The sequence below is a fragment of the Delphinus delphis genome, chromosome 4 (genome assembly GCF_949987515.2).
Source record: "Delphinus delphis chromosome 4, mDelDel1.2, whole genome shotgun sequence".
NCBI classification, from domain to species: Eukaryota; Metazoa; Chordata; class Mammalia; order Artiodactyla; family Delphinidae; genus Delphinus; species Delphinus delphis.
In genome coordinates, this window is record NC_082686.1 from 74,028,884 (window position 1) to 74,173,062 (window position 144,179).

Genomic DNA, 144,179 nt, shown 5'->3' on the forward strand with positions numbered 1-144,179 from the left:
CAAAGGCAACTCAAAGGAATTATGCAAAATATTCCTAGTGCCTCACCCGGGTAGTGGCGTTATGGATATTTGCCTTAGTTCTTGCTTCCTATTTTGGAAATTTGCACTCCTGGTATTTCCTATTGAAAGTCAATCTGTACTTACCTCCTTTGTTGCAACTCTCCTGTATTTCAGTTTTCTGGTTTCTTATTCCACCGTTTTACTAGTCAAGATTATATACTCCTTGCAACCGGAGCAGCGTTTTTGTACTGAGGTTTCTCTGGTGCTTGGCATATCGTATTAAACACTAAACATTTAGTCATTCACTAAATAATTCTTCAATGCATGATGGCAGTAACAACCACAAAAATGAAAGTTTTTTCTTGTTGTTTTTAAGGAAACTCTCATTAAACTTCTTTTTCTTATGTCTGGCAATCCAGAAATATGTGAGCAGAGATGACAGTTTTCACTATGAATGGAGGTCAGTAATGATTCAAGTAACCTTGCATCCAAAAAAGGGATAAAATGGGTCCACAGAGCAGAGAAGGGTTTTGTGATTTGGGAAAACTTTCTGAAAGGCCCAGATGTGCGACATGCTGAGGGTGGAGAAAGAAAACCTGACTATATTTTGTCAGATTTCTTCAAAATCCCTTACCAGTCAGTCACTTTGTTCATCTAAAACTTGACGTCATGGTAAGATAACACAGGAGTGTTTACAATGAAAAGTTACTAGCAAAACACATGGAGTGTCTAGTTGCCACAGCTAACACTTTTTGCTCTCTGAAGTTTAGCCTCAGTTTCTGGTGAAATTTAATAATGAATATCTACATCCACACTTGTAGATGGGAGTGGACCTCTCTCATAAATACTAGGTCAAGGTTTCCTTCTGAAGCTTAAAAACAGCAGAGTGACTATTTGTGGCACTTACCGTAGAGCCCCACTGTGAGCTCAGCACTCTGGGTTCATCTTAGCTTCACTCACACACTCAAAACAGGAGAAAACTCAGTGGGCCCGAAGCAAAGGTGGGATCTTAGAAAAACACAGCTGCCAGTGTTAGCATGTGTGTAAATGTTTCTCTCTGTCGTGCCCATGCTGCTTTCTTATTTGCTTGGCTCTGAAAGCTAAACTTTGGGGCTTTAAACTTAATCCCGTCAGACCTGAATTGATGCTTCTTAATTATGCCTGTGTTGTAGTAAATCAACACCCTATTAGGAAGTCATTCAAGCATTAAATATTTAGGAACTTATTACAAGAGAATTGCAACATGTAAACCCTCAGGCAGGAAAAGATGTTGCTAATCTGTTCCACGTACAGAGCAGTGCTAACTGACATTGTGCAAACCAGGACAGGGCTTCTGGTCATATGTCCGTTCATATATTTCATCAAATCTCACCTTTCAAATAACAAAAACATCCAGTATAACCTCCCTCCTTCACCTTTCCTACTTATTTCCTTCTTTGTGGTTCCCTTTAAGCTGAAATTAAGTCCTAGTTGTGGCACATGAGCCTAGTTGCCCTGTGGCATGTGGGATCTTCCCCAATCAGGGCTTGAACCCATGTCCCCTGCATTGGCAGGCAGATTCTTAACCACTGAGCCACCAGGGAAGCCCATGTTGGAAGATTTTTAATCACAGTTCTATTTCAGTGCTTGTGATTGGTCTGTTTATGTTTTCTACTTCTTCCTGATTCAGTCTCGGAAGGTCGTGCTTTTCTAAGAATTTGTCCGTTTCTTCCAGGTTGTCCATTTTATTGGCATATAGTTTCCTGTAGTAATCTCTCATGATCCTTTGTATTTCTGCATGTCAGTTGTTACTTCTCCTTTTTCATTTCTAATTCTGTTGATTTGAGTCTTCTCCCTTTTTTTCTTGATGAGTCTGGCTAAGGGTTTATCAATTTTGTTTCTCTTCTCAAAGAACCAGCTTTTAGTTTTATTGATCTTTGCTACTGTTTTCTTCATTTCTATTTCATTCATTTCTGCTTGATCTTTATGATTTCTTTCCTTCTACTGACTTTGGGTTTTCTTTGTTCTTCTTTCTCTAGTTGCTTTAGGCGTAGGGTTAGATTGTTTATTTGAGATTTTTCTTGTTTCTTGAGGTGAGATTGAATTGCTGTAAACTTCCCTCTTAGAACTGCTTTTACTGTGTCCCATAGGTTTTGGGTCATGTTTTCATTGTCATTTGTTTCTATGTATGTTTTGATTTCTTCTTTGATTTCTTCAGTGACCTCTTGGTTATTTAGTAGCGCACTATTTAGCCTCCGTGTACTTGTGTTTTTTACAGATTTTTTTTTCCTGTAATTGATTTCCAATCTCATAGCATTGTGGTCAGAAAAGATGCTTGATATGATTTCAATGTTGTTAAATTTTCTGAGGCTTGATTTGTGACCCATGATGTGATCTATCCTGGAGAATGTTCTGTGTGCAGTTGAGAAGAAAGTGTATTCTGCCACTTTTGGGTGGAATGTTCTATAAATACCAATTAAATCTATCTGGTCTATTGTGTCATTTAAAGCTTGTGTTTCCTTATTTATTTTCTGTTTGGATGATCTGTCCATTGGTGTAAGTGGGGTGTTAAAGTCTCCTACTATTATTGTGTTACTGTCAATTTCCCCTTTCATGTTTGTTAGCATTTGCCTTATGTATTAAGGTGCTCCTATGTTGGGTGCATAAACATTTATAATTGTTATATCTTCTTCTTGGATTGATCCCTTGATCATTATGTTGTGTCCTTCCTTAGCTCTTGTAACAGTATTTATTTTAAAGTTTATTTTATCTGATATGAGTATTGCTACTCCAGCTTTCTTTTTTTTTTTTTTTTTTTTTTTTGCGGTACGCGGGCCTCTCACTGCTGTGGCCTCTCCCGTTGTGGAGCGCAGGCTCCAGATGCACAGGCTCAGTGGCCATGGCTCACGGGCCCAGCCGCTCCACGGCATGTGGGATCCTCCCGGACTGGGGCACGAACTCGTATCCCCTGCATTGGCAGGCGGACTCTCAACCACTGCACCACCAGGGAAGCCCTCCAGCTTTCTTTTGATTTCCATTTGCATGGAATATCTTTTTCTACCTCTTCAATTTCAGTCTGTATGTGTCCCTAGTCTGAAGTGGGTCTCTTGTAGACAGCATATATATGGGTCCTGTTTTTGTATCCATTCAGCCAGTCTGTGTCTTTTGGTTGGGGCATTTATCTATACATATTATCGATATGTATGTTCCTATTAACATTTTCTTAATTGTTTTGGGCTTGTTTTTTTTTTTTCCTTTTTTTGCAGTACATGGACCTTTCAATGCTGTGGCCTCTTCTGTTGCGGAGCACAGGCTCTGGACGCGCAGGCTCAGCAGCCATGGCTCACGGGGCCCAGCCGCTCCGCGGCATGTGAGATCTTCCCGGACCAGGGCACGAACCCGTGTCCCCTGCATCGGCAGGCGGACTCTCAACCACTGCGCCACCAGGGAAGCCCCTGGGCTTGTTTTCGTGAGTCTTTTTCTTCTCTTGTGTTTCCCGCCTGGAGAAGTTTCTTTAGCATTTGTTGTAAAGCTGGTTTGGTGGTGCTGAATTCTCTTAACTTTTGCTTGTCTGAAAAGCTTTTGATTTCTCCATTGAATCTGAATGAGATCCTTGCTGGGTAGAGTAATCTTGGTTTTAGGTTTTTCCCTTTCATCACTTTAAGTATATCCTGCTACTCTCTTCTGGCCTGCAGAGTTTCTGCTGAAAAATCAGCTGATAACCTCATGGGGTTCCTTTGTATTTTATTTTTTGTTTTTCGCTTGCTGCTTTTAATATTTTTTCTTTGACTTTAATTTTTGTTAGTTTGATTAATATGTGTCCTGGTGTGTTTCTCCTTGGATTTATCCTGTTTGGGACTCTCTGTGCTTCCTGGACTTGATTGACTATTTCCTTTCCCTTGTTAGGGAAGTTTTCCACTATAATCTCTTCAAATATTGTCTCAGCCCCTTTCTTTTTCTCTTCTCCTTCTGGGACCCCTATAATTCAAATGTTGGTACATTTAGTGTAGTTCCAGAGGTCTCCAAGATTGTCTTCAATTCTTTTCATTCCTTTTCTTTGTTCTGCTCCTCAGCAGTTTATTTCCACCATTCTGTCTTCCAGCTCACTTATTCGTCCTTCTGCCTCAGTTATTATGTTATTGATTCCTTCTAGTGTATTTTTCATTTCAGTTATTGTGTTGTTCATCTCTGTTTGTTTGTTCTTTAGTTCTTCTAGATCTTTTTTAAACATTTCTTGTATTTTCTCTATCCATGCCTCCATTCTATTTCTGAGATTCTGGGTCATCTTTACTATCATTACTCTGAATTCTTTTTCAGGTAGCTTGCCTATTCCCTCTTCATTTGTTTGGTCTTGTAGGATTTTACCTTGCTCCTTCTTCTGTGACATATTTTTTTGCTGTCTCATTATTATTATTTATTTTTTGGTGAGTGGTATTGTGTTCCTGTCTTACTGGTTGTTTGGCCTGAGGCTTCCAATGCTGGGGTTTGTAGGCAGTTTGCTTGGGGGTTCCTTCCATCTTCTTGGGCATCAAGTGTCCCCACCAGCATCTGGCATGTGCCCTAGTTGTGGGGAGACATGAACGTTGTGTCTTCCCACACTGCCATCTTGACTCCACCTTCTAAACTTTTAAAAATGTTAATATTTTACTATATTTATTTTATCTATCTATCTGTATATATATTTATCTTTGTTGTTTTGTTGTTATCAACCCATTTGAAAGATGCAGACATCATGGCACTTTATCCTCAAAAATAATCTCCTATTATATCACATCTCAGAAAACTAAAACTGATGAAATCTAAATTCAAAATTCCCTTCTTTCTAAGAATCCTTTTACATACTACCAGGATTCCAACCAAGGTTCATACATTGCATTTGATTGTTATGATGTGCTGGTCTGTTTTATTCTAAAATAGTCTATCCATGGTTTTGTTTTCTGATTGTTTATTTTCAAGACATTGACATTTTGGAAGAGTTCAGACCAGTTGTCTTACAGAACGCTCCCACTTTTGGATTTGATTGATTGTTTCCTACTAGTGTCTAACTCATTCCTCTATCCCCTGCATTCCCTGTAAACTGGAAGTTAAATCTAATGGAAATTTGTGAGTTTTAATTAGATTAAAGTACTACTAGTGTCTAACTCACTCCTCTATCCCCTGCATTCCCTGTAAACTGGAAGTTAGATCTAATGGAAATTTGTGAGTTTTAATTAGATGAAATTACAGTGTAATCTGGGAAGTGGTGATCCATTTTCTGGGTATTGACTGGATTAAACACCATTTGGGGGACTTCCCTCATAGTCTAGTGGTAAAGAGTCCGCCTTCCAATGAAGGGGATGTGGGTTCGGTCCCTGGTGGGAGAACTAAGAGCCCACATGCTGCGGGTCAACTAAGCCCCTGAGCCACAATTAAGACCCAATGCAGCCAAAAATGATAAATATTAAACACCATTTTAAGTTGCTGGTACTTTAAAAGATCATCTTTAGCCTTATAGGACTCATTCCTATCCTTTACCCACCTAGGGAGGGATGCATGGTTATATACGGACAGAGAGGGAGAGAGAGAGGAAGATTTCCCTGGCAGTAAGAGGAAGAGCACTGAATTTGGAGTTTAGCCCTGAAGTTGATCATATCCCTTTCTCAGTTTTCTCATCTAAAATTTAGAATAAGTTTCTTTTTAATGGATTGTTGGTTTCAAATGAAAGATCAGAAAAGTCTTTTTTTAGTGAAATAAGAAGATCTATGTGGAAGAAGCTCTGCTTCAGGGACTGACCTCCAGTTCACAGACATCCTTGATTCATCTCAAGTAAGTGAGCAAAGTATGAATCAATCAATCTATCATCTATCTATTATCTATCTATCTATATCTATCTATCTATCTATCTATCTATCTATCTATCTATCTATCTATCTATCTCTATCTGTCTATCATCATCTATCTACCTACCTACCTACCTACCTACCCACCTATCCATCTAGAGTAATGAATTTTTGATATTTCTCAAGAGTGACTAGAAAGTGTGGTGGGGGTCAGTTTTTCAAGATGATTTAAGACAGTGGTTCTTAATCAGGGGAAATGTTGCCCTCCAGGGGATATTTGGCAATGTCTGAATACACTTTTGGTTGTTTAACTGGGGAGCAGTTACTGGTGTTTAGTGGGTGGAGGCCAAGATGCTGCTGAATATCCTACAATAAACAGGACTGTCCCCCTCACCCCCCAGCCAAAGAATTATCCTGCTCAAAATGTCAATAGTGCCAATATAGAGAAACCTTGATTTCATATAAGGCACAATTAAATATTGAACCTTAGTCCAAAATCCTAGACCAATCCTTCAAATAAGTATTGGGAATTTGAAATTCCATGCCATGAAATAGCGAATTATGAACAGAAGAAGAAAAACAGAAAGAAAAAAATGAAGATGCAAATATGTTAATCATTTCAGTAAACATAATTGCTACAGTTCAACTGAGCTTCCTCCAAGACTAAAAAGAAATCACAATCAGTTGTATAATTTTGATTATTAAAAAGGGTAACTCCTAAAGGACATTGATTTTCCTTAATAAATTATAAAATATCATTTTCAAAAAGTGTTTTATAATACAGGGAGCAGTGAGTGACCTGATGATGGGATGGGCAATAGTCTCAGTATTCATGCAAAAAATGCAGAAGTAAGTTCCATATGGCTATTTATTATAGCGACTTATATAAAAGCTATAGGGAAAATATTCAGGTGAAATGCCTTTAGGGCGATTCTGTGAGGCACTGGATTAATATGATTCCATTTGGAGGCTTCTGATGGTCTAATTTGATTAAAGAATTGGATTATGGTACCTGGAGGAATATAAGGTTTAAGTAAAGGCACAACTGAACCATGGCCTGGAGCCCTTATTATGTTTTTAAAAACACTTTGTAAATATACTATTTAAAAAAATAACTTTATTGAGATATTATTCACGTACCATAAAAATCACCCTTTTAAAGCATAGAAGTCAGTGTCTTATGGCATTTTCACTGAGTTGTACAACCATCACCGCTGTCTAATTTCAGAATATTTTCATTAGCCCAAAAGGAAACACTGTACTCATTAGCAGTTACTCCCTCTTCATCCCCCCGAACCTCCTTCCCCCATCCCTGGCAAACACTAGTCTACTTTCTGTCTCTGTGGATTTGCTTATTCTGGACATTTCATATAAATGGAATCATACAAGATGTGGCCTTTTGTGACGGCCTTCTTTTACTTAGCATAATGTTTTCAAGGTTCATCCATGTTGCCACATGTGTTGATATTTCATTCTTTGTATTGCCAATCAATATTCCATGATATGGATACACTTATTCACTTTTTGGTTATTATGAATAATGCTGCTATGAACTTTGGCATGAATGTTTTTTATCCTGAAAAGATATTGAATTTTGTCAAATACTTCTGCATCTATTGAGACGATCATGTGGTTTTTGTTCTTTATTCTTTTAACATAGTGTATTGCATTTATTGATTTTCGTATGTGAGATCAACCTTTACATTCCTGGGATAAATCCCACTTGGTTATGGTATAAAACACTTTTTACATGTTACTGGACTTGGTTTTCTAGTTTGTTAAGGATACTTGTGTCTATAGTTATAAGGGATATTGGTTTGTAGTTTTTTTGCATTGTCTTTGTCTAGTTTTGATTATCAGGTTCATACTGGCCTCATAGACTGAGTTGGGAAATATTCCCTCCTATTTTATTTTTTGGAAGAATTTGTGAAGAATTGGTGCTCTTCTTTAAATGTTTGTAGAGTTCATTGGTGAAGTCATCTATCTGGTCCTAGGCTTTTCTTTGAGGGAACTTTTAAAAATTACTAACTCAATTTCTTTACTTGTTATAGGTCTATATAGATTTCTATTTCTGCTTGAGTCAGTTTTGATACTTTGCATCTTTCTGGAAATGTATCCATTTTGTCTAGGTATCTAATGTGTTGGCATACAATTATTCATAGTATTCCTTTATAAATCTTTTAATTTCTGTAATGTAGGTAATGGTGTCCTCTCTTTTATTCTTGACTTTGGTAATTTGAGTCTTCCCTCTTTTATTCTTGATTATCTGGATAAAGATTTGTCAACGTTGTCAAAATTTTCCAAGAATCAAGTTTTGGGACATCAGTTTTCTGTAATGCTTTCTTATTCTCTTTTCAATTTATTGTCACTCTAATCTTTATTATTTTCTCCTTGGTAAATATACTATTAAATGTTTGCATAATGTGTTATAAACTACATTCTCATTTTGCTGACCATCTTTGGGCTTTAAGTTTTTTCTTCCTCCCTTTTCCCCCATTATAAATGATATCTGAGTGACCATTTCTGTGTAAGCATTTTCTCTGTTTCAAATACTTATATACATTAATAGAGGAGAAATGGCTTTGGAGGGGCATGCTGGTCCTTTAATTTACCCAGCTATTTGACATTGAACAATTTACTCAAGTTTAGGTTTCTTTAGAGATTAACATCCCTTTAGGATGTTAATCCTTTCTTGGCACCTAGGTAATGTTATTAGGTTTCTATGATTGAGATATCTTGGGCAGAGGATGTGAACATTTCTTAAAAAACTTGATACATAAAGGAATACTTTTTTGTTGTTCCTTCTTATATGAAATAAGAAAAGGAAATAAATATAGATATGGAAGGAGCCACTTCCAAAGTTCCAAGATAGGTATCTGAGGGATGTGATGGTCTTTTCTATGTGTCAACTTGGCTAGACCAGTTATTCAGTCAAACACTGATCTAGCTGTTGCTGTGAAGGTATTTTGTAGATATGATTAAAGTCCTTAATCAGTTGACTTTAAATAAGGGAGATTATCCTAGACAATCAATTGGTTCAATCAGCTGACAGGTCTTAAGAGCAGGGCTGACTCTTTCCTGGAGAAGAAGAAACCCACCTGAGTGTTCCAGCCGACCTTTCCTGATGGTCTGCCCTATGGATTTCAGCCTTGCCTAGTCAGCCTCCACAATCATGTAGGCCAGTTCTTTGAACTAAACCTCTTAATAGATATATCCTGCTGATCCTGCTTCTCTGATTGATCACTGACTCTTACAAGGAGGACCAAATTTAATGGAAAAAAGTTAAAAATTCTAAACCTCCTTATACTACATTTATTAAGGCTGTAGACTAATTTATTCAAAATTTATTGAGTGGTTACTACCTAATGTTTATTGTTCTAGTTGCTGGGACTATAGGAATGAATAAAATAGAGAAAATGCCTGTCTTCGTGGAGGTTACATAGCAACCGTAACAATATTGACCACCTGCTACAGCATCCACATGTGGAGGATAAAAAGGTGAACTATACCTTCTCTCTTGGACCTTGTAATTAGTCCATGAATATTTGAATTGGTATGAAGGAGCGTGGCACTGAGCATGAATTTTAATTGTAGGAACACATAATTTCTAATGAAGAGATAAAATCAGGTATTTCAGAGGAGCTATGAGGTACCTCTTGAAGGGATATTTGAGATCTTTAGGGTCCTGAGACTTCTTTAACAAATAAAATTATATTTTAAAAATGAAACTAAGTTCATAAGTGTATTTAGATGTACCCTAAAAAAATCACATAAGCTTAAAAAAATTATAAAAGGAATTTTTAGTAAAGCCCCAAGAGGTTTCACTTTGGCTTTCTTTGTGAGCAATATGAACTATTTAAGTGTATTTGAAGAGTCCAGTGACAAAGAACAATGTGCAAATAGTGAGACGTTTCTGTTGTTCTCCACTTGAACACCTGGTTCTATTTCATTTTGTGCCTGCAGCTGTTGTGCAATTTGCAGAACCTTGAGCTGTTTGGACTCTGCTTTCTAGACTGGATTAGATTACAGGTAACCTCATGGTGGAGGTGTATTTTGGATCAACTTACTTTTGAAACGTTTCTGAAAGAAATTCTTTGGTAATGGGACTTCCATACAGTAGCTCAATCAGTATTGCCTTAATTTGCCAATTTTGGTGAGACATTTTTTCCTTTGACAAAAACAAAACAAGAAGAACAAATGGGTTCTTTTTCTTTATTACTGTAAAGAAGCAACAGCCTTCAGCAAACAGACGATAACAAACAACCTTCTGGAGATCTTGAGATATGGACCCATAGTTTATAGTGGGATGAACATCTGTCGACTTGAATGAGACAATCATACCCACCTACTGGCCTGCAATCCTTTCACCATTACCGAGCAATTCTTTTTTGTTGCCGGGAGCCTAAAGGAAACAATCACCTATAGCTGGGCTTGTTCCTTGTTTGCTCTAGAAGCCAGAACTGCCAGCACTGAAAATAGGTCACAAGTGACTAGCAGTCCCTGAGAGGCTCACAGGAAGTAGCTGCAAAGGTCAGGGGAGGTTTTTAAAGATTATCTAAGAGGCCAGTGAATGACAGGCCTACAGGTGTTTCTCTGCTTGGCATCTGGAACAGCCACGTGGAGGAGCTGCCTCGGAGACAGACTGACAGGTGTGGAGATGTGAGCCTGGTGCCTAAGCCCCATGAAGGAGGTGCCTTTGCTCTGTTGTACAAAAAGCCTATGACTATATACAGTATAGGGAAATCATCTTTCAGGACTCAAAGGATGATCAGGAAGGATTTACGGCATTAACTGCTGAAACCCAACACAATAGCCCCAAGTGGAGAGTCAAGGTTGCGATGAACAATCTCTGAATTAATTCCAACCCTGAGATGTTGGGATCCCATGACATCAGGTATATGTTTCTACTAATACTTGTTTTCATGGATCATTTGTTACTGAAGTTTATACCTTAATGCTGTTTCACTGAGAAAATTGTTATAGTACAAATGTCAGGGTACAGTTACAATCTTGACATTACTTTTCACTTGTCTTATTGGCCAAGAACACAATTTCAGAACCAGCTTGACCCTGGGAACTACTAGGCTCAATAATAACCATTGCCTCTCCCCGAATAAAGAGGCAGGATACCATAGAGCAGGGATCAGCCAACTTCTTCTGTAAAGGGCCAGATATTATAAACATCTGGGGCTTTGTGGGTCATATGGTCTCTGTCACGACTACTCAACTCTGCTGTTGTAACACAAAAGCAGCCATAGACAATATGTAAATGAATGAGTATGGCTGTATTCCAATAAAACTCTATTTTTAAGATCAGGCAGCTGGCTTTGACTTGGGGCCCTAAAGGGTAAAAGTACAGACTTTGGAGTCAGGTTCAAATCCTGGCACTATTACTTGCTAGCTGTGTGACCTTAAAGAACTTAATTAACCTCTCTGTGCTTTGCTCTTTTTGCATCTCTAAATTGATAATAGTACTTACACCACAGTGTTGTTATAAAGGTTAAATAAGTAAATGTGTAAAGTACTTAAACAGTGCCTAGCAGATAGTAAGTGTTATACAAGTGTTTGTTAGATAATTAACCATCCTGTGAAGTAGGTAATATTTTTCCTATTAAAACTGAAATTTGAAGAAATAAATATGTTACTTCTAAGAAGGCTAAGACTGGAACTTAGTTTTCCCATCTCCAGTACAATTGTTCTTTTCTCATCAGAGGTGAAATCATTACCTCTAAACACAGAGGAATCCTGGGAACAGCCTAAGGGGGCAGGCTTTGTCCCTAAAACCGTCATTTAAAGAGCTGCTTGTATTTCTCCTCTCCCTGTCCACAGGAGGAGGCCCTATAAGCAGTAGTGTGCTAGAGCTGATTTGTGTTGGCTCATTAGAGCAGATTGCTAAATTTTCAGGAATCTGTGAGCTGTGTAAACTGTTGGTAGCTTGAAAATGGCCGTGGTGGGAGTATTTACACCATGAAACTGGCAGGTGCTCCAAATCAGGGCTTTTTTCCTCCAGGAGGCCTGGATCACTGGCACATGAGTGGCTACATGCCAGCAGTGAGCACCCCTCCAAGCAGGCGACCTATGATCTAAGCGAGTTTGTAAACAATATTCAGCCGCACGTGACCCACCATATCCTAGTGTACCATGGACTGAGAAGAATGCGCATCCCTGGCTTTCTGTCTCGTGGCAGAGACAGAAAAGATTACATGTTTTGTTTAGCAACAGAAACGAGTCAGTGGTGGCCCCTGGACTCTGATTTCTATACATCTGATTCACAGCTCTCTTTTTATTCCTGTTCCAACACCTCGTGTGCATGCACACACACACACACACACACACACACACACACACACACACACAGAGGCCTGTGTGGTTCAAGCTAAATAGGGACAAAACGACCTAAGAGGGGCTAAGGGAAAGAGAGAGCTTGTTAGGCAAACATCATAAAGTACTTTTAATGGTCACTTTTTATAGGAAAGGCAGTGAGTGCTGTGGCATTTTGTTTTTAGTCTTCTAAATTTTTTTTTTTACTTTTTTTTTTTTGGCTGTGTTGGGTCTTTGTTGCTGTGCACGGGTTTTCTTCTAGTTGTGGTGAGCGGGGGCTGCTCTTCATTGCGGTGTGCAGGTGTCTCATCGTGGTGGCTTCTCTTGCTGCGGAGCACAGGCTCTAGGCGCGCAGGCTTCAGTAGTTGCAGCGCATGGGCTCGGCAGTTACGGTTTGCGGGCTCTAGAGCCCAGGCTCAGTAGCTCCGCGGCATGTGGGATATTCCCAGACCAGAGCTCGAACCCGTGTCCCCTGCATTGGCAGGCAGATTCTTAACCACTGCGCCACCAGGGAAGCCCCTTTTCTAGTCTTTTCTAAGGTGAAGTCTTCCTGAACACTGTCCTCTAAACTGTGGGAGCAGCGGAAGTAATACAAAAGAGGGCTGGAGTCAGTCAGAAGGACAGTAAGACAAATCACTTCCTCTTATGAAGTTGTGAATCTCATTTTTCTTCTCTATAAAATGGGAAGCTTAATCATGCCATTGTTAGTTTGACATGGTGGTTGTGAAAATCAATGACAGTTTGTTATTCATTTAGTCGACATACTTGTTACTGAGGACCATCATTAGCCAGGTCCTCCACTAAGTGGTAAGGATCCAGAGATGGGTGAGTTGGGTCCCTGCTCATGAGAAAGTCAGAATCTGGGTGTTTAAACAGATAATCCAAAGAATTTGGATCCCAGAGGCTGGATCCCTGTGGCTTCATTTGGTCGTACTGATGAAGAGTTTGACCCTGGAGCCAAGTTGCCTGTGTTGAATCCTGGTTGTGTGTTGTTTATTAGCTCTGGGACTTTGAGTGAGTTATTTAGTATCTTTTCCTATTCTGTAAAAGGGAATTTTAAGCTCTCCTCAGTTTCATCTTTAAACATTGAGATGATAATAGTACCCACTTCCTGGATTATTCCAAAGATTAAATGAGATAATACATGTAAAGCTTCCTCAGTTTAAAAAATACAGATAATAAAATCTATTAAAAAATATAGATAATACAAATAAAAATCTCTTTAAAATACAGATAATAGTAACTACTGCTGCTTTTAGTATTGGCATTGTTGTGATGATCAAATAACACACAAAAGTACTTAGAACTGTAGAAACAAAAACACAAAGTCAACATAGACTAATGGAAGACACAGACGCTAAACAGGTACTTGTTCAAGGTTGCAAATGCAGTAAAAAGATGCACAGAATAGGGATGCTTAGCCTGAGAGTCAGGAAAGGCATTTAACAGAGATGATGTTTGGGAATGTAAGTTCATTCATTCATTCATTCATTTGACAACAAACATTTGAGAGTCTACCATATGCCAGGCTTCATCTAGTGCTTGATATATAGTGATAAACCAAACCGATTCAGTCTTTGCCAGTAGCTGCACCAAAAGATGGCTTCTGGGGAAGACAGGGGAAGTGCTTCCTGTGTCCCTTCCCCTTAATTCCAAAAATCCTTTCCCCATTTACAAACATGGACAACTGATCCTTTTTCAGTTTTACATAAAGTGTCATGGAAGCATAGCCGCAAGACAAACCCTCATTTCTTCGTCCAAAAAGACCACTACTTTTAAGCCCCTTCTAGAAAAATTCTTGAGGTGTAATCAGTCCTCATCTTCACAGAATTGAAATCAGGTGGGAGAGACAGGTGTTAAATACGTACATAAACTCACAGGTAATTAAAATTGTGGTAATGGTTATAAAGAAAATAAATGGAGGTCATCAGAAAATAAAGGAAAGAATAAATAGCCAGGGAAGGCCTTTTTAAAGAACTGAGGTACACGTATTTAAGGCATGAGCTGAACTTGTACGAGTTAGCCAGGCAAGGAAACAAGGGAAAGAGAGAAAGAAAAGGTTGTGCAAAGGCCCTGGGGCAGGAAAGAGTGTGGCATGTTTGAAGAGCCGAAAGAAGGCTTACTGTGGTTGGAATGAGGTGATGTAGGAAAGGATCTAGGGTGGGGGGAAGGTGAGGGTGCAGGAATGCCACTGAAGGGGGAGTGATGGGCAGGCCGCGTCTAACCCTGGACTTTGTAGGTCAAAGAAGTTCACATTTTATTCTCAGTGAAATGGGAAGCAGTTGAAAACTTTTATCAGAAGCTATGCTCGGAGTCACACACAGGAATACACTCTGGCTGCTGTGTAAGAATGGATTGGAGGGTGGTAAGTGTGAAAGTGGGGAAATCAGTTGGGGGCTAAGGTAGTAATTCCAGGTGAGAGAGAAACTTGAGAGGTGGCTTGGATTATCCTAGTGGAAGTAGAGATAGAGAGAGGTGGAAGGATTTGAAGTGGATTTGATATTGGAATGGAAAGAATGACACCCAGGTTTCTGGCTTGAGCAGCTGGGTGGGTGACAGTGTCTTTTGCTGACGAGAAAGTCTGAGAATGTAGCTGGTTTGGAGAAGAAGGGGAAGAGCTGGGTTTTGGATAAGTGAATTTATGAGGTACCAGTGAGACATCATGTGAAGATGATATGGACGTATGGCCCAGAGACTCTGAAGTGAGACCTGGGCTGCAGGTATATATATACGGTTGTGAGTTATTAATGTACATGCAGACAATAGCTACAGCCATGGTATTTGAGGTCATCAGGGGGAGTGAATGTGGATCAGGGCTCTCATCCTTTTTTGAGGTTCCAGATGTCTTTGAAAAGCTAATAGACACTATACTTCTTCGTTTAAAGTATTTTCATTCAAGTTTAAGGAATTTATAGACCCCCTGAAGCCCATCCACAACTCCTGTAAGGTCCATAGATGACAAATGGGGAAAAAAAAAAAAAAAAAAAGACCCAAGCAATAAGACTTGTATATACAGAAAAACAGGCCCTGGATTGAGCCCTGGAGAGCAGCACCATTTAGAGGTGAGACAGTGGAAGTATCCACAAGAGTCTGGGATGGCGTAGACAAAGACGGAGGAGCAATTCCAAAAGAGACTTATTGAAACTGAGAGAAAAGCCTTTCAAGAATGGGAGATAAGTGTTGCTGAGAGGTCTGAGAGATAAAGACTGAGAAGTGTCCACTGAGGTTGGTAACAGCAGTGACCTTTGGGAGGCCCAGGACTGTACTTATGAAGGGTTAGAGCTCTCGGAAGGAGGCATTGCCTGCTCCTCTGGAAAAACTGGAGTGAGGGAGAGATACTGGTTGCAGAGGTGGGTTGATGTGTAGACTTGCAGGTGTTCCCTCTTGATGGCCTGCATGTTTTTCAGTGAACTAGAAGGTAAGGTGACGGTGAGAGAGGAAGACAATTGAGAACAAGGGTGGAAAGTGAAGTTAGAGCTTAGTAAGGGGACTGTTACCTATTTGGGGTTGTGATCAGGGGTTGGGTCTTAAAGAGTGAGTAGGATCAGAGGAGGGAAGGGCTGGGCTCAGTATGAACAGAAGTGTGGGCACGGAATCATCGTGGGCCAAGAGCCAGCCAGGCTTCCAGAACTTCTCAAGGCTTGCTGCACTCCCTTTCTCTTCATCCTGGGCTTCTCTTTTTTCTGGCTTGTCTTTCCCCTCAGCCTATAAACATGCTCAAGCTTTACCCAGTGACTCAGCAACTCCTCTCATCAGTGTCCAAATTCTCTTCTTTCCATACCCAAAACATCTGTAACAGGAAACCTTATGAAATCTTCAATTGCTCTTGTTCTTCCTATAGTTTTCCCTTGCTTGGTTGTGTGTTGACTTATTTTGGGGATGTTGGCTGCTTTTTGAAGTCTGGAGCTCTGCGTGGTCTTTTAAAAGCCTGAGTGCATTGATAAGTTCATGCTGGGTTCCTTGGAGATACAAGCAACAGCCAGAAGACGGGGGAACCCCTGCAGGATTTTAGATAGGTATGTGTTTTAGACAGTTCACTCTGGAGGCTGCGTGGAGGATGAATTTGTCTGAAGGAGACTGTTAGGAGGCTGCTGTAATAGTTCAGGCTGGAGAGGATGGCTGGAACTTTTGCCAGTGGGAATGGAGGTAGAGATTTGAGGGTTACTGAGGTGAAATAGAAATGACTGGATGATTGGATAACACAAGAGGCTGAATCTAGAATGACTCACACTCATTCCCAACTTTCTAATTCTGATGGCTGTGGATGGTGGTGCCAACAGCTGAGGGAGGAGCTGCTATGAAGGCAGAGGATGAGTTCGGTTTTGGACAAGCTGAGTTCGGGGCGCCCCTGTGATATCTAGATAGAGCTGCCTGGTAGGCATTTGGATATTTGGTTCTAACTTTTGTGGAAGAGGTCTGGGCTGGTGATCACTGATTTGGTAATTGAAACTGTGAGGATGGAGGTGATTTCCTAAGAGTGGAATGAGAGGAGCTGTGGGCTTGCAGTGGAGTCTTCCATATAAGGTGCAGACTCACAATTGGTGGTAAAACAGGATAGAAAGGGGCAGGGCACAACTTTTTAAAAAAATGACATAGCCATAGTACATGACAAAAACTCCTGAGAAGCAACTAGGTCCAGGATGGTGGAGGATTCGACTTCCAGTAGACCTTGCGCCTCATTATACGCTCATTGTAATACCATGCTAAATGACACACCCACAGGCCCATGACAGTTTTGAGGCCAACCATAAAAGGTCAAAAAGTGGAAATCCCCACCCCTTCCCCGAAACAGTTGAAATAATCTTCCCACTCATTCGCTTACGAAATCCATGCCGTATTTCAAGGACTCTTGCTTCTTGCCTTCCGAGATGGCCCACACTCTGTCTGTGGAGTGCGTTTCTCTCTAATTAAATCTGATTTTTACCTACCACATCGTCTCCGAATTCTTTCACAATGAAGAAGAAACCTTAAATTCACGGGCAACAGTGGCACTTAAGGTGCCACCCAAGGAGGAAGAGGCTTTACTTACTGATGTGAGAACTGGTTTTGTTTTTAGAACCTAAGCTTGTTTAAAGGCTGAGGGAAAACAGTGACGAGCCAAGGAGCCCAGAGAGGTGAGGAAGGAGGCTTTAAGGGCTCCACGCCGCCAAGACAGCTTCTTAGAGTTTGCCCAACGCTTCCACGCTCCTTATCTCATTTAATCATTTGAGGGGGAAAACAAACGGTGAGACTGAGCCCAGGAATCGGGGAGTAGAGCTGTAGATCCATCCTGGTCCAGTGCGCAGTCCATGCCACGTGGTACCAGGAAGTGCGCAGAAACCGTCCAGCTCCACACAACCTACGGGCCAGGAGCAGCGTGTTCCTGGCTCCCGGTGAGGTGACATCGGTGCCGCGGACTTGGGGATGTGTGCTGCCCCCAGATGAGGTGTCAATACGTGTCACGGACCGAGGGTGGCAGCCCCCCGCCTAGTGTTATCATGTGCTATGAACCGGAGCATGAACGCTCCCTGCCCTCGGCAAATATGCCCAAGTGCTGTGCACCAGAGGTCGTTGAGTCTCCTCCTTTCTTACGCTCCAGCAGCTGGGAGTTCTGTTAGCCGTAAGGTGAATGACAGTAACAGTGATAGCCGGGCCTTAAGGGCGCGGGCAAGGTAGTCTCACGGCCGACAGATGGCGGGAGCCCGAGGAGGCAGATGGCTGGGCGCGCTCCTCGCGCGAGTCACCGAAGGGACGTCGCGAAAACCAAACTCGCGATTTGTTCATCCGGCCGGGGCCCTTCTCCGAGATAAATCTTCTGCGGAGGGAAGTATTTAATTTGCATCCAGCGCTGTCGGAAGAAACTCCTTACCGCTGGAGGCGGTGTAGTGGGTACGTGGGAGCTTTCTCTTGGGTACGTCTTCCAGTCCTCAGCCCAAGGTCGGGCGAGCCTAGCAGGTTGTTAAATGCAATTTATAGTTTTTGGTTTGTTTTTGGAGGGGGGAGTCTGCTGTTAAGGAATGAAAGGTACCTGGATTGCGAGCCAGGATCTGACCTCCTCTCCACCATTCTAGTACAAGCTACCTCTGTGACCTTGACTCGGCGCAAGTTAAGCTAGGCCCTTCACTGCGACTCAGTTTCCCTGTTCATAAAATGGGGATTTGGACTATGATCTGGTCTGCAGGGCCAGGATGGCAAATTCCACCTCCTCCCGCCCAAAAAATGAAGTCCTCCATTAGGAACATCCCCTCCCCAACAGCCGGCTCCTCCGTAGTGCCCTCCCTCACCCTTTTTTTTCTCCTCCTGCCTGGGGGGACGGGACCAAACGGGAGGAGGTGGGCGGGGCCGCCCCTCGCCCCGCCCACAACGCCCCTCCCCTCCCGACTTCCCCTCTGCGCCCCTCCGCCTTCGGCGCTGGATGAGGCAATCACGTGACCTCACATCCGGCTCGGGAGTCCCGAGCTCGCCGCGCGCGCTCCCCCGCAGCCCGCCGGCTCTCCCCGCAGCGTGATCCAGGCGCCACCGCGGAGGGGAGGGGGGGTTCGCTACGTCGGTGGCGGCGGAAGGCCGTTTCGGAGTGCAGAACGCCCCCCTCCCCTGCCTACCTCCCCCTGCTGCCCGCCCTTGTTCTCGCCCTGCTCCGGCTACACGCCGCCGCCGCGGGCGCAGAGGAGGAGAGCGCGGACGCTCCTGCGCCCGCCTCGGCCCGGGCCCCGCCGCGGCTCCTCCCTCCCCTCACCCCGAGCCGCAGCGTGCGGCGGCGGCGGCGCCTCGAGCTCGAGCGACCCGCGGCCGCCAGCGCCGGCCGAGGGCGATGGGGCTGGGCTGAGGCGAGGCGGCGGCGGCGGCGGCGGCGGCGGCGACAGCGGTGGGCCCCGGCCCTGCGCGGCCCCTCGGTTGCTCCGGCCGGGAGGCCGCCGAGGAGACGGCGCGGCGGTGCCGGGTGAGTGGCCCCAGCTTCCCCGAGGCGTCGGAGGGCTGGGTGAGCAGGGCGTGGAGCCGGTGGGAGGTTGGAGGAGGTGAATGGTATTGTCGGGGGTGGCGGGTACCAGGTGAGCTCGTGGTCGGCCTCCTCGAGCCGGAATTGGGCATCACTTCTCGGGGAAGGTGTGTGTGGGGTGGGGAGAGGAGCGTTAAGACTGCGGAATGTCTGTCTGGGACAGGTGAGGCGCGGAGGAGGGCACCACGTTGTGGGTGTGAAGGCCTGGTTGGGACACGCCGCTTGGGGGGAAGGCGAGTGTGTTGGGTTTCAGAGTGAGATAGTGGTCCAGCCCTTTCAGAAAGTACGGGAGATGGTGAGATCGAAGGTAGGGGTATTGGCAGGGCGCTTGATGGGTTCGTGCGGGTGCTGACTGAGGAATCTTCATTTTGTCCTTAGCCACGGAGTAGTGGAGCTCCTGGCCAGTCACCGCATTAAGCTAAGTGAGGCCCAGAGAGGAAAAGTGACTTATGACTTGCTTAAGGCCTCTCACTTTGACTCTAGAAAAACCCGGGGCCCTTTCTCCAGTACCTCCATGGCCGCTCTCTTTAGAGCCTTTCCTTCTCCCCACATCATTCGCAAAGTTAGGTTCTGGTGGATATGTGACCTCTTTTTTTTTTGCGGGGGGCGGGAGGAGGGGGAGCGGAGGGAATCTGACTGGGGATTGACAGTAGTAATTCAGAGCTTCCCAGTTTGGAAAGCTTTTGTGACAGGTGTTTATCATTTCCTCTTCCCACAGATCTGACAGAAACATCCTTGGATCTTGGTGTCTGGACATAGGAGGTATGAATCACTCAGATAATTAACTACTTTTTCATCAGTGTTTTAGAGCTGTATTGAATGGTTACGTTAGTGCAAAATGAATGGGTATGGAGTTGTAAACCTAGAAACAGAAACCTATGTTTCCTACATGATTCCAAACGAAATGAGTAGAACGTTTATGTATGTAATGACTATTTTAGATCTATGAATCAGGAAGTTAGAATTTTTCAAAAATCTAAGAAATGCAGGGACGTTTAAGATAATTGCAAAATGAATACTTTTCTAAAGACTTTGTTGCTAAAGTGAAGGTGTTCTGATTTGATTGTCTTTTGAAGGGCGATTACTTAGTTAAAAATGCTCTACCGGGCTTCCCTGGTGGCGCAGTGGTTGAGAGTACGCCTGCCAATGCAGGGGACACGGGTTCATGCCCTGGTCCGGGAAGATCCCACATGCTGTGGAGCAGCTGGGCCCGTGAGCTGTGGCCGCTGAGCCTGCGCGTCTGGAGCCTGTGCTCCTCAACAGGAGAGGCCACAACAGTGAGAGGCCTGCGTACCACAGAAAAAAAAAAAAAAAAAGCTCTACCTTTGCTTAGAATTCAGCCTTTTAGTACCAAGGCACATTTATTAATTTTGTTTCACTGGAATATATGTGGTATTCTTTTCTTAGGAGGATTGTTGCTTTGCTGAATAGGCTACAGTTGCCAAAATAAATGTATGCGGGCATCCCATTCTGGTTTAGCGACCCTTTTTAAAGGCAAGTCAGTTCCTGGAAGTTGCTTGAAATAGTAAGCCTATTAATAATTGTTAAGAAAGTTTACTTTTGCTGCTATCCTTGTTTTTGCATTATCCACCATTAAAGCAGATGAGGATGAGACGGCTAAGTGAGATTTTTGAACATTATTAGAACAGCAAAGCCTGTTTTTGGTCAGGGGATTGGATAGGAAGAATGTTGACATTGGTTGGTTGCGTTATTTCCTAAGTAGTACAATTACAAAAAAAATAAAAATATTAAGTAGCAATAAAGTTGACAGGCTTCACTTTGACTCTGTGTTCAAATTATGTAGTAAGAGGGCAGAGTTCTTCGTCCAGGCTGACCAGGAAGCTTTATTTGGGGGAGCTTTGGTTGTTAAAGTTTTAATTTACAACTGATTTGAGATAAATAGGATAAATTCCTATATAGATAGGAAAATAGTTTCACAGTAGTTAAAACAAAACTCTATAACCTGAATGTCTAAATAGTATTTTCTGATGAGTTTTCTACTTGGTTCTGCTTATTAGTTATTGGAACTAAAATCCTTCTGTTGGTTTAGTTAGCCCTAAATAGTTATTTCATTTAGGTAACATCAGTTTCCCATCTGTTGTATTTCGAGTATGGATTCTTATGTGGATAATAATGTGTGTTTGCTGCTACAGAATATTGTAGTAGAAGAAGCATGAACTTGGGAATCAGACCTGAGTTTGATCTGACTTTCTTAACTAGCTATTGACTTTGACCAGTGCTGATAGTTATTGAGTAAGCTTACTGTATACTATGCTTTGAATTAAACATGATGTGAATTGTCTCATTTAAACCCCATTTTACAGATGGGGAAACTGAGGTTCAGAGATGTTAAGTTGCTGAAAGTCACATGCAGCTAATCCGGTAAACCTAGAAATAGAAACCTCTATGTCACATACAGTAACAGAGCTAGGATTCTGGCTGTGTTGAAAGTCCCTTATACTGTTGCTTAACTTCCCTGTTCTGCTTTTTCTTTCTTTTTTTTTTTTAATTAACAAAGGAGAATACTAGTACTTACGTCAGAGAGTTTTGAGGATTAGCTGAGAGCATATGTAAAGAAAGGAGCACTCTTCCTGGCACATAGTAAATATTCCTTTCCCCCTTCCATTCCATATACTGAATCAGGGCTGTGCTTGTTTAGCATGGTGGTTTTGTAACCACTGTGAATATAAGGTTTTAAATGTGAATATACTTTATTGCTGAAATGGATAGCAGTCCTAGGAAGTGGGCAATGATGAATGATAATGGGGCATGCTGTGGAGTTTTGTCTTTAGTTTTTGTATTTTTTCCCACTGGTCTAGGTGATGGTGGAAATAGGAACTTCATGCTTGTGAATGACAATGAGGTGGTGGTTGTAGTTTCTAAAATCTTAGAAGACAGAAGTAGAATTTCAAAATGATATTGATTACTTGGTTCATCTAAAGCTGGCTTTTGTTCACTGGTATACTGGGTAACTTAAGCAGGGGACCTTGTGAACAGACCCTAAGTTGAATAGGAGTTAGCAGCTTATCACTAACTGGACAACATTCTTAAAACAACTCACAGTGGTATGCTAAAGGAAGATAATCTAGTGTCTGATGTCTACCTGGTACATAACCAGAAGGTTTGTTCCAGTGATGGAATGTGTTCTGAATGTGCTGTATAGCTCATCTGGTTAAATCTGGATCCAAGAGTTAGCTGATGGGATTTAGTCTTTGGTTTTAGAACATAGTTTTTCTGTGTGAAATGAAGCCAACTGGCCTGTTGGAGAGAGTAAATCTGTAGTCATCAAAACCGTATTCTAATTAACCCACTTAACTAGTCCAGGTAACAAGCAAGAAGCAAGGAAATTACCATTACAGTCTTACTTTAATGTTGTTGATCTTCATATTTTGAGAGTAGAGAAATGAGAGAGGATCAGGATTGGGCTACATATTTTAAGATTTAGGTTAAAAAGTAAAAGGTTCTAGGCTTATTTAATCTGGAGAAAAGTATGTATCAATTACAAGGTAGAATGTCCTGAAGTTAATGGTAACTAGTAATTATAAAAATTGAGTTAAAAACATTAAAAACATATTAGATTAAAAATAGAGGTAATGTGAAATGTTATGAATAAATGGTAACTGGAAAAAACGATCACTGTTATAATGGTGAGTTGAAAATGATTTTTTGGTCCTCAGTAAGAAGGGAGAAAAGTGGAATGAAGGAAAGGGAGAGTTGTCCAAATAATCAAATATCTGAGACAGAGGAAAGTTGAGGATGAGGATTGCTGAAGAGTTTCCAGAGAGCTATCCCAACACCAGGCCTCATAATATCTTCAACCCACAGGCTTGTATTGGGACCTTTGCTAGGTCTGAGATTGTAAAATATTAACTCAAATAGCAAACTTTGAGGCTGTCCAAATTAAAAAAGGACTTATGTACCTTATGTATGTGTCTCCCCAAGGGAAGGGTCCACATAGATTTATGAAAATGGAGCTTCTCAGAGGCACGTATCTTGAAGTTACAGGTGAAAATGCATCTTTTATCTTATCTATCACCAAAGGCCACTAATGCTAGTATGAGCTGGGAATGCAGGAAGAAATTAGTACCCTGTGTTTGAAGTCTGTTTTTTTGTATGTAAGATGGGGTGAATGAAGTGAGTTGTAATTAATCTTTTTTTTTTGTAATTAATCTCTTAATCAAAATTTCTCTCTTGTTGACTCTTTCACTTACTCGCTGTGGATCTTGCTTTTAAATAACCCGTTGAGGGAATTCCCTGGAGGTCCAGTGGTTAGGACTCTGAGCTTCCACTGCCCGGGGACCGGGTTCGATCCCTGGTCGGGGAACTAAGATCCCACAAGCAGCACAGCGTGGCCAAAAAAATATATATATATCCAATGACACTCAGATACTAGTTAGATTAGAAGCATAATTTCCAGGGAAGGTGAGTTAACTATAAAGTAGAATTTCTTGATTACATGATGTGGAACACGCTGATATCTATATAATCTTCCTCAGAAATTATTAATAAAATTTATTTATATCTGTTGTTGGGTGATGAGGTGAAAGACAGGTCTGCCTCAGTGATAGCAAGCTAGATTAATTGACTGCTATTTTTTTGTTGTTTTTTAATTTTTTCACAAAGGAGTTTATGAGTTGGACATTGAAATAAGGAGGTATGAGATTAGAAAATAATAATGCTGAGTGGTTGTAGGTTATTTAGACTAGCCCCTTCTTTTTATAGAAAAGGAAACTGATGTCTGGAGAGGTAAGTGACAGCATGTTGGTAAAGGAGAAGCTTTCTATTAGTTGGGTGTTCTTTTCACCCTTGTCTTTAGTTTGTACTCTGTAGTAATGGCACATCTCAAAACTCAATGTATGTTTTGTGGGGTGTTTTTTTTTTTCTTATTGAGAACCAACTTTAAAGGATTGATTTTGATCACTTGACAGACTTCTATTACATTTTTAGTTTATTTTAAAATAAGTCATGGAACAGCTCCCACATGTGTCTAGCATGGCTTCTTTACAGCATCCCTATTGCTCTCTTTTTCCTATTTGTAAAGTAGGATGAAAAATATGTTAGTAACTTACTTTGATATATAAAAGACAGGTATTTTGGTTCCTAATTCTTTCTGATCTAAACAGCTGAGTAAAATGAAATCCCCTTTTATGTAGGGGCTTTGGGCCTACATTCTCATTTAAGATAAAAATCCTGTGAAGTCAAAATTACCCATGAAAAAGTCATTTAGGAAGGCACCAGTTTGAAAACTGGTTAACTGACATATGGTTTTTCAATTCTCACAGCTAGTTTTTTCTTCAGCTATTAGTATAGGTTACTTTTTTCTGGAATCATAATCGGTTATGTGCTTTGGATTGACCAAGGAACACCAGATTTAGTCTCCGTTGCATGCTCACTCTGGGACAAGGATGTGAGGGCAAGCGTCCTGCCGCCATTATTTAGAGTATTTTTCTCTCTTGTTTTTCTTTTTTCTTGCAGCACAGATAGTTGAATTGTAATTAAATCCATATGTGATGTGATTCCACAGTGTGAATAATGGAGAAAGAAATTAGGTGTTTAGGAAAATCTGCTATTTCCCTAGGGTTATACTGGGTGTTTTATACCACACAAAAAACCTAGCATAATTAAAGGGCTAAGTAATAAAGTTGGGATTATTGGGGCACTGTTGGTACTTTTTATAATTCTAGATGGATATTCAGCTACTATCAGTGTTTTTTGTTTTTGTTTGTTTTGTTTTTTTTGTTTTGGCTGTGTTGTGTCTTTGTTGCTGCTCGCCGGCTCTCTCTAGTTGCCGCGAGTGGGGGCTATTCTTTGTTGCGGTGCGCAGGCTTCTCATTGCGGTGGCTTCTCTTGTTGTGGAGCACGGGCTCTAGGCGCGCGGGCTTCAGTAGTTGTGGCACATGGGCTTAGTTGCTTCGTGACATGTGGGATCTTCCTGGACCAGGGCTCGAACCCGTGTCCCCTGTATTGGCAGGTGGATTCTTAACCACTACGCCACCAGGGAAGCCCTGACTATCAGTGTTTTTAAGAGTTAATGTCTCCTTACTACTAGCAAGATTTGCCTTATTTAAAAACAACTCTGTAAGTTGTTAATGTTTTCCATGAAATTTAAAGTATTTGAACTTAAATATCGCTCTGGGGATAGCACAGTAAGAAAACACCAGTCGTTAAAGAAATGTTATGGTGACTAAAGATTTAACAGTCCTGTGCCCTGGGAGAGGGCATGTGTATTGGTTAAAATGTGGCCTCAGAGCCATATACAAGTGATTTTGAATTCTAGCCTCATCACTTACTAGCTCTGTAGTCCCTTAACCCTATTTAGCTTCTTCATTGGCTGAATGGAGGTAATAAAACATAGAGAATTGTGAGGATAAGAGGCTCAGTAATTGGTAAATTACTATTATTTATTAGTTTAATAACATTTAACATATTCAAAACAAGTCACACTCCTGTGTGTATCTGTGTGTCGTGAGAGAGTGTGTGTGTGGGTTGTGATTGAGGATTGCTTTTTCTCAACTGGAGCAGCAGGCAATAATGACATACTGTTTAATTCCGGCTTTTATAGCAAAAATACCATGATTTTGCATCTTTGGTAGTGACATCCTATAAAGCTCAAGATGTTAATTTCATGGGTCTCTAATGTACATTTGATGTATATTTTTATCTTGATGTTTCTGGGTGTGTTTGCAGTCTCTTTTTCCCCCATCCTCTGTGTTAATGTTACCTGTTGTCTCTCTCCCTGGCTGCATTATAAAATTTAAAAATATGTTTATTTAATAGGATTTTATGTTTCCTTTTTTTTTTTTTTTTGTGGTACGCGGGCCTCTCACTGTTGTGGCCTCTCCCGTTGCGGAGCATGGGCTCCGGATGCGCAGGCTCAGCGGCCATGGCTCACGGGCCCAGCCGCTCCGCGGCATGTGGGATCTTCCCAGACCGGGGCACAAACCCGTGTCCCCTGCATTGGCAGGTGGACTCTCAACCACTGCGCCACCAGGGAAGCCCTATTTTCCCTTATTTTCATTTAGAAATTCTGGTTAGTGAAATGTGTCTACATCTTTTCTTTAAAAAGAAGTCTTGAAATTTTGTTTTACTTCTCTGGCCTTTGGATTGATTAGATGTAGTCACTGGTTCTTTGTAGACCAAATATTTTTTCCTTATTGTTTTCCCAAGCACCTGAGATGGAGTTCTTACTTACATGCTAATTATCATAATATAATTCAGTTTACTAAGTGAAATGTAAAGTACTGCAGGCAAGTAACCTGAGTAGCACTTAATTATTTGAAACACTAGTCTAGCAAATTGTTAGTTAAAATAGATTTTTATTCCATGGGTCCTATATAAAAATATACTTTTTATAGTTATCACCACTGTCTTAGAGTTAGTTGTTGAATAATTTTGAGCTAATCTACAGTTGTTTTCTGTTCAGTTTTTGGTGAGAAGAGTAGAAAAACTGCTTAATTTTGTCAGGTTCAAAAGCATCTTAATGTGTGTTTTCTCAAAATCCTTTCTAATCTCTGGTGTAGCCCATACCTTTCCCCATGTTACTTTAAAAGTTGTGCCAATTACCAATTGTTGTAGTGCGTAAGAGTTGTGAGTTTTATAGGCAGTAAGGAAGGAGGCTGGGTTAGGGCCACTTAGTTGAGCCCTAAGATTGTGTTGGCACATCTAACTATTGGATACTTTTTTAGTTCCTGTCTGTGCCAAGCACAGGGCTAGATGCTGGGTATATGTTGATGAGTGAGTTCTGCCTTCTTGGAGGTAAACAGTCTAGCAAGGGAACACAGAACTGCTGCTTTGCACACCATTCACATTGTATTCTTTGGGAATGTGGCCTCTTGGCACGTCCTTGGGTCTCTTTCAGTTGAGAAAAGTTCAGAATCTCCATCACGTACAAGTTAATCCATATCTTTATCAAACAAGGTCTTTCATCATAACTTGATTGTGTTCCATCTTTTTCAGCTCCATTTTCAGCCATTCCCCAGAGGCCATCCTGTGCTCCAGCTAGTTCAAGTAACTTGTATTCCTAACATTTTCTGGGATTTCTCACCTTAGCACTTCTGCATATGGTAATTCCTCTACTTGGATTCCATCTCTCTCTTATTTCCCCTTTTTACTGCTTGTTTGCTTGATGAACTTCACACCCGTCAGGTCTTAGATCAAGGGAGAGTTCTTCTCTGAAGACTCTTTTGTCCCTTGCCTGCCTCTTCCTCCCTCCCTGTGCCTCTCCGTGCTCCCAGTGCTCGCATGATACTTACTTTACTGCAGTGTGCAACCGCTTTGATAGGTTTGTTTACTTGTCTAGCCTAGGTTTGGCTTCTTGAGGTTAGAAATTTAATCTTTGTAATCTCCAACATTTAGCACGTACTTGGCACGTGTAGACAATGACATTGTAACAAATGATTTTTTATGAAATAGGAAGTAGTGATAAACCATACTGATTCTTTCTAGAATGCTAATTTAATAATTACAGATTTATTTTGAAATATTAAGGGTACTTGGGCAACATCTTGGTTTTCTCAATTAATTTGCCTTTTCCTAAATCAAACAATGGTCTAGGGTTGGATTTTAAGATATTACTTGGTTAGAATAGAGGCATTGTTTTTTTTTGTTTTGTTTTTTTGTTTGTTTGTTTTTGCGGTACGTGGGCCTCTCACTGTTGTGGCTTCTCCCGTTGCGGAGGCTCTGGACGCGCAGGCTCAGCGGCCATGGCTCACGGGCCCAGCCGCTCCGCGGCATGTGGGATCTTCCCGTACCGGGGCACAAACCTGTGTCCCCTGCATTGGCAGGTGGACTCTGAACCACTGTGCCACCAGGGAAGCCCTAGAGGCACTGTTTTAAGTTCATTGGTGACCGTGTTGGTGAGACTTTCTGTCCATAATAATGAAAAACTGACCGTCACTGGTCTCTAAAGCAAATAAAACTTTTCAACCCAAAAAGAATGGGTGATCCGTAGGATTGCCATAGCACCAGCTCCATCTGTCTCTGTTAGTAGTGCCCACTGCTGCTCCTGGGAAGCAGGGAGACTCAGTCAGGAGGACTCCCAGATTTTTATGGGCCAGCCTCTCTGAGTGGTAGAACTGTAATGCCCACTCCCTGTATCTCCTTCATGCTTAAAGAAAAAATATTTTGGGGACTTCCCTGGCTGTCCAGTGGTTAGGACTCCACGCTTCCACTGCAGGGGGGCATGGGTTCAACCCTTGGTCAGGGAACTAAGATCCTGCATGCTTCATGGTGCAGCCCAAAATAAATAAGTAACTAAATAAATTGTTGCCTAGAGATTCATCTTGGATTTGCCAGCTTTGAGAAGCTGTAACCCATTTATGTATTAACTTCTGAACAGAATAACTCTTGATGAACTGGACGAGGAAGTAGTTGATACTGATGAGCATAGTCTTGTGGCGGCGGTTGTATAGAGTTAGGTGAGGTCACTAAGGACCTGGGGAGAGGGTATTGGGAGAGTCAGGAAAGCGAAAGGGGCATAAGGATGAGATGTGGGAGTGGGGCAAAAACAAAATTTACTTTGTTGTGAAATTTTGCCCAGAAAAAGGAAAGATTTTACCCCTTCCTCACACTCACCTCCTGTCTTGCCCTGTCTGATTCAGTCAGCTATGTTGCTGGGTGCTGGCCTGCTTCCCAACTTTAAGTCTGTTTTTAGTCTGTAAGCCCAATATTGTGAGACAAGTACTGACTGCTCTGACACGTGTAGAGGAGGGACAGAGGTGGGACAAGTCTCCTGCGGGGTGGAAGGGACAATCAAAGCTTAGTAGAGAAAATAACTGACCAGGGGCTGGAAGGACTCACAGGAGCTCTTCAGCCAGCCTAAATTAGGGAACGGCATTCTTAGCAGAAGGAACGACGTATGTAAAAGAATGGAATCAGGAATCAGTAGGACTCTTTGAGGAACTGCAAGTTGTGTTCTGTATAGATGGGATGTAAGGTTTGTAGGAGGTGAATAATAACCTTTGATGAATGGAAGGTGGTGTTGACAACTAGGCAGGGCCAGGTTCTGAAGGATTTTATGTCTCCCAGTTAGTTGTGACTTTGTCCTTGGAGCCCAGTTGGGTCTGTCTTTTGCACCAGTTTCCCATGGTAGGCAAACACATAATAGTATCGTGTGTTGTAAGACTTTCCAAAGTCTTCCTGGTAAGAGGGCTACTTAACTTTGTTTAATGCAGTACTTTTCTTCAATTTATATGAGCAGTCAATGCCTTTAAAATTTTTTTATTTTGGGGCTTCCCTGGTGGCGCAGTGGTTGGGAGTCCGCCTGCTGATGCAGGGGACGCGGGTTTGTGCCCCGGTCCGGGAGAATCCCACGTGCTGCGAAGCGGCTGGGCTCGTGAGCCATGGCTGCTGGGCCTGCACGTCTGGGGCCTGTGCTCCGCGGCGGGAGAGGCCACGGCGGTGAGAGGCCCACGTACCGCCAAAAAAAAAAATTATTTTGGAGGGACTTGTACCAGTTGGGAAATGATGCTGCAGACAATAGGAAGCCCTTGAAATTTTAAGCAGAGAGAAACGATCACATCAGGTTCGTATATTGATTAGAATGAGGGAGACTGGAGAGGGGGTCAGGACCCAAGGTGAGGCATGCCAGTGCAGGTAGGGTGGGGTGAGGTGGGTTTGAGAAAGGTAGGAATGATAAGACTTAGTGCCCAGATGGATGTAGAAGGTGTGGGATAGGAAGGAGTCTAGGATGACTTCCAATTTCCTAGCATGGCTTTTTAGGCAAGTCCTATTCGTTAAAGGAGTAGAGGGAATTGGTAGTGGCAGCAGCAGGTGAGAGGGCAGGTTTTTGGAAGAAAGTTGAAACAAGCCATTTGAATTAGCTGTCTGCAAACATGGACTGTAGATGTTTGAATCCGTGGTTCTGGAACTCCTGAGAGAGCAGTGCTGACAATACTGATTGGTGGTTGCCACTGTAGATGGGCCAGTGGTGCCACCCTTTGCCCATGATATTGTTACAGAGAGAGGAGCATGGAGGAATTAATAGTTAAGAAGTAGGCAGAGGAAGTAGAGGCTTGGGGAATATTAATAATTAAGAAGTGGACAGAGGAGGTAGAGGCTTGGTAACCTGGCTACCTGCCTCAACACCCAGGCTAGTGTAATAAGAAGTAGATCAGCAGCATTGTGAGAGGTAAAAAGGTCATTTGCGGGCTGTCTTAGGAACCTACGCTGTTTTCCGTATGAAAGCGTGTATTTCAAGTACACGCTGCTTTCAAATGAAGTTGTGGAAAATGGATGGTGCTGTCTACATTAATTTGTTGGCAAGGCTTTTCGGTATAATGTCACCCCATGCTTGACTTTCTAGGGAAGGTGAAAAATGCTAATCTTAGTTAAGTGAAGATTATTTTTTTTCCTGTTTTTAAAAGACAGTATTGATTGAAAACTGGTAAATGATAATATTTTGTAAACTAAAAATCCCTTTTCAAATGTCAGTCACTATTATTACGGTTGACATAGTACCCAAATACATTGATTTTTTTTTTTAATCCTGAATAGTGGATTATAGAATGACCATAGGAAATGAGGAAGTTTAGATTTCTGTGATGGTTGTACCATGAGTAAGGCCATTATCCTCTTCAGTAGTAACTTAAAGTTCTGTATTATTGAAATATTTGCTGAATGAAAATGTTAAGGCCTTTATACTTCCTTTCTATGCTGAATCAGCATGAGTAGGTTTCAAATTGGGGAAAAGGAGTAAAGTGGAAAAAAATTCACGTAACTGAAAAAAATTGATCCAAGTGCCTATCAGTTGTAAGTGGAAATTTGCAGGATTGTACTTTTTGTACAGAATGGTTTCCTGGTGATTTTGTGCTTCTTTGAGGTTGAGCCTTTATAATGTTTGGAAAAATGAAATGTGAACCATACTGTAGTAAAGATCATGAGTAAAACTAATTTTGTTTTTTTGTAAGCATAATACAATAATCCTGAAGTGACATATGCTGAGTTAGTGAAGAAAAATTATTTTGGAGTTTGTTGTTATAAGAAAAATGAACATATCTGTAGTCTATGTGTGACTCCTTAACATACTGAAGATTTAGAAGTATAATTCTCCGGAAAGTTCTTCTGTTCTTCCTTTTTCCTTCTCTACCTTTCCCTATCCCCCCACCCCTTCTGATTCTAGTTCTTCCTTTCCACTCTGCTGCTCTATTTTGATACTTTTCTGTGCAAATGATTACTTCTTGTTTCAGTATGCAACTACAGTGTAATCTTTTTGAATATTTTTAATAATCAATTTAAACTCAGCATTGTACTGCCAATAATGCACTTTACTCAACTGAAATGACAATGCTATAACCAGTTGACACCAACTCTGAGTGTGTGCATGCATTGATCACTGCGTCACCATGGTTACCTGTCAACTGCAGCAATAAGATTTCATCTATAAGTTATATCCCAATTTTAACTATGCTAAAATGTGGAAAATACGAGTCTTAGAATTAATGAATGTTTAAATTTCAAAGACCATCTTTTAAATTGCTGATTGAAATGTCAAACAAGTTATTAGGGATTGGATTAATAGCATTACATTTTAGAAGAAATAGTCACTAATTTGCATTAAAATGGAAGAAACATTCATGTATATATTGCTTAACAAAAACCCTTACCTTACCTCTGAAAAGTGTAACTTTTTTTTAGTTGAAGTATAGTTGATGTACAATATTATATGTTACAGATGTACAATATGGTGATTCAATATAGTGATTATACTTCATTTATAGTTATTATAAAACATTGGCTATATTCCCCATGTTATACAATATACCCTTGTAACTTACTTTATACGTAATAATTTGTACCTCTTAATCCCTTACCCCTAAATGTGTAACTTTTAGTTTGGGGACTTAGGCACAAACAAACAATTTGGTTTATTTATACAGTTGTTATTAGAACTCTTTTTTAAAATAAATAAATAAATTAGGCTGCGTTGGGTCTTAGTTGCGGCACATGGGATCTTCGTTGCGGTGCACGGGCTTTTTGTTGTGGCACGTGGGTTGCAGAGCGCACAGCCTCAGTAGTTGTGGCACATGGGCTCTCTAGTTGTGGCTCGTGGGCTTAGTTGCCCTGTGGCATGTGGGATCTTAGTTCCCCAACCAGGGTTGACCAGGGATCGAAACCCGTGTCCCCTGCATTGGAAGGTGAATTCTTAACCACTGGACCCTGTTACTAGAACTCTTGATTTGTCAATTCTTATTGTATTAAATGCCCATGGCACACAATTTCTTTTGTGCGTGTTTTAAAATACTCTCATTTGTTTCAGCTAGCCTTGGTTGTTTGTAGGTACCCACTTTCACCCCTAAAGAAAAAAAAAAAGCACAAAACATTTATAGTCTATTTCATAAGTCTAACAATGCAGAGAGGAATTTGAAGAAACTGTTAGTAGTAACATACATGTATAGGTACATGTGACATGGATTTCTAATTGGGATTGTTGGATCAAAGTATGTAGGAAGTTTAAATTTTTGTATACTGTCAGTTGGTTTTCCAAAAAGCTAGTACAGATGCACTCTTAACAGCAGTGTATAAAGGTGCTCTTTTTTGTGTGTGTGTGCCAATTTAATAGGCAAATAATGTTTTATCACGTAATTTCATACTTTACCTCATCTTGTTTTCTAATAGGATCATGTGCTCTTTAATTGTTACTGTTTTCCCCCTCCCTGGTTCTATAGCATTGTAAAATCCCTAAATTCTAGTTTCAGATGATTGTGAATTTGGCAGTAATCTTTATAAAGGGAATAATATACCTGCCTTTCCCTCCCATTATCATGTTTTATGTTTATTGCCATGTCTTATTTTTCCATTGAGACACATGAAATAGAATTTCTATTATAGGCAACTCCTACTTTCTCTTATTAGTATTTCCATTGGTACTAAAAAAAACTATATAAAATTTCTTACCTTTAATCATTCTTGATCAGTGATTGCCTTGCTAAGGCTTGCGAAAACTGTCAGCCTCTTTTCTTACCAATGTTGGAACGTCACCTAGTGGTGAAAGAGTGCAAGAGAAGGCTGTATACACAGGCGATACTTGTGTAGCTCAGAAGCTTTCATGGTTGGAGTAAATCATGAGTTATTGGGTTGGCCAAAAAGTTCGTACGGGTTTTCTGTAAAATGTTACAGAAAAACCCAAACAAACTTTCTGGCCAACCCAGTATTACAACCGTCTCATTTTAGTGGAGAAGTTGAAACCAAGATGGGTGAAGGAACTTGCAAAATAGTTCGTGTTGAATTAATTGACATTTAAGAACAAATTGAAGCTGATTCTTGAGTTGTGTACTCTTTTCATTTGTTTTTGTTTTGTTTTTTTGTATTTTGGGATAAAGTTGTATATCTCCTACTGTTCCTAATATAGTAGTGAATATGTCATATATGCTCACTTAATACTTATAGTTGAATTAGTTTGATAAAATAATTTAGAATTTGCTGTTGCTTATGCTGTATCACTGGCTAGTACTTTTCCTCAGTGGAGCCAAAATATGGAGGAGACAGAAAAATAAAAATAGCTAACTGTAGCTTTCTTGAAATATGCTTGTTAAAGGAGCCTTCAAAATGGTACTTTACCTTGTCTGGGGTAAAATAACAATAAGAGTGCATCCAGGCAAAGAGAGTGGAATGGTCTGATAGAGACCATCTGGAGGGTCCTACAAGTTCAGGCCCACAGTTGGCCACGTGTGGTAGAATTAGAATTCTGTACATATGCTCAGTCTTCTTCCTTTACTTTCTTCTTTAACTATTTAAAAATATTATTGCACATAGATGGTGAAAGCATTCAAAGAGCACGAAAGTCTCTCTCATTCCCATCCTGACACACTGTTACCCCTGATAGTTACGTCACCAATTTACAGCTATATTCATCCTTTGGTTGTCTTAGGGGTGGGTGCCAGTTTTCTTTTGAGGCCTTTTTGGTTCTGCCAGTTTTCTTCACTCTTTAGGACTGGTCTTATCATAGTGAGCCTTTCTACTGCTTTCAGTTGTCTGCTGTAGCATTTTTCATAATAGATGGTAAGATTTTGAAATCAATCTAGCAATTATAATACTTTCATAACTCTCAGTCCTTGAGTATGGAGTTTTAGAAAGTCACATACATGAGGAAGGTTTAAGGGGAAGTATAAAAGTTTTAAGTTCAAAGTAACTTGAATAAATGAAAAAAAATCTCTCATTCATATTAAGTAGACAAACTTAATTATGCTGTATATAAATTATATATTTTACTCATTTCCTTTTTTTAATAATGAGAATAAAGCATAGATACCATTTGTCAGTCCAAAGGTACCTTCTCCCAGTTTTTACTGATTAAATACTATACAATTGACTGTAATACTCAAAGCCATTATTTTGTCTAATGATAGTCTTACCACATGGGGTTTCTCTGAATAAATGGGTTGATTTCTTTCTTTAAATAGCGAATATAATAAAAGTGATAAAAATGTATGCATGTATGTTATAGTGTAGGTTAGGTTATGACTCTTAATGTTCTTGAATTGACCCTAAGACAGAAAATTGCATTATCTTTCCTAATTATAACTTATTTTGTTACAGTTATCACATTGTTTTATAACTTACAAAAAAAATAATTTCACAAAGACTGCATTTTACAAATGTAAATACAGTTTTAGTTTGGTGTATATTGGATACAATGGTCTTCCTTAAGCCTAAACACAGAAACAAAAGCATGTATTATAAGAGAAAGTTCAAGATGGGAAGTGATAAAATGGGTATTGAGTAGAGCTTTGTTAAGATTTAGCTGGTATCCTCGTAAAATTTCCATGTATTCATTAAATTATATTATGTCATTCTTATTGTTAGGAGCTGACTTGAAGTGTTAAGTTTTGCCCTCATAAAGTTGTCACAATTTGGTTACTGTTGTTGGGAGATTGAGATTTTGTCATTCTTTTTACACAAATATTTGTATAGATACTAAAATTAAGGTTGGACAGTGAGTAGAGTTAGGATTTTATATTAATAGGGCATATTTCAGTTGTAAAGGTAGAACGCTTTTGAATTGCAGAAAGTCATCTTAATTGCTGTGGATGCTACAAATTTGACAATGAAATAATATTGATTGAAATATTGATGAAATAATACAGAATGCTGGCTTTGCTGTTTATACTTCAGAATCTTTGAAACACCCTTTGTTTTGTGGTTCTGAAAGATGTGTTTATCAAATCTTTATTTAACATGTATAGGTATGTTTAATTCTCAGGAAAAAACCTAGAACTACAAAATAAAGTGGGATGATTCATTTTGTTTTTCAACAATACAAGGTGGCCCAAAAGTTTTAGTGCAGTTTTAATTTTTAAAACTTAAGAAGTACATGTTCCAAACTTACAAAAAATATCATTTGAGAATTTTTAATACTTATTTAGTTTTGCAAATATTGAATAGTACATTTTTAATTTAATTTTGTGTGTGTGTGTGTGTGTGGTACGCGGGCCTCTCACTGCTGTGGCCTCTCCCGTTGCGGAGCACAGGCTCCGGACGCGCAGGCTCAGCGGCCACAGCTCACGGGCCCAGCCGCTCCGCGGCATGTGGGATCTTCCCGGACCAGGGCACGAACCCGTGTCCCCTGCATTGGCAGGCGGACTCTCAACCACTGCGCCACCAGGGAAGCCCTAATTTTATTTTTTTAACTTCAGTTTCCCTGAAGTTGGCAAATACCAACAGAAGTAAAAAATTAAATTAAAAATATTTATTCAGAATTTGCTTGAGGTTTTACTTGAGTGGCAGATCATTCATTCCCTAATTCACCTCATAAAATTACCTACTTTGGAAATCTAAGCACATACATTGAGTATCCTCAAAGAAAACCCTCCACATATAATACTATAATATTGTTACAGCTTGTGCGAAACTCAGGTTTGAAGCAAAGATGCCTTAGGTGTGGGGATTCTATGCTTGTTAAGTCCAACTCATCTTGTTTTAGGAAATGAGATCTGACTCTTAACCCTAGGTTTAAGACTGTACCTTAAATGGTTCTTAGTAATTACATAATATGAAAAAATGAGTTAACTTTCACAAAAATTAGCATTAGATTTTGTGTGATTTATTCCTGATAGCTTCACTTTGTCCTGTGCTGCTGTTTTTACTCACACAAAAAAATCAGGTTCATTGTAAATGCAAGGAAGGGTTTGGTTAAGCACAATAGCCTATAAGCTGCTTGCTATTTAGATAACATCAAGGCTCAGTCATGCACCGTGGAATTGGGACTTCAGTATGCTAGCTAGATATGATTTATTCAAGTAATAGGAGCTCTGCAGTGACAGTCAGATGGCAGAAGGTATGTCTTCTGAAAACCCATTTAAAATTGGAGCATTAAAAAATCCTAAATTTTAATGTCTTAGTCATTTTGAAAACAGTTCAAAAAGAACCCAAACAAGTATGTGGCAGAAAATTGTCATTTGAATGGATTTTTATGCTTAGTTTCATTTTATTTTTGTTATTAAGAGCCGGCTTTTGAAAGCTCTGCTAATATCAACAGTTGGAAGGAATGATGATACAGTGCTATTGGTAAGAAAAATTTCTTTGTGTTTTATGATCTAGAAATTGACTTGATTAAAAAGCACATGCCCTCAAGCAAACCACCGGAAGTTATACTTCTGTAAGTTAAATGGATTTTAGAAGTTCGATATTAATGTTTTAAATATCTAATTGGGTAAATGGTAGGATAGTATTTAATATGTATTTTCATCTTGATAAGTAATATATTTTGAAATATGTTATATAGATTTTTATCTTCATGATGTCATAAAAATGTTAAGGGCTTTCTATATATGTACATGTTTTTAAAATTTATACATTTATGATATGTATATGTTTTAAATGTAAGCTGTTGCAGTTGTCTCACTGGGTTTTACTAAAAGTTTATGTGACGAGTGAATTCTTAGTAATTTCCTATGAAGTATAATATGTTTATAGAGAACAATAATTGGTGACTTTTAGAGCAACTTTTAATTTCAATTCCTTAAATTATTTTTAACATTTCATCTTTGGTAAAGTTTGGTAAGACTTAAGAACTTTGCCTTAAAAAGTAGAACTTTGCCTCAAAAAGTAAGTTAAATTTCAGAGAAATAACACTTATAAAAAGAGTAATGAGATAATACGGTCAAGAATTGTATTTAGAAAAGTATGAACATAGATTGTTGTAGGCAGTGCACCATGTGTAATGGCTCATTTAAAAATAATTTGAGTATTTTTTTGTTGTGGTCAGTTTTTACCTGTAGAAGATGAGATGAAAATATAGTTATCTTGGACTAATTTGAACTCTGTCAAGAGAGATTTGGGGAAAAGATTTTAAATAGTTATGAGCATATGGAATTAAGGAAAACATTGAATTTTAATGATAGTTCTTTTTCTAAAATTATGAAAAGCATGCTTATTTATCTGCAAATATATTCTACATTGAAAACTTAGAATTTACAGAAGTGGGGAAGTACATCTATATTTCTAGGCAATGGATGAAAGACAAGAGTGAAGAAGAGTTAGATTCAAAACCCAGGGGTAAGAGTTTATGGATAATACCTGAACATAATAGGTTGAGTCGGTAGATTTGGGACTCAGAGTACTCAAGATTCATATCCCTTTGTGCCAGGAATGACTATCCTCTGAAAATTTTCTTTTATTTTCACTTCAGATGGGTGAATTTTTTTTTAATTCAAGTATATTGATTTACAGTGTTGGGTTAATTTCTGCTGTATAAAAAGTGATTCAATTGTGTGTGTGTGTGTGTGTATATATATATATATATATATACATATATATATATATACACACACACATTCTTTTTCATATTTTTTCCATTTTGGTTTATCACAGGGTATTGAATATAGTTCCCTGTGCTATACAGTAGGACCTTGTTTATCCATTCTATATATGATAGTTTGCATCTGCTAATCCCAAACTCCCAATCCATCCCTCCCACACACCCTCTCCCCCTTGGCAACCACAAGTCCATTCACTGTGTCTCTGAATCTGTTTCATAGATAAGTTCATTTGTGTCATATTTTAGCAAATGGATGGCTTTTATTTATTTAAGAAAACTTTTCCATTATGGACAATTTATACATATTAAAGAGTAGAAAGATGAGTATAATGAACTCTCATGGACCATCACTCAGCTTTTTTTTTCTTTTTTTCATTTTAATTTTTTTCCATCACTCAGCTTTTAAGTCAGCTTTAGCAGTTATCAACTCACAGCCATCCCCTGACTGATAAAGATTTTTTTTTTAAGTTTTTTTATTGGGAAGTAAGTTCAAACCTGCAGAAAAGTTGGTTTGTTTGTATAAAGTTGCTTGTTGGTTCCTTGATTATCCTTCTGATATCTGCATAATCTATAGCGATGTCTCCTGTTCTATTCCTGATATTGATAATTTGTGCCCCCCCTTTGAGTTTAACTAGAAATGATCAATTTTATTAATGTCAAAGAACCAGATTTTGGTTTCATTGATTTTTTTCATCATTTTTCTGTTTTTTAAAATTTCATTTATTTCTTCTCGGAGTTTTAGTCTTTCCCTTAAGTGCCTACACTGGGTATAACTTGCTGTTCTTTTTCTACTTTCTTAAGAGCATTGTAAGAGTGTACTTTCATTTCTCCATGTTCTTTGTGCTTTTGCTGTGTATAGTTACCCTCTTAGTTACCATTTCTGGTGCTCATCAATCCTTTGTGGAGATCCTTATTACCATTGGTTATCTTTTTTTCCCCCATCTGAGGAATTCTCTTAACAATTTTTTTTTTTTAAATAGTGTAGGTTCACTGCTGGTGAATTTTTCCCAGCTTTTGTATCTGAAAAAGACTTTTATTTCACCTTTGATTTGGGAAGATATTTTTGCTGGGTATAGAATTCTCAGAATAGTTTCTTTTTCTCAGTACTTCAGAGATGTTTCCCTACTGTCTTTTCGCCTGCATTGTTTTTAAGCAAGAAATTTAATGTCATTTTTATTTATTTTCCTTTGTATGTGACATGTCTTTTTTCTCTGGCTTCTTTCAAGATATATATACACACACACACACACACACACACACACACACACATATACACACACATATATATATACATATACACACACATATATATACATGTATATATATACGTGTGTGTGTGTATGTATATATATATATATTTATATATATAACCCATTTTTCATCATGGGTTTTGATGATGGTATGCCTTGGTTTAATTTCTTATGTTCTTTGGTTAGTGTTAGTTGGACTTCTTGGATCCGTGGGTTTATAGTTTTTCATCTAATCTGGAAATTTTGGGGCCATTATAGAATTACATATTTTTTATTCCCTCCTGCCTTACATGTATATCAGGGTGCTTGAGATTGTCACACAGCTTACTGATGCTGTTATGTTAGCTTTTTTTCCCCTCTAGTCTTTTTTCTCTCCATTTTTCATTTTGGATATTTCTATTACTATGTCTTCAAGTTCATTGATTATTTTTGTGTAATATCGAATCTGCTGTTAATCCCATCTAGTGTGTTTTTCATGTCAGACATTGTACTTTTTATTTTATGTTTGATTTGGTTCTTTTTTATATTTTTCATGTCTCTGCTTCACATGATCAGTCTTTCCTCTTGCTTTTTGAACATATGAACTATAGTGGGGACAGTGTCAGGGCAGAGTTCCTTTGCAGTCATTTTAATGTCCTTGTCTACCAGTTCTATTATCTCTGTCAGTTCTAGGTCCTCTTCTGTCCTTTGATTTTTCTCATTGTGGGTCATATTTTCTTGCTTCTTTGCAAGCCTGTTAAGTTTTTTTGTTTTTATTTATTTATTTATTTATTGCGGTACGTGGGCCTCTCACTGTTGTGGCCTCTCCCGTTGCGGAGCACAGGCTCTGGACGCACAGGCTCAGCCGCCATGGCTCACAGGCCCAACTGCTCCGCGGCATGTGGGATCTTCCCGGACCGGGGCACGAACCCGTGTCCCCTGCATCAGCAGGCGGACTCTCAACCACTGCGCCACCAGGGAAGCCCAAGCCTGTTAAGTTTTAATTGGATATCAGACATTGTAACTGGATATTTTGTATTCCTGTAAATCTCCTTGGACTGTGTTCTGTGAAGCAGTTAAGTTACTTGGAAACAATTTTATTCTTTAAAGTCTTAAAAGTTTTGTTAGGCAGGAACAGAGTAGCTTTTAGTTTCAGGTTAATTTGAACCCACTACTGAAGCAAAACCCTCTGAGTACTCCGCCTGATTTCATGCAGCTAATGAGGTTTTCCCACTGATTGGTGGGAACAGGTACTCTGCCCAGCCCTGTGTGAGCCCTGATGCATTTTTCCCCTTAAACCTTTTGGGTGGATTTTCCCCTGGTCTTGGTAGTTTCCTCACACACAAGTGCTGATCAGTATTCAGCTGAAGACTTGAGAAGGGACCACTTTGCAGATTTTCAGTGTTCCTTCTCTGTACATACCTCTTCTCTGGTAATCTGCCCTGCAAACCCAGTCACTTTGGTGCCTCCCCAGACTCCCAGCTTCATCTCTTCAACTCAGGAAGATTGCTGGGCTCCCCCTGGGTTTCCTGTCCTACATTTTTTTTTTTTTTTGCATCCTGTAAATTATTCAGTTTGTAAACTGGGACAATTGTAGAGCTCACCCATTTTTGTATCAGTTTCTTTCATTGACGTCCAGCTCCTTGAAGGCTATATAGTTTTATATATTTTATTCATTTTGTTGTTTTAGTTAGGAGGGCTAGTCTTGGTTGGAAGCAGAAGTCTCTCCACTTAAGAATTTGAAGAGGTTCTTCCCCTCGAGAAACATATTTTAGGTGGTGGTGGGAAATGGGGATCAGAATTATATGTTTTGGTTGTTAAAAATGAGTGGTAAATCCTGAGTGATGATCCTGAGACACAGTCCAGAGCTTAAGGAAGAACCACGGATTAAAGGTTAAGAACCCCAGACTGGATTCTTTAGTGGGGACAGTGTCAGGGCAGAGTTCCTTTGCCTTATTACCCTTTGAAGGTAGGCATGTGCACATTTGAAACCTTGCAGGATTGGACTAAACCTTACAGGTTCAGGCAACAACAGCTGATCTTTTCTACAGGGAAAGAGGTTGGACTTGCTAATTCTCCCCCAAAGTCTGTAGCAGCAGGTGTATAGCCCTTGAGAATAACTGCTGCCTCAAGTTGTATTGGTTTGATGGAACAGTCTTACAATGGTGGGATGACTCTAGTACTATACTTTTCAGGGCTCTAACAGTACCCTAGACTGAGAAGAAATTGTTACTAAATTGCCTAAAAGGTTTTGTATGATAATGTGTATTGTTTTCCTCTGAGAAACAAGATATCTCTGAGTCTTCTTTTCCAAGATGGCACCGAGTCCAATATATTGTGTGTGTATGTGTGTGTTTGTAATCAAACTCTTGCATTTTATTTCTGTGGAAAGCCCTGACTCTACCTAGCCCTAACCCCGTCTTCAGGGCTACCAGAAAGTAGAGAAACTTTGCCCATTCAGGAGGCATCAATATTTTTTATTGGTCATTTTGTTGATGACATAAATCAGGAGATTTCAGTAGTTTTATGGGGGGGGGATTAACTTGAAATCCTGCAGTTGGTTTTACTTTGCTATTAATTCATATCATGTAAACATTACATGTGGCTATTGCTGTCTTAGCACAAATTCTTTATCAGGTCATTCATTCAGCACGTATTTTTTGAGTGCCTACCATGTGTCAGACTTGTGCTATACACCATATAGATGAGTGGAGGTATGGCGTCTGGAATGAGGGAGGTAATATTCCCACTGTGTTCTGCAGAGATCAGCCTAGTCTAAAGCAGTGGCTCTCAAACTCTTTGGGCTCAGGGCTCAGACCCTTTTACATTCTTGAAAACTGTTGTGAACCCTAAGGAGCTTTTGTTTATGTGTTATACCTGTTATCGCCACATTAGTTTTTATAGATCTTTAAGAATATTAATTTAATAGAACAGTTATAGATACTACATGTTAAGTAACATATTTTCCAAAAATATATATATTTTCCAGAAGCAAAAAAAAAACGAGAAAACTGGCATTGTTTTACATTTTGCAACTCTCTTTAATGTGTGGCTGAATGTCTAATATTTGAATTTAATCTGTTTTTTTAATACAGGAAAATGATTTTTGTCAGTGGGCTCAATGAATTTTTTCCTACACAAGCATTATGGGTAGTCAGGAACAATAAGATTGCTCAGTGGACTTGGCATCAGAATGACATAGTCAGTTGAGTGGTCTCCAATAGAGGTACACCTGCCTTAGAGATTAACCCAGCAATTGCCATACATGTGATAGGTGCTCAGTAGATGAGTCTGGGGAATGAAAAAGGAAGAGTCTGTAGAAATAGTTTCTCTCAGAATTTAAATGGCTTTGTAGCAAGGCTAGTGCTAGTATAAATTAATTAATGAAATATGCCAAGTTTTGTGATAGTAGTAAGCCAGGCAGTTTCAAGAACTGGCACACCATTGAAAATGTCACGAGAATCAGCACTTTAATGACTACTTAAATATCAGTTAAACTTGCATCAAAACAAGAAATCTGGTAGTATGAAGTTAGTATCAGATATAGTCTACCAAGATACAAGATAATGTTCTAATATTTGTTCCTCTTTCCCTCAGTTATCTTCAATTGTTCTGAAGCACAAGACCTTTCCAACCACTGTAGATATGGACAAAGAAGAAAGAAAGACTATCAACCAGGGTCAAGAAGATGAAATGGTAACCAGCTTTTATAATATACTTATAAAGTGTGAAGAATTTATATTTCTAGGGAAGTAGAAAAGTATATTTAAAAAACTGCTAAACTAAAATACAGTAAAACAACAGCTAAATCGGTGTGCTGTCGTCTTTCTGACTGTGTTTTTGAGTTGGGATTATGTAACACCTCTGGTTCCAGTATAGTTCCTGCTTCACTTGTGAACTGTTAAAACTTAGAGGAAAGAGATATGTTTTTTCATTTGATAATTTAAGAAGTTACATTAGCTAATGCTTAAATATATCCCAAATGCAAATTTTCTAATTTTCCATTTATAAAAAATGTTTAAGGTCAGCTTAATAAAACTCAAGTCTTTGTTGGTGGTATGTGGGGGGAAAGATAGGGTTCTCACTTTGAAATTTACCTCTCATGTCACTTGATGTGTAATCACTATGTCCATGCAGGAGATTTATGGCTATAATTTGTGTCGCTGGAAGCTTGCCATAGTTTCTCTCGGAGTGGTGTGTACTGGCGGCTTTCTTCTCCTGCTCCTCTATTGGATGCCCGAGTGGCGGGTAAAGGCAACCTGTATTAGAGCTGCAGTTAAAGACTGTGAAGTGGTGCTGCTGAGGACTACTGTAAGTCCACGTGTTTACTTGTAGCTGATTATTTGAGGAGTAAAATAATGTCTTTGTGTGTATTCAAAATAAAATACGAAGAGAACATCACTGCTAGGATACAATGAGGAATACTAATCCTAGTATTTCTAAAGCATCTGTGTTTGAAGTGACTATTATCCCAGTGATTAGACTTTAAAGGAATCTTAAAAATGATCACATCTACCCTTTTTTATAGTTCTTGATGCACTGAGAGATTGGATCAGTGGTTGGTCTATCAAGGTCTCTTGACAGGACTGTATCCCAGATCTCTTCTACTGTGCAATGCTGTTGCACCCTAGGATTTGTTTTAAAATCCTAATTGGAAACATTTTATAAGAGGCTTTAATATCTAGTCTCAGTATATAGTTGGATAAATTAAGAAATTATGATCTTTTATGAGATCCTCTCAGTGAAGTATGACATATAAAATGGTGAGCAGTTGAAAGCACTTCATGTTTGAATTTATGCATCTTTGTAATTCGAAATGGTTTAACATTTAGTGAGTGAAAAGTGAACTTTCTCAATTAGAGATAAGTAAATAATATATCGTGTAAAGAATGGAAACCAATATATATGGTTATGTAATATGCATAATTGACTCTTTATCCTTATTCCTTTCTCTTCTAAGGATGAATTCAGAATGTGGTTTTGTGCAAAAATTCGCTTGCTTTCTCTGGAAACTCCCCCATTTTCAAGCCCCAAATCTATGGCTAATAAGGTTTCAAATGGCCATGCAGTTCACTTAACTGAAAATCTGGCTGAAGAGAATAGGCTTGAGATGAATAAATATTCACAGCCTCAATCACAACAGGTATTGTGATCTTAGTCTCAAAGTTCCTTTAAGAACCAGAATTGTTACATTTTATACTATTACGGATAGTCTATAATTTTGTACTTGCAGTTTTTTGTTTGAGATTATATGCATATAAAATGCCTATTTATCATTGTATATAACACTTTAGTTATTTACTAGAAGAAATAGATTACATGTCACATGTGATTGCTTTAATTTTAATAGTTGTTACATTATATGCTAAATTTGTGTTAGTAAACTTAATTGTTAACAAGTGATAATAATGCTTTTTGATATAACCTTTATGTATGTTCTACAGATTCGTTATTTCACCCACCATAGTGTAAAATACTTCTGGAATGATACCCTTCACAATTTTGTTTTCTTAAAGTACGTACTTTTCTTTTGTTTGGATTATGAGTATCTTGATAATGTTTTAGCTAGAAAAGAATTCATTTTAGTGTTACATAAAATTGAAGAGGTTTTTGTTACATAACTTTCATTCACTTGTTCATTAATAACTTCTTGGTGTTATTTGAATACTTACTAACCATTTTAGAATAAATCCTATCTGCAGCTTGTACCTTGGCAAAACTTACATAAAAGTTAGAAGCAGTATGCTCCCAAAATCCAGTCTGAGTCCTTTTCTTTTTAAGGATTCATCTAAAGTGAATTTTGAGTATACCTTTATTTATTATTTATTTATTTATTATTTATTTATTTATTTATTTATTTATTTATTTATATTTTTGTGGTATGCGGGCCTCTCACTGTTGTGGCCTTTCCCGTTGCGGAGCACAGGCTCCGGATGCGCAGGCTCCGCGGCCGTGGCTCATGGGCCCAGCCACTCCGCGGCATGTGGGATCTTCCTGGACTGGGGCACGAACCCGTGTCCCCTGCATTGGCAGGTGGACTCTCAACCACTGCGCCACCAGGGAAGCCCTGAGTATACCTTTTAGTCTTTCAGTTCTTTTTCTTTTTGAGCGTTCACCTCAAAGTGAATTTCGAGTGTACCTTTTAGCCTGTCAGCATATCTGAATTATCACCTCTCAATTTCCTGACAGTTCCATCCACTTGTACTTGAGGGATGGAGTGATAGACAAACATAAATTTCACTTTAATATGTGGATAAAGATGGGACATCATCAAACAAGTTAAGCCTTGGGTAGGACATATTGGAATAATCCTTTAAAATTTATTTTTTGTGGAGGCTTCAAATGATATAAGTACTAAACTAGGATTCTATTTTTATTGCTGTTAAAGTGATTAAACACTGTTAAGTATCGTTGCTTGAGAGTGGCAAAGGAATTCTTAATATTAGCAGTAAAAAAAGAATCACCTTGTGAACATTTAAAATGTTCATGCCTGGATTTTTTTCCTCAGACACTAAAGAATTGGTATATTCTGGAATGGAGCAGGGCAATTCCACATGCCTACTTCTGAAGACCATTCCTAGTTAAGAACCATTGATTTCTTTATAGAACACTGCCTATAAATTGTCATTTTGTTTTTTAAAAAAATTTTGACTTGGAGCTGATCCCTGCTGCCTTTGGAGAAGTAATCCATCTCAGTGGGAAAAAAGAGTCAAACATATTTGCTGTGTAGCCTTTGCCAACCATACCAACTTGTAGAATTTAAACTTATCCCAGTGATAGCAGCTAATCATGGGGCTTGGTTTTTCTATCCGAAAAAAGTAGAAAAGGATTGGAGTTAAATGATGTGTTATATTCTCTTTAGAGTTTTTCTGAATAGCATCTCAGTTAAAATAAGCATAATTAAGACATTTGTGGTGGAAAGTAGATATGCTAGTTGAATCCCAGTTTTAATAGTTACAGATTTTAGACATTGCCTGTGACTCATACAGATTCAGCACTTCTCTTCTCAGTATGTATTAGATGAGGGAAGGATTTAGATGGATGCTTTTGTAGAAAGAAAAATGACTTCTTAGAGTGAAGCTTAAAAATTGAAGAGGGAAAACTAGATAAAAAGTAAAAACTTTTTCATCTTTAGTTTGGAATTCTTGAGTTAGTCATACTTTAATTTTATTAATTATTTGCTCTTAAAACTTTGGCACAGACTTAAAGGATAATAATATTGTTACATAAGCTTGAGTATTGAGAGCCATCTTATTATGTGACACGTTGGATAATTTAGAAGTTGCCATATTTGAGACTTAGACCTTTCATTATTGTTTTATCTTAGGAATTGGAGATTTAAAAATTGTCATCCATATCTCAGTTTTTGTTAGGGGTTTCTATTTGTAAGGAAGTCACACTTTAAAACCAGGAATATAGAAAAATGAGGCATTGAGAAATATGGATATTTTAAACTTTGTTTAAAGTAAAAACTTTGGATTTATTTAGGGGACTGGATGAAGGTGTTTCTTGTACGTCAATTTATGAAAAGCATAGTGCAGGACTGACAAAGGGGATGCATGCCTACAGGTAATTTTTATCCAACTAAAGTTAGACCTATTATCAAAATTCCTAAATAAAGTAGTATATATAGTCTACCCTTTTACCATATAGTTGTAACATTAACAGGTATTTAAGTATTATAGTAGATGACAACTTATTGATATTTTATTTGGGTAACATTGTCTCTCAGTTTAAGAATTATAAAAATGTTGAAGCTGATTTTGAAGTGAATATCCCTGATAATATACTGTATTTCATCAGTTCTAAGGTGCACACTTCCCTGCATTTTAACATCTCTATAAGGAGGGTGTGTCATACAGTGGGTGGAGTGTCATCCTTTACTTGACAGCATTTTTGTCTTTCTTGATAGTACATAAAATCATGGAATGTCTTACAATTCAAATCTTAGATTTACTGAAATGTTGGGAATTGTAAGCATGAGCTCAAATTTACCACAATGAAAATTTGTAAATTGGGAGACATAATCCTTCTTATAGTGTTATTCTTTGCTAAAGTATAAAAGTATACCAGTGTATTACATATCGTAGAGATAAATGCCTTTTTCAACTACACTAGAAATTTTCTTGTACTCCTATAGCATGTTCTTTCAAAGGGTTGGAATATAAATTCATTCATTCAGGCTTCTACTTCATAAAAGGCAAGAATTAATGTATCATATAGGAAGTACTATTATAAGGAATTTAAGTGGAAGGTTTTAAGCAACTTAAGCATTAAAAAAAGCCAAATGTATAATGTTCTGAAATAAACATTTTTAGTACAGTATTCTTATTAGAAAAATAGTACAGGACCCCTCAAATTTACTTACGTAGTCTCTTGCAAAAATTAATTGCAATTCAAAATTGTTGAGATGTATTTTGTTCATGGGTGGAAAAGAAAGTCTTTTGTTGATATGGTTATTATAGACTAGTGGGAAAGGTACTTGTCACACAAAAAGATAAAGTGATAACAGTATAGTTATCCAGTATGGACTACATTGATTTAAATACTGTAGATAGTTTAAATTGTAGAAGACAGCTGTTTAGAAACATGAACGTTTAAGTTCTGGATTTAAGGAGCAGTCGGTGGTTTGAGCCTTATCTAACGCAATGCCTTCCCTAAATTGTTATTATGATATAATATAATGTAATATTATTATTGTATTTTCCTGTTATAGAAAATTGCTTTATGGAGTAAATGAAATTGCTGTGAAAGTGCCTTCAGTTTTTAAGCTTCTAATTAAGGAGGTAAGACAATTGTACTTGTCTCAACATTTGTGATCAATAGGTTTGCCATTTGAAAAGAGCCAGGATTTAAGTAATGATATCCTTGGTGTTTTGTTTCCTAACTTCTCTTTGCTTATTTTTTTACTTGGAAGGGCAGAAAGATATTCCTCTGATAGATCAGTGATTTGGGAGCATGATTACTTTTTTATTTTGTCTAATTTTTTTCTTTTCGAAGTCTGTTGTTTTTTGTTTTTTTACTCTCAGGAAGTTGCACATCTAAACCTTGCCCTATTTTACAGATGTATACACCTGTCTTTTCTTTTTTCCCGCTAATTTTTTTGGCCGCGCTGTGTGGCATGTGGGATCTTAGTTCCCTGACCAGGGATCGAAACTGTGCCCTCTGCAGTGGAAGCATGGAATCTTAACCACTGGACGACCAGGGAAGTCCCTCCTTCTAATTTTAAAAGCGATTAATCATGTTTTCTTCAGGTGGTACACTCTTAGGAACTAGGCATTGTGCCAGAAGTTTGGAATTAAAAACATGACATGATGAGTAACAATGAGGAGCTTGCACTTTAGCCCAGGAGTAATACATGTCAGTAGTTACTGTGGTGACCCTTCAGTTGTAAGAGCTGTAGAAGCGGTGGGGAATGAGGGATTGCAGGCATGTAAAGGAAGGAGTAAGTGGTTTTGCCGAGGAGAGTGGGTTCTCCAGTCTTTCTGGTTTGGGGCTAAAGTATAGAATTAGCTGTATTGAGTGAATACTTTTAGTAGAAGGTACAGATTGTTTTCCGTCAGTTCCTGAGAGTGGCCATATAATGCTGCTTTAGAGCATAGCAAAGTGTAATAATGATTAGGAATTAGAAACACTGGTTTATAATGTGACTTCATCAGTAACTAGCTTTGGTCATTAGAAGACCTTTCTCCCTGCTGTTCCTTTATTGGTAAAATTGTAGGAAATCCTTTAATGATCCATTTGATTTTTTTTAAGGGAACTTTTATTTATTTATTTATTTGATTTATTTATTTATGGCTGCTTTGGGTCTTCATTGCTGCGCGGGCTTTCTTTAGTTGCAGTGAGCGGGGGCTACTCTTCATTGCGGTGTGTGGGTTTCTCATTGCAATGGATTCTTTTGTTGCGGAGCACGGGCTCTAGACACATGGGCTTCAGTAGTTGTGGCTCATGGGCTCTAGAGTGCAGGCTGAGTAGTTGTGGCGCACGGGCTTAGTTGCTCCGCGGCATGTAGGGTCTTCCCGGACCAGGGCTCAAACCCGTGTCCCCCTGCATTGGCAGGCGGATTCTTAGCCACTGGGCCACCAGGGAAGCCCATCTCGTTTGATATTGAAGTAAAATGGGACTATATATGTGAAAGTGCTTTAAAAAGTACAGAAGCATCAATTTTAAAACATTGGGGGTTATTAATGAAATTGGTAAAATACTATAAAATTTGGGTAAACAAAGTCCATTGCCAGGACTCCTTATCTTTTTTTTAATTCAGATTTTTAATACTTAATTATTTCCTTAGAGAAAGCAAAACTGTAACTTATTTCATGTTTGTCTTCTCTTTGGACTCCAGTGAACCTTTGACTTATAAGTAAATTAGTGCTTCGAGTTCATAATAAGTAAACGTTTGTTCCAGTTGGTTAAAAGTTTTTGTATCCTTTAGCAGCACAGTAATTATTGAAAGTAAATGTATTTTATTGCTAAAGCAGAATGAAGAACAGCTAAATTCACACGTGTTAGCTGTTTCTAGCTGAATCTGTATTTGGGTTTGGTATGAACCTAAATGGGTGCAAATAAATTAAGCTTATTTAGTCAAACTCTAGTAGTTTGATGGTAAAAAAAAAAAAAAAAAGTAATATCTTGCCCTGCTCTTTGGGTAGTTACTTGTTACCGTAGGATACTACAGAGCTTATCCTGTAAGTATCCTGTTGGTTATTTCTTAAATCTGTATGCTTATAAATATCTCATTCAATTTGACTTAAAAATCTTGTTTTTTAGGTTCTCAACCCATTCTACATTTTCCAGCTGTTCAGTGTTATACTGTGGAGCACAGATGAATACTATTACTATGCTATAGCCATTGTGATTATGTCTGTAGTATCAATTATAAGCTCCCTATATGCCATTAGAAAGGTAAGTCCAATTTATTATGGGTTTCACAAATGTGTTTGTATTTTGTAATAACACGTAAGGTGTGTAGAATGATGCTTGGTATAACGTAAGTACTCCATACAGTTATTCTTTAGTTATGTGAATATGTACTCCCTTTCCCTCTTTTTTGAGGTGGGGGAAGGCAGCTGCTTTTTAAGAGTCAATGTATCGCTTGACTGCTTTGAGGCTGTAGGATCTATAGTTGCTTATCTAAGACTGGAATACTGGAGGGCTGATTCTGCTGTTTTCAGGGCTGTCTCATTAAAGTGCTTCTTATTTTGTCTAATGTTTTGAGCTAAAATATTGAATGATCTTTGAATCTTTTGGTCTTGACCTTTTCAAAGGCAGAGTGATATGAATTTATTATTTTAGCTTACCTTATTTTATATTACCCTTGCTTTCTAATAGCTTGAAGAGTTAGTTTATATTAACAAGTTAAATTTTTTTTCCCTGATTCAGCAATATATTATGTTGCATGACATGGTGGCAGCTCACAGTACTGTGAGAGTTTCAGTTTGCAGAGTAAATGAAGGTAAGTAAGTACTTCAGTTTACTCTTGGAAAAGTAAATTTAAAAAGATTTCCACTAAACCCTAATGTGTGAAGCAAGCCCAATATATTATACATATACACTTATTTCCATAAGAAATAAAAATGTGTGTTTGGATTTGTACTCATGTTTCTGTATCAAATTCATTCATTTATGTGAAATTGTATTTTTCTATAATGTGACACATACTATACTAGACTCTTGGGATACAGTGGATGGACATAGTCCTTGCCATCATTGAACTTCAGTCTAGTTGGAAAGACATGATAAACAGAAACAGTAACGTGTGATAAATGCTATGATAGGGAGAAGTCAGGGTTAGATATTAGAGCTCATTTACTGTAGGTGTCAGGGATGCCTTCTTTGAAAAGGTATTCTTAAGTGATTGAATTGGACAGATAAAAAGTAGGTGAGAAAGTGGTAAGGTGGGGGTGAGAGAGGGATAGAGGAGGGTTCTAAGTGCCCAGAGGCCTGGGTATTAGAGAGAGTTTTGTCATTGTAATAACTGAAAGCAATTCAGTGGCAGCAACTAGATAGTGGACAGCCTTTTAAGGCTTGTTAAGGGATTTGGACTCTCCCAAAAGGCAGTGGAAAGCCATTGAAGAGTTTTAAGTAGGAGAGTGATATGATCATATTTGCCTATTTGAAAAAATCATTCTGGCTGCCATGTTCGAACTTATTTAGAGGGGATTAATATTAAAGGCATGAAATGAATCAGGGTGAGGGTTGTGGAGATGGAGAGTGGTGAGATGGGTTTGAAAGATACTTAAATGTGGGCATTGAAGAAGATTTGATGATTCATTGGATGCAAGGTGATACAGTGGTGTCAGGCTGGGGGCATGGATATTGGTGTCATTTAATTAAATAGGGAACACTGGAGGAGAAGCAGGATTGTAGGGAAGGATAATGTTTTGGACACGTTAGTTTGGTGAGATATTGAAGAGGTAAAGGAGATAAAGGGGAGGCAGCACAGCATCATGGGCCTTGGAGACAGTAGCCGCTTTGATTGATCAGGAAAACCAAATCAGTCTGCATTCTCTTGGCTCAGTATACTACATCCAGGTGTAAACCCAAGTTGGCCTGGCAGGTTGCTTTCTTCCTTGCGCTTCCTGGTCACTTGCTAGAGTACTAGCTGATAGTTTCTGCCTCCCTAGCTGCAGTCTTAGATGTGTAGCTTATTGGTGCTCCTCCTCTCCCCACTCTGCTGCTGCTGAAGATCCTGGGGATGCTAGGACAGATGCACTGCTCAGTGTTTAGCTTCCTTATCCCCTTTGTATAGTCCAACAGATCATTGATATTTAGTTTCTCAGTGCACCTAAGAGGGTTAGAATTTCACGTGGCATTAAGGCATTGAGTCACGTTTTTAAAATAAGGGATCTTATTAAGAAATGAAGATTATTATACTTACTACATGCAAAATAGCATCAGAATTCTTTAAAAGTTGTTTCCTCATAGCTTAGTAAACTACTTTTACCTTTTTTTAGAAAGGGAAGAGTATTTGTCCTGCAGACTGACATCACAAACAGTAGTTTTCTCCTCACCCATCTTTGCTTAGAAACCAGTGTAAGTCTCTTCTAAGCATAGTTTAATAAAATCTAGGGGTAGGGGAAGAGAGAGAGAATGCCCAAATATAAGGCCACCTTTTACTTGGGAAGATCATTAAAGAAATGTTTAACTAACTTGAATATAATACATAAATTTCTAAGGAAATAATGAACTAGGTATGACAAAGTTTAATTTATTTTATAAATTGATTTAAAATAATATCTAAGATATTTTGGGACTATTTTAGGAATATTGAGAAAACAATGAGACATTATGGATTATAAATAGTAGCAACAAGAAAAAGAATGCTGTTAAAGAAAGTGCTAAAATTTCAATGCTTTTATCTGTTTCCAAGGGATTACAGAAATCTGAGTTTATTTACCTGTTGCAGGGGGGTCTCCTGTGTGGATTCATCATCTGTTTACTCATAGGGCTGATAGCTAAGATTGAGCATCCACCGTTGTAATGAGTGTTGAAGCCCACCTACCTGTTAGCTTAGAGGGGACTTGGCATCAACTCTGTGCAGTTGGCGTCCTATCCAGGGACAAACTAGCTGACACATTTAGACACCATGCTTTGTTAGCTTAAGGAATAATAATCTTATTTGTCAAAACTCTTCATCTATTGGAATTTTTCTATTTAACTCCATTATATTTTTAATGTATTTTTGAGATCAGGTGACCTTTGGATAGATCTTTTGTTTGCTGTATTCTTATTCCAAGTTAAAGAATATTCTTTTCAGACTTTTCTTTCTTTCAATTCAGAAATCGAAGAGATCTTTTCTACAGATCTTGTGCCAGGAGATGTCATGGTCATTCCATTAAATGGGACAGTCATGCCTTGTGATGCAGTACTTATTAATGGTACTTGTATTGTAAATGAAAGCATGTTAACAGGTAAACTAAATTAAATGAGTAAAACCCAGATGAGTTGTTTATAATGATACTAGGATTAAGTAGTTGTTGATTAAGCTATGTCACAATTAACTGTGCTGTTTGTGTCCTTTACTTATGAATGTCATGAATGTGATAGATATTTGTGAAAAGATTTTCTTTTTTTTTATTTTGAGGGAACCAAATTCTGCATTATACTCAGCTGTGATACTAAAGCACAATGCTGTTGTTCACGATATCTCGTCCTTCTTCTGTCCATTCTTTTGACATGAGGAAATGCTTTATCGTAAGGGAAGAGGAAAGAAATCCTTTGCCCACAGCATATTTACTTCTCACTTTGATATGCACAAAGTGGGACTAGAAGAGTTGATATTTTTATTAAATTGGGGAGAAATAGACTTTAAAATAGCTTCCCTTTGGAAACTCACAATCTGGAGGTAGAGCTTTATATCTTTATTTTTTTAAATTTAATTTAATTTAATTAAAAAATTTTTTTTCTTTGAACATTTTTTTAACATCTTTATTGGAGTATAATTGCTTTACATTGTTGTGTTAGTTGCTGCATAACAAAGTGAATCAGCTATGTGTATATATCTTTTTATCATGACTATTTTTTAATTGTCATAGTCAACCTGGCAAGAAAGTGATTCCTATATAATACATTTTTGAACTGTTAAGAGTCTTAAAACACACTCATACACATAAATATCCCCACACACCTGTCACCTTTGACATAAGAAGTGTGAATGCTACAGAGCACTACATTTTAATGTTAAAAGAATTTGGCTCTTTTTTACTGTTAGAGAATTACCATACTCCTCTGCCTTGCTCGGATGCTTGTTCTCTTCTTACTCGTGTGTGTGTGTGGTGTGTGTGTGTGCGTGTGTGTGTGTGTGCGCGCGCGCGCTTGTGGTCTGGGAGTGGGTGGGATTAGGAGTGGATCTTCACATGTTGTGTGTGCTTGGGGTTGCAGAGTACTTCCTAGGTTAGTTCTCAGGGATACCAGAACAGGTGCTGAGGCGACGGTAGCAACCTCGTCTTCTTATTTGAAACTTGGCACAGTTATTTCCAACTGATTACCTTTGAGTCACAGATCACTTTCAGGAATTATTGTGGAAGACAAAATTTGATATTTCTGGGTAAGGAAATTGATAGACCAAAAGCTAATTGATTAAGCTATGTTATTCACATGTGAGAACTGTTAATAATTGTTGTCAACAGTATGATAACATTTAGGATATTTAACAACTCAAGATTTGTGTGTTTGATACTGATTTCTATGCTTTAACTTACGGATTTTTTTTTTAAAGGAGAGAGTGTTCCAGTGACAAAGACTAATTTGCCAAATCCTTCAGTGGACGTAAAAGGAATGGGAGATGAATTATATAGTCCAGAAACACATAGACGACACACTTTGTTTTGTGGGACAACTGTTATTCAAACTCGTTTCTACACTGGAGAGCTTGTCAAAGCCATAGTAGTTAGAACAGGTAGAAAATATTTAATCTTGTCTTGCATGGTTTAGCACATTTGAAGCCTATCGAATGCTTAATAAGAGATTCTGTTTTGAGAGATAATTCTCATTTTCTTATAAAAATACTATATAATCATTTTATTCTTTAATTTTTTTGAAAGGATTTAGTACTTCCAAAGGACAGCTTGTCCGCTCCATATTGTATCCCAAACCAACTGATTTTAAACTCTACAGAGATGCCTACTTATTTCTACTGTGTCTTGTGGCGGTGGCTGGCATTGGGTTTATCTACACTATTATCAATAGCATTTTAAATGAGGTATGTACATGGGACCCTTAATAGAGTTTGATTCTTAGTTTGATTCACATGTGGCTCTTGAAGATTTGAAATGTAGCTAGTGAGACTGAAAAATTAAAATTTTAATTTAATTTAAATGAATTTAACTTAAAAAAAAAGCCATATGAGACTTGTAGCTATTATGTTAGAAGGTACAGATCTAGAACATCACCATAAAAGCAGAAAGTTTTGATCAGCTCTGGTTTAGATGATCTTTTATTTGCTCTCTGGTTACTTTAAAAGAGGGAGGAGTGATCCCATACTCACCAAAAGCTTTATTTTTTCTTTTTTTAACCTCTGGTATATACAGCATTAAAATTATTTGTGATTACTGAATTGAAGGTATTTCTAAGGGACCTTGTCAAATTTCTTTTTTCTATCCCCTATAGAGACTAGCATAGTAGTTAAGAGTCAATATCTGATATTTGTTGACTTTGAAGTATGTAGTGTATGAAGTATATGGGGCTATTAAAGTAAGAATTAGCTTTAAAAATAGCTCATTCCCACAGTCCACTGACAATTCATTGAGCTTTCCATTTTGCAGAATGTCTAAAGGGAAAAAAATTATAGATAGTTAATACATGAATATACATACACACTTATTATATATAAGATTAAAAATGGTTTATAGACTTTTCACTAAAGAAATACCCCCATTGGGTTAATAAATATTTAATATTGGGGGTCTGACATTTATTTTTATGTTAACTGTAGGTAGAAGTTGGGGATATAATTATCGAGTCTCTTGATATCATTACAATTACTGTGCCGCCTGCACTTCCTGCCGCAATGACTGCTGGCATTGTGTATGCCCAAAGAAGACTGAAAAAAGTGGGCATTTTCTGTATCAGTCCCCAAAGGATAAACATCTGTGGACAACTGAATCTTGTTTGCTTTGACAAGGTTGGTTCAATGTCAATAATCATTGTCAAAGGTCACTTTGTAGCTTTTTAAGTCTAAAGTATTTAGATTAATGGTTTCTGTATTCTTTATCATCTAATTTGCACACGTTTTAAAAGAAATGTTCTTCTCATTTTTCTCTTTTAACTTATTTGGCACATGCATCATTTTTGTATTATTTCTTCTCATTATTTTTTCTATTTTTAATACTTTGGATATTGCTTATTTGCCCAGATCTACCATTCATATCCAGAATTATGCCTTATAGTAGTAGTAGTAAAATTTATCTGCTCTTTCACCTTTTTAACAGAATAGGCTCTATACAGATATAGTTACTGGAATGTTATTGCTGTAAAGTATATACATTTAGTGTTTGCTCTATGATTTCATTGAATGTGTTACAAAATTATGAAAGACACTGATTATATGATTTTATGTGAAAATGACAAATTTTGTACCTGTGTGAAATATACCTTGCCTCTTACAAAGGGTTCTTCTTTCCTCACCTGAAATTAGTTTTCCTAAAAGTTTAGAGAATTAAACCTTGGTCAGAAAACTTTCCATCTGTCTCTTCTGGGTGACTAACATGATAAGAATTTGATTTTTGTGCATCTTCATTATTAAAGAAAAAAATATGAGATGTATTTTATTAAGAGAAAAAAAAAGTCATATCCCATGACTGTGTTTTATATGAATCTGTTCAGAAAATTTTACTTAAAATTTTGCTTAATCTTTTTTGGAAATGTTTTTAAAATTTTTAAGCAGACACAAAAGTGGAGAAAAAGATGCAAGTATAATAAATCCTCGTTTGCCCATTATCCAACTTAAACAGTTACCAACATTTTGTCAGTCTTATTTCACTATCCCCTCATTTTGAAGGTGGCAGCATCAGATATGTTATTTCATCCATATACTTCGGTATATAGCTCTAGAAGATAATGTTTTAACAGAACTTACCACACTACCATTATCACTGCTTACTACACTTAACAAAATTAACAGTTCCTTAGTATTACCTAATATCCAATTCATATTCAGGTTGCTCTGCCTTTCTCAAAAATATCTCAAATTTTTACAATTTGTGTTTTCAGCCAGAATCCAAATAAGGATTTCATTAGTTATAATTAATCTGTGACCATTGCTTTTCTTGCCTCTCTTTCCCAGTCATCTTATTGAGGAAACCAGGTTATTTATATCCTGAATTTGCCTAATTGCACCTCTTGATGTCATTTAACTTGTTGCTCTTCCCTTTTTTGGCTCCCTATGCCCTAATCTCCCCATCTTGTGTTGGCATCCTTCATTGATTGATAGGTCGATTGGTGCATTGTTCCACCATTTAATACTATAAGTACATAAGTATACTATTCCACACATATCTCCCCCTACCCCGCCCCACCCACAAAGAGGAACCGCACCATAGGGAGTGTTCTGCACACTTTTCCTCACTTTTTGTCCTGCAAGTTACTCTGTTAGTACATGCACAGAGATCTTACTTATCCCCCTCCCCATCTTATAGCTGTATTGTACTCCATTATGTAGTTGCAGCATAGCTTTTCATGATTTTGTAAATGTGTGCTTTTTTTTTTTTTTTTTTTTTAAAGACTGGAACTCTTACTGAAGATGGTTTAGATCTTTGGGGGATTCAACGAGTGGAAAATACACGGTAATTATTAGCTAGACTTGATCATTTATTTTAGTTAATTTTAATAAATATTTTAATATATGAAACATTCAAACATATAGAAAGTAATATTATAGCTATGTACCCACCACTAAGATTATACAGTTGACATTTTGCCATATTTGCTTCAGATCTCCTAAAAGATTTAAAACATTACAGATATTGCTAAAGTCTTAACCTATCCCTTTTTCTATCCCTACCACCATTTTGAAGTTGTATTGTTATCTTTGCATGTTTTTATATTTTTACTTCATATATATCTACCCATAAACAAGATCTGTTTATAAATAAATATACACAACTGTTATGTACTGTATGTGTTTTCCTGCTTTTTTGCCTCATAACATTGTTTTCAAGATTCATCCATGTTGATATATATAGATCCAATTTATTAATCTTAACTGTTGTTTAGTATGCTGTTATGTGATTAAACCATAATATTTGTTCTTCAGCTAAGGTACAGTTTAACTTTTTCTCCCTTTTTCCTTCCACTTTCACAGTGTCGCAATTAAAATTCTTAGGCATACAACTTCTGTGAGCATGTGGTTGAGTTTCAGTAAACCAGCTTCTTAAAAGTTTCACTGCTGGGTCATACCGCACATGCATGGCCACAGCTCTAGTAGGTACTGTCTACTTGCTCTCTAAGTGATGGTGCTAACCTACACTCTCTCCCTCAGTGGGTAAGAGACCCTGCTGCTCCATATCCTTGCTAAACTTGCCATTGTCAGACTTCTAATTTTCCCAAATGGATAGATATGAAATGGTATTTCATTGTGGCTTTGTTCAGAGTTTCTTTGGAGTTTAAGCGTATTTTCACATTTTTGGAAGGAGGGTCATTTAGCATTCTCTGTATTGTCAGTTTATATCATAATTTTTTTAATGGTGTTGTTTGTCTTTATCTTATTCACTTGGTAGAAGTCCTTTGTATTTTCTGGGTGATCATCTTTTTCAGTACTATACATTAAAAATATTTCACCAGTCTCTGTTTCATCTTTTTACTTTGTTTTTGCTGTCTTTGATGCTTAAAAGTTTTACTACTATAGCTGTGTCTATGCCACTTTTATTTTTTCTCTCTCAAAAGTCTGTGGGATTTTGGTTTATACAGTCTGAGAGACTATTGTTTGGTTCATGTCATGTCAGAGCTGTCACATCTTCTTGGTAAATAGCGTGTCACATTGTGACCTTACTTATCCCTAGTGATGCATCATGCCTTAAATTCTGTTTCATCTAATATTTGTATAGTTTTACACCAGCTTGCTCTTGCCTGATGGTTGCCGCCTATATCTTTTTTTCTATCTCTTTACTTTTCAGTCTTTACGTTCACATTTATTGCCATCGTGTTCACATTTATTGTGATTTCAGATATATTTGAAATTATTTCTACCATCCCTCACCCCAATTCCCAAACACATTTTCTCATATTTCTCTCATTTTCTCAGAATTTATACATCCTAATCTTTTACTACTTGTCCTTAAGTTATTAATATTCATATTTAGAGTCTAAAGTCCATGGGAGTCTTTATTAGTTTCTAAACCCCCAAAACCCATGCACTGTACACTACTTTTACTTTAACCTCCCTTTTTATATGTATTTGTTGCATAACATTTTATGATTATGATTTTGGTTTTATACAGTCTGCATGCAAGGATTTACCTAGGTTTACGGATACCTTTGCTAACCGTTGCTTCATGTATCCCATTCCTCTGGATTAAATTGCCATCTTCTGTAACCACATTCATTAGTAGTTCTTTGTTTCGTTCTCTCTCGTGAATGATGGTGTAACTGTATAGATTCCTAGGTTGACAGCTGTGTTCCCTCAGCACCTTGGAGGTGTTATTCCATTTCTCCTAACTTCTTCTGTTATTGCTACTGAGAAGTCTTAGTCTTCTTTAGTAATTTTTTTTCTACTTTATTTAAAAAAATACTTCTTTATGCTTGATTTCTGCAGTTTTACCATGATCTTTTTCTTTGTGCGGTACTCATTTTGCTTCTAGATTCCAAAGATTCATGCTTTTCCTAAATTCTGGAAAATTTGCAGCCTTTTTCTGTTCCATTATGGCTTTTCCCCCATTCTTTGTTTTCTCTCCATCTGGGAATCCTAACCATACCCTGGACAAGAAATTTCATTTGGTTCTTTCCAAATCTGCCTCTCCCCTTTTCCCCGCCATGGTGTCTTGTTCTTTTTCTAAGTCTGTAATTTTAAAATGCCTTCTTTGCATTCTTTCAGATTGCCATTCTATTATCTCAAGTTTATGGGATTCTAATTCGGTCTTTGTTTTGTCTGTTGAGTCGTGAGAATTGTTTCCTGGTTCATTTTTAAATTATGGACTCATCCTTAGCAGGATTTTTCTGTGAGTCTCCTTTGTGGCTGTGTTGTGGGAGCTCCTCTCTAGAGAGTTTAGACTTTGGCCAAAAGTAGTGTCAGTGGTGCCAGATAAGCTGTAATGTTACTTTCATAACTTGGGGATTTCTAGGCCAGGCAGTAACATACATTCAAGCCCAAATGCCATCCTGAGTAGCGTAATGGTTTAGAGTTTACGTACTGACACCAGACCTCTTGTGTTTGAATCCTTGCTTTGCCACTTATATGCTGTGACTTGGCAAGTCACTTAAGCACTCTGCTTCGGTTTTCTCATCTGTAAAATGGGGATAATAAAACACCTTCCTGTGGTATAAGGATGAGAGGAGTCAAATAAATTTAAAGTTCTCGGAACAGTGCCTAATGCATAGTAAATATGTTATATAGATATTAACTGTTTTCTTGAATTTTGGGTGGGGGAAAAGAGGTAAGCTTATTCTTAGTTATGCCTTTGTCTGTGGGTAAATTTTTTCTAGTATACTCTTTTTCCAAGGGTGTAGCTCTTCCAGAGCACTGGCTGTCTTAGGTGAGAGGGATATTCTCCGTTCCAACTCCCCACTTTGTATGTGGCCACAACTTTGTCTCCTGTTCCCCGTGTGGTTATTAAAACCCAAGGCCTTAAGGGTACTGAGATGGCTCTCCTCCCTCTTCCTTTTCCCCCAGACAGTCACAGCATCTGTTTAAGGTCACACCCCTCTGGTTTTCCTTTCACTGTTCCTGGCACTTGAAATTTTCCTTTTCTTTCTTATGAGCCCAGTTTTGCATTTGAAAGGTAATGGCGTTACACATTCATTTTATGTTTTTACAAGAGAGTTTTTATGTGTTCTAATTTGCCATGTGTCCATAGGCAGGAGTTTTAATTATTGTTTAGTATGTAGCATTTTCTATACTGTTAATGTCTGGTCTAGTTACTCAGAATCTAAGGTAATAGTGTATTTTAGTCATGTATAATAATTTTCATGGAAGAAAATGTTTTTGAATGTCAAAATCTATAGTGAAAATTAATACATGCATAAATGCAAACATTTTATTTCTACTTTTTAAAATAATAAAACCTGAAAAGTCCTGTTAGACTATTGTCTTCAGTCTTGGGATTTATGAATCTAATTCAGTGAATTTTCTATATAGTTTTCTTTTGCCAGAAGAAAAGGTTTGCAATGAGATGTTGGTAAAGTCTCAGTTTGTCGCTTGTATGGCTACTTGTCATTCACTTACAAAAATTGAAGGAGTGCTTTCTGGCGATCCACTTGATTTGAAGATGTTTGAAGCCATTGGATGGGTAAGTTCAGTGTTTTAAAGTACAATTAATTAACTTTAGGAAAATAGTAAAAATTAACTTGCAAAGAATTGTTTCTTCACATTGTTTTGACAGTGGTCTGTCTTATACCATAAAAGGAACTATGTAATTTCTTTTTTTTAATTAATTTATTTATTTTTAAAAATTTGTTTATTTTGGCTGCATTGGGTCTTTGTTGCTGCGCATGGGCTTTCTCCAGCTGCGGCGAGCGGGGGCCACTCTTCATTGCGGTGTGCGGGCTTCTCATTGCGGCGGCTTCTCTTGTTGCAGAGCACAGGCTCCAGGCACGTGGGCTTCAGTAGTTGTGGCTCACGGGCTCCACAGTGCAGGCTCAGTAGTTGTGGCTCACAGGCTTAGTTGCTCCATGGCATGTGGGATCTTCCCGGACCAGGGATAGAACCCGTGTCCCCTGCATTGGCAGGCAGATTCCCATCCACTGCGCCACCAGGGAAGCCCTGTAATTTCTAAAGTTACATCGCTGGAGAGATATTTATAATTGTCTAAAAAGTCTGTTTTAGTAAAATTGACTCATTCAAACGACCTTTAATAGAGGATGACCTGCTCAGGGCCCCGCTTCATGTTTACAAGAGAAAGCAGGTATCAGTATCTTGAGGCAGTAGGTCTAAGTCAGTAAGAAGATCTCAGTGACACAGTTCGTTGGGCATAGGGCAGAAGTATAGAGTGGGCATGTGTCTTCAGTGCTCTTTTGTCCCCATCCATGTACTACTTCCTGTGTCCTTACTCTCACACACGCACACACGCCTGCGCAGAGGTTTCTGTCTGTTCACTTCTTTCTGTTTGTTTTGTCCTTGATTATTTTAATTTCTGAGTGCTCGCTTGTGTTCTCTGGTTCGTTTTCTCTGTTCTTCTTTTATAGATGTAATAATAGTTTGTTTTTAAAGTTCCTTTCTTGCTTCTGAATTTTTAATTTTCTCTGGGTCAGGTTTTCTTCCCCCGCTTCCTATATTAATCTTCTCCTTTATGCTTTTAGAAAAAATTGAGGTGTCATTGACATCTCCTTCATGCTTTTGGTTTTCATTATGCATCTTGATGGTACTTTTATATTTAAGAATGAGGGTCTGATTTGATAGTTCTGGGTAGCTGCAACAAGGTTTTCATCCTTGTTCATATGTATGTTGGTCTGTTTGCCTGAGAAGTGTCTTCCCTGAATGGGAAGGCTGACTGGGGGAGCCTGTTGTGTACTGAGGGTGGGGCCCCTTCAGCAGGCATTCTTCAGTTTCAGGGGAGCAGAAGTAGTCTTTAGGTTGCTTTCCCCACCCACTCCCCCAATGCTTGCACATGCAGTTCTCTGGAATGCTGCCCCTCATATTAGCAGCCCTTCCTCCTCTCAGGTAGGTAGTTCGTATCTGTAGAGCATGACTCTGGGTTTTTTGGGGGGTTTTTTTGTTTCTTTTTGCTTTGCTCAGCTATTCTGGCTGATAAGAAATGTTCCCACCTCTCCTGTATGTCCTTTTGTGTTTATTCTGGGCTACTATTTCCTTCATTGCTGTATCCATCAATATGTTTCAGTCTCCTTGCTTTGCTTTCTGTTTACTTTTACAGGGTTGTTTCTTTTTGTGTGTTTTGTTAGTATTTTGAAAGGGAGGGAGATGAGTGAAGAAGTACTCTGCCACTTTCTGAAAGCCCACAGTAAATACTCATTAAATTTAATTCCTTAAAGGAGACCCACTTCATTTATAAGGAGTAGAACAAAGTACAGCTGATTCATCTCTGATATTCTCTAAAGCCGTTCTCCAACTGAATAGATTTTCAGTAGATTTTTTGTTCTGTATGTGAATCTTTCAAAAAGTGGGTTTAAATAAGTAAGTTTGTATAATAGCATGCTTTTTTGACTCTGAGATGCTTTGATGCTTGATCTTACCACAGAGTATCTATGGAATGTTTTTACATAACTGGGCACTACTATTATTTTATGTGATTAATACCATGTAAGGTGTTAAAATGTTTCTTAAGAACTGTGTAAATTGGACACAGCTCTCTTCCCCTTCATTTTCCCGTTGATGATTCCTTCACTTATAGAGCCAAATTAGTTGTATTGTCATGTGCGTGTATTTAATACAAGTTTTTGATAGAATTTTTCACCAGAAATATTTTAAAATTAAATTTCAAGGAGTTAGGATAGTAGTACTTTAATTAGACATATTCAAGGTGGGGAAACTAAATTCACATCTTTGTTCCTCAGAGTGCTCTTGACCCAGTGGTTCTGCTAACCGTATCTGAGTTCCACATATTTTTGAATCCTCTTCTGTTGGCAGAAAGGAATCCCTGGATGATAGACTGACAATTTTTGGAACTGCAAGGACCTTCTTTATCTTGCAGAAGTAGTCTTTAAACTCAACTGGTTGTAGGAGCAAAATTAGAGAAGTTTTTCTCTATTTCTTTACTAATCTCTGTCTTCCCTCTGCCATGAGTTGCTAGGACTTTAACTAACTAGCTTTGTTTATATATTGTTTTACTTTTTTTTTTTTAACTTAACTGAAGATAGCCGTAATGTTTCATTTTAAAATGGAACCAGTGAATTGAATTTATGAATTTCATGGATCAATACTTTGAATATTTTCCTTTCAGATTCTGGAAGAAGCAACTGAAGAGGAAACAGCACTTCATAATCGAATTATGCCCACTGTGGTTCGTCCCCCAAAACAGCTGCTTCCTGAATCTACACCTGCAGGAAACCAAGAAATGGTGCAGAATTGTTTTAAGCTAGATAATACTGTTGGTGCTCACATTTTGTCCTCATTTTAAAATATTGCTGGAAGATGAAGTCACATGTCCTTTTTCTAACTCTAATAGAGATATGAATATGTTTACTGCATTTATCAGAAACTACACCTGGTGTGTTGCAGGCCTTCCGTGTAAAACATTGAGATTCAATTCTCAGTACTATTACTTTTTTCCTATATACTGAGTGGCTTAGTGCCTTGTGATTTAGATGCATGGTGGTTAAGACTTTTAAATTGCATCTGTATTCCTGGGACTTAATAAAAATAATATGTGAAAGGCTTTATTTTTAGGGTAATTTTTAAATATGTTCCTATTAGTTTATGTTAGAACTTAATATTTTAATATTTCTAGGATAGCAGAATGTTTTAAAATACTCAAGAATATACTTTTTTAAGAAATGGGAGGTGGTAAAGAAGCAATCTTAAAACCTGACTTTGAAATACTCCGAATTCCTTACTGTTTTCCAAATAATGTTTTGTGGATGTGTAGTTAAAATTTTTTTAGCTTGAGTGTGTTAATGGACTTAATTTATACTATTACTTTATTCTTTTCGTCTTGTTTTATTTTTAGGAGCTGTTTGAACTTCCAGTAAGTGAAGAATGTTTACTTGTTACCTAAGTATATCTTTTAAAAAAATTTTTTTTTAAAATTGAGGTATAGTAGATATACTTGTGTATCTGTTTTAATTCTTAAAAAATAATAAATGGTTTGTGCATCTTTTGAAATTACGTAGGCTATTTATGAGATAGGAATTGTTCGCCAGTTCCCATTTTCTTCTGCTTTGCAACGTATGAGTGTGGTTGCGAGGGTGCTAGGGGACAGGAAGATGGACGCCTACGTGAAAGGGGCGCCGGAGGTCATTGCCAGTCTTTGTAAACCTGAAACAGGTAAGGAAGCAGCTAGGCTTTGAGTGAGATTCTGTTATTTGTGTAAGCTTGTAGTCACAATCCTACTAATGACCTTTATTTTCTCCTTCTTAAAAGTTCCTGTTGATTTTGAAAAAGTTTTAGAAAATTACACCAAACAGGGCTTCCGTGTGATTGCTCTTGCACACAGAAAATTGGAGTCAAAACTGACATGGCATAAAGTGCAGAATATTAGCAGGTAAGGTTGGTGAATGGTTTTTCTACAGCTTTTCCAATAAAGCATCACTTATGTTTATAAAAGTCTTGTACAATAATTTATATTCAATTACTATTTATTTATTAAATATTTATTGGATATATGCAAATATGTAACAGTTCAATGTTTGTTTTAGGCAGTTGAGATAAAAGTACAACTCTCTGGAACTACTTTTATTTTTTTAAAGCTACCTTACCTTTAAAATATTTATTTATTTATTTTTTGGCCGTGTTGGGTCTTCGTTGCTGCGCGCGGGCTTTCTCTAGTTGTGGCGAACGGGGGCTACTCTTCGTTGTGGTGTGCAGGCTTCTCATCATGGTGGCTTCTCTTGTTGGGGAGCACAGGCTCTAGGCACACGGGCTCAGTAGTTGTGGCTTGCGGGCTCTAGAGCGCAGGCTCAGTAGTTGTGAGAACAGGCTTTGTTACTCTGTGGCATGTGGGATCTTCCCAGACCAGGGCTTGAACCTGTGTCTCCTGCATTGGCAGGCGGGTTCTTAACCACTGCGCTACCAGGGAAGTCCCTCTGGAACTACTTTTAGTTTATTTGTTAGATATTTATTGAGTGCCTGCTATGTGTCAGGCATGTTTTAGGAACATAATTATGTTTTTGGTAAACATAATTCTACAGAAGTTTATTTTTCCCCAGTGATCTACAGTTACTCCTTGGTATTTGTAGGGGATTGGCTCCAGGACCTGCCTCACGGATTCAACTGTGAATTTTGTAGTACTGTAGTATTTATTGAAAAAAATCTGTGTGTAAGTGGACCCACACAGTTCAAACTTGTGTTGTTCAAGGGTCACCCGTACTTGCTTTTGCCCAGTAGCTGAAACCAAGTATCATGAGTCACAATAACCACACCCTCCCACCCTCACCCGCAAAGGTCAGATGGCCATTACCAGTGTCACGTTTACTTCCAGTTATAGCTATGGGTTTCACATTCAAGGATTGTCACTTTTACTATAACTGATAACAGACCGACCTTTTGAAGATAACACTTTTGTTTAGGAATATTTCACGGGGTACCTAGCATTTTGTAAGCAGAAAGAAATATTTATTGGCTATCCTGCTAATTCTGCCTATCAAACAGACTTTTCTTCTCACATCCCTGCCCTGCTGCCATTGTCTCTAATTCAGGGACTCAGCTCTTTAGTCCAGTCTTTCCTATATCTAATCTGTGTACCACACTATATCTACAGAGAGCTCTTTAACATTCAAATCTAATACTAGTCTTCTACCTGGAATTCTTATAAATAGCTCCCCATCATCTACTGGCGGAGTTCACAAGCAAGAATATGAATCAGGAAATAAACAACAGAATACATACTTAGTTAAAAAAAAAAAGTAAATGATTCAAACAGCTAATTATCAGAAAAAGACATGCAAATGGCCACTGAACACATGAAAGTGATAAGACACTTCAGTCTTGGGGAACTACAGAATTAAACCACAGCAAGACATGACTTCTTTCTTAAGGTTTACAGAATTGAAAAGATTGATGATATCAAGTGTTAGAGAAGGCTTGAGAAAATTTTAACAACATACTGCTACTGCACTATTGTAAATAACATGCATAGTACCGATCAAAATCTCAACTTGCTTATACAATTTGACCCAGCAAGTGCAGTTCTAGGAATCCAGCCTAAAGAAATATTTCTATGTGAGCATAAGGTTCAAATTTAAATAGTATAAATAACATGATATGATAGTGGTTAAATCCTGAAGTATTAATACTTCTGTTAATTATTCTAAGCGCATTATGTGAAAAGGGTAGGACAGTGTTTATAGTACAATCCTGTTTTTCTGGATGAGGACTAAAGGAGTGGAGTGGATAGCCAAATAATAACTAAAAGTAAAAACAACTTTAGGAATTCTACCTATTAAAACAGAATACTGGGGGAATTTGGTCTAAGCAGGGACGTTTAAAAAAAAAAAAAAAAGACAGCGGCAACCAAATGATCTGATGCATGCATACGTGTGATTGGGAGCCACACGTGTAAAATATCATACCCTAATTCCTACGAAGGGAACATGAAGGGTTGTCTTTCTCTACGGTTTTGCCTTTTACCACCTCTCCTCCCCCACCTTAAAGACTGAGAACTGAGTTGCCTATGGTTCTTGAGCCTGTCTTTCAGGCATCCTTCTGTGCCTTGGACAGGCTGTTCCGTCTGTGCAGAATACCCTACCCTCCCTATCAACCCTTCTCTCTCTCTACTCCCCTTCCTCATCTTTCAACCAGGATCTTCTCTGTGTTTCCATTCTACCTGTAGGAACAGGTTTTGGCATTTCTCTTACAGCTTGAACCTGTTTATCTTGAATTGAATATTGCACTGTTCATTAACTAGAGGGCAAGATTTCCATGACCTGTATCATTCCTAGGAGAGTTAGGAAACCAGCTGCAGCCAGAAACTAGAACCTCAGAGGAAAATGGTTACAGAGCTTTGACCCAGTAGTTTCACATCGGTATAGCTTTGTGCTTTGAATTGCATTTTCAGGCTTCAAGGCTTATTTCTCCTGTTACCACCAGCAGGATAATTCATATTAAGTTTTCTAACTATTCTTTTAATATCTTTACCACTCGTTGTGTAATTATATAATTTCAAAGATGTTTAGATTTTGTCGCTGTTTACTTAAGCACCCTTATTTTGAATTTTGTGTAGAAAAACCATTTGGTTATTGCAAGTCTGAAATTTTGGCCCCTATCTTCAAACCCCATTTTCACTATTGAAAAGAATATTTCTGTGATATAATTTTGATAGCTTTAGATTTTTTAAGAATGCAGGTGTCACTGAACAGACTTCATCTCCATTGTAGTGCTGAAGCACATATTATTTTTGCATAATCCCTTTGCTTGCATGTCTGTTTCCCCACAAAAGGGTCTTGAGAGTAGAGATCATGCCTTTTCATCTTTGACCTCCCAGTGATGAGTGTACTACTTGGTGCACAGTAGATGATCAACTATTTGAAGAAATAGCATCTTGATAACTATTGAATATTAATATTCTGAAAGACCCATCTCTGGATCCTGAGTAGATCTCATTGTTGGACTACTAATAGTTTTTGTATCACGCTTCCAGCATCAAGAATTTGATCAAGAGTTTTATAAAATTCCTCAAAGACTTGATAATGAATCCAGTATAACTATTGAATGTGCCTGTGTACAGTTTTTCCTTTTCTCTTAACATTTAAATTAGAGTATATTCGATGGGGAACGGTAAAAAATAGATATATTTTATGGTCATTCATTTTGTAGGTAGGATACAAGATGAATATTCCTTAGTACTAGAAGTATTTAGTGTCTTAGACAAAGGTATACATTTCCTAAGGATCTTTATATGCCCATGTTTCAAGGGTAAAATTTAATTTCAAAATGTATTTCTTGGGAATTGTTTTTTCAGATTTAAGTTCATTGAGATTGAACTCAAACTTATACATTTATGGTTTATTCAGCATATAAAATGTTTTAATGTATAATTTTTGGCTATTTTAAATTGCCTTATCAACATAAAATGAACAAATACTTGTTCTCTTGACTAAATCATTATGTTAAAATTTCTTTTTCTGCAGAGATGCCATTGAGAACAACATGGATTTTATGGGATTAATTATAATGCAGAACAAATTAAAGCGAGAAACCCCTGCAGTACTTGAAGATTTGCATAAAGCCAACATTCGCACTGTCATGGTCACAGGTTAGACTTTATAAAAGGACACAGAAAAAAATCGAGTATGACTCTTAGAGTTCAGGTTATCTAATATTGAGGAATGATGAGTTAGTTATAAAAGCATACTTATTACTGTTGATATATAGCTCCATCTAATACCACACTATTATCCTATAACTCAGGTAATTAAATTTATTATATAGTTGCTCCATCTTACATTGCCCTATTTCAGCTCTGAATACTTTTCCAAGATAGAGGACAACTTTACAATACACTTTGGAGGTCTAGCAAATCTGTATATAAGTATAATACAGTAGTGAAAGGCACACTGTAAATATTTAACTGCTCTTTTTTGTTATCTCTCTTTAATCATATATTTCTTATAGCAGTTGTTTTACTCTGCCTTGTGTTAGTTATTTGTAGATTTGTTTTCTCTATTAGAATATAAGATTCTTGAGGGTTAAGAATATGATTTACTTATTTTGAGACTGTCTGTAATTTTTAGAACTGTGCCACATACATGGAAAATGATTAATAGATATTTGTTATAATTATATTTTTATATATAAGATAGTACATTTATCATTGTTTGTGTGTAACAGTGAAAAGAGCCATTTTTTGGTTTCTTTCTTGACTGCTACATCTAAATGATTCTCCTGGTGTTTATCATACTGTTATGATCAACAGTTTATCATACTGTGGATAATATTAGATAATTCCTTTCTTAGTCATATGAAATTGTGGCAGCTCTTAAAGTGTTTTTTTCTTAGCAAATAATCACATTTAAGATATTCACTTTATGGCATTTACGTGTACAGTAAGACATATGGAAAAAGCTTGTGTACATTTTTATGTTTTAGACTCTGAGATCCATCTAATACCATACTTATTACCAGATAGCTCAAGTAACCAAGTTTATTAGCATCCCAGCAGTTCTTGGTTCTCATGATCCTGCTTCAGAGCACTTTGTCTGTATCACTGGCCCTTGTTTTCCTGCCCCGGACAGAATATGGCATTGTGTCTCAAGGATCTGTCAGGTCATAGGAAGACACGCTTGGAAATAGTGTGTGGGAATTGAAGGAAGAGACAATCGTGCCCTTCCATTCTGGTAGCAGTGGGCTCCCCAGACCTTTGCCTGCTTCTCCTGTACATCTGCATTTTCCTCTCTTGATCTTGTCTTTACAGTGTCTTTAGTTCTTTCCTTTCGTGACTGAGAAGTTGTCTATCTTGCTTCTCTTTATATCTTATAAAGATTGTATTCTTGTTACTTTGCTTATCTTTTTGTTTTGTGTAATCTTACTTTTGTAACTCAGTTTTTTCTGTGATGCTACTCTCATATTCTTGAACAGATTACCAGTCACTCCCAGGTTATTTCAACAATATTTATTGAGCACTGTGCCAGGCGTTGAATGGGTACCACTAGTCCATGACTCAGAAAGATTGAGACTGTATTTGTCTTTAAAAATTGTGGGTGAGAATGTTCTGAATATTTAGTATCTATGTGCTTTTGAATTATTTGAGGCTTCTTTTGATATATATATATATCCTGATTTTATTATTTTTAAACTCCAAGAGTAAGGACCTACATTGACTTCATTTTGCCCAGCCCAGTAATGGGGACTGTAGTAGATTCTCAGTTAAGATTCTTGTTGTTTAATGCATTCATGTTTCTGTTGTAATGTTAATGTATTTTCAATATTTTGAAAATTAGGTGACAACATGTTGACTGCTGTCTCTGTGGCCAGAGACTGTGGAATGATACTACCTCAGGATAAAGTTATTATTGCTGAAGCATTACCTCCAAAGGATGGGAAAGTTGCCAAGATAAATTGGCATTATGCAGACACCCTAACACAGAGTAGTGATTCATCAGCAATTGACTCAGAGGTAATATCAAGTAGAATTTTCTTTTACAAAACTTGCTTGTTTTAATTTATTCTGAAAAAATGTGCATTAAAAACACAACAAAAACTCAACAAAAACAGAAGCCTGGGCCATCTCCTCAGAGACTGATTCATTAGGACTGGGGCAGATGTAGGTCTCTCAGTGTTTAAATTTTGATATTTAGCCAAAGTTGAGAAGCACAGTTTTAAAGTATAAGAATCCCAGATACTTATCCTATTTTAAAAGTAGTGGTGAATGATGCAAGTGATCCATAATGTTTAGCTCATGGATCATTTCAAACCGAAGCTGATATTTAGCCTTCCTTAAGTTTTATTTTTTAAATAAACAATATAGACAGATTACCTTAAAACTGAATTTTCTTTTACTTTCAATAAATGTTAAACATTCAGTTGTCTTGTGTAAAACATCAAATGAAAGAATTTAGTTTTGGATCAAATATATTTAAAATAGGATTGTGTTACTTGGTTTGGCTAAATATTGTTCTGAATGTCTTATACACAGGCTATTCCAGTTAAATTGGTCCATGATAACTTAGAGGATCTTCAGGTGACTCGTTATCACTTTGCAATGAATGGAAAATCATTTTCGGTGATACTGGAACATTTTCAAGACCTTGTTCCTAAGGTTAGTGATTTGGGTTATGTATGTGTTCATACAAATACACTGTGAACAGTATTTTGAAGAAATTTATATCTTTTCCAGTTGATGCTACATGGCACTGTGTTTGCTCGTATGGCACCCGATCAGAAGACACAGTTAGTAGAAGCATTGCAAAATGTAGAGTAAGTATTGGTGGATTTTGTTTTTGTTTTGGTTTTTTTGGGGGCCCTGCTGCGAGGCATGCAGGATCTCAGTTCCCTGACCAGGGATCGAACCCGTGCCCCCTGCAGTGGAAGCACAGTGTCCTAACCACTGGATCGCCAGGGAATTCCCTGTTTTTTTTGAATTGTAGTTTTGTTTTCAAAACAAGAAAAGTAACTAATATTTCATGTATATAAACTTGTCACCTGTAAGATAGGTAAGTGCCTCTTTAAAAGAGGCTCATCTGCTTATTTATTTAGGTAAAGTACAATATCCACCATTCCTTTTCTAGGTGATATCCATGAGGATATCCTTCACTCTTGAATGATAGAAGTGATGTTATACTTTCAGTAACTAATTATGTTTCAAGTTTTTAAGGGAGAAATCTTTACTGATAGCCTTAAAAGTAAGCGTACTAAAGACTAGGCAGGCCCAATCTTTGCTCTAAACATTAGGAAACTGAGATGCCAAAATGATAAACTAATGGTTGCCCATCTTGTGACAGTACTGGAGCAGTGACCCAGGTCATTTGACTTGCAGGCTGGTGCTGTTCGCAAAGCAGCATGCCTGTGGTCATTGTAATGAAAAAATTCATTAGTCCCACTGGGGGAATCGGGGTCTGTCAGCTCTTCAAAATACTGTGTTGGAGGAAATCTTAAGTTAAAAGTTGTATGTTTTTAGAAATTAATCAAAATCTTAACATAATTTTTGTTTCTTAGTTACTTTGTTGGGATGTGCGGTGATGGGGCAAATGATTGTGGTGTAAGTATAGATTTTGTGATTTGTAGTTCTTTCTGTGGCCTAAATCACATGCACAAAACGCAAGTAATTTTATTCTTCAAACCATTAGGCTCTGAAGAGGGCACATGGAGGCATTTCCTTATCAGAGCTCGAGGCTTCGGTGGCATCTCCCTTTACCTCCAAAACTCCTAGTATTTCCTGTGTGCCAAACCTTATCAGGTAGTATACATTGAAAAACTTCCCATTATCTTTTTGTAGCTTGCTCTAAGAATATAGAAAAAAAAAAAGTCATAGAAAGTAATTTGAATTTGTTTTAATGGTATGTTAGTGTATTTGATCTATAACTCTTTAGCAACAGATTGATTGCTACTGCTCATTTCTTCCAGTTCTGCTTTGGCTAAGTTCTTTTGGTAGAAAAGTGCTTTGTTGTAACGGTTGAATGTTGATGTTCATCTGTCAAGATATAATTGTGGTTTGGAGGAGGCATTTAGAAAACTTCTGTTCACATGCCAACATTTGTTTTCACAGGGAAGGCCGTGCTGCTTTAATGACTTCCTTCTGTGTGTTTAAATTTATGGCTTTGTACAGCATTATACAGTACTTCAGTGTTACTCTACTGTATTCTGTGAGTACTGACATTGCTAACAGAGATGGTATTTAAATTAAGATATTGAGCATATATATTTCAGTTTGAATGCATCCATTAATTGTGGAACTTAAATAACTAGCATCTGTAAATATTCCTTTCGTTTACTATGTTTTGAGTAGCAAATTGAAAATCTCATTAATCTGGAATAGCATTTTCCTTAACTGTGGATTCGGCCTTGTGAATGAAAGATGATTGTATTCTTTTTTTGCCTTTAGTGCAGATTGGACATCTTTTTAAGAACTCTTCAAAATGTCAAGGTGTGACATACTTTAGAATTGCAGTTAACTTTGCTATCCATTTATAAGGAAGGGCCAGAATGAGAAAAGATGTTTCAGCTGTAGTTTTAGGACTTGTATAAACAAGTGATATCCCTAGGTACTCCATAGGTTTTGTAGTTGAAGTGATCTCACTTTAGATTTTTCTCTAAATGAACATTGGTGAGATCCCAAGGAGTCTTTGTGAAACTATCCCCTTTTACCATTTGTGGAAAGTATCAGGCGGGGTGGTGTTAGATATTAAGGAAGCTTCAGGGTACTAATTTTCAAGAATGTCTAAATTTTGTGAGTAGAAGTTTGTGTTTTCTTTTTGCCAAAAAACTTTTAAAGTTTTTATTGAATGAATTTTTTGGAGCTACTTTTTATACTAATATATTAAATTGAATTTTGCAAATATGTTATATTTCACTAATTTAAAGGCAAATCTGTTCAATTTTTAAGCATGTCCAAGTGTCATTTTGAAGTTGTCATTTAAAACCAGGGAGGAAAAATCTAATAAAACCAGGGGGAAATGGTATAAAAGTGGTGCTATAAAAATAGTTCCTGAACACTAACTATTTTAAAAAAATCCCTTCTCTAGATCTTAAGTAACCTAGGAGACTTCCAGTTTCTCTTCATTGATCTGGCAATCATTTTGGTAGTGGTATTTACAAGTGAGTATTTTGCTTTGTTACTGTTTTTAAAGCACATGAAATTCTGATGTGGCTTATTAAACTTTGGTAAATTTACATGAACAGTTGTAACACAGTGCATATCTCTCCATTTTCCCTGTAAGTATGTTCTTTTATTAGTGGTTATTTATATTTTGCCCCGTTTGTTTTATTCTTTCTCCATTTTTTTCTGAAATATTTGAGAATATGTTTATGTTATCATGACCCTTTGCCTCTGAATGTTTTAGTATATATTGCCCTAAACAAAGTCATTTTCTTATACAGCTAAACACAGTTATAATGATCAAGAAATTTAACACTGATAGAATTTTACCTAATCCATACCCATATTCAGGTTTTGTTATGTGTTCCAGTAAGGTCCCTTATACCTATTTTGCCCCCCTAGTCCAGGATCTAGTGTAGGCTCATAAATTTCATTTAGTTATCATATCTCTTTCGTCATCTTTAATCCAGAATAGTATGTCAGCCTTTTGTGGGGGGAGCTTCTTGACGTTGACATTTATGAAAGAAGATAATCCAGTTACCCGAGTTTGTCTGATGTATTCTCATTAGACTCAGGCTATGCATTCTTGGCAGGAATACCAAAGAAGTGATGCTGTGTCCTCCTGAGTACATCATATAAGGAGACAAGATGTTGATTTGTTTCAGTATTGGTGATGTTAACATCAAAATAAATAATAATGGTAATGAGATATGATCTATTTAATCAAATGAAAATTCATAAGTCCATAGTGGAAATAAATAAGTGATTGGGAGAGAAGGGAAAGCTCTTCCTTACTGTAAAATGCTAACTAATAATACAGAAGGAATGATTGGCTTATACTATGGAAAGACCCTTGTCTTACTGACATCTTAGGCCGGCTGCATCTTCACTGTGGGGGACTATTGTGTGTGTCATAGGATGCTTACCAGTATCTCTGGCCTCTACCCACTGGATGCCAATAACACTCCCCCATTTGTGACACCCAGAAATATCTCCAGACATTCCCATATGTTCTCTGGGGGCCAAAATCACTTTGGTTGAGAACCACTGAGTTTGACAGTCTTTAGTGGATGCTACAACTAGTGAATGAAAGTTGATAAGGAACAGGATTTTTACACAGTCTTAGTATCTTTCTACAAATTACTTATTAATTACAAAGAGAAAAATTAGAAACACTACAGTGGAGAAACTTGGTGGAACACCTTAATAAGCGATCAGAGCCTTTTTTTTTTATGTTACTGTTATGTTTATATATCTTCAAACCTTTGTTAATATCTTCTTAAGAGGAGGAAATATGTATTATTTTAGCTGTAGCTTTGCAATTAAAGATTCAGAAATAAACATACAAGGGTGGTGATGATATATGCTAATATTTACTATTCTTTTTACTTGTACTAGTGTTTCCTTTGATTTTCAATAGACTAATGTAAAAAGTACTCCTGAGCCATTTTTGAAAAAGCCTAAATTGTTTACTTTTACAGATTATTTAGATATGTATAGCATCTGGCTTGTTTTTTGGACATTTTTCATGCTAAATATTTGTTAGAGAAAAACAGGTTTTTTTTTTCCTAAATGTTCCCAAATGAATCTGACAGATGAATTTAGATATAAACCTTTCCTCTCTTTCTTCTCAATGTAGTGAGTTTAAATCCTGCCTGGAAGGAACTTGTGGCACAAAGACCACCTTCAGGTCTTATATCTGGGGCTCTTCTCTTCTCCGTCTTGTCTCAGATTATCATCTGCATTGGATTTCAATCTTTGGGGTTTTTTTGGGTCAAGCAGCAGACGTGGTATAAGGAATCGCATCCACATTCAGAGTAAGTTGGTCAATCCATTAAAAAGTATGTGTAAAATGTATGTAATATATATGCATGCAAAAATAAGTTTAAAATTTATGTAAAAATTGCATGCAGCTTGACTAAGCACTTAAATAATTTGGCCTGTATTTGACTTTATCTGTAGGAAGGTGGTCAGGCCAGGTCCTAATCACTACCAAGATGGGGACATTGGACCAGTTTCGTAATTTGCTGCTGAGCCTTGCTTTCCTTATCTGTAAAATAAGAAAGTTGAAATTAATCACTAGGGTCTGTTCTAAACCCAGAATGTTTGTGTTCCTAACTTCTCTATCCCCAGTTTGGGAAACGACATTTAAAACCTAAAAAAATTTAAGTAAAGCTATTAAGTGGGTCTTTTATTTGTTTATGGGCAGAGTGTTTTCCAGTTCACAAATTATGATAACATTATTTTAATCAATTACACAAGGTCTGTTTACCTTTACTATGCTAATATTACTCCCCAAATTTAAAGAATGGGGAAAGGGTTAAGTAAGAGAGGCTTATTAATTAATGAAGTTTCTTACTTTCTTGTAATTTTTTAATTGATTGGAATGTGACTAGAAAGAAAAACTGGTTTCCTTTGGGAAACATATTGTGTTTACTAATATAAAATCTTTTGTGTGTGTTTTAGTACACAGGAAGCTTTTAATACAACAGGAAGCCTATATGGGAATTCTTCACATTCGTACAATGAAACCAATCCTGATAGACATAATATAGAAAATTATGAAAATACCACAGTGTTTTTTATCTCCAGTTTTCAGTACCTCGTAGTGGCAATTGCCTTTTCAAAAGGAAAACCCTTCAGGCAACCTTGCTACAAGAATTGTAAGTTTGGCATTTATTGTGATTCCCATCCTGCTTCCCTTCTTTAAAAGTAATGCAAGAGTAGAGTTAAAACTGTCCTTTCAAAGTAAAATAGATCTTCACAAATAGAATGAACCTAGTGATTTAGATGTTTACTGTCTTGTTTTATTCTCATGGTAGCTGCCACCCTAAGTTTAAAATTAAAGCCAGCAGTTCTAAACATTCCTGGTTTTCACATCCTATTACTTCTGGCTCCAACTTTTATTTTTACAGCCCATTGCAAGGAGAGTTAGAATTAGAAGCAGGAACAGAGGTTCCTCAGTTGGAACAGTGGGTATTATACTTTCCTTCTGGGTGGTCTGCATAGCACCAGCTGTCTTTTCTCATTTTTGACACTGTTCCAGCCAGTGTTCACCTGGAATTCTTCATTTCTGTCACCTTTGCATCCACCACACTTAAGGGACCAGTAGAATGGAGGCTTGTGCCTATGTAAGCTTGTCTGCCTGTGGCAATAGGAGATAGCATATTTTGATTGATTACAATTAGGGTTTTAGGGGGGAAAAATTATTCACTGTATGTAAATTGCTAGTTTTAAAAATTTGAGACTGTACTAATTAATATATGGAATAACTTAAATTTTTTTTCACATAAAACTGTAGATTTTTGCAGTATCTTGGGATGAGTAGTAGTTATTCTTTTGCTGTAAAGAAATGCCAGTGTTCTAGTTGGCAGAATGTCAGGCCACAGGTTTTGGTGTGTTACAGGGGTGATAGCTACTCACATCTCTCTCTCATGTTAGAGTTAACAAAGCATATTCACATATGTTTTCTTATTTAGTCTTTACTTCTATCCTCTGATTTGTAGGGAAGGTTTTATTACTTTATATTTTGGACAGGTAAGACTGTTTAAAAATGTAAGTGCTGATAATAATTGAAATCTGATTTTTCTCTTTTTTAAAAAGAACTGATATTTCTTATCTAATAAATGGAGGCTGTATGACTGAGAGTCATATTAAAACCATGGGGGACAAAAAGCCTTGCATAGAAGGTTTATCACTGTACTTTTAAGAGAACTTCATAACTAAAGTTACCTTATTATAAGGTGAACTTAAAACATGTATATCAACCTTAATTATTACTTTTAGTTCAATATTTTTAAATTTTAAGGAAATACTGAGCATGCCCAGGGGTAGCTAAAACATCTATCAAAGAACAAAACTTTCTTTACATGAAGAAAACTGGTGTTCAGACTGGTTGATAATAAGTAAGACAAGCTGCACCAGGAAAGTTAATTTAGAGGTCTAAGTAAATCCACCCTATCCATACTTCTCCAATTAAGAAAGAGAAAGAGAATATTAGTTGCCTAGTTTTTAAACACATCTTTTAAGTTATTTTGGGAAACTTCCAAAAAAATTAAAGGCTCAAATATTTTGATTTCCTATTTAATTTCAAATAGATTTAAATAAGCTCAGTTGTTGATGGCTGGACTTTTTTTTTTTTAAACGTGTTAAAACTTATATTTTAGTAGAAATATAGCCACAAAACCTTTGTCTTTACTATAAGCAGCTTGTGCATGTCTGTCAGTGCATACAGAAGTGCATGCTGTCATTAAAACATGCCTCCCGGAAAATACAATAGGAACAGGAAAGTCAACATATACATACTTTGTGATTTTCACATCCTGTCTGTCTGTCTGTCTTTCTGTCATTGACGTCCCCTGATCTTGGAATGTAGTAAAGAAGGAAAAGTAGAGAAGAAAGTAAGAAATGACAGAAATAAAGTATTACTGTATAAAGTGATATACAATGTAAAGTATAAATATAGATGGAAAAGAGTGGGGAAAAGGTTAAGGCTTTCCTAGAGCTGACATTAATTAGCCTTTCCTTTTGTCCTGCACAATAGACAGTTAACAGGTCTTCACTGGGACCTGCTAGTTGCTCTTCTCAATATCTAAACAGTGTAATGTATTCAGTCTATCTTGAGGTGATTATTTTTAAGAATTAACCTCAATCTTAGGCATTTAAGGCATTATAGAGTTTTTTGCTGTCTTCTAGTGGTTCAGATTAATCTAAGTAAAACCTTATTTCAGCCTGTGGTTACCCATTTTTAACTTTAGCTTAGCCCAGTTATATTTTCTTGTTTGACTATGCTATCATTTCAGGGGCCATGATCTTACGGACTTAGTTCTAGCACTCTCTCTTAACTAGATGTGATTTCTTGAGATCTGGCTTCAATTTTTGCTACAGTTTTTTTACTTGATCCCTATAATTTACTGCTTGTGAAATCCAGGTTCTTTCTCAGTTTATGAAGGCATTATTACTGACATGCCAGTATCCTTCCTGTTCAGGCCTATGTATCTTTTTTTTTTGGCTGTACGCGGGCCTCTCACTGCTGTGGCCTCACCCGTTGCGGAGCACAGGCTCCGGACGCGCAGACTCAGTGGCCATGGCTCACAGGCCCAGCCGCTCCGCGGCATGTGGGATCTTCCCAGACCGGGGCACGAACCTGTGTCCCCTGCATCGGCAGGCGGACTCCCAACCACTGCGCCACCAGGGAAGCCCAGGCCTATGTATCTTTTGCCTGTTCATCTGCCATGCCTGAATTGGTTGGAGCAGATACCTAGAGGCCCTGCAGAATAAGGTGGCCTTTGAAAGACAAGTAACTGAGTAAGGAAGGAGGGAATAGAAGTACGAAAGACTTGAAATCTGTGTTATAGATCAGGCAGTCCTGGTTAGTATTTTTGAGGAAGGAACAAGAGAGGTATATATCAGAGCCATGGACAAGTATTGCGGATTTATTTACTCCATGTAGGTTTTTATTTTTGAGTCACTTAGCTAAGGGGAATATGAAGGAAATCCTTTATGGTGCCTTATTTTGATGCCATATTCCATCAAAAGGAACTGGTATCATTAGAAGAACAATTCTGTGATGCCATAGCTGGGATGTATGTAATAATAACTTAAATCTACTGTTTCCTCCAGGATCATCACCATATCCCCATTTTATAGTTAAAATAATTTGACTCTGAATGACTCGATGTTCACATAGCTTTGTGGCAGCATCTGAAATAGAAGCTAATTCTTTAACTTGTGGAACATTCTCCCTCAGCCGCCAGTCACCACCAACACAGAATTTGTTTTGATAGCTAGCTGTCTTCTGGTGAAGAGCATTCCTTGCACTTCAGTACGATCACTAAGGAATCACTGACCATGCCAGGAGAATCCCAGAGTTGAGAGCACAGTCTACTAGAAACTCATACCTCTCCAAAATGAATCCCTGAGTTTTCCATTCTTGGTTGAAATCCTTATTGATTTTTTTCATTTTGGTGGTTATCTAAATCTGCTAGCCATCCACCTCCCCTGTCAGATTCCTTTGAATAGTGCCTCTTTTTCTCCCCTAGCTAAACAAAGGAAAGATTCAATTATTTATTTTTTCCTTCAAATGGAAATCTTGGCAGATTTTTAGAGGTGTGATCAAAGGGGGTGGTTATAGGAGAAGGACAGATGAAGAGTTGAGAAATACTGTTGAGGTAAGATGTAAGAAGTTTTTGAGCTTGAGTAAAAAAAAAATTTTTTTTCTGGTAACATGTCAGGACTAGATTGCAAGTCTGTTTTTGCTTATCGTTATAAAAATGGAATAGGAGTTGAAAAACATTCAATATGGGCTATTACTTTATTGAAACAAAACCTTTCTGTCTTTCTTTGGGATTTATATTCTGACTTTTTTTTTTTTTTGGTCCTTTTTCTGATTTAGCCTTTGTGTGTGTGTGCTTGTGTGTGTGTGTTCACGTACTTCCAACTAGCACTTTCCGAACACTTTTTCTTTAACTGACTATATAGATATTTGAATGGCTATATAACATGTATTACTTTCATTGCTGCATTTATTGAATAGAATGTTGTATCCCCGGTTTGAAATTTATTTTTTATTATTTGGTGAAATTTTTATTTTTATTTTTTGGCCACCCCACGCAGCATGTGGGATCTTAGTTCCCTGACCAGGGATCAAACCCACGCCCCCTGCATTGGAAGCGCAGTCTTAACCACTGGACCGCCAGGGAAGTCCCATCCTGTTTGCAATTTAGTAGAATGTTGGAAAAGATAAAAATCTAGAAAAAAATTTCTTTTTTATCTAAGTGGGTTCCAAATTTTTCATCCTGTTGGTCAGTGGCTCATAGTAAAAGAGTTTCCCCACTTTTGGCATGAATGTTAGTATAACTTTCAGTCTAAGCTTCTAGAACAATAAATATATATATAAAACAATAAACATATATATATATATATATATATAACACAGTATTGTTTCTATAGAATAATAACTCTTGGCCTATAGTTTTCAACTGATGGATTAACAAATTTCATATTTACAGATGACTCCCACATTTAAAAATATTGAGACCCCTTCCTTCATTTACAATCTGTAAATAGTATATTAAACTTCTTTACTCAGTCTGAAGGCTTCATGATAAAGTTTTGGTTATATGTGGTCATAGTAAAGTTTGAGTTTTGAAGCCATCCTCAAATAGGAACTTAGAAATAAATATCCAGACCAAAGAAAAAAGGGGGGAAAAGTTGGGGTCTGTCAATATAATTGAGACTATTTCTGAGCCCCTCCACTCCCATGGCTTGTTACATAAGGGTGTGCTTGTATACGTGCATGTGAATGCATGTATGTACACAGTTAACAAAATGAGCAGGGAGTTTTATTTTTGAGTTAGGAAAGTGATACAAAGTGCTGATGGATGGAATTTACCATCCCTACCTACCACAGCAAGTCACAGGGTTAGCCCACATTTAAAGTAGCAGATCAACTCAGTTTCTGGGTTTTAGCTAGCGTTTTCTGTGGAAATATTTTCATGGAGGAAATTAATGGAAAAGGTGGGATTCACTGAACAGAAATATACTTACGTTCAGCTTAGAGTGCCTCTGTTTAGGATTATAACATAACTAATACTGAGAATAAATGTTATCAGCATTTTTACAATCAGTTGTCTTTGCATGTATGTTTTAAATGATAATCTAATTTTGCCGTACGTAGTCTAGTCTCCTATTTATGAATTATAGATTGGCTTGGTTGTCTTATAAAGTAGCTATCTATCTGTGAGATACACAAATAAATATTCATAAAGGTCTGTCTCATATTTTTTATAAATGCTGATTATTTTCACGTTACATAAATAAATCCTTTGGGCCTGCATGATGGATCATACTCTAGGAAATATCATAGAGCACACATTTTATATACTTCATCAACCTGAATAGAAGTATTTAAAACCAAATTTAAGATCGACAGTATACCAGTATGTGCCTTTTTATTTAAAGGAACTCCCTAATTTAATTGTTTTACTTTCTGTTTCAGATTTTTTTGTTGTGTCTCTGATTATTTTGTATGTTTTCATATTATTCATCATGTTGCATCCAGTTGCCTCTATTGACCAGATTCTTCAGGTAAGGCTTAAGCACATCAATTATTACTGATTGTCTGAGGAGTAATAGGATCTGGGATAGCAGTGGTAAATAAGACAGTAGTGGAAAATGACACATTAGTATCACATAGCCAAATGAGACTTCTGGATGATTGCTAGGGCTTAAGATCTGTCCCCCTCCTCTGCTCTTATGTTACTGGGGAAAGAAACTAAACTGTCTTTGTTTCTTTTTTCCAGGATCTCTTCTTTCCTAATTTTCGAAGATCCAGTTATATTAACCCAAAGGGAGCATAATTAAAACAGCAGCCTTTATTGACTACCTGATATTTTTCTTTCCTGTTTCTTCATTCTTTGCTTCTAGTTCCATTTCCCTTTGTCCACAAACAAATTAAATGTCCCTTGGTCTTTAAAAATAAAAGAACATTGATTCCATTATTTGACCCGTCCCTTACCAACCTACTTCTTGAGTAGTCTGCCTGTGCTGCCTCATCACGTGCTGTCCATTGAGTTCTTATTCTCGTTCTCATTAAAAACTTTATGAAAGATGAAATACTTGTTTTATACAAACGAATATGCATACACGTTTAAGTTGTTAATCATAATAGCAATAAAATAATACCTAGGAGTCCAACATGTAACCTAAAAAAAAGGTAGCATTACCAACACCAGTAAGGCTCTATTGTGCACCTTTCTCCAAACACCCAGAGGGAACCACTACCTCATTGTCTTACTTTTCACTATACCATATATGTATGAAGTCTTAAAAGATAGTTTTGCTTACTTTTGAACTTTATGAAAATGGTATCTGGTGATTGCTGCTTTACTCTGACTTGCTTTTTCCCAAAAGCCTTATTACGATGCTGCATGCATTTCATTTTCATTCTATATAGTATTCCGTTATAGGAATATACCATAATTCACTTCTCAGTTCTCCACTGGTAAATAACTGGATTGTTCATAGACTTTTCCTGAATTAATGGTCCTGATGTAAACATTCTTATACACGTCTCTTAGTGTAAGGGAGTGAGTAACATCAAAGAGTTCATCCCAAGTACAAGCAGCAAGGGGGTGGTACAATGCTGTTGAGAATTTAAAACCAGCAATAAAGCCCACTAAACGTCCATCTGCTAGAAATATCACCTTGTCGTGGGAATTCTAAACAATGTCAGTGGTAAAATACTCCTTCCATTACCACCTGCCCTACCTTGGCATACCACTAGGGCAGACCGTCTTCTGGTGTGTTCTAGTGTAAGTTTGAGCATGTGCTCTTTAGCTTTCTGAGGTTCCAGTTGTTTTCCAAAGTGATTATACCAATTTATACTTCCATCAGTGTATGAGATCTTTTGTTCCACATCTTTGCCAATGTTTGTCTAGTGGGTGTAAAGTGTGATATGACTTTGTAAGTAATTTTGATATATGGTTGGATAGGACCCCTACCCCACCTCACATTGTTCATCATGATCTTTTTGGCTGTTCCTGAGCTTTTCCTCCTCCGTATACATTTTAAGTTTATACCAGGATAAGCCCTCTTGGAATTTTTATTAGAATTACACTGGGTTTATCAAAAAATTGAGGGGGAGAATATCTCTATTTATTCAGAATATCTTTCTCCCTAAAGGTGTTTTTTTTTTTTTTTTAAAGAAGATGTTGGGTGGTAGGAGATTATTAATTTATTTATTTTTGCTGTGTTGGGTCTTTGTTTCTGTGCGAGGGCTTTCTCTAGTTGTGGCTTGAGGGGGCCACTCTTCATCGCAGTGCGCGAGCCTCTCACTATCGCGGCCTCTCGTTGCGGAGCACAGGCTCCAGACGCACAGGCTCAGTAGTTGCGGCTCACGGGCCTAGTTGCTCCACGGCATGTGGGATCCTCCCAGACCAGGGCTCGAACCCGTGTCCCCTGCATTAGCAGGCAGATTCTCAACCACTGTGCCACCAGGGAAGCCCTCCCTAAAGGTTTTTATACACATTTTTGTTAGATTTATTCCTGTAGTATTATGGTTTTTGTTCCTCTGATAAGTATCTGTTTAAAATTGTATTTTATAGTACTTTTATGCTGGTGGAAACAGTGCAGTTAATTTGGGTATTCATCTCGTATCCATCAGCCTTGTCAAACTTTATTCTTAAAATTTTTAGATTCTCTAGGATTTTGTTTTAGACAGTTATCTATAAATAGTGACTTTTTTGGTTTCTGACATTTCAGTCCTTATTCCTTCTATGTGTTTTGCATGTCTGTTAACCACACGAATGTTGGTGTGATAGTGATGTACTTGTCCTGTTCCTGACTCTACAGGGAGTGTTCCTAGTATTTCACCACTGGATATATTGTGGGCTGTAGGTTTCTGGTACATACTCTTTATCGGGTTGAGGAAGCTTATTTCTATGGTGTTGTTAACATAAATAGACGTTTAATTTTATCTAATCCTCTTTCTACAGCTGTTGAAATGATCACATAGTGTTTCTTCCAGGAGAATGTGGTGAATTACAGTTAACTGATATTCAAATGTTGAACCAACACCATTCCTAGAATAAATCCAACTTGGTCATGATGCATCCTTTTTTATATCTGCTGGATTTGGTTGGCTATGATTTTGTTTAGGATTTTTGCTTGTGGCTGCATGAGTGAGATCAAACTTGGTTTTCTTTTCTTGATGTATTGACAGGTTTGGGCATCAAGCTTATAAGCACTTTATGGATGAGCATTCCGCTTCATGGACTTTCCATATTTTAACTGATCCCTTTAATGGATATTTAGGTTGTTTCCACTGTTTTGCTATTATAAACAATGCTGTATTTGCAGGTTCTTGCACACTTCATTAAGAAGGACAAACGCATATTTAGAGGTTAATGTCAGAAGTAGAATTGCTTGGCCCAAGGGTATCTAGAATTTGAATTTTTATAAATACTATGTTATTGAACTTTGAAAAGGTTGACAGTTTATAGTCCTACCAACAGTGTATGAGCATCTGTTTCCCCACACACTTCATTCAGGGATTTAGATAAGCACTTTAGGCAAAAGAAGAAAATAAAACACATTTATATAATATTTCTCTCTCACCGCATGCCTTCTACTTCACAGCCAATTAATTTTTTGAAAGAATGCTACATGCAACTCACCTCTCACACACTCATCAACTAATCTAATCTGGCTACTACCCCTGCCAGTCTACTGAAACGGCCCTTGCCAAGGCAATTAACAACCTTCTTGTTAAGTCCGGTGGATTTGTACCCCTGACGTGTGTGTGGTTTTCTTTTTCCCCTCAGTCTTACTTGTCTCCTCAGCAGTATTTGACAAGTTAGCCATGCCATCGTTCTTGAGACATTCTCCCTGGAATTCTATGATGCTTTGCTTTCTTCTGACCTTTTCCTACTTCTTCTGTGACTCCTCATTCTCCATTGTGGTTCCAAACCCTGTGCCTGTGTCTTAAATGTTAGTGTTCCACACATTTGTGTTCTTGTCTTACTCTATCCATTCAGGTGACCTCATCCTTAATTGTGGCTTCCCCTGTAGTTGCCATCTATGTGTTGAAAACTCCTTTTTTTTTTTTTTTGCAGTACGCGGGCCTCTCACTGTTGTGGCCTCTCCCGTTGCGGAGCACAGGCTCCAGATGCGGAGGCTCAGCGGCCATGGCTCACGGGCCCAGCTGCTCCGCAGCATATGGGATCTTCCCGGACCAGGGCACAAACCCGTGTCCCCTGCATCGGCAGGCGGACTCTTAACCACTGCGCCACCAGGGAAGCCCGAAAACTCCTGACTTTATACCCTTAGCCTAGTCTCACAACTGAGCTTTAACCTGAATATCCACTAACATACTGAACATTATATGCATGGTTCACCCATCAGTTCTCTCAGTCAACATTTAAAAAACTAAGCTCATCATGTTCTCCCTCAACCCTGCTTCGACTCTGTTTTTTTTTTTTTTTCGATTCTGTTTCTTGATACTCCCATTTATCCAAGGCAGAAGTATGTGTGTATACTTGTCTTTTCCTTCTCTTTTCATGGCCAGTCTGGTCCTAGATTTTCTCAGGTTTCTTATTCTGTATCCCTGTCTTTCTCTTTACTCCAATCCCATCTGCCACCTAAAAGGAAACTATTGTTTCCTACTCAAAACACTTCTGACCCCAGATGTGTGGGGTTGTTTCACACCAGCCAGTTCTCTGGACACCAACTGGGTGTCTTGCAGTTCAGTTTTAACACTAACTACCTGGGGCGAGCACAGACCCTGCGAGTTAAGGGCATGGTCCCACAGATTGCCCCCACTCCAGGCACCAGATGCAAGTCGCAGATTGTCACCTGTACTTCTTCTGACCAACCAGCTATAAGTCATGGTTCCCACAACCCTCTTCTCAGCTTTGGTAATTTGCTGTAACAGCTCAGTGAAACACTTACGTTTATTGGTTTATTATAAAGAATATAATAAAGGTACAGGATACAGCCAGATGAAGAGGTACATCAGCCAAGGTCTGGAAGGGTCCCGAGCGCAGGAGCTTCTGTCATATGCCATTGGGATGCTTCACCCTCCCAGCACACGGATGTGTTGACCAACCCAGAGGCTCTCCAAACTCTGTAGTTTAGGGATTTTTTTAAAATGGAGGTTTCGTCATATAGACATGATCAATTATTAACTCGATCTTTAGCCCCTCCCCTCTCCCTGGTCTTTCTGGTGACCAGCCCACATCCTAAAGCCCATCAAGAGTAGCCTTATTAGGGCTTTCCTGTTCGCGCAGTGGTGGAGAGTCCGCCTGCCGATGCAGGGGACACGGGTTCGTGCCCCGGTCCGGAAAGATCCCACATGCTGCGGAGCGGCTAGGCCTGTGAGCCATGGCCACTGAGCCTGCGCGTCTGGAGCCTGTGCTCCGCAACGGGAGAGGCCACGACAGTGAGAGGCCCGCGTACCACAAAAAAAAAAAAAAAAGAGTAGCCTTATTAGAATGAAAACATTCCTGATACCCAGGAAATTCCAGGGGATTTAGAAGCTCTGTTTAAGATATTCCTATCTCTCCCACCACTCAGGAAATTGAGTTTATATATAAACTCAATTTATATATAACTCAACTCTCAGATATAAATATATCTGAGACCAGATATATTTATTTCTCATTATGTCTGCCACCACTGTAGTTCAGGCTACCATCGTCTCTTGCCTGGATCAGTATAGCAGTCTCCACCCCTCAAATCCTTGCTGAGCCGTAAGTGTCTTTCTAAAACATGCTTTATCATGCCACTCCTCGGCACTTGACACAGGCACTAGTGTGTACCTAGGTACTCAGTAAATATTTGCTGACTGAAGAGATGAATGTATGGAGGAGATTTTTTTCCTTCTTTCTTCTTCTCTTTTTTTTAGGCCTTAGAAATTAATCACAGGTTTTAAAGTGAAAACTTCCTTCTTAAATTGATCTGCACAGTTCTTTTTATGAATTTGTCTTTAAACAGTGTAGAGTTTTGAGTAGTACTTCATTATTAGATCAGTATCTACTTCATTGTTTAAAGATAGGACTTTATTTTTAAAATAGAGACTTGTTAGAAATTCATGATCTAGTAGAGCATGGGCTTTTGAGTTTGAATAGGATTTGTCTCTTAAGTTCCACCACTTTAATGTATCTTTTAAACCCTGAGTTACTTCACTTAGCGTTTTATCATCTGAAAAGTGGGTATAGTATCTACCTTGTGGCATTGTTGAGGATTGAGTAGATAGTGTATGTGAAAGTGTTTGGTGTATAATAGGAATTAAATAAATTTGGAAATTACGATATAATGCTATAATATCAACTACGTACTATATTAACATAATTTTTGTCTTACAGATAGTGTGTGTACCATATCAGTGGCGTGTAACTATGCTCATCATTGTTCTTGTCAATGCCTTTGTTTCAATCATGGTAGAGGTAAGCACTTTACATAATTAAGTGGCTGCCTTGCTGCTTTGCAATTCTTGGTGATTTAATGGTAATGGGGGAAATGGATAGGTAACATTATGGAAGCCCACAAAGAATTTCAGTTTCATTGCAGTTAAATTCATTTAGCCTTCTCTTCTCAACTTTTCCATGAGCTAATAATAGTCATATTGAGAGATAGGACGGAATTCCCTGATGGTCCAGTGGTTAGGACTCCGTGCCTTCACTTTCGAGGGCGTGGGTTCGATCCCTGGTTGGGGAGCTAAGATCCCGCATGCCATGCGACGTGGCCAAAGAAAGAGAGAGATGATTTAGCTGAAGTCATAGGTGGGAGAAAATAAGCAGTTATAAATCAAAAATTAGTGACTGAGAGAAAGGAGAGAAGATTGGTGCTCAGGTGGCCCATAAACTGGTAAACCAGTGGCCATGAAATCAGAGCACCACCCAAGTCCTGTGATGTACAGTAAAATCTCCCATTTAAGGGAGGAAAGGGAGGGGGCTCTCTCCATGAAGTATAGTAAATCTTAATCATTAGAGAGTTTATTGAAATTGTAAAATAGTGACCATGATGAACTTACCCAGTCTCAGCCTGATTGCTGGAACTTCTTCCTTGGTATTTACTTCTAAGTTTTCCTTAGAGGGAAGAGGTCTTAAGTACTCTTTGATCCATTTTATACTGTATAGTTATTCTCCTACTAGGATGCCTTTAGGTCAACTTCTCTAAAAGGAGATAGTAGGTTCTCACTTGCTGCTTATTAATAAAATTTGGTCTGTTCTCAGAGCTACTATTATTCACTGTTACAATAGCAGTATGCCAAATGAAGGAGATACAGTTGTGATTTTTAAGTTAAGGCTTTCATAGGGTAGGCTTTTGAATTAAAATTAGGTAATTTGTGGGAAACATGTATACTTTAAAGATAATGGCTGTAGACTTGGAAATTATGTTTAATTTGATATTTTTCTAAAAGATGACTTGGTATTTAAATTGGGGCCATAGTGGACAGCATGGTTATTACGGTACTGATCTTTTTAAGTTGCCCATTTTAATGTATTTTTGCTGTTTTATGGACAGTAGAAAGCATGTCCAAGATACTGTACTTTAAAAGCTTTCCTTTTTCTATAGTATAAGTTCATCTTTTCACTCAAATGTTATTTAAGATAAAATCTTTTTATAAAACAGAATTTCTAGGGAATCCTTTCTTAATCTCCCTTAATTTATTCTTGCTTACTATCAAAAGAATTATTTTTCATCATATGCATATAGATATAGTTGTATATAGGTAGAGATAACTCAATTCACTGTTAAGAAAAATACTTCAGATTATAAGCATTATTTTAATATGGGAAAGCCCTGAGGATTCATATAAAAGCTATACTTCGTAGAAAATTTATCAAGAATTTTATGATGATTTATATTTGTTACAAAAGTCCTGTTGTTATTCTTTGTCCTTTTGCAATGTAAACTGAAATCCTCTCTATGAAAGCCAAATCATGTTTTTCACGTATGTCTCAGCATTGTGTGAGCCTTTTTAAATGTACGCATTAATGAACAATGACATAGTCATTTTTAATTCTTAACTCGCTGGACTATCTCTCAGAACTTCTTCCTTGACATGGTCCTTTGGAAAGTTGTGTTCAATCGAGACAAACAAGGAGAATATCGCTTCACCACCACACAGCCACCACAGGTTGGAAATCAGCCCTTACTCTCAATTCTTCACGTCAGTTGTGTACTCTGCATTGTGTAGGGTGGTGTTCTGTTGTGTGTTGCTCAACCTTTTCCTCTATGCCTGGCATTTCATTTTTTTGTAAGGAGTCCTAGAAGATTCATGGCAAATATTTGTTACAGTCTTTTTAGGACTTCAGAAATTTCATAAGTCTCTTTTCCATTCCAATCCGTATCTTCTCTGTGTGTGAAGGTCTTGTTCTCAGTGGTAAATTTTTCCATTTCTGTCTGGCTTAAATTTTATGTTTTCGGTTTTTATGAGTCCCATTAGAGGCTAAATGAGATTCATGTAAATAAAGTTATGGAATGGGAATTGTTTCTTCATGGATCAGAGTCCAAAGGTCAAAATTCTGAGGAAGTATTTCTGATTTCTTGTCGGTTACTGTGCCTTAATTTTGGGTGACTTTTTGGTTTTCCCCAGCATATGTCTCTCATCATTTAGAAACATTTTCAGAGAGATAGTGTTCATTTTTATACAAACCATGGTTTAAGGACTTTTGACTTTCTTTGTGGTGAAAAGAAAAGAGAAGCAGATGAATAAAACCCATTTTTTGGTGTTAGGATGTTGAAATTCTTGACAGAAAATATAGGTTAGTCTCGTTTTTTAAACCAGTACCATTGAATCACAGCTCTGAGCAGCTTTTTGAGTATAGAGAACTTGACAGCATAAAGTTCCACTCCCTCATTATTGTGCCCATTGCTGTTTGTAGGTGGGCGATATGCTTTATACACATGAGTTCTAAACCTGTCACTCATCCCAAGCCAGAAAGCAGCTTTCCGAATTCAAGAGGATTCCCTGGCGTGGGTCACTCACTTATTTTTAGCCTTCTTTTACCTGAGTAGCTATGTCCTGAGCTTTGCTTTGGTAGTTCATCAGGCTTGATGCCTGGTGTAGCAGTGTCACAGGATCACTTTATAAGAAGTTCTGTAGAGCACCATTTCCTTTTCTAATGCTTGATGATGAGTAAGGATAGTTTTGTAATGATGTGATAAGTCTGGAATCTGCTTTAGTTTCTTTTTCTCAAAGCAGTGTAAGGCACAGTTGTCCCTAGTAAGTATGACCAGAGCTGTGTTAGAGAGAGGCTCAAGTCCCTGAGCTACATCTCCTCTGTGTCTTGGTTACCTCACTACATTTCTTCAAAGGGTTAACTTCGGGTCCTATCATCAGTCCTCATATAAAATATTTGTACTGGCAAGGCCTTGGCCAAGGAAAACATTTCCATTGTTTTTAGCTTTTCCAAAGAGATCTCCAACTATTGATCTAAACAGGAAATGCAGGTTCTGAAGAGGAGCTGTACCCTAAGTCAAAAGTGGGTATCATAAAGCTCCTTTAAAACATTTGAATTGGAAAGCCTTCCTTACTTTTCAACCAAAATTAAATGGCAGAAGATTCTATAATTTGCTACATCTTTTTTCTAAAATTGTGTCCTCATTATTTTTAAGAGTTTGTGCCTCTTATGTGAGGTTGTACCTCTGAAGTGTTCTGGGGAGAGAGTGGTCTGAGCAGGGAGGCTCCCACCGGCCCCATGTGTTTACCAGTTCTGAGCACCACTGAGTAGACAAGAAGTTTGGCCTTCAGTTTCCAGGGTCATGTTTTAAGAAAGCATTTTTTAAATCATTGGCTTCAGAAAAGAGAGTTCTTATAACCTCTTAGCACAGAATGCTGTGCTTTCATCTTCCAACGCTTCCGTTTGTAGTTTGCTCTCACTGTTCATATTTGTGACCCTTGGAGAGCCCATCCGTTAGTCAGATTACTGTAAGGCTGTAGTTCTCAATTAGGGGTAATGCCCCCATCCTCCCAGGGACACGTGGCAGTATCTGGAGACATTTTTGTTTGTCACAATTGGCAGGGGTTGGGGGGTGGGGGTGAGGTTGCTCCTAGCATGTGGTGGGTGGAGCCTGAAGATGCTGCTGAGTAAACATCCTACAGCAGCGCCCACGACAAAGACTGTCTGGGCCAACATGTCAGCAGTGCCGAGGCTGAAAAAGCCTGCCATAAGGTGAAAAAGCAAAAGCAAGTGAAGATGAGAGTGACCTGCTACACCTAGGAGCCCATTCTGTGCTCTTTCCTACCAAGAGTCCCATGGGGTCTTCTAAGATCGCAGCTCTCAACCTTCTCTGTTAATGTCGGGGGAAGAACAGCCATATTTCTTCATTCCTTCCTTACCATATAAACCCAGACACCATTGAGTAAGGTTTGAAGTTTCACAGCTAAAGACCCTGGACTAGGCTCCAGGTCTTAATGCAGTTGAGTTATGAAGTCGAGAACCTCACCTAGAAATCTCAAGTAACCACGTCCAAAATATCTGGTGATCTGCAAGACAGCTATGTAACACCTCCAGAATCCTTCCAATCTTAAGGTGTTTCTAACTTCGTTTTATACATAAAGAAACAGCATTCAGTCAACTTGCCGTGGTTATGCAGCTTATGAGTGGCAGAGCTGGGAGTTGAAGCCAAGGTTTCTGATTTCAAGAGGAGTGTTTTTTCCACTGTGCCACACTGTCTCACATTATGAGGCCACAGAGATGCAAACTAATAGAACAATCAAGTGACAAAATGGAGACAAAGAACAGCTACTGTTTTCAAAACCTACTTTTTATGGTAGATACTGTGAGGCATTTTGTATAAATTCTCTCTAGTTGTTACAACCACCTAAGAGGTTAGGGTAGAGAAACCGAAGATATCCCTGTCTTCACAGATGAGGAAACAGCGTTAGAACTGGAATTCAGGTTCAGTTTTATCTGGGCCCAGGACGTAATATTTCTGTAACAGAAAGCCTCCATCTGTTCTTTAAAAACGAAATAAACCTTTAGGTGTCATTTTATTTAATAGTAGACATTTTAGATATTATGTTTATTTGGCCCACTGAACATACATACAGCTGATCTAATTTAGATACAGAAAGATTTTTATATAATAGTCACTTATTTCCTACAGTGGTTCTTTTTCTTATTAATGCACAGTGGCCTCAGTAAATGTCCATTGAATCAAATTGAAAACAGGTTAAATAAACCATTTGTAAATAATCAAAGTTAAAACTTTTATGTAACTAATTATTTGTTTTTCTGTAGTGATCTTTAGCAGCTCCAGATGTTAATACTTATTCTCTGACAAAAAAAAACATTCTTGAGATGCAGTGATTTTCAAGTAAGGATACTCATCACAAATGCCTTGAGCTCCACCTTTGATCTACTGAATGAGAAGTCTTCAGTGGAGGGGCCCATCACCTGTGTTTTTCTGTACAGCTTTACCCGTGTTTGAGATCTGTGCTTCATATTCTCTTTCGAAGAAGCGTTTGTGCCTACCCTGTGTCTGGTAAACTGAGGCTGCTTAGTGGTTAGATGTGGAACTGGAGTCATACCGTCATGTATTTTGGTAATGCCTGAGAATGTGTCCTGATTATGTTTCCCTTTTGGGGGAAAAATCCAGATGTTAGCTGTAGTCTTTATGCCACTTAGGATATTATTCGAGTTTATTTAGATAGAATGCTCATTCTGATTGTGTTTGTCTTATATTCAGGATTGGTATGGAAGAAGAGTTTTATGAAAACCACAGCACCATTACAACATTTTCCCCATAAGCATGGCTTTATATCTTACATACTGCCTATGAAAACATTTCCTAAAAGACACTGCTAGTAGTTAGCTGGCATTGGGGTTCTGGAATGAGCAGCTTGGACTGGTCTAAAAAGCAGGAGAATTTTAGCTGTAGATCTTTTTAAAAGTTCTTTGTGTTTTTTCTGCTGGGCTGTGGTAGCCACTTTGCCTTCTCTGAGGGATACACTTGGTTATTTAACCACTCCTTTCAGGAGCAAATCACAAGATCCAGTTGCTGGGGCTCCTGTGTTCTGCTTCAGAGACTTACCCTAGATGTTAGGCGAGGCCTTGGTGCTCATTCTAAGCCCCGTGACGCTTCATCTCTTCCCTCTCCTTGTGCAGTGCTTGCCTTTGTCCTGTTGCCACTGTCTTTTCTCCCTCGATTTAGTTCTATTCTAGCATGCCTGTAGCACTGTTTATTTTCTGTACCAGTGAATTATGTTGTTTAAGAATGTCTGTGGTATGCTTGTGTTTGTAAATGAACAAGCCTATGCTTGCTTATAGTGTATTTTTTGTGTATGCTGTTTGGGGGAGGTGAGGGTACAAGAACAAAATATGAGTCTAATTGTAGTGGAGGGGGGATCCCTAGTGTTCCTTGTGACTGAATTTATTTTTAAAATTATAACAGGTGTATGTTGCTTTTAATAGGGACATGAGGATTTTTGTTTAAAAAAGCATGCACATTAATGTGAAAAGAATTGTGATTCAATTGTGATTCTGTTTGCAGTGGATTTCATTTTAATTTTATTGCTTGCCTCATTTTCCACAGGTGGGGAAATGATGGATTTTATTATTTTGTGTGTGTGTGTGTATGTCTTACATTTGAATACACTTGGCTGTGACTTTCCTTAACTCAGCCTGTTTTGCATTGCTTTCAGCCCAGCTGGCTCATCTGGACAGACAAGGCTTATATGTTTCTGCCTTTTTTTTTTTTTTAAAGTCAGCATTCACCATTCGCCCTTTTCTGTGATCCTTTAACAATGCTACTTGCTGTAAAATAAAAAGTGACAGCTTTCACATTGATTTAGGAACAATGAATTTTTTTCCCCCTGCAATTAGGCGGAAGAATTTAAACACCTTGGGGAAGAGATAGGTCCAAGTAGTGAACTGTCGCCTCAGATTAAATATTAAGGTTTGTCATGTATACACCTGTACCGAAAAGGAATTCTTTGTTATTTGGATCGCCTGAAGAGTCCTATAGCTAACCTCTTCTATATTCTAATGCTAAATGTTTTCTTGTGGACTTCCTTTGAGGTGATGGTAATAACTCTGCTTTTAGCTATGACAATAAAGAGGCTACTAGATGAATAATCCTCAAATCTGCATCCCCACTAACCCACCCCACCCCTAATCTGTATCCCCACTAACCCACCCCACCCCCAATCTGTATCCCCACTAACCCACCCCACCCCTGATCTAATATAGCTTACTTGTGACAAACCACAGTCTTTGCCTTTAAATTCTTGGTAATGGTGCAGCTTACACTGTTTTGTCGACAGAGTAAACTAGAAGGCCTTCAAAAGCACGTCGTTATTGTGTATCACGCTCTCTGCCGCATGCCCACCCCCAGTTTTGAAGAAGGAGAGAGTAGTAGGTTCCTGGTGGTTGTCTCAGTACGATGAGACCTACCAAGTCAAAGTATGAAAAAGTTTTAAAGAGTTTTCATTTTAAAGTATTTTTGCTATTCTCCATTGGCCAATTTAGAAACCTGTGTTTCAGGGTCTGTGTTATAGCAAATTTGCCTTTCTTGATCATGAAGATATTTTGAGAGTTAACATTAGAATGCTTCCAGAATTTTGTGAGATTACAGCTGACCCTTGAATAATGCCAGGGTTAGGGTTGCTGACCCTCCCCACAGCCAAGAATCTGCTATGATTTATATAGTTTATAGGCCTTCTGTATACAGGGTTCCTCCATATCTGCAGATTCAGCCAACTGTGGATCATGTAGTACTGTAGTATTTGCTAAAAAAATCCACATGTAAGTGAACCTGCACAGTTCAAACCCGGTGTTGCTCAAGGGTCATCTTTACTTCAGTTGAGCTTAGACCTGGTTGTAGCCTAGGTTATATGTTGATGGCAAAACAAAACAACCTGGGATTTAAATTTTGCTTTGTAGAAGAAACATCCAAAATAGTTAAGAATTGACTGTTCTTCAGAGGTGAATATAACTACAGGTCTCAGTATAGTCATTTAGTTTTATTTCATTTATTTCCGGTTCCAATTAAGACAAATTCTGAGGGCCTGTATTGAATTTACATTTTTGTACAATAACCAGGGACTCTGCTTTCTTGTTCTTCAAGAACTATTTATCTAAGATCACATCCAGTAAAAACATTGGGATTGATCCGAAGGAATTCTGTGACAGCAGAGCTTTTTATAATGAAATAATACTAAGAATTAGTACTTGCTTTATAGTTTTGTATGTACTTCTTTCCAGTTGTGGAGCACCAAGGGGAAACCATCATTATAAAATAGAATTGTTTTTATGTTAATGAGAATGTGGTTTTAAAAGAAGTGATTGACATTAAGCATGATCTAAGTTCTGATTTTGACCTAACAGTATTTACATAATGCTTTGAAAGGTGATATTAACAGTAGCAGTGGTATCTTTACAGTGTTTTCTTTCAAAAATGATCAGGTGGTTAAGTTGCTAGAAGCAGTAGTACCAAAAGATAGTTTAGGATAGAACGAGGGTTTTCATATTAAATATTAAAAATTTTTTCTCTGAATAGTTCGAAGTTATTCTTAATACATCAGATGTTTTATGTTATGGAATCACAGACTCCAGATATACAAGTTATTTTTAAAATGTATCTGCATACAGGAGGAAGTAGGACCATAGAACTAAATAAAATGAAGTATAAATTACATGGATACTTTAGAAATATAATCTTAAAAAAATAATGTTCCTAAATAATGGAAAGCTGACTGTTTTTTAAGCGTGGATTTTTTTTTCTTTCCTTCATGTATTTGTTGTGCCCAGAAGTAATTTCCTCTTATTTTTCTGTGCTGATGAACTGTGCTTTAACAAACTTGTTAAAAACAACAGCTCTTAATCTACTGGGTGTTCCTCTTTTTCCTTATTTTCTTAGGAGTCAGTGGATTGGTGGGGAAAATGCTGCTTGTCCTGGGCCCTGAACTGTAGGAAGAAGATGCCAAAGGCCAAGTACATGTATCTGGCCCAGGAGCTCTTGGTTGACCCGGAATGGCCACCAAAACCTCAGACAACAACAGAAGCGAAAGCTTTAGTAAAGGAGAATGGATCGTGTCAGATCATCACCATAACATAGCAGTGAAGCCGTCTCAGTGGCATTCTAGTAGCAGTATTGAGGAGAATGTAAACGTAGGACTTAACCTGATCCTGTGCGTCAGAATGGCACCCCTTCAATTTATGTCCCTTCCAATATAGTAGCTGATTTGAGGGTTTTTTTTAAAAACAAAACAAACAAAAAGAGATTAGCCTGTCAGTTAAATTAATAATCAAACTTCAAAGTCCTATCCCTTCATTCAGTAACTCTAAATATTATATATATTTCCAGAACTGGCTTGACTGTTATCCTCAGTGATACTCTTTATAGGGTACAGAAGAAAGTTGGTATCTGGAAGGTGTTTAGATATTAGCTTGTAAGACTTTAGTTTATGCCTTTAAATTTATTTTCACAGCCCCCTTATTAGAAAAAGTCATCATTTATTTACAGGCCCTAAATTTGTGGTTGATAAATAAAATGGGTGTTAATTAGCCTCCAATGAAAATAGGTACAAAGCCTGTTTTTATTTGATTTCAGTATTTCTCCCAAAGAAGACTTAGTATGCATACCACCAGTTCCCTTTAATAGCATAGAGTTAGGAGTGAGTTTTATGGTGTTGCAACTCAGGTAATTTCCATTTATGGTTTTATATTTTCTGTACAAACTGCCTGGGTTTTATTTTTTCTAATCAGCAAGGTGCTTCACTGCCTTCTTGAGATGTCCCTCAAAGCTATTAAATGGATCTTGTGCTACGTCTGGTGTCAGTAGTATAATTTGCTTTAGTTAAATGTTGTTGAAGCCTTTTCAGTAGGAAAAAAGCTGATTTCTTTTGGCAGTAGATGTAGATCTCCCTTTCTAATATCTCTTCATACCTATTTTTTTCCTCTCAGGCTTTATATTATTTTAAATGTCTTTTTATTTTCTCCTACGTCTTTAATTACCTAAAGACATAGGATAATAGTTTTTTGTTTTTTAGTTTTTTGAGTTAGAGTTTTACCTCCTAAAATTTTAAAGGTTTGATGTATGTCTCTCCTGTTAATGAGGCTTAAAAAAATGAGTGGTTTTGAATGACTGCTATTTTTTCAAAGCTGTATGAACCTGGCGAGTTTGTTTTATGCCATTAGGTGGCGCCAGAGGTCAGAGTTTACCTATTTTGGATTGGGTGTTTACGAATGAGCATATTTGGTTGTGGAAATTTCTGGGAGAAAAAAAAAATGAAATAAAGTTTAAAAGAAAAGTCATTCATTGAGCCAAAAGAAATGTGGAAGATATTTTTCACCTTTCTGTTTTGCCTGGTTAATGTTTAAATTCTAAACAAAATTAAGATGATTTAAAAATGCCTTTATAGGTAAGATCCAGCAGTTTGGCAAAGACCAAAGTTCTGATAAACAAGAAAACTGATACTGCTGTAAAGTGGACACTAAACTACTAAGACTGTGTGATCTTATCCTGTGCTCTTCCTTGACCGGTAGCATGCTTGTGCTTTCTACTTCTAGCTGATCATTATTTTCCTGATACATATTTACCAATTTGATCAAATGTTACCCAGAACCATAAAACCAAATGGTTCTCATTTTTTATGCTGCAGAGACCTGATGATTTTTGGTTAACTGTAGAAAAATGTATGTTACACTCAGGATCACTGTTAACTGCTGTGGCCACTGATGATTCTTACAAAAATATAATCAAAGTTTTCCATCAAAAAAGTATGATACTATATTAATACACATTAGATGATAAGAACAATTATTCCATGAATGATTCTATGAAGCTATGCATCTTAGACCTCTTGAGCTGTGATTAGCACTGTTTTTATAGTTACTTACTCTCTTTATCATTTTATAATTTCCACATTCAGTTCACTTCCAATACATACGAGTGACAGTCTTCAGTGATCTCCCACAATTGTAAATTTTATTCTCTGATTTAAATACTGAAGCATATAATTAAAGTAATTGCTAAGTAGCAGCTTAAAAATCCAACTGTCAGATTGTATTTAACATCTTTAAGAGCATGATCATAAAGAGCTATATTTTTGACAACCTCCCCCCTTTTCTAACATTTAGATTTTATAAGGGTTTTATATCACATCTGTCCATATTGTTTTCAAAGGAATGAGGTTTTTAGGTAGGTGGACAAAGCATTTGTAGGAGGTTAGATTTGAACATAGACAAGGTGGGTTGTTCAGGTTGAAATGGATGGCTTCCAGAATGTGATTTGAAGAACGCCTGTGAGTCCAGGTGTGGGTCCTACTTAGTGCCATAGATAGATGAGTCCTCTCTCTGTAGGTCACCATTACATAGTAATCTTGATTCTGAATTTCACATTAAATTATTTGAGTGTATACAGATCTAAATTTTAAAATCTGTACATATGTTATTTTGACGTATTAAGATGAATAAATATTGCTGATTTAAATTTTATTTATGCACATACCTAAAGGACAGAAATGTCCAGGAAAGTAATTGTTAAATAATATGTAACTTTTTAACTTTTTAAATAAATAACAAGATTTTTAATGTGTGTCTCCCTCAGGGTTGTTTAAAGGTTTTTTTCCTCCCTCAGATAGAAATAGTGGTAACTATATGTTTTGTATCTTCTAGCACCAACTGCTGTAAAGCAATGCTGCAAATAATGCTTGAATAAAAGTGGCTAAGCCAACAACAAAGTAAAACCTTTTTATATTAGTTTTATAATCCCTACATTCGAAAGCTTTCCAAATTGTACTTGCATTTAAATAAAACTGTTGCAGTTTTTACTATTCATTTTGTTTCCCATGTTTATGAAACTACTGCACAGTTTCAAAGGCATGGAGAATTATATCAGTGTTTATGTACTCTGTTCCCCCAAACGGCTATGGATCCAATGTCCAGAGAAGAGCAAAATTCCAGCTTTAGAAAACATTCTAAGATTTCATGCATGCAGTTTTGACATATCTGAAAATAGGCTTTTTGTATATTTATGGTGGGAGGTGGTTGGGAACTTTTAACAAAATGTTAATTTTTGTACAGTCTGTAGGCATTTACACATATTTTTAATGTATTAAGATTTGGTAATTATGTGCACATTAAATTAATAAAATAATTACTTCCTGTTATGATTTGTGAATTCCCTAAGACTTTGGATTTTTTTAAGTAACTTTATATCAGAAATGATACTGCATCTTTATATTTTTTAAATAGTATTGCTGCTCAAGAATGGTACCCTGATGTCAAAAAGGCATACGTTCAGAATTGTACATTCAGCACTGTAAATAACCTTATGAAAAATTTTTGATTGAAGCTGTTCAAAATAAAGATTTGAATAATATATATAACATTTCTTTTTTCTGTGTCTTTATATACGTTTGTTTGCTCTTTAGTTGCATGAATACTGCCCAAATACTCTGGATTTATTTTCCTGCTTAATACTTCCCCCATTTCTCTCTTTTTTTTTAACTTTGAATTTTTCAAGAAAATAATGCAACTTTCCACACACCACGTCATGTCTGTGACCGGCCCGTGGAAACCCATCAGTCAGATACAGTGTAGAGCCAAATGTTAAGCCTCAGGAGGTCTGAGGGAAATGGTGAAATAGAAGACTAGGGGCTTAGAATTTATTAGTAGTTGGGAAGATCAGACGGAAAGCTAATGCCATGTAAGCCATGTAAGTTTGAGGGGAAGCGGCATCCGTGGATGCAAAAAGAGTGCTCCATGGTACAGGAGACCTTGGAGCTGACTACTGGCCATAGGAATCCCGGAGAGGGCAGGATGTGCTGGGCCTTGTGCTTGGGTGGGAGGGCTTTCCTTGTGTCACAGGTTCTGCAGGAGCCATGTGTCCTCTGCTGTGGGCCATGTGGATGGTTGGCTGGTGTGAGACCTAGTTTGAGCCCAAGTTCCTTCCATTCTCTGTGGGTTGTGTAGCAAATGATCGTGTCCCTTGCACCACAGCCTGCAGGTGGCAATACAGTTCTGCATGTCTCTCCTTCCTTTTCCCCCTCCATCACTGCCAGGTGCTTTACTCTGGGTATATACTTACTGCAGGGAAGGACAGAGGGAGTTCTAGGAGTTTGAATGAGATTGTCCGCGTACCAAGTTGGGGTTGTGGTTACTCTACAAGTACAGAGAGATCGCTGCTGTGCCCTGGCCTTGGAGTCTCTCCCACGGAGGAAGAAAAGCGTATCTCCTTCGGTAGATACCTGGTTTTGAATGGCCAAACCCTGTAAGCCAGGGTTCTGCGACTGATACAGAAGCTGCCACTTAGGACAGCAGATTCCCGACTTGTTTCATGGATCCAAAATCCAAAGGACTTGAAACACTGGTGCCGTCATTACTTCAGTGCTCAAAGTACTTCTCAGTACCTCATCAGTTTGCTCATTGGATCAACTCTGCTCCTCCACTGTCTGCAACTTCCGTGCCCAGTGTTCCCTTCTTGGCCCATCATAATGTCCTCTCTTCAAAATAAAACTTGGAGGTAATTCTCACAGGAGATCTTCCTGGGGAAATGGGCTAAAGAAGCTTCACCCGAACTTGACTCGAACTCGTACTCTGATTATCCCACAGTGCCTTTTCCCAGGCCTCTGTCATGCTGGCTTCTGGCATCTGATGGGCAAGGGGCCTTTCACTTGGTCTGCCTGTGTGACTGGCTCACTGGTCACCAGGGGAGCTGTTCCAGGCTCTGGAGCTTCTTCCCTTGATGTAAGTGGAAAGACCGCTCAGTGGCTTTCCCTGTGTTTTAGGACTGCATATGCTTAGAAGATCATTTCAGTCCCTTCAGCATTTAATGGGCTTCGACTGCATTTGGCTACACTAAAGGCTGAATAGATTTCAGTTCCTTTTCTGTAACACCTGACAATGTCGATTTGGGGGACTTTTTTCCCAACGATAAAATAATTTAAGAGCCACTTCTGTTGTACCACTGCACTCAGATTCCAGAGGTTAATGTTTATTCTTTTGCAGTTCAAGCATTGACTTTTCCCAGTATTTTAAAATACCTATATTCCTACCTTTTTTCTTAAATAATGCCATTTTCCCTTCCAAATCACTTTATATTTGCATTAAAAAAATTTAAAGTGACATTAGGCACATTTGATAAAATTTCAAAGCTCACAGAAAGGTATATAAGGAAGTCACCTTTTTCCTGGTTTCTCCCCCGAAGGGGGAATACTAAAGTTTCTTGGGTGTATTGTTCTAGAAGAAATATATATGCACATATGTTTTTAAAAATCCTACACACATAGAACCCCATGTTATATGCTATGCTGCCCTTGATTTATGTCATTCAGTGTGTTTTAGAAAGTTATGTCAGGGACTTCCCTGGTGGTACAGTGGTTAAGAATCCGCCTGCCAATGCAGGGGACCCGGTTTCGAGCCCTGGTCCGGGAAGATCCCACATGCCGCGGAGCAAATAAGCCCGTGCACCACAACTACTGAGCCTGGGCTCTAGAGCCCACGAGCCACAACTACTGAGCCCGTGTGCCACAGCTACTGAAACCCGCGTGCCTAGAGCCCGTGCTCCACAACAAGAGAAGCCACCGCAATGAGAAGCCCGCGCACCGCAACGTAGTCCCCGCTCGCCGCAACTAAAGCCCACGCGCACCAACAAAGACCCAACGCAGCCAAAAATAATTTTTAAAAGTTATGTCAGTACTTGCAGCTCAAATCCATTCTTTTCAAAGTCTGCAAGGCATCCTATTGCATGGATATACTATAATTTAAACGACTACTTCCCTATTGACGGTCATTTAGATTTTCTTTTTTTTCTATTAAAATCCTGCAAATAAGTTTTTGTGTACATGTCTTAATGAGCATTCCCATAGGATATATTTTTAGCAGTGGAACTGCTGGACAAAGAATATGTATGTTTAAAATCTGGTTGATACTACTAAATTTTCCTCCCCAAAGTTTGCTACCATTTATATTCCCACCAATGTAGTATAAGAATATCTACTTCTTCACACTTCATAAAACACTGGATATTTTCAGACTTTATATTTCAGTGTGGTGTTGGTATAGGGATTATCAAATAGCCCAGAAACAGACCCACACAACACTCATCAGATGTTGATTTATGACAGTGCTGACATTGTAGCTCTGAGGGAAGAAGGGATATACATATATAGGAAAGCTGGTTATCCTAATGGAAAAAAATAAAATTGTACTTACATCATACACAAAAATCAATTCTAGACAGATTAAAGACCTAAATGCGAAGGACAAAATTCTAAAATATAATAATAAGGTGTTATAGGAGAATATTTTTTGGCTTGAGAGGAGAGGAGGAATTATTTTAATAGACATAAAAAAACAAATCTTAAAGATTAATAACTCTGCCTATATTAAGACTTCTGTCCATCAAAAGACAGAAAGCAGGTGGAAAGGCAAAGCACAAACTAGATGAAATATCTGTAACACCTACAGTTGACAAAGGATTAGTATCCAGAATACATAAATAATGCCTACAATTCAGTTTTTTAAAGACACAATCATACATACTTTGCATATAGAAAAATGGTCAAAAGAACCCAAATTTCTCAGAAGATGAGGCACAACTGTCCCTTAGAAATATGAAAAGATGCTCAAGTTCATAATTCAATAGGGAAATGAAAAATTAAAACCATACCGAGACAATTATTTCACACGAATGGCAAAAATTAAATTTAAAAAATCAATTCCAAGGCGTGGGTGGAGATGTACGGGAACTGTCATACACAGCAGGTGGCAGCATACATTGGCACAACTACTTTGCAAAGCAGTTTGACATCCCTATGTTCAATTGAACATGTGGACACCCTTCCTTCAACCCAGCAAGGCCATTATGGAACATATTTGAGAATGTTTTTAGCTTTACTACTCCTAAAATGAAAAAAAAAAAAAAATGAGTAGGGCACTTGAGAATGTCCTTAGCCTTATTCCTAAAAGGGGGAGAGGGGAACTGGAGTAGGACTGGAGCGAAACGGCAGAAAAAGGAACACCCAAAGGAAGTGTAGCCCAACCAGGGGGGCGGTTGCTGCAGTGGCCCAGCTGTGTCACTACTGGACACACATCACAGAGTCATATTGTGCCTCTGGGGAGAAACTGCTCTCCCTCCTGCTCTTATCATTCGGCTTTGGCCATAGGACTTGGGTGATATATGGTCTCTTTTTCAAAGTTTGAAGAGATTCGTCATTAAAAACCAGAATATGCCCTCTGAGATAGGGTCCTTAACGTGACTTTTATTCTGGGAAAGCCTTTATCCTCAGGATGCAAGGATACTTCCCTCTTCCTCTGGAAAGTGCCCGATCACATGCAAAGCTCTAAGCCTTTCAGTTGCTTTGGGGTGCAGCAGCATTTCAGGTAAGGCCAAATATTTTAAAAATTAGTATGGGCAACTGGAGGGCTCGGTTAGTCTGTACGGATAAGAAATAAAATTTAGTACAAGAAGCAATTCGTTTAAAATTACGTGTAGGAAACATTGTTTTGGCCAATTAGTATTGCTGTATTTCACAGATAATTCAGTGCCACGAGTACTCATTTTTATTTAAGCATCTTAGAAGTGATAGCTCCTTATTTATGGCTCAATCAGAGATACTACTCTCAAATTCTAGCTCTGGGACCCTGGTTAAGTTACTTAACCTTTCTGTGCCTTAGTTGCGTCATCCTTTAATTGGGGATAATATTAGTACCTAACTGATAGGGTTATTGTAAGGATTAAGTGAATTAATTTAAATAAAGTGCTGAGAACAATGCGTGGTGTAAAGTGATAGGTACTATTACCTACTTTTCTCAGTGTGGTTCACTATGATGGGGTGGTCCTGTTTTAGAGTAAGTTGGCACTGAAGATACAGCATGACTGTGATAAAAGGAATCAGGTGATGGTCGCTGCTGTTTTAACAGACTTTGCTGTTCCCTTCAGGGCTGTAGGTCATAGCCACCCCAGGCTAAGTCATGAAGTCAGGAGCAGGGCTATGTTCACAATGCACACTGCTCTGTGATGTCTGTGAGCTTGACTGTGAGAAAGATTATTTTAATTAGTTCTCTCTATGTAAAGGTTTAAAGGTGTTGACTTTTCCATAGCTTGAAAACGCTTTCATTTCAACGATTTGAACTAAGAGTGGAAAATCAGTAAAACGAACGAGGCCTCGTAGTGTAGAATGAACGTCTTTTCACCACCCAGGAAAATCAGCACTCCTAAGAGGGAGACTTAACTTGTACCTGGGTAACATTCAAAGTCAGTGATAATCCTGGCGAAAGGATCATGCAGGGTTACAAGACTGAAATTCGAGCGTTTGTCCTTTGTGTGCTGCCCACAGATCTGCCGCGGTCGCCTTTCCAGACATGCTGAGGAGCGCTCTGCTGTGCGCCGCGCTCGGGCTCCTGCGCGCCCAGCCCTTCCCCTGCCCACCCACCTGCAGGTGCATTTTCCGCGACGCCGCGCAGTGCTCGCAGGGTAGCGTGGCGCGCATCGCGGCGCTCGGCTTGCCCACCAACCTTACGCACATCCTGCTTTTCCGAATGGGCCCCGGCGCCTTGCTGAACAGCAGCTTCAGTGGCATGACCGTCCTGCAGCGCCTAATGCTGTCCGACACCCACGTTTCGGCCATTGCTCCCGGCACTTTCAACGATCTGATAAAACTTAAAACCCTGAGGTTATCGCACAACAAGATCTCTCATCTTCCAGGCGCGCTGTTGGATAAGCTGGTGCTCTTGGAACAGTTGTTTCTGGACGGCAATGAACTAAAGAGCCTTGACCAAAACATGTTTCAGAAACTGGTTAACCTGCAGGAGCTCTTTTTGAACCAAAACCAACTCGCTTTCCTCCCTGCTAGCCTCTTCACACACCTGGGGAACCTGAAATTTTTGGATTTATCGGGAAATAATTTGACCCACCTGCCCGAGGGATTGTTTGGGGTCCAGGTTAAGCTTGAGAAGCTTCTGCTCCACTCGAACAAGCTCGTGTCTCTGGATTCGGGGCTGTTGGATAGCCTGCGCGCCCTGCTGGAGCTGCAGCTCGACAGAAATCACATCCGTTCCGTCGCACCCGGCGCCTTCGACCGTCTGCGAAGCCTGAGCTCTTTGACTCTTTCCAGAAACCGCCTCGAGTTTCTGCCCTCTGCCCTCTTTCTTCATTCGCACAATTTGACCTACCTGACACTGTTCGAGAACCCGCTGGAGGAACTCCCCGAGGTGCTCTTCGGGGTGATGGGCGGCCTGCGGGAGCTGTGGCTGAACGCCACCCAGCTGCGCACCCTGCCTGCCGCCGCCTTTCGCAACCTGAGCGGCCTGCGGGTCCTGGGGGTGACGCTGAGCCCGCGGCTGAGCGCGCTCCCGGAGGACGCCTTTCGGGGCCTCGGCGAGCTGCGGGTGCTCGCCCTGCGCTCCACCGGCCTGGCTTCCCTCCCCGCCGGCTTGCTCCGCGGCCTCGGCGGGCTGCGCCACTTGTCGCTGCGCCGCAACCGGCTGCGGACCCTGCCCCGCGAGCTCTTCCGCAACCTCAGCAGCCTGGAGGAGGTCCAGCTTGACCACAATCAGCTTGAGACACTGCCCGGAGACGTTTTTGAGGCTCTGCCCCGGCTGGCGAAGGTCCTGCTAGGGCACAATCCCTGGCGCTGCGACTGTGGCCTGGGGCCGTTCCTGGCGTGGCTGCGGCGGCACGCGGGCCTCGTGGGTCGAGCCGAGGCCCCGCTGTGTCACGGCCCCGGGCCGCACGCCGGCCTGTCGCTCTGGGCCCTGCCCCTCGGCGACCCCGGCTGCCCGCGCCCCGGGAGCACGCCTTCCCGCCGCCTTGCCCTCGGCTCTTCCGAAGGCCCCCAGCAGCCCACCCTGCCCGCCGCCCCTGCCCGCGCTTCCTTGGGACCCAAGCGCTCCGAGTCCTGGGCGTGGGCCCGGCCGGTGGCCGAAGGCCAAAGTCAGGACCAGAGCCTGTTCTGGGGTCTCTATTTTCTGCTTTTAGCTGCTCAGGCCATAATAACCGGGATCATAGTGTTTGCGATGATTCGACTCGGCAGGCTCTTTCGGAAATTAATCAGAGAGAGAGCTCTGGTTTGAGGCAATGGTAAAACCTTGCAATTAATTAAAACGTGACCAGGGTATTGTCAGACGTGGCTCTGGAGAGAGTCCCGACGGGCTGCCGCTGTCTTCCTCCTGCTTCCTCTTCCTCTTCTCCCATCTCCCTCCCTCCCTCTCTCCCTCTCTCCCTCTCTCTTCCCCTTTCAGTCTCACCTCCCATTCCCGCCCCCGCCCCATACCATTTACAGTCAGAAATTGTGGCTGCCTGCTGTGCCTTTGTCTCCTCCGTCGTGTGCATCAGGGCGCGCGGGCAGTGAAGGCCCCTCCCAGTGCCCGCCGTGCCGGCAGGAAGGAGGGTTCTCTCCACTGTTTTCGGAGGGAAGGTGCAAAGGAGGCAGCCACCTTCGGTCCAGGGCCCGCCTCCCGCACCTGGCAGGTGTCTGGTAAATGTTTGTGAAATGAATGAATAACATGAATACAGGGGAATCCAGTGATAATGGCTTTTCCTAGCGGAGAAGATGGAGTGCTCGCTTTATCTACTTTTATTTGAAAAGCAGAATTCTTCCAGTTCTTGGACTTCCCTGGTGGCGCGGTGGTTAAGAATCCGCCTGCCAATGCAGGGTACACGGGTTCAAGCCCTGGTCTGGGAAGATCCCACATGCCGCGGAGCACCTAAGCCCGTGAGCCACAACTACTGTAGCCCGCGCGCCTAGAGCCTGTGCTCCACAGCAAGAGAAGCCACCACAATGAGAAGCCTGCGCACGGCAAGGACGAGTAGCCCCCGCTCGCCACAACTAGAGAAAACCCGCACGCAGCAACGAAGACCAAACACAGCCAAAAATAAATAAATAAACAAATTTATCTTAAAAGAACTTTTCAAAACAAAAAAAAATAATTTTTCCAGTTCTTTTTCTGTCCTGTTTCTTCTCACTTTATGTATGTCTGACCTGTAGGCTGAGAGAGAGAAAACCCAGCCTTCCCTCTGGGAGCTCGGTGCCCAGAGCAGAGCCCTTACAGCAGGGTCCGGGCTGAGCGCCGAGGAGCGGGGGAGGGGCGGGCATGAGAGCAGGTGGGACGGGGGTTAGGGGAGGAGCGGGGACGTTCGGGAGGTCTAAGTGTGGGGCTGGGAGCGCCCAGTGTCCACGGATGCGTGCCCGTGAAGCGCTGCTCTGCTTGTTCACGGGGCCTGTGAGTTACTACTTGCTTCCTACAGGGGTGAAGACTGTCATTTTGACACTGGGTTGGTTTTCATTTCCTGAAACTAAACGCTACCTCATTTCACAAGCATTTACGGAGCACCTGACAGTGACAGGTGTTCATGAATGTAATGATAAGCTTGGGTTTTAGTTTATTATGCTCGGATCACGTTCTCATTTATTACAATTGAAGGCAGTAAAACTCTTGTTGCTTTCATTGGGTGTCTGCTTGTGAGAAGCAGTGGTTAAAACGCAGGCTGGAGAGTCGGAAGGGTTCAGATCCCACCTAACTAACTCCATAGGACTGTGGGCAAGGCACCTGAATTCTCAAAGCCTTGGTTTCCTCAAAGGTATAAATAGTACGTGCCTCTTAGAGTTGTTGTGAGAACTAAAGGCAATAAAGCATCTGATGACAGCCCAGTGCCCTGCATACAGTAAATGCTCAGTAAATGGTAGCTCTTATTATTAAAGGGCAAGCAATTATTACTGCTGTCATCATTTCAAAAGAAGAGCTTTGAGCTGTTCCCCCGCCTACCATGTATATAAAGATGAGAGCAAACATCCTCAAACTGGAGATAGCATTCAAGTTAGTCTTCACTTGTGGGTGGTCTCAGCCCTGTGTGGTCAGGCTCTGTGCTCAGGGTCCAGAGAAATAGGTCCTCCAACAACCACTGGATGTGGAGCAGAAAGAGCTGGGCTCCTGGCATTGTAGGTGCACTTCTCTTTCAAGGCCAAGTTCACATGTCTCCTCCTGGTGAAGTCTTCCCTGACTGTCCTAGCAGATTAAAGCATTCCCTTCTGTGGGCCCCCGTCTCAGGCTCTCTGGCACTAGGCACCCTCCCACTCCAACTGGTTCTGCTCACCCTTCGCTCTAGGGGTTGTGTGTGTGTTTATGTGCCTCCTTGGCTTATTTATTTACATTGCTGCAAATTTTGAAACTACCTACAGCATGAAACTCATCCTCTGCATATAGTATTCTTCAACTCTTCTGGGCTAACACATTTTTGAGATTTAGCCACATGAAGCATTTGGCTCTAGTTCATTCATTTTAGTAGCTACATAATATTCTATTGAATGAATATACCACAGTTTATCTGTTCTCTTGTTGATGGACATTTACTCCCAGTGTTTTTTCTTTTCTTTTTATGGCCCATTACTCTACATCCTTACCACCTCTTGATAATGTCAGAATTTTTAATTTTTGTCAATCTGATAGGTAGGAAATTGTATTTCATTGTTGTTTTATCTTATATTTCCCTGATAACTAGTGAAGTTGAACTTATTTTTAAATGTCTATTGAACGTTCAGATTTATTCTTAGAATTATCTGTGCATATCTGTCAACCAGCTTATAATGGGGCATTTTGTCTTTTTGGTATTGATTTCTAGGAACTCTTTACATATCCTGGACACTAATCTTCTGTAAATTATATGCTTTGCAGGTACCTTTTTTCTGTTCTTATTTCACTTTATTCATACTATCTTTTGGGGAGCAGAAACTTTAATTTTAATTTAGTCAAGTTTAACAAACTTTATAGTTTGGGCTTTTGAAAAAAAACTCTTGTCTTAAGAAAATCTTCCTGGGGCTTCCCTGGTGGCGCAGTGGTTAAGAATCCTGCTGCTAGTGCAGGGGACCTGGGTTCGAGCCCTTGTCTGGAAAGATCCCACGTGCCAAGGAGCAACTAAGCCCGGGTGCCAGAGCTACTGAGCCTGCACTCTAGAGCCTGCGAGCCACAACTACTGAAGCCTGCAAGACTAGAGCCCATGCTCCACAACAAGAGAAGCCACCGCAATGAGAATTGAGAAGACTTCACACCTCAAGGAAGAGTAGCCCCCGCTCGCTGCAGCTAGAGAAAACCTGTGCGCGGCAATGAAGACCCAACGCAGCCAAAAATAAGTAAATAAAATGGATCAATTTATATATAAAAAAAGAAAATCTTCCTACTCTCAAGCCATGAAACTACTCTCCTTTATTTTCTTCTAAAAGTTGTAAAGTTTTTCGCATTTAGATCTTTAGTCCACATGGCATTTATTTTAGTATACGGTGAGATGTAGGGAGCCGACTGTATTTTTTGCAAACATACATCCTATTGTCCCAGACCATTAATCACACAGTCCATTCTCTCCCCGCTGGTTTGCAAAGCTGTCATTTATCAAGTTTCCTTATATGCATGGGTTGGTTTCTGGGTCCTGTAGCCTAAACCATTGGCCTATGTATCTAGTCTTATATTCACTGTCTTCATTGTTGTAGCTCTGATAATTCTCGGTAGAATCACCACCCCACCTTGTTTATCATCAGAAAAGTTTCATCTATTCTGGGCCCTTGGCAGTTCTATGCATATTTTAAGGTCAGCATGTCAAGCTCCACTGAGAAACCCTGCTGGAATTCTGATAGGCAACTGGCATCCCCCAGATCGAGTGTTCAAGAGAGAGATATCAAGACAGAAGCCAGTGTCTTTTATAGCTTAGCCTTGCTAGCCACATTTCGTCAGTTCCTCAGTAACCTACTGGTATACGCAGGTCAGCCTCGTCAGGGCACCAGCTGGAGTGAGAACACCCGGAGGCAGGGATCACCGGGGCCATGTTGGAGCCTGGCTACCATGGGTGTGTAAGTTTGTGTGGTTTACTCTTAACTACTGATTTAATTTCAATGGTCATAAATCTGTTCAATTTTCTGTTTCCTCACTTTTGTTACATTATATTTTTTTTGTTTTTTGTTTTTTGTGGTACGCGGGCCTCTCACTGTCGTGGCCTCTCCCGTTGCGGAGCACAGGCTCCGGACGTGCAGGCTCAGCGGCCATGGTCCACGGGCCCAGCCGCTCCGCGGCATGTGGGATCCTCCCAGACCGGGGCACGAACCCGTGTCCCCTGCATCGGCAGGCGGACTCTCAACCACTGCGCCACCAGGGAAGCCCACATTATATATTTTTAAGGAAATTGTTCATTTTGTCCCCACATTTTCAAATTTGTTAGCCTAACATTTTCCATAATATTTAATTTCTCTGTTGTATCTGTTGTTGTCGTCCCCCTTTTATTCATTCTTAATATTGTTTATATCCATCTTCTTTTTTTTCTAGATAAACTTCACGAGTGTTTTTTCTATTTTCCTACTTTTACTGAGAACAGACTTGGGGTTTTGCTGCTCCTCTCTACTGTATCATTGTTTTCTATTTCATTCATTGTTGGCTTTATTATTTCCTTCCTCCATTTCCTTTGAGTCTACTTAGTTGTTTTTCTCTGCATGACTTCTTAGGTCAGATACTTAGCCCATTAATTTTCACTCTTTCTTCTTTTTCGGGGTGTAAATTTCCCTTAAGGACTGTGTCGAGGTTGATGACTTTTATGTTCTCTTACTGTAATTAACATTTTGGTGGTTGTTGAAAATGAATAAAAAGGAGTTGATGTTATTGTTTCTTTGGAAATATTGTTTACTATAGCGTCAAGTAGTACATTGTAACTACATTTCCTTTCTAACACTTCCTTCATCTTTCTAGAATTTGTGGAAACCGCCCTGGACCTCTACCCAGCTGCCTCTGGGAACTCCTCTCCATGGCTTTCATTGGTTGCATCCACTATCTCCTAAATTCCATGTCTTCCTCTTTCTAGTGTGCTCTCCCATCTTATAACTTCCTAGGAGAAGGGATACAGAGGGTATCCTTTTTTCTGAGTCCTTACCTGAAATTTTCTTTATTCTTCCCTTATACTTGGTTGCTAGTTTAGCTGGGAATAGAATTCTACATTCAAATTGTCTTTTGCACCAAGATTACTGGTAAGAATTCATTGTCATTATTTACAGCTGACTCATTTTTTTCTTTTTGGGAGCCTTTAAGATCTTCTCTATGTCTTTTGTGTTCTGCTGTCACTATGATGTGCTATGTATTCCTCTTTATTTCATTCACACAGCTGGAAACATCCAGGGTCCTCTGGAGACTTATGTCCTTAAGTTTTGTGAAATTATCATACACTACTTCCTTGATAATTTTTTGCCTCTCTTTTAATCCTTTATTTATTTATTTATTTATTTATTTTTATCTTCTCTTGTGTCTTGTCTTTGAAATCTCTCCTACTTTCCGGAGACTTCTCAACTCTGTCTGCCAACACTTTAATTAACATTTTAATTTCTGCAGTTGTATTTTTAATTCCTGTGGTGCCTGTTCTTTACTTGTTCCTTTTTATAGATTCTTACTCTTGTTTAATAGATGCAGTCTCTTTTGGATTTCTCTTAGGATGCTAGGGTTTAAAATTTTGTAGTTTTTAAAGTTACCTTTTCCTTTCTGAGCTATGTCTATTTTCTCTGGGATTTGTCGTTGATTGTTGTTTGCTTCCCTTAAATCCATGGTTGTTGGCTCATATTTTAAAAGGGAGGCAATAAAAGTCACTATCAGAGAGCTCTGTACACATGGCAAGTTTCATGTTTGGGTTCTGAGGTAGCAGGCTGAGTATTATACTGGGAACCTCTACAAGCCAGAATGTTCGTGGAGGGTTGTTTTCTCTAGAACATTGTAATTTAAAAAAATAACTTGTTTGTTTTCCTAGGTGTGGGAGCAAAGGCAAATGTTCTATATAGTAGCTTTCAAATGACGCCCTGGTTTTTACTCTCCGTCTCACACACGCCTGTCCTGCATTGTACCTGGTGTAATCAATTTTCAAACCTCTCTGGGGCTCTGTTAAGAAAATGAGATCTCTCTGCTCAGCTACCTTCAACTGTTCTGTTCCATAAATGTGTTGAAATCTCTAGTCCAGTGATAATCCTCTTCCCTTCCCTGTGATGTAGTGGGCTTATCATTTCAATTCCTTTGTTACCATCTAAGTGGGGTCCTTGGAGGGAGAGGAGATAATTGGGGACAAGCAATTTGCATGTTTAACTGCAAGTCTTTCCATTTCTATTCTCCAAGTTTCCAGTCTCTCTGCACCACCAACCCCCCCACCCCACCCCAGCATGTTGTAATTGGCTTCTCTTTCTGGAACAACTGCAGGTTGGGCTCTGAATCTCTGCTGACATGGGGACTGACCAAGTTTGTTTTGGGAGAAGTCACTTTGGGCTTCCCAGCTTTTAAAAATCACCATTACTACCAGGGCGTGCCGAAGGCAGGGAGACTCCAGGACTCGCTGTGCAGTAGCTGTGCCCACCCTCATTAGGCATCTGGAATGTTACAAGATGATTTCATCGCATCATGAAGAGACAAGCATTAATTGAATTCAGTGGCTGGATCCAGGGTACTGGGGAGGCTGAGATGCCCAGGGGGAAAAACAATGAACAGCTTCTTCCCAGTGACACTCTTCCTCCATTCCCTTCTACCTCTCTGTTGATGCTTCCAGGTGCTTCCTGGCTTTTATTACCCCAACACAGATACTGATATTTTCAAGTCCACTGCTTGGGATGGTTTTGTGTTCCAGCTGCTGCCGCATTCAACCAAACTTTATTAAATATATAATACATGCCTGGTACCATGAAATCAATTTTCCTAACCTTTACAACTGTCCTGGGAGGTAGCATTTATTATCCCATTTTATCAATGAGAAAACTGAGGTCCAGAGTGGAGCAGTAATGTACCTAAGGTTATGATCGGCAGAGCTGTCTGTGAGCTCAAGCCAGAGCTGGCTCCTGGCTTCTGGCCTAGACTATTCCAAGCCCCCTCCCCCACTGCTTCTCCTGGTGTGGACGGGTTACCTGCTCAAACCAGGACCTACTGATCGGGGGAGGCAAGCACCAGGAGGACACTCATTCGTGGTGGTAGACATCCTGACCTCAGCATTCTAGTCCCTTAAGCCTATTAAGGGCTACCGAGAGCTGAGAGTTATTTGTAGGGGCTTTGGTTGCTAAGAAGGAGAAAAGAAGAGAGAATAAAGAGAGAGAAAGAGGGAAGAAAAAAGGCTGGGAGAGAGGTAGTTGAGAGGGGAAGGGAACGAGAGGAAGGAGGTAGAAATCCAAGGGCAGGTCATTCTGACAGTGGCTGTGAGCATGGCCCTGACCCAGCAGGAGCTGTCCAGAGCCCACGGGAGGCACCGTTGTGTGGTGGGAAAGACAGAGAGTTGGTCTGAGATATGGGTCTGAGCAATGCCACTGACTGAGTTTCCGCATCCTCCTGGGGTGGTGTAGGAGTCAAATGGATGTAAAAGTGCACTGTACGCTGGAGCTCTGTCCCGAAGGGTCCCCTGTTTTTGGCACACCGTGGGGGCAGGGTGGTTCTCGATCTACCACCTCCGCATCCCGGAGCCAAACCCAGAACAGTCCCACTTGGCACAAAGAAGACCCACAAATGCAAAACATCAACAGAACGTGCAAAGAGATAAAGGGATGCAGGATGTGTTTTCTGCACAAGCCTTTCCCATGGTCCTGTCTTCCCTCCACAGGCCCCGCAGCCCAGAGCTCCCACGCTCTCCCCTTAACCGCCACAGCAGGAGCTGCCAGATTGAGGCCTGCCAGAACCCCAGCTTGACAGAAGGCAGAGAGTTGGGCCTCTTCCCTGGCTCCAATCCCCTAGCAGTTCATGGCCACAGTGACATCAAAAGAGAAACAGAAAATGTCGCTATTTCTGAGTTTTTGCCCCCTTCAAGCTCAAGGTCAAAGTCAACCTCAGTTTAAACTCTTTTGAGTTGATTTGTAGGACAGGAGTAGAGTAGATGGCATCAGTGAAACTCTGCAGCCCACCCAGCTCTGGGAATGCTATCATTCTAATAAGGTATTGGCCCGATGACCTGCCCAGGAGCATTTAGGTGGAACACAGTCTATCTGAAGATGAACCTCAGAGAACCTCCTGGCTGCCTCAGACCCCTGTGTGCCATGACCCTCCCACTGCCCAGCATCCTTTCTGGTTCAATTAAAGTAACTCCTGGGCACCGTAAGATCTGTTAACATTTCCAGTGATGATGAAAATGTCAGGGTCCTCTGTTCAGATCTGTCAATAGGAAGAAACAGGCTGCCTTGACAGGTAATGTATCACACAACCCTAGAGGCAATCAGGCTCTTTCTGGAAAAGAAAAAAGAAAAGCAATCTAAAAAAAGTTGGGGAAGGGCACAAAAACTAGCCAGGCTATCCTGTCCCCATGCCTTGTGCAAGCACATTTTTGTAAATCTCTTTTCCCTTTTATGCCAGGGTGCTCCTGCGAAACTACAAAGCCGTAAAGGACCCACTCCCACAGGCAGAGTTAGTTGTTCTCTGTGGAACATAATGGCCCAAATAGCGGCCACCAAAGATGTCCATGTTTTAGTCCCCTATGAATGTGTGAATAGGTTACCTTCCACGGCAAAAGGGACTCTGCAGAAGTGATTAGGTTTAGGACCTTGAGATGGGAAGACTATCCAGGTGAGCCCAATGTAATCACAAGGGTTCTTATAAGTGAAAAGAGGCAGGAGGCTGGAGAGAGATTTGAAGATGTGACAATGATGCTATTGGCTTTGAAGATGGAGAAAGGGGGCCATGAGCCAAGGAATGCGGGCAGCCTTCAGGAGTTGGAAAAGGCGAGGAAGTGGATCCTCTCCTAGTTCCTCCTGAAGGAACCCAGCCCTGCTGACACCTTGATTTTAGTCCAGTGAGACCCATTTTGGGTTGGTGGTCATTTGGTATAAGAGCAACAGGAAACCAACTTTTCCCACTTCCATGCCTCAATTCCAGCATCTAGCACATTTCACTATAATTCTACGTGTATGGATCTGCTCAACTGGGCTCCTTGGGGTCAAAGCTATACATTAAGTAGCCTCTCTGTCATGGTGCTACTGTGCTCAGAGTTAGCTCTCCTGAATGAATATGTCATATCTACGCTGGCCCGCAGAATCAGACCTGACAGAGGTCAGCCGCGGCCCATGCTGTGCTATTAAGGGAGCTCACCTTTGACCCCACTGCCTTTAGAGAGTTCAATGTTCTTCCTTTTTAAGGTTTTGGAAAGTCGGGATTTGCCACACATTTAATTATGAGCGCAGGTTCCCATAACTGTTCTCTGAGCAAGTGTGGCCTTCGTGTGTGTCTCTCTGAAGCTTGGAACAGAGGGTCTAAACCCGAGGTAACAGGAAGGAGAAAGGGCATGTGGATGAGGTCTCTAGGAGGGTGCTTTGAGATGTTGACCTTCACCTTGAATGTTATGTTCAATCCTGGGGAGCCAGGATTCATAATTAACCTAGTAGAGAGAGTGTAGAAGAAAATGACTAGGGTGAAGTGTGGGAGGGAGAGCTGATGAAGGGCTGGAACCCAGTCACGGGGAAGCTGGTTGAGAGAACCGGGGTGTTCAGCCCGGAAAGGAGAGGATTTGGGGGGCTGATCGCTGTGTTTAGCCAGTTCAAGGGTTGGTATGGGGAAGAGGAAGGGATTTGGTCCATGGGGTCTCAAGAGACAGAACGAGGCCCACTTGGCAGGAAACACAGGGTGGGTGGTGGAGGAGACGCTTGGTCCCAGGGTTGGCGTGGCCATCACGTGGGACCACGAGCTGTCTCTGTGAACTCCTCAAGCTGTGCCCGTGCAGCCCCGAGATGGAAGGAATTCCAGTGTTTGATGGAGACGGATGTGAGGCTGCTACGTGCCCTTTAAGGCCCCTTCTCCCTCACACGGCCTGTGAGTACTCGACCCTGCCCTGGGTTGAACTGGGTGGATATGGGTGTACCCTGCTGCCCAGACTCTGGCCGCTGGAGACACTGGCCGTGGCCTTGTTGAGCTGATCTGCACAGAGAGGAAGAGCAATTTGCAGGCTCTGTGTCAGCTCGGGTCCTTAATGCCCTGGGGTCAATCCACATCCTCAAACATAAAACCAGCCATCCCAACAGCAGGCTTTTTTGCAGTTTGCTCTTTCCGGGGAGGAGACCTCTCACTGGCCAGCAGGGCCTCCCAGGGGTTTATATTCCCAGATTGCTTTGGAAAAGCTCAATCCTAGGTTCCCACACAGTCCTTAGAGGGCTGGTCCCCGGCCAAAGTGTGTGTCTGCTTTTCTCCCCTCTTTCTATGCCTCTTCTAGATACCCAGCCCCCCCGCCTAGGGATCAGGTCCTCACTCTGCTACTGACCAGCTATGTGACTGTAAGTGAGTTCTTTTCCCTCCTTGGACTGTAGTGTCCGCATCTGTAAAATGGGGGTCTGGACCAGGAGGTCACTGCCACTCTGATGCTACAGAAACCCAGAGTCTAGGACCTGAAAAAAATCACTTCCCTTCCTTGTACATTTACCTCTGTCCTTTCAAAGACACATCCCTGTCCCCTCCTCCCCGCCCACCTCAGGCTGCCCTTGAATGACTGACCCTGCTCGTCTCCCTCCTAACACTTAATCAGCTACAGAAAGGGCCTTTTCCCAGAACGAGTGGAGAACCAGTCTAAGTGCCTGTCCAGGTGTCCCCGTGCCCACGTTTGTTCCTACTGCCGGCACCGCACTTTGTAGGAACGCAGTTTGGCTGGTGGTGCTCATGACTCGTGGTTGGAGGGCACCCTGGCGAGGCCCCCTCCGAGCCCCAGGTTCAGTCCATGCTGTGGTGGAGTCCAAGGCTCCCCGCTAACTAGGAACACAGCAGCAGCTACCTGCTGCCCAGTCCCTGCCCACAGAGAGAAGGCGCATCCTCTGGCACGAAGCCTGGACTCTCACTCATCCTGTGCGACGGCCAGACATCCCCTGGGTTATCGTGGCCCTGCTCCTACGCCCGCCGCCGACGGCTGGGAGTAGACGTTCTTGGAACCATCATGGTGAGACATGGGTGAGAAAGTGCTTTGTGATTTGAAGAGCTCCATGTGAGGAATGACTACATCTGGGAGGTCCACTGGGCACCCATGGGACAGTGCGGTAGGGCCTCCCCAGGACTTGGGTTCTCCCTGGTAGCATCTGGGGAGGCGTGTTAGCTCAGCAGATGCTACTGTACGTAGGCTTAGACGTGTTGAGTCAGGTGCTTCCTGGAAAAAGAGTGCGACCCAGAACAAGAGCAAGACAGAGAGAGAGAGAGAGAGAGAGAGACGGAGAGAGTGAGAGTACGCGTGGACCCCATCTTGGCTGTGCCCCTCACTGCACGGCCCTCGGCAAGTTCTCCTTCTCTCTAAAATCAGTTCCTTCAACTGTAAAGCGAGAAGGTTGCTTTCAATGCCAGACATCCACACGCCCCCTATCGGTGAAGCTCTGTGAACTCAAGCCTCTTCTTCGCCTCCTTGGGACTCCTGGACCACACAGCTCCTGAGCTGTCACCAAGGCTGAGGCAGTAGGGAGACCAGAGTGGTCTGGGTAGCTCAGTGGTTGGAGGAGGGAGCCAGTGGGGCCATGGAGATCCCTGCTTGGGCTGCATCCTCCACAGGCCTCCCTCACCGAGCAGGAGTCAGGGGGAGAAGGGAGGCTGATTCCCAAGGGCCCGCCCGCATGGTGGATGGTACGGCTTCCCGGGCACATCATTCTCCTGACAGGCCTGCAGTGCCAGCCTCTTAAACAGAGCCCAGCCCTTTGGACTTGGTTTATAGATTGAGTTATGGGACATCACATAAACGCCCAGTGGAAAGCCAGTTCCCGCATCTTCCTTTCTTCCTGAGGAATTCCCGCTTCTGCTCAGATTAACCAGGTGGTCCCTTTGTTGGGCATTTAAAGACTCTCCCTTTTAAAAACGCTTGATTTTAGAAGAAGTCAACTCGAAGATGGGCAGGTCTGGATTTTCCGGAGGGAAGCCCTGCACTTCAACACTTGGCCGAGAGAGCAGGGTCAGCCTCACGGCCCCTTGATGTTGTTTCGAAGCTCAGGTGAGAGGAGCAATATTTAGGGCGAGTTGCTGGAAAGAGAAGACGTGGGAAGTGGCTCATACACTCCCCCAGGTACCCTAAAAGATGTCTCTCAGACAAGCCAGAGGTGTAGAGAGCTGTAAATGTATTTTAAAAATTCCCATCCATAAATCCATACAGAAAAGGACATAAATCGCCTGTGTGCCACTGGATGAATGATCACAAAATGCATTTTGAAGTATTCACTTTTAGTCGCATTCCTGAATACCTTTGAGTCCTTCACTTTTGTTTTTCCTCCTTCTTTCCTTCTTGCTTTTTTTTTTTTAATTAAAAATTTATTTTTCTTTTTGGCTGCCCCGAGCGGCATGTGGGAATCTTAGCTCCCTGACCAGGGATCGAATCCGTGCCTCCTGCAGTGGAAGTGCAGAGTCCTAACCACTGGACCGCCAGGGAAGTCCCCCTTCTTGCTTTTAACTTAGGTTCTTTTGTTACATTTTATTTGAGCTACCTCAAATCCTTTCTGGAACCAGGAGGGATGAGAGTAAATACACAGAAAGATGAATGGGTTGATGGATGAAAACACGGTTCTCTGAGATGACTGGGAAGCTGATCCACCCGGAGCCACCAGTCCTGAGGGCCATGACTCCATCCTAGACATGAGGAAATGCCTCCCAGCAGGGATGGGGTGGTGATTTTAGCAGGGGAGAGCCCGGGGTCATCCCTGTTCTGCCCTGATGCCAGCTCTCTCCTCCGCGTCACTTGTCACCTGGGTCGCCATCCATCCTGTTAACCACTTCCTGCCTACCTTCCAGGTTCCCGGTTGTAATAAGCACTATCACTGCGTTCCTGTCTTCAAAATCCTCCGCTGTCAGCAGCAAAGTTTAGACATTTCCCTTAATTTGCCAGCAGGGAAATGGCCGATGCCAGAGAAGACAGCCTGTCATTCCAAGGACTCAGGTGACAGCTCTGACAGTGGAACCCAGGCACCACGGTCATTTAGCCTTGTTTTCCCCTCAGAGCAATAACCACCAGCTTCATTTATGAGGAGCCGCAGCTCTTTCAGCTGTCTCATTTCTTATGCAAAGGCTGACCAGAAGGCAGTCTTCAGGAATAATATGTTGCTCCTCTGAAGAACAGAAACTAATAGTCAAAGGTGTGGTGTATGGGGCTTCCCTGGTGGCGCAGTGGTTGAGAGTCTGCTTGCCGATGCAGGAGACGCGGGTTCGTGCCTCGGTCCGGGAAGGTCCCACATGCCGCGGAGCGGCTGGGCCCATGAGCCATGGCCGCTGAGCCTGCGCATCCGGAGCCTGTGCTCCACAGCGGGAGAGGCCACAACAGTGAGAGGCCCGCGTACCGCAAAAAAATTAAAAGGTGTGGTGTAACGCAGAGAATGCTGGATTCTAATCCCAGCCTTTGACTGAGACTTCTCTAGAATTCAGTTTCCTTTTCTAGAAGAGCATAGATTTAAACTAGATGAAGTCTGGGCTCCTTTCCGGGCCCCACCCTCCTCCAACCCCTCCCCCAAAGCACATGGGTTGGGTGGGTAGTGGTGTGAGAACCCTGACCACTTTTAGGTGCCAAAAATGGTTCTGGATAATAACACATGTATAAGCAACTGTTTGAACAAAAGAAGAAACCCCAATTCCTTCTGATACCGATTTTATTTAGAAAACTTTGCTAGACATATCTTTTTTGGACAAGTCCTTAAAAAAGGGAATAGGGGCCAAAGGCCTGAGATGAACCTTGCTATGAGAATGTCTCACTTTCTGAACTGCAGATGCTGCAACCTTTCAAGGTACTGGATTGAATAAATGGCCTAAAAGCACAGGTTGGAGTTTTTCAAAGCAAATGAGGGGGCAGAATTACAGAGGCCTCAGCTCAGGCAAGCTGTCTGAAGGGGCTCCAATCTGAAATGCTCTTTTCAGGCCTTTCGATGGAACTGAGTCGCTGAAGGCTCCAAGTGCAACGAAACCTCTGAAGGAGTTGGTCACAACTTATCCAGACCCAGCCCAGCCGGTTTCCATCCTGCAAGAGCCGCTACCCCCCAGCCCAGCCTGGGGAGGAGCCTGGGTCACTCTATGCACCTGTGCGGTGAGAGAACGCCAAAAAAACGTTTACCATTTATATGTAATAAATGATAATAATAACAATAATAATAAATAAAGCTGGAAGCTGTCGGGTCTGGGCACTGATGTGTGCGGTGGGCAGTGCAGAGTCAAGACAGTGTGAAATTAGTCAAGGCGAATGCAAACATAAACTGTGAACAAAATTTGCCCACCTCCCTCCATCACTTCCCTCCTCCCTCCCTCCTTCCTTTCTTCTCCTTTATCAGATGAGATAGGGGGAAAAGTTATGATTTTTTTCGTAGAATAACAGACTGTCATAAATAGTTAGCTCGTGGAATGTCCCCACTTTATGGATGGGAAAACTGATACCCAGAAGGGGAAGTGACTTGCTAAGGTCCATGTTCTGGGCTCCCAGCTGTCGTCCATGCCTTTCTTGAACCTGTTTGTTTAGCTAACTGCGTTTTCTTGCTCCTTTTTGGGTTGTATACTGAGAGGAATCTGTAGAGAGTGTGCTGATCAAGGCAGGTTTCTCAGAGTGGGGAGCAGGGGAAGAACGAGGCTCCTTGGATTAGGCGCAGGCGCCCCTGTGTTTTTGTGCAAACTTCAGTCATCTAGGGCATTCAAAACAGACTTGTTCATTCATGTAATAATTAAGGAAAACACGGCAGCTCTTACAGCGCTCATCTCTGACCTTTAATTAGGTGTGGTGACGCGCTGGAAGCTGCTCTAGCCGTGAGGACCACGAAGTTGCTAGTTTAATCATTTCAAAGGCTGCTCTGTTTTATGGTGGCATAAAATTTGGAAGTCTCATATTAAAATGTACAATTAAATGTAACTTGAATAAATTGCTTTAGGCCAAAGAGAACTTCTCCCTTCTTCCTGTGATCAGCCCTGTCCCCTTCCCACCCCCATCTGTTAACTGTCTATTTTCAAACTCCCTGAATCCCTTTGAGGTAACTAGATGATTGGGCTCTTTGAAAAACAGTGTTTAAAAAGACATTTGGCAAGCTTGCCGGAGTCAGTCTGTAGATTCAGAGATAGCTACTGGTTAGGCTCAAACTGTCTTTCCTGCTTGATTTGAGGCTGCTGGGACGAGAAAGCAGACTCTGAGGCCTCTTGATCTACATGGGCTGGTCTCTTGATAAAGTAAATGAAACCATAACAACCACTACCCTTCCTGGTTTGCAGTCAACTATGGAAAAAAGTCCAAAAAAGTCTCTCAGCCTGGCATACAAGGGCTTCACAATCCAGTTACCTATAAAAGCTCACACCCTCAAACAAGTACCCTTTCTTGCCTTTGGACCTTTGCTCACCCCATGGCCCTTGTCTGGAATGTCCACCCACCCCCTTCAAACCCTTTCAAAATCCCATTCATCCCTGAAAGCCCTGCATCCACCCTGCCATACCTTCCTTGATCTATCTCGGCTGGAGAACGGTCCCCTCCTCTGTCCCTTCTGGACACAATGCTTGCATGAGGTCAGGACCTGTTTTTAGTTTGGGATGCTTTATGTTGGTTGTTTATGTGTCTCAGGCCCCTGAGACTGAGCTCTGAGGATGGGGGCTGAAGGTCATTCCAGTTGGTCTCTGCAGACAGTTTGTCCCTAGCAGAGCGCCTACCTGGAGCCCAGCTGATGGCCACAAAGGTTTGCGGGGACATTTGTCCATCTGGACTGTGAGCCTAGCCCATCCCTATGACCCTACCTGCATGACTCACTTAGGAAAACAGCATTTCACTTGGGGGCTGGTCCTAGGCAGTGGAGGTCCCTCCTGAGAAACACTGAGCCCTCCTCGCTCACAGGGGTTGGCATGGAGGATGAGGTCTTTAAAATATGAGGAATTTCAGGAATGTTTTCTTCATTATAAAAATCATTTCAGAAAACGTGGAAAAAGTATAAAAGACAAAATTATAGGGGAGGGAAAGATGGTTCTTATTCCCGTCACCTAGAGGCAGGCCAGTCTTCCTCCAAGGCTCAGACATGTCTGCTGGGCGAGGGGAGCTGAGTTCAGGCCAGAGCAGAGGGGTGGGTTCTGTGACCTGTCTGCGTCTGGGTGAACCAGGAACCAGCTCACTTAGACTGGGTTTCTGTGTTCTTTATTTCAGATAATGTTTTCAGAAAGGCTTAATTTTTAAGTTCATAGAAAAAACATTTCACCAGTTAAATAATCTTCTTCAACTCTGTCTAGCATACCATTTTTAAGGGTACACTTCAGTGGCATTAAGCATATTCATATGTAACCATCCATCTCCATCCATCTCTAGAACTTTTTAATTGTCCCAAACTGAAACTCTATACCCATCAAGCATTAGCTCCCCATTTCTCCCTCCCTCAGCCCCGGACAGCCACCATTCTACTTTCTGTCTCTGTGAATATGAATACTTTAGGCACTTCGTATAAGTTGTATCATACAGTATTTGTCCTTTTGGACACTTGGGTTGCTTCTCCCTTTCGGCTATTATGAATAATGCTGCTATTAACATGGGTGTACACTTATCTATCTATATCTACCTATCTGTCTATCTATATGTACATATACGTACATACACCCGGAAGTGGCATTGTTGGGTCATATGGTAATGCTATGTCAAATTTTTTAAATTTTTATTTTATATTGGAGTATAGTTGATTTACAATGTTGTGTTAGTTTCAGGTTTCTACAAAGTGACTCAGTTATACATATATATATATCTATTCTTTTTCAGATTCTTTTCCCATATAGGTTATTACAGAGCATTGACTAGAATTCCCTGGCTATGTTTAATTTTTGAGGAACCAACATACTGTTCTCCATAACAGTTGCACCATTTTACATTCTCACCAGCAACACAACAGTGTTCCAATTTCTCCACATCCTCTTCAACATTTACTAGGTTCTATTTTGGGCATAGAAGCCATCCTAATGGGTGTGAAGTAATATCTTATTATGGTTTTGGTTTGCAATTCTCTGATGACTAGTGATGTTGAGCATCTATTCATGTGCTTATTGGCCATTTGTATATCTTCCTGGAGAAATGTACACTCAAGTCCTTTGTCTTTGTTTTAATTGGGTTGTTTGTTTGAAGATTGCTTTTTCACGTGTGAAATCCTCTCTGCTCCCAGGCTTGACAACCTCTGACCAAACAGCCTCCTTGGGACACTCATGACTCAAAACACATCACCATCATCATCAGGAACAGAATTCTAGGATGAAAAACCATCTCATGACACCTGCCTTTGGAGAAACACCATTAATAACCTGGTATAGGTGGAGATGAGTCTGGGAGCTGTCACTGGGGATTTTAAGAAGGTGACTTTCAGAACCCTCCTACACTGCTGGTGGGAAAGTAAATTGGTGCAGCCACTATGGAGAACAGTATGGAGGTTCCTTAAAAAACTAAAAATAGAGCTACCATATGATCCAGCAATCCCACGGGCATATATCTAGACAAAACTCTAATTTGAAAAGATACATACACCCCTATGTTCATAGCAGCACTATTTACAATAGCCAAGACATGGAAACAACCTAAATGTCCATCAACAGAGGAACGGATAAAGAAGATGTGGTGTATATATATGCAATGGAATATTACTCAGCCATTAAAAAAAGAATGAAATAATGCCATTTGCAGCAACATGGACGGACCTAGAGATTACCATACTAAGTGAAGTAAGTCAGACAAAGACAAATATCATATGATATCATTTATATGTGGAATCTTAAAAAATGATACAAATGAGCTTATTTGTACAGAATAAGCTCAGACAGAAACACACTCACAGAAACAGACTCACAGACATAGAAACAGAAACAGACTCACAGACATAGAAAACAAAGTTACAGTTACCAAAAGGGAAAGGGTGGGGAGGGATAAGTTAGGAGTTTGGGATTCACAGATACACACTACTATATATAAAATAGATAAACAGTAAGGACCTACTGTATAGCACAGGGAACTGTATTCAGTATCTTGTAAAAAACTATGATGGAAAAGAAAAAAGAAGGTGACTTTCTGCTTGTTTGTTCCATTAATATTATTCTGCATATTTTAAGTGTTTCATTCTTCCCTCATGAGGCTGGTGTGCAATACTTTACATGGCCCAAATCATGCCACTTTGGGACAAGTAGGAAGATTAGAAAGTCATTTTTTCAGACTGCCCTTTTCCTGAGAAGTAAAAAGCAGACATCCTATAAGAAGAGGAGGGTGGGGAAGAGAGAAGGGCCCGCCCACCTACTGAGCATCTACTGCCATCAGGACTGAGCTGGGCCCTTCACACATGATTTTTCTTCTCATCCTTTAATCAGTCATGTCAGGCAAGTTGTTACTGAGTTCACACACGGGGACAGGGAGGCTTGGAGAGGTGACGAACTCACCAAGGACCCAGCCAGAGACAGGTAAAGGTGGCAAGCGCCCCAGAAGCCTAAGCCCTTTCCGTGACAACAGGCACTTCTGCTCCTGGTGCTGGGACCACACCTGAATTTGGTGTCAGAAACCTGTTTCAAGAAAATATCGTTCGCTCTATCTCTTCACAATTCCTCCCTCTCTGCTGGACCTTTCCACTCAACCTCTGACATGTTGAATCTTGTCACCCCAAAAGCCCGGTGTCCCCTCCAGGATGAGGCTTCTCTCCCATCCCTCGCTCCGGGACCCTGCCTCCTTCGCCTGCTCATTCTACTGCCCCCATAGCACCGCCACGCCCACGGGCTCCCCACAGCACCGCCACGCCCACGGGCTCCCCACAGCACTGCCACGCCCACGTGCTCCTCCGTCAGCCGCCACATTGTCGTAAACGCTACCCCACCCCTCAAACGCTGCATCATACTGCTCCTACCACCTCCCTCGCTGCTCTTTTTGGTCCCTGCAGTTGGCTACTCTGCCTTTGTCTGCCTCAGTAATATTGGGAAGCCCCAGGCTGCCTTTCTGAACCCTCTTTTTAGCTCACTCTGCACCCAGACCCGTTGAGAATCTGACGAAAGTCATGAGATTTTTTTTTTTCTCTAGAAAATCGCCCATGCACAGCACATGCACTGACATGCTATCTCACGGAGTCGCCCGCTGCCTCTCCCTCTCATCCTTCAGGTGTAGAGCCTGCTTTAATCAGTGAGGTTCTTGGACTCCAGATTAACACCATTTCTGGACAATGTCCTCATCTATGGCTCCTTAGACCTGCATCAGCATCCAGACCCTTTCCTGAGCTCAGACCCTGATTTCAGACTCTGCTGGACAGTCTACATTATGGTCCCATGAGGCTCAAATGCAGCCTGTCCAGGTGAGTCTGCCATCGTGCTCCCAACGCTCTCCCCTGTGTCTTCTCCCCCTCCTAATGGTACGCACCATGCTGAAAACCTGGTTGCTTTCCTTCATGAGTTTTTTCTCTTTCATCACCTGTGGCGTGGACTGCTAAGAGCCCCCCAGTGACTGTGCACACCTACTTTCATAGTTATAAGTGTTTTACTTTTGTACATGGCGTTCAGCTCAAGACTACATTTCCCTTGCAGGAAGGGGCAGCCATACGACTAAGTTCTGACCGATAGAAAGTGAACAGAAGTGATATATGTATAGCTCCTAGGTCATGCCTTGAAAAAGAAGGACTGAGCCCTTCCTCCTTTCCTTTGGCTGGAATATGAATGTGAAGGCAGGAGATGGAGCAGCTATTTCAGCCATGAGATGGCAACCATGGATTGAGATGGCAGAGCAATTAGACAGATGGGATCTCAGTCCCTGCTATACCACCCTTCCAGCTCTAGATGGAAAATAAACCTTCATCTTATTTAAGCTCTTGCTTTTTGGGGCTCACTTTGTTGTGACCTAACCCATATAGTGACAGCCCCATTGTGTTACCCCACTTACCAGTGTAATCAATCCATCACCATGTTTTACCAGTTTTACTCCTTACATAACTTATGATGCAGTCTCCTCTTTCAGTCCTCACTGTCTGGTCTTAGCTCAGGCTTTCATCATCTCCCATCTGAGCTATTGCTATACTTTTTTTATTAGGTCTCCGTACCCACACCTCCTCCTCCCAAGCAATCCATCTTCCGTACTGCTGCCAGAACCATCCATCCTCTACACCAGTGTTCCTCAACCTCAGCACTCTTGACATCTCAGCCCAGATCGCTCTTTGTTGTGGAGGGCTGTCCTGGGCACTGGAAGCTACGTAGCAACATCTCTGGCCTGTGCTCACTTAACGCTACTTGCATTCTCCAAGTTGTGACAACCAAAAATGTCTTCAGTCATTACCAAATGTCCCCTGAGAGGGTGGCAAAATCACCCTTGGTTGAAAACCACTGCCCTACACCAACCTGACCACATCTCTCCTTGGCTGTACCCTTCCATGGCCCTTCATTGCCTGCAGAATGAATCCAGTTGGTGGGACCCTTCATACAGTACCTCCTGCATTCCCCCGGCTGGTGTTCCTGCAGAGCCCTCACACACACCCTGCCCTCTGGTTATCTGCAACTATTTGACACATGCTCGATGTGCCATGGTCCTTGGTGCCTTTTAGCTTTTGCAAATGCTACTTGTTCTTCCCAGTGTGCCCAAATGCCTGCTCATCCTACCAGACTTAGACCAAGGGTCACCTCCTTGGGGAAGCCTTCCTCCCATGGCTCAGGCAGGCTGAGCGGCTCCCTTGTGCGGCCCCATCTCATACATGCCTTACCCTTGAATATGACTGTTCATGTGTTTGGGTCCCCTTCAGACAAATTCGCTTCTGTATACGGGCCCTGGGCTAGGCCTGACCTTTAATGAACGCTTGGCTTGCTGAGCTGGGGCTCCGAGCTGAGCAACCAGGATGGTGGAGGGAAGGAACGATATGATGTGTCCAAAGGTGCAGGAGAGGAAGGGGCTTGGAATGAGGTGAGCCTGTTCATGGATCCCAAATGTCTGAGGGGCTGGCCTGTGGGCGAGAGCAGGGACGATGGGGCCTGAAGTGGGGAAGAGAACCATCTGTGGAGGGTCCAGGGAGCCAGGATTCAGTGTAATAAAAAGAAACATTAAAAAAAATAGAATTTTGGTTTTTGTCTTAAAATAGTTGTCCTAATGATCAATTAGATGAAATTCAGGAATGTATGTTTCTTTATTTAAAATTTTTAAAAATTATAGTTGGATTTACAATATTGTATAAGTTTCAGGTGTACAGCACAGTGATTCAGTTATATACATATTCTTTTTCAGATTCTTTTCCCTTACAGGTTATTACAAAATATTAAGAATCGTTCCCTGTGCTGTACAGTAGGTCCCTGTTGGTTATCTATTTTATACATAGTAGTGTGTATATGTTAATTCCAGCCTCTTAATTTATTCCCCCCCAACCCCTCTTTCCCGTTTGGTAACCATAAGTTTGTTTTCTGTGTTTGTGAGTCTTTCTGTTTCGGAAATAAGTTCATTTTTGTCTTGTTTTTTTTTTTTTTTAATGAAACATAAAGCAACAGATAGTTCTAAAAAATCCTCATTCATCGCTGCTCCCTACCCCCACTACTGGAGCAGTTTTTTGTGTATCCTTCTAGATCTATTTCTGTGCATTTATATAATAGATATAGACAAAGATATACTTGTGTGTACATGTAAACACACACACACACACACACACACACACACACACATGTATAGCTGTTTGAAATTTTCTCTCACCTGCACTCTTCTCTCTTGTTCCTCCTTATCTGTGTTGGGAAAGGTTTTTTATAAAACGGAGTAAGCGGACAGAGACTTAGGTGGCAGCCACATCCCAGTCCTGTTATGAGAGGCTGTCTACGTGAGCACAAGGGATGCCTGTGTGTCTTTGAGATTCACTGCTCTGAGGAACCACCTAAAATTCCTCCTTCAGAGAACAGCTGGGGCTGTGGGAACGAGCTGGGAACCACAGCCATGCATCTGGAGCTCAGGGGTGTGGCCTTCTCTGCCTCCGAGACAGCTGGGCCACTGGGAGGGGAGCAGCAGCTGAAGGCAGAACAGGGCCACCTGGGGAAGGTGAGAAGTTGGGGGACAGGCAGAGACAAGGGCCCTGGGTGCCCATCTCAGGCTGACTCCGTGGGCACTCAAAGGGCCTTGCGATGGGAAAACTGAAGTTTTGTACCATCTGGCTTTTTGTGTGATCGTGATCAACACACAGAAAGAGTGCTTTCCTAAAACCAATAAGTGAGATCATATTATATATATTAGCCTGCTTAAAACATCATATACATTTTTCTTTCTCAGCAAATAAAGGTGAACCCCCTCTTTTAAATTAGCTACTTGGTGTGGGTTTTCACGATGCAGGGAATCATTGTTATGGACGGACATCTGCATTGTTCACAAAGATCTGTTATTGCCAACAATGCTTGAACATACAGCTTCATGCCCACATGATCCTGTCAGTGAATGTGGCACTGACACTGGCTTACATGTTTTGAATTTTGATACCTACTGCTCCACCAATTTATATTCCCATTAACAGTGCGTGAGACCACCAGCATCCTTGCCGAGCCTGGGTGTCTCCATCTTTTTTATTCTGCCAATCTACCAGAGGACCTCATTGTGCAGTACTGACGGCCCCATCCTGGAAGTAGACCAAGTGGGTCATAACTTCACCCCTTGAGGGTGAGGTGGAGGGGCTTCCTCCCCAGTGGGGAGGCTGGATGGTATGGTTTGCAGTTCCCCGGATTCTGTGCTTATTCACCAAACTAGAGAAACATGTGTGGGTGGGAGTGCTGAGTTCTCTGAACCCCGAGGCAACCTGGTCCTTCTGGTACTCCCAGAGGGGCTGGAAGGTGACCCCTGAGGTTTCCAGGACCTACGGGTAGTGAATCAGCCTTTTGCTTTCACCAATAATAGATTTCACTTCTGGGGACTGAGTGGGGTCATTTTGCTTTCTCTGTAGCAGAGAGTATGCTTCTCCGTGAAAGAGAGGGGCTCAGTGAGCGGAAGCTCTGAGGTCCTATAGCTGGATCCCGACAAACACTCTTTTTTATTTTTTTAATTGAAGTATAGTTGATTTGCAATGTTGTGTTACTTTCAATTGTATATAGCAAAGTGATTCCGTTATACACACATATATGTATATGTCTATATTCTCTTTTTTTCAATTCTTTTCCATTATCGGTTAGTACAAGATATTAAATTTAGTTCCCTGTGCTGTACAGTAAACCTTTACACTCTTAATCTGGGGAATGGACCTTCCTGCACAGCCTGGTTACTGTATTGAAACCCGTGTCTTTTCATGAGGACCAAAGAAAATGATAGAAGTGCTTTGAAAACTGCAAGCACCCATGGGTCCTCCATGAAACCTGGAAACCCCGTGTTACTGCACCTCCGGCAGCGTGGCTCTGACTGTGCCTCTCGCCTCCTCCAAAACCTTCAGTGACTCCCTCCTGCCTGCAGAGAGACATCCGACTCCTCAGGGAGGCATCCCAGCCCTCCCAGCTGGGTCTGTCACCCACCCTGGGCTCTAGCCACACACAGTGTTTGGTTGTGAGCTCTCTCGCCTTCTTGCTCTGATTCCGTGATTTTCCTTAACTCCCCCCCCTCATTTCCAGATCCTGTTCATCTTTTTTTTTTTTTTTAATTTAAAAAATTTCTTTCTTTCTTTCTTTTGGCTGTGCCACGTGGCTTGCAGGATCTTATTTCCCCAACCAAGGATTGAACCTGGGCCACGGCAGTGAGAGTGCCCAGTCCTAACCACTGGACAGCCAGGGAATTCCCCCTCCTCATCTTTTCAAGCCACATTTTACATGAAACTCAAGCCCTATCCCTTCAAATGCACCCACAGGTATCAACCTTACCTCAAGGAAGCTTCTGTCAGTGACTTCACTCCCCTCATCCCCGCCTAATCCTTCCTCTCCATCAATCCCAACACAACCGCACTTCTATCTACAGTATTATGTGTGTCTGAGCACACAATGTGGTGGAAATAGCATACAATTCACAGTCTAAGATTTGAATCCTAGTTTTGCCACTTAGTGTGTGATCTTGGGGAAATTAGTTAACTGCCCAGGGCCTCAGTTATTCTATCTGTAAAGTGGGGGCAATTACTCCCACTCGCAGGATTATTTGGTAATCAGTGGTTCTCCGTTGTGTGTGTGTGTGTGTGTGTGTGTGTGTGTGTGTGTGCGTGTGTGCTGACTCCCCAGGGGACGTTTGGCCCTGTGTAGAGACATTTTTGGTTGTCACAACTTGAGAGGGATGCTACTGGCATCTAGTGGGTAGAGGCCAGGGATGCTCTAAGTATCCTATGATATATAGGACAGCTCCTTACGACAAAGAATCCTCTGGGCCAAAATGTCAATAGTGGTGAGACTGAGAAAGCCGGTGTAGATGAAGGAAAGTAATAAGGTGCTCTGGGCTTTCTGGCTCACAGTAGGTGCTTCCTGAACAGCCTTTCTTTCTTCCTGCCCGCTGAGTGTCAGCTCTTTATGGGCAGGAAACGTGTCTGATTCATCCCTGTGTTGTCTGGAGCTCCCAGCATAAGGCCTGGCACAGGGCGGCTGAACGTCAGGATTGGGAAGGAAGGAAAGAAGGTAAAGAGGGAATATTCTTATTCTTGCAGGTTCTATGGAAAGGCAGTTGAAGACCTGAATGTGGGGATATGAAGGCTCCAGGGGAGTAAGAGGGAGGGAGTTTTCCACGTGGACTATTATTTGGAAGGAAGGCTGGTGGCTAAAGAGATGGGCTGGGTGCTGTGTGGAGACCCCCTCCAAGTACCCTGCCCCTTTTGGGCCAGCATCACTTAATGGACAGGGCACTTTTTGTTTCTGCTTCTGAATCATGGGGCCACGGTGAGGAGGAATGTGGCATGATTCAGGCTGAAGGGCTTGACCATGGCAGGCTCCCCAAATGACTATTTCAGTAATAACACTACGCACTTTTATGTTTTCCTTTCATCACAGCTCTCAAAGCACAGTGCAAACGTTAATTAAGGCTTTCAGCATGGCATGAGGCACTGTGTGTAAATGTTACTCTCCCCACTTGGCTGAGGGTAAACTGAGGCAGGGCAGGGCAGGGCAGGTGGCTCAATCCAGTGTGGCTCATACCTTGTTGAGGCTCCACCTTGGAGAAGTTGGGGTTTAACAGCCTCCCTGCCTCTCCAACTATGACTTCTTTCTCTCCTTCCCAGGCCCTCTTGGTGATACCATGAGTAGAAATGGTTTCTCATTTCCCACTGGGGCAGCAGGATGACAGCTCCAATGCAGAGGTGCAGGGCATAGGGGGCTCCTCATTCAGATATATCCCTTCACTGCCATGTGTCACCACTTCTGGTTGGGGGGGGCAGTGAGGGGGCAGAGGAGGATGTCAGAAGGCAATCGAAACATTGTGGTTTTTGGGGTTTTTTTTTGTTTGTTTGTTTTTGTGGTACGGGGGCCTCTCACTGTTGTGGCCTCTTCTGTTGCGGACCACAGGCTCCGGATGCGCAGGCTCAGCGGCCATGGCTCACAGGCCCAGCCGCTCCGCGGCATGTGGGATCCTCCTGGACTGGGGCACGTACCCGTGTCCCCTGCATCGGCAGGCGGACTCCCAACCACTGGGCCACTGGGGAAGACTGAAACACTGTTTTTACGGACTTCCCTGGCAATCCAGTGGTTAAAACTCCAGGCTTCCTCTGGAGCGGGCACAGGTTTGATCCCTGGTGGTGGAACTAAGATCCCACATGCCCCGTGGCAGGACCAAAAAATTAAAAAATAAATAAAGAAAAGGAAAGAAACATTGTTTTTAGGAGGGACACTGGGGGTAACTTTAACTTTCCTCGGAATTTTTCCAAAACCTTAACAACAGGTGAATCGGGTTAAGCAAATAAGAGAGTTCCTTGTATTGTTCCTGCAAATGTTCTGTAAATTTGAAATTACTTCCGAATAGAAAGTTTAAAAGGAAAAGAACGGATGTCTTTTCTAGAACCGCAGCGGCCAATGCAGCAGAGTCTCCAAAAGAAACACTGGAGGAAAAGAGACAAGAGGAAAATGTGTTCTTAAAAAAGAAAAACAAAATCCAAAACACTGGCAGAAGGAAACCCCTTCCGCTGAGCGCACAGGCTTGCCTCCTTGGGTGACACCGCACCTCTCTGTCCTCGCACGTCGGGGTGCTGCAGTGGCGCGCGTGCCCCTCCCCGCCACCGCGCCGACACTGCCCCTGGCGGTGACTCACGCCAGGCATCCTTTAAATACGGGGAGGGACCGGCGAGCCGCACTCATGCAGCAGCAGTGAGCCGTCCCACGTCCTCCTCTCTGGCTCCCTCTGGTTGACGGCCGCCGGGCGGGCTCTGAGCTGCTGGTAAGTAGGAGGGCTGGCCTCCTGCCTCCTCCCTCCCTCCCACCGGCCTGGAAGGACCCGGCTAGCCTCCCCCTCCTTTTTTGCTGACCCCGCTCCCCGGGGAAGAGCGTCCAGAAGGGGCAGGGCTGGCGCGGTGCCTGGGGTTGCTCTCAGAACGCGGCCGGTGGAGCCTGCGCTGGAGGGGCACGTGGCCGAACCCAGGTGCCTGGGGCCACAGCCCCTCTCTGCGGATCCCTGACCAGCCTCTTACTCTTTTTGTCCTGACCCGTCCTGGATGTCGACCTGGGATACTGAGAAGATGTTTTAGACCGGCAAAAAGTTGACTTTGAAAGTTGACTTTCAAATTATCACACCAGTTACCCATCGAGCTTACCTCTTACGGGATACTAGCTCCACTGGGAGAAGAGTTTCTCTTTTTAAGATCCAGGTTATTTGAACCCAAGTCCTCTTCCCCAGCACTTATTATGGTGGCCACCAGCGGCCTGTCCTGTATTTGGGTCTGTTGAGGACCAATGGGGGTATCCCAGGTGACAGAGCTGTCCTCTTTTCATAGACTGACTTCTAGTTGCTACAAAAGTGGCTTCAGCAGATGTGCTGGCGCCTGGTTTGGATTTCCAATTTGGAATTCGGCTGTGGACTCAGGGTTGTTCCAGATCCTAAGTTTGTGTGTGGCTTAGGCGACTCCATCATTCTGGCGGCTTTCCCCTCTTGCCTTGGCCACTAACGGCTTTGGGAAGGGAGAGTCAGGGCTGGAGATGGATTTGTGATGAAGCTGGTTTGCATTTAAAATTGTGACTGTTGAACCTTTACCAGATTCTCTGCTCAAATGTAGAGGCAGGAGCGGGGCCAAGGAACCACCTGTGGAAAACCAGGACTTTTCTAGAGCTTCCCACCGTGCCAAGTGTGAGAGAGCCAGTCTACCTCCAGGGCCAAGTGTGTGACCTCAGGGCAGGTTGCGACTCTCTCTTGGATGACACGTCACTCAGGCTGAAGGTGCTGGATGCCTGTCTGTCACGCTCTGGCTTCTCCTTCAGGATTATATCACCATATCAACCAGTGCTGGTGCCACTGGCTCTGTAATTTAGAAATTCTCTAATGACTGTCACTTCTTATACTCTGAATCGATTGAACATCTGGGGTACGTTCAGGGCCAGACAGTCCTATTTGCCTGTGGTCTTGAGTCAGCTGGGCGGGCTCTGCAGGGATGAGACAAGAATGTGAGAGAGGTCGGGGTGCGGGGAAGGGTTCTGAACAGACCCTGCAGCAAGTCAGGGCACGGAAAGGCTCTCCCAGGGCTGGGGACACTACCTGGGCTTGCTCAGTAAATGGAGGGGGGTGGGCTGCCACTGGAAGCAGGTCCAGATGTGGAGAAATAAGGAGAGCTGGGAGAGAAGCTGTCCCTGCTCGGTCCTGCCAGCAAACACTCCCACGGCTGTGACTACACGTGGCAGTTTGCCTCCCTAAATCCTGACCGCGAAAGACTGACAGCAGCTTCTGGTTTCACTGCCTCCCTGGGCTTTGGGGACACAGGATTTAGAAACTTCTGTCAAGATGCTTTGATGAGGGACTGGTCCATTTTATCTCAGTTGGGCCCCCCAGGTGTTACCCTGAGAAGGGGGCTGTAGCCCATGGCTTTTAAAATAAAAGCCCCAAGTGGAAGCGTCTCCCTGCTCGGCTGGCGAGTTTGTCAGTATGTCCTGCCACTTCTGCCAAGCTAATTCCAGCCCTGCTCTGGCCTCTGCCAGAAGCCCTACCTCCCCTAACCCCAGGGCTGGAAAGGACTTGTTTCCTCGTACTCATTTCCTTTTCTAAACGAATGGACTGAACTTTGACCTTGATGGGCCATGAGAGATGGGGTCGGTGACTGAGGCAGGTGGAGGATGAGGGTGCGGCTGCTCTTCCCTTGGGGCTCCAGGATGTGTTTGGGGTGGAGCCCTGAGCCGGGCTGTGTGTTGAGACGATGGGATCACCCCCTTCTGGTTGAACAACCTCTTCTGTTCTTCCATCCACTCCTCCAAGCCACTCAGGTGAAACTGAGCAAACACGAGCATCAGAGCAGCCTTGAGGAAGAACATCTCTCAAACCATGCAGCCTGGGAGTTGGGAGAGGCACTTGACCTTGACTCATCACGCTGGGCAGCTGGAGGGTAGATTGTAGATGAGCCTGAGATCATTTTAGAATGGAGGGAGAGAAGCCACCTCTTCCCCGAATCCAGGCACAGCTGGACACGTGGTTGATGAGGTCCTAAAGCCTCATGATAAGGTTCAGGGGGACCACCAAGCTCTATGGTTAGTTAGAGTCCTGATCTGGGTGTCTGGAATCTTCCACTGACTGTGTGAGCCCAGGCAAGGCTCCTACTTCCTCTGGGCCCCTTAGTTTTCCCATCTACAAAATGACCAGATGGTTTGACCAGATGGGCTCAAAAGGCCTTGGCATCTCTGATGCCCTGGGCTCTAAGTGCTGCTTCTGGGAGCAGCCTCTACTGCTGGGTTCAACTTAGCTCAGACCCCAGATTTCTGACAGGGATGGAGAAAGGGCCACTGAAGGACGTATCGATAGAGGGGGCTGGACCTGTCTATGGCCTGACTTTTAGCCTCCCCAATCCAGGGTTCAATCTCTCTGTCTTGGCAGTAAATGACATAGGTCAGGAGCATGGGGTCCCAGCTGGTCTAGGCCTCCAGTGGTGCTTCCGAGTGTGGGCTGTGGACCCCTGCATCAGAGCCACTTGGGGCGTTTGTTAAATGTGCAGGGTCCTGGGCTGTTCCCCCTGCCTCCCGGACCTAGGGATCAGGAGCTCTGTGGGTCGAGCCTCCAGAGATTCTGACTTTACTCAACAAGATGAACAATGATTGTAAGTAACATTTATCGGGTACTCATTTTGGGCCAAGAACAAGCCTAAGGGCTTCACATGCATTAATTTGTGCAGTCCTCATCACTGCAGTGCTGTGAGTTCGGTTCTATTAAGCGAGTTTCCCAGGCACTTCCAGGCGACATTTATGTACTGATCTGGGGAACACAGCGGTTACCCCCTTCAAGCGAGACGTGGAGGTCAGGATACAGTGAGCCTCTCATTCAGACAGTGGCTTCAGACCCGCTGGACCGCGCAGAGAGGAGCGCCTTGGTTGGGGCTGACGCCGGCTGTGTGCAGGGGAGACAACACAGCCCCAGGCCTGGCATCTCCCTCGGAGGACGGGGCCACGTCTCAACGCTGATGAGGCCATGTTTTGGGAGATCTCTGTGCGGGGAGGGCACAGGCCACGGAGGGAGATTTCCTGTCTGGGCTTCAGTTTCCCCAGGTGTGCTGGGAGGGGGCCTCCCTAAAGCCCCCCTCTCAGCTCCCTGATCCATGAAATGGCTCTTGGCCGTGTGAAGATGCGCCAGTTAACAAGTGGGATTGCCCTGCCTGGAAAACTTTGGAAGCAAGGTGGGCCTGAAAAGATGGATGCAATGTCCTCAAGCCTCCATGTGAAGGTGGCACTGCTGGTGGTTCCACGTGACCTATAGGGGGTGGTGGGAATGGTGGGGCTTCAGGCCAAATCTCCTTTCTGTCTCTGGTAAGATATCAGAGCTGCCAAGGGCCCCTGGGAGTCTTTGCAATAGGGGAAACTGAGGTCTGGAGAATTTACCTAAACTCACACTCCAACTTAGAGTTAAGACAGACTAGCACATCCGTCTCTGAGGTTCTTTCCGAAAGCTTTGCTCCATGGCATTGAAATAAGAAGGCGTCTCCTCCGAGGGAACCTCGTGTTTCAGGAATGTGATGATGGTATTAAACCCAAAAGTCCCAACCCACCAACCAACAAAGCTCAGGGCTTCGAGGCTAATTACGTGTTTGCCCATGAGTCATAGAGGCTGTTTTTGCTAAAGAGACCAGAGCCAGAGCGCCTGGTCCAAGCGCTTCCACTCCTGGGGAGGGACCACGTCAGAGTGCCCAGGTGAGCTGTCTGTCTGTCCTTCTGTGTGTCTGCGGGCTCAGTGAATTCCCTGGGCCAGCGACAGACGCCAGGCTACTCCCCCTCCCAAGACAGGGGCTGGACCAAGTCGCTGCAGTGACTAAGGACGCGTTTGGCTGCCTGGAGGAGGAGGGTGTAATTAGGGCAGCTTTGTGGGTCTTTAACTGTCATGGCTGCCAAGCGGCACAGGGCAGCGTGGACTATTAGTCCACTGTGTGCTGGGCTCCTGAGGGCCTCAGGCTGCCGTGGACGCCGGCCACACTTGCTGGAAATCCAAGGGCCCCGCTGGTTATCCAGCCTGCTCCTGCGGCCCCTCCCTCCCCTGAGGGCTCTGCAGCTGGGTTTGGGGTAGGCTCCCTGGAGGTCCTTTGCAGCAGTCAGTGCCAGCCGTGGCGGTAACAAGTGCTGGAAAGTAGGAAAGCAGTGCATGTGGTGCTGGAGTGGGCTCTGCAGACACGAGGATTTATAAAAGGGAAAATCTGCAAATTCTTGCAATATTCGTTAAGCTGAGTGTGGTTCGTTTTAAACAGCAGTGGCTCTGTTCCCATAAGGGAGTTGTTCCCATAAGGGAGTTATCTTTTTCCTCCTCTTCCCGAGACGTGAGGCACCACCCCTGGCCGTGGGCCCTTCCTGGGGCTGGCTTGATGCCCCCTCCGCAGCTGGGGAGTGCAAACTCAGAGAGGTCTGAGATGGGTCTTCAGAGGGGTTCCTTGCCCACACCCTCATTTATGGATGGGGAAACTAGACAGAGACGGCCCTGGGCTTTCCAGGTTACGGGCACTTTAATTTAGTCCCTAATACTTGTGCTGCAACACCATTTTGAAGCATCCTGGGCATAGGAGTGTACATAGAAATTAAGCGCTAGACGGCTCATCACCAGGAGAGATGCTTCCCATTTTGTAAGTCAGTCCAGTGGGTAGATCTCTCTCACACATATATCAAGGGGATGGGCAAACACCCACAACTGTCTGCGTGGACCCCCTGGGAGCACAGGCACAACTGTCCTGGTTGATGGCTCTCATATCCTTGCCCTGGGACTCAGCCTTAGAATCCTAAAGTCTTGGTGATGGACAGCTGTCATCTAGTCCAATACTCTACCAGGTGTAGAATCTTCTCTCCAGGTTCCTTACGATGTTTCTGCTTAGTTTCTGCTTGAACACTTTCAGGGATGGGGAGCTTACTGCCTTATGAGGTTGTCCATTCTGGTTCAGACAAGCTGTCTTCGGTGAAGAACTAAAATGCATGTGACCCCGTAGCTTCTGTGTACTAGTTTCGACCTCGAGAGCCACACTGAGGCTGTTTGCTTTATCCCAGGGCAGCCCTTCACGAACACTAAGAAAGTGCTTGCAGGCTCATCACATCTTCTCTTCTTTCTGCTATTCATCCACAGTTCGTTCAATGGATGCTCAGATGTTCTGGTTTCTGCATCCCCTCACCATCCTCTTACCGTTCTCTAGAAGGCCTTCAATAGACCAGTTGTCTTTGGCTTTCTTGAAGTTCAGGGTGAAACTGAGAACAGCATTATAGGCGTGGACTGATGAGGGTGGTGTAAAGCAAGACTATCACCTCCTTTGTTCCATACTTAATACGTCTATTAATGCAGCCTAAGATCACATTAGCTTTTGTGAGCAGTCTTCTTTCTCTGCTACCATCAGTAAAATGCCCTCACACCTAAGGGTGGATGTTAAGTCACTTTTTCAGTGCCTCCTTTCTAAGCTGTTCATTTTCTGCTCTCAAGTTCTGGATCCCACATTTATCTATACAAGTTCATTCTTTTAGATGTGTCCATAGCTTAATCTGGTCCCCTTCCTTTGAATCTAGACTCCATTGTCAAGTTGTTGTTTTTCTTTCATTTCTCCACAGTTCTACATAATTTGAGTCTTGATGGAAAGTACAGCAGGTCAGGGCTTGGATGGGCTGTAACTAGGGCAACAATCAAGGCCTGGGTGGGTGGGGGATGAACTTGGGTTCTGTCCTCAGAGTAAGCTTGTTGGGAGCAGGGAGGGGTGCATTGAGTTGAGGCCAGGTTGGGAAGCCTGGATTATTCTGAGTTATGGGCCAGACTCAGGACCCCATGAGTTCAGGGGAACAAAGAAAGGCCAGAGAAGTACCTTCTCCACCCAGCCAGTTTATGCCTTATAGGCCATCATTTGAAATTCCTTCTGACTCAGGACTTTTGCTCATTAAAAGGACAGGCACTGCAGTAACACTCACGGTTCTCATCCAGGAATCTGGAGATGCTGGCTTTAAGCTCTGAGCCTCAGTTTCCCAGCTTCCTGCATTCCCCCAAAATGATGGGCATGCATGATCAGCAGGTCTTAACCCTTTGGGAGTTAGAGACCCCTTTGAATCTCAGATGGAAGTTACAGGTGTCCTACACACACACAGAAATCTATAGTCCCTTGACTAAGAATGCCAAGATTAAAAGCACCTTGAGGCCTTCCTGCCTCCAAGAGTCTGCAAGGGCCATTGTAGGGGAGCTTGGCACATGCTCACACATTTGCACAGAACACACCCTCACAGCCTTTCTTCAATTTGCTCCTCATGGCGGCCTCAGGAGGGGGCAGAGGTTATCACTGTCACTTAACAGATGAGGAAGCTGAGCCTGGAGGCCTCAAGCTTCATTCGAGTCAAACAGCTAATCTGTGGTCCTTAAATATTCATGTAGGGCCCAGTTCCCATGCCCCCCATCTCCACTTTCTGTTTGTATAGACCTGATCTCAAACACCAAACGTTCCATGACTTTGACTCCATTCCCAGATCAGCACCATGTCTGCGGGAGCGTCTGGGCCTACCCTAAGTTTTCTGGGACTTACTCAAGGCCACCCAATGTTTCTTCTGGAAACTGGGACTGGTACCCAGAAGGCAGACCCCAGACGTCGGTCGACCCACAGCAGCCCCTTCCGGAGAGACAGGAAGTGGTGTGGATAGTTTCCTTTTATTGGGAAGGTGGTTTGGATTAAACCTAGATGAAGCCCCTGTGAAGGGGTTAACACAGGGGCAGGTTGGTGGTGGCGGTGATGGGGCAGTGCTGGTCGCTGTGCGGCGGGGCCCAGGGAGACGGAAGGCTGAGCTTCCCTGCAGTATTTTCCACCAGATCGCAGTGTGGTCCTGCTCTGCTGGCTGCTGCTGCTTCTCCCCACAGGTGTTCATATCTGTGGCCTCAGCATCTTCCCCCAGGTTCAGGCCCTGTTTATTTAATCTCGTGTCCTATCTGTTCCTCCTGAGGAAGCCACGTTCAACTAGCAAGTCCAGGTGCTCTGAGAGACACAGAGGTGGATAAGATACTGCTCCTGACTTAAGGAGCTCATAGGGACGGGACACAAACATCCCTGCCCTTGCAAAACCTATTGACTAGTGAAGGAGACAGACGGGGACACAGTGAATGCCATGTGTGGCTGCTATGGCTTAGGCCGTAATGGAAGTTGGGAAAATCGCCTGCACGGGAGGGTAACTAAAGCTGACTCATGGAATCCTGGAAAGCTTCCTGGAGGTGACTGCCTGTGAGCTAGACTTAGAAGTGTGGGGAAGATTTGGATGAGGATGAAGAGCCCTCCAAGTGGGGCGAATGGCTTGGGCAAAGGCATGGAAATAGGAAGGCCTGGGGGAAGACGAAGAGGCTGCAGACCAGACCACAGGTAGCATGAGATGCGTATGTGGTGATGGGGTTCAAAGGCAAGCCAGCGTTTGGCACCCAAGGTTGATGTTGGCTTAAAAACAGCTGAAGCGTCAGTGAGGCAGTCCTGACTCGTGCCCTTTCTCTCCTTGCAGAGGCCATGCCACTGAAACATTATCTCCTTTTGCTGGTGGGCTGCCACGCCTGGGCTGTGGGCTGGGCCAACCATGGCTGCCCTAGAGAGTGCACCTGCTCCAGGGCCTCCCAGGTGGAGTGCACGGGGGCGCACATCGTGGTGGTACCCACCCCGCTGCCCTGGAACGCCATGAGCCTGCAGATCCTCAACACGCACATCACCGAACTCAACGAATCCCCGTTCCTCAACGTCTCGGCCCTGATCGCCCTGCGGATTGAGAAGAATGAGCTGTCCCACATCGCGCCCAGTGCCTTCCATAACCTGGGCTCACTGCGCTACCTCAGCCTCGCCAACAACAAGCTTCAGGTTCTGCCCGTCAGCGTCTTCCAGGGCCTGGACAACCTAGAGTCGCTCCTCTTGTCCAGCAACCAGCTGGTGCAGATCCAGCCGACTCACTTCGCCCACTTCAGCAACCTCAAGGAGCTGCAGCTGCACGGCAACCACCTGGAGTTTATCCCCGACGGGGTTTTCGACCACCTGGTGGGCCTCGTCAAGCTGAATCTGGGCAAGAATAGCCTCACCCACCTCTCACCCAGGGTCTTCCAGCACCTGAGCAACCTCCAGGTCCTCCGGCTGTATGAGAACAGGATTTCAGACATCCCCATGGGCTGTTTTGACGGGCTTGGCAACCTCCAGGAGCTGGCCCTGCAGCAGAACCAGATTAGTACGCTGTCTCCTGGCCTCTTCCACAACAACCGTAACCTCCAGAAGCTCTATCTGTCCAACAACCACATCTCCCAGCTGCCCTCCGGCATCTTCATGCAGCTGCCCCAGCTCAACCGGCTCACGCTCTTCGGGAATTCCCTGAAGGAGCTCTCTCCGGGCATCTTTGGACCCATGCACAACCTGCGTGAGCTTTGGCTCTATGACAACCACATCGCCTCCCTCCCAGACAATGTCTTCAGCAGCCTCCGCCAGTTGCAGGCCCTGGTCCTCAGCCACAACCAGATCAGCTACATCTCTCCGGATGCCTTCAATGGGCTGGTGGAGATGCGGGAGCTGTCCCTCCACACCAATGTGCTGCAGGAGCTGGATGGGAGTGTCTTCCGCACGTTGGCCAATCTGCAGAACATCTCCCTGCAGAACAACCGCCTCAGACAGCTCCCGAGCAACATCTTCGCCAACGCCAATGAACTCAGGACCATCCAGCTGCAGAACAACCAGCTAGAGAACCTGCCCTTGGGCATCTTCGATCACCTGGGGAAGCTGTGTGAGCTGAGGCTCTATGACAACCCCTGGAGGTGTGACTCAGACATCCTTCCGCTCCACAATTGGCTCCTACTCAACAAGGCCAGGCTGGGGACAGACACTCCCCCGGTGTGTTTCAGCCCAGCCAATGTCCGAGGCCAGTCCCTCATCATCATCGATGACAATGTTGTCTCCAGTGTCCAGGGTTCAGTGGTCCCCAAGGTGTCCACCCACCCAGAGACACCCAGCTACTCTGACACCACCTGCGTCTCCTCCACCACTGACTTCACCAGTCTGACCACCATCAAGACCACCAGTAGCCGTGACACGGGGGGCATGACCCAGGCCCAGAGCGGGCTGACCATTGCTGCCATTGTGATTGGCATCATCGCCCTGGCCTGCTCCTTGGCTGCCTGCATCTGCTGTTGCTTCTGCAAGAAGAGGAACCATGCAGTCCTGATGCAGATGAAGGCACCCAATGAGTGTTAAGAAAGGCAGAGGCTGGAGACAGGGCTGGGGAACCGTGGGACCCCCAGAGGATCCGGGATTTCATTGTTCCGCCTCCACCCCTGGGTCCACAGAGCCATCCCCTGCTCCCCCTGTCTCTGGTCCCCGAGAGAAAGGTGTCCCCACCTTTTCCTGACCTGCCTGGTTCTCCTATAGAAGAGGTTCTTTCAGAGCCTTCTTACCAACAGGGAGAACTAACCCACTGTGGCAAAAACCCTGCGGTGTTCCCAATTCACATCCCTGGGCTTCTCTCAAGAAAGCCCCTCCTCTAAAGCCTCACCAGCTCTCCTCCAAAAACCACCTTCCCTGCGTCTGTACCCCTGCCAACCTCTATAGACGCAGTTATTACACACCTGCCACTTTGTGGCAATGGTTCTCCACCGGGACAGCCCCGCTCCCAAGTATTATGTAAGTTGATTCCCCTTCTTCGCTCCTCTTGTTTGCGACATGGCTCTACCCTGTCCCCTCAATGAAAGGTCTCCCTTCACTTCCTACTCCTGAAGGCAAGGTGACTTCTCTCCTCGAAGAAGGCTTCAAACCATTTAGCTGATCTCTTAAGAACTGCCAAGTGCCCTGGCTTTCAGGATGGTATGCAAGAGAGAAGGGAAAAATGAGGCTGTTCAGGTCCTGGAGGCCGGACTACCCTCAGCATCTCTTGTGATTTTTATCTGGAAAAGGAAGAAAGGCACCGGTGCAACAAGTTTAGCCGCTTAGAGAATGATATTTCTGAACTGCAAACTTTGCTTTGAAAATTTCAGTCCTTTAAGGAATAAAATCACGTAGAATTTCTCACCGCCCCGCAGGAAAACTTGAAAATCAGCTTATTGGTACTGGATGGAGAAAGCAATTTCGTGTCTGGGGGTCCTCGTGTTCACCCCCAGGATTTTTCTCTTTTAACTTTTTATGGAAGTGTAATATACATACAGAAAAGCGTGATAGTGTCTAGTTTGATGGATTGTCACAAACTTTACACACCTGTGTAACCAGCACCCAAATTAAGAAACGAGACATCGCCAGGATCCTCCATCCTGAGCTGTTACCGGAGGAGACTGGGGCCTGTGGAGGTGGCATGACCTTACCTGGGAACTGGCTCCCCATGGGTCAGGATGAGCCCCTCACTGCCCTCCCCCTGCAGCCAGCCCTTGCAAAGGCCCAGCTGCCAGGGTTGGAGGAGACGATGTAGGTACACTCTGGCCTGGACGGGAAATTGTATTAAATCCCAGACCTTGAAGCACCAGGCTTGGCCAGGTCAGAGGCATCTCAACTAGAGAGGCCCGTGCAACCACACACCCTACCCTGCCAACAAGCTGTCTGTTGCTCATTGGAGGCTCCTCTGCCTGGGCCTTTTATGGGCATGATATGCCTATATCTGTTTTTAATTTTCACTCTCCGTTTGGGAAAGTGAAATAGCTCAGAGATGAGATCCTTTAATTGGACAGCCAAGTGTAATGGAACCCAGCAATCCCTCTGGTTGTGGTAAAATTCTCCATCGACATTACAGTCAGCTAGACACTGAATTTCAGCATTCTCATACACAGCAGGCAACATGGGTACACAGATAGGTCACACTGGGTCAGGGCCCTCTGTGGAGCCTCTCGCTGCCTGTGGTCTGGTTACAGGAGTTGAGTTGTTTGGTCCAGAGTTGCAGTCACATGAATGCCTGCCCTCACCATCCTTCCTGCTACATATATATTCACACTGGTAAAGGAAGTACACTCAGGACGATGCATGTCTTTCTCTGGACAACTGGTATACCAGTTTAGAAGAACAGTGAAATGGAGAATTTCCCGTATCTGTGTCTGCCCAGGAAAGAGCTGCATCAAACACTACAGGGATCTGGAAATCTGCTCTCAATCCTGACTGGCCTTTACTAGTTCCCTCTGCCCCACGAGACAAATAAGAAATTCCCTTGGGCCTTAACAGCATGATGCTGAAAGGTCCCAACAAAATGAGTGTGTAAGAACTTGTGCATTTGTAGCTTTTCACTCTCTGTCACAGGGAATCTGGGAGAGCTGGGGCCTGTTAAGGCAAAAGACATAGTATCCCCAAGGTGAATCTGGGTCTCCAAAATGTTTTCGAATTATTTATAGCACCTGGCGGACATGTATCAAGGCTTGCCAGGGTCCAAAATGATGTGAGTCCAGAACTTGGGGCACGGGCACCATTCCACTGATGGTGGCCTGCCATATTGATCCTGGGGCCCAAAGGGGAAGCTTGGCTTGCTCGCCTCCAGACAGGAAGCATGCTTTGGCACTGCATTCCTCAAGATGCTCCTTGTAACTAGGCTCCAACGTCTCCTTGTGCAAGGGTACAAGTGGGCCAGAGATGGCAGAGAGGTGGAGAAGGAGTCCTCTTCATCCAGCGTGCCCTGCCAAGCTGAACCCAGAACACCTGGGTATTGATGGCATTGGCCATGACCTTGGAATATCTTCCTGTCTGGCCCAGGATATCACACGTGGCCTGAGGGCAGCTGTCCTCAGATGACTCCCCACAGG

At 41.2% G+C, this 144,179-nt stretch overlaps 3 protein-coding genes across 8 annotated transcripts; all 3 read left to right on the forward strand.

Annotated features, from left to right (window-relative positions):
- The first annotated feature begins 17,896 nt into the window (after positions 1 to 17,896).
- Positions 17,897 to 99,434, forward strand: ATP13A3 (ATPase 13A3). Of its 6 annotated transcripts, XM_060010917.1 has the most exons (35): positions 18,981 to 19,038; positions 19,814 to 19,857; positions 36,631 to 36,688; positions 42,676 to 42,774; positions 43,216 to 43,389; positions 44,039 to 44,221; positions 44,523 to 44,593; positions 46,567 to 46,647; positions 47,795 to 47,864; positions 49,846 to 49,980; positions 50,458 to 50,530; positions 52,857 to 52,988; positions 54,296 to 54,475; positions 54,621 to 54,778; positions 55,511 to 55,699; positions 57,298 to 57,359; positions 60,866 to 61,016; positions 63,624 to 63,740; positions 64,350 to 64,367; positions 64,513 to 64,666; positions 64,763 to 64,883; positions 68,467 to 68,591; positions 70,276 to 70,451; positions 70,971 to 71,093; positions 71,172 to 71,251; positions 71,990 to 72,032; positions 72,121 to 72,230; positions 72,540 to 72,636; positions 73,516 to 73,588; positions 75,229 to 75,406; positions 76,056 to 76,252; positions 81,589 to 81,677; positions 87,455 to 87,535; positions 89,143 to 89,232; positions 95,961 to 99,434. In XM_060010917.1, the coding sequence occupies exons 4-35, from the start codon at positions 42,724 to 42,726 to the stop codon at positions 96,156 to 96,158; spliced, it is 3,780 nt and encodes a 1,259-aa protein (XP_059866900.1). In that variant the 5' UTR covers positions 18,981 to 19,038; positions 19,814 to 19,857; positions 36,631 to 36,688; positions 42,676 to 42,723; the 3' UTR covers positions 96,159 to 99,434. The 6 variants fall into 6 exon arrangements, with proteins under 6 accessions (XP_059866901.1, XP_059866899.1, XP_059866904.1 ...); XM_060010918.1 differs by lacking the exons at positions 18,981 to 19,038; positions 36,631 to 36,688 and adding an exon at positions 17,897 to 17,987; XM_060010916.1 differs by lacking the exon at positions 36,631 to 36,688 and having other exon boundaries at positions 18,970 to 19,038.
- A 4,976-nt stretch (positions 99,435 to 104,410) lies between these two features.
- GP5 (glycoprotein V platelet) lies at positions 104,411 to 106,120 on the forward strand. Its single transcript, XM_060009946.1, has one exon. The coding sequence runs from the start codon at positions 104,411 to 104,413 to the stop codon at positions 106,118 to 106,120; it is 1,710 nt and encodes a 569-aa protein (XP_059865929.1).
- A 33,833-nt stretch (positions 106,121 to 139,953) lies between these two features.
- Positions 139,954 to 141,666, forward strand: LRRC15 (leucine rich repeat containing 15). Its single transcript, XM_060009947.1, has one exon. The coding sequence runs from the start codon at positions 139,954 to 139,956 to the stop codon at positions 141,664 to 141,666; it is 1,713 nt and encodes a 570-aa protein (XP_059865930.1).
- The last annotated feature ends 2,513 nt before the right edge of the window (positions 141,667 to 144,179 follow it).

Coding starts and splice junctions, on each gene's coding strand:
- GP5 (XM_060009946.1), top strand. CDS start 104,411: ATGCTGAGGAGCGCTCTGCTGTGCGCCGCGCTCGGGCTCCTGCGCGCC.
- ATP13A3 (XM_060010918.1), top strand. CDS start 42,724: ATGGACAAAGAAGAAAGAAAGACTATCAACCAGGGTCAAGAAGATGAA. Junction 61,017..63,623: donor TGTTTGAAGCCATTGGATGG/GTAAGTTCAGTG, acceptor TTTTCCTTTCAG/ATTCTGGAAGAAGCAACTGA. Junction 87,536..89,142: donor TTGTTTCAATCATGGTAGAG/GTAAGCACTTTA, acceptor ACTATCTCTCAG/AACTTCTTCCTTGACATGGT.
- LRRC15 (XM_060009947.1), top strand. CDS start 139,954: ATGCCACTGAAACATTATCTCCTTTTGCTGGTGGGCTGCCACGCCTGG.